Consider the following 140,126-nt stretch of genomic DNA (forward strand, 5'->3'; position numbering starts at 1 on the left):
TCTTATTATTAGTATTACTATTATCATCATCATCATTATAGCAGTGTTTGTACCTGATCTCCAGCCCATTCAGCAGCCATGCTTGGCAGGTGAGGTTTTTAATAGTAGTGGATAGATAACATAGTGTAGCACCCTCTTGTGGTCATTCCTTGTAATATCATTTTTCCACTTGCTAAACTGATACGTGACAGGAATTAAGGATGCGTTTGACTTTAATCACCTGGATATTATTATTATTATTATTATTATTATTATTATTAAGCAGACGACTTTATCCAAGGCGACTTCCAGATACTAGGGTGTGTGTGAACTATGCATCAATTGCACAGTCACTTACAATTACGTCTCACCCGAAAGACGGAGCACAAGGAGGTTAAGTGACTTGCTCAGGGCCACACAATGAGTCAGTGGCTGAGGTGGGACTTGAACCGGGGACCTCCTGGTTACAAGCCCCTTTCTTTAACCACTGGACCACACAGCCTCCTGATATACTTAAAGACTATTAAAGAAGCAACACATAGGCCCTGGTTCCTCGCGGAGTGTTCTATATCCACTTATATGAGGGCTCTCGTTTACTTTGTAGGACCTATTAACATCTATCGGTAAGTAATTAGTCCTATAATATAGATTGCTGATGTTTTTCAAAGACATTTAATACAATTACTTGCATCCATGTAATTACAGGTACTGACTTCAAATGCCCTTATTAGCTATGCCCGTCTTATATAAGCACACCCTGATGCTTACTCATCAATGACCTTCTCAGCATCCCATGTAACACAACTTCAATCAAATGAAAGCCTCGGCTGCTGATTATTCTCTGTAATGGAGGGATCACACGTGCAAAGCCTTCAAAGGTTTCTTGCCCTTGAATACAAACAAAGCTTCGTTCAAAGTAACAAGGGACCCGCATTTCAAGAAGCTATACACAGCGCAGTGCCGTTAACAGGACCTCCTAAATCCAAACACTGTTTTATTAAATAAAACAAGCACGCTGCACTGCTGGACAAATGCGATCTGAACATCGGAGCAAGTTTCCAGGGCAGGTATCGTGTGCATGTCCAAGTTTATTTTTAAGAGGGCTAAGCAACCCCACTTGGCCCATTTGAGCTGGGATGACCCCATGCAAACAACTGTGGGTACCGAGCAGCCGTGCACTGCAAGTCACTTTAATTATTCAAGAGAAGAAAGCGGCTCAGAAACAAGTCTGACAAGAGCACTTACGCTCGCTCTCAGACTGCAAACCCTCTATTGAAGTCTGTGCAAAACCCCCGAGCCGTTTCCATGAAGCCCTCTTCAGAAAACATTACCTTTACATTACATTGTCTTCATCCTCCGCATAGCGCACGAGCACCTGCTCACCACAACACTGCCCTTGCATTTTAAAAAGGGTTTTTTTTTATCCTGGGCACTCGGCTACCAGGTAGGATTAATTTCTCATGAACACATCTGAACGCACAAATTGACATGAGAGTTAAGCTGGTGCTGTTACAATGAGAAGCGTGCAAACGCGAACAGCCGTGACTGCCGTGCCTTGCTGAAATGCGAATTTCACTTTGCGTTCATGGCCTTTAGACTGCATGACTAATTCCCAGTGAAGGCTTTGTAACGATCAGGATCGCGGAAGATAACCCAAGTCCTCAGTCTTGCAAGTGGCTCCAATACCTGTGATACCCGATTTGATAAACGCTCATCAGAAACTTGAAACAAGCTTTTTTGCTTTAAAAAAAAAGACTTTTCAGCACTTCCAATGCTAGCTCCAAATGCAATTCATGTCCACCTGGTGGCAGGATGTTGCAATTGCAGCTAAACACGTAAGAGCAGCTCTCTGTGTATCCCTGGAAACTAGCTCCCGTGTTTTCTTGAGTGTGCGGCAACATCAAACACACTGTAATCTATCTATTAAAAAGCCACGAGAGAACCTGCGAGCAGAGCTGCTGTCACTAATGAGCTTGTCCCATTCCTCTGACTCGTGTGTAAATATTTACCATGCTGTGTTTACCTGCAGTGAGCAAATGGGTCGGAGAGACTTAAACACGGGCCAGCAGTGCTACTTCAAACCACAAGGGGCCGCACTCGAGTCTGCATTCAGCACGGATTGCACTCGAGGGGGTCTTTGTGGCGGACAGGAGATAATTATACAGTTTACAAATGATGCACCGTTGAAATAATTGTTTGGGGCATTATTGTTGCAAAAAAGAACTACAGTGTGTGTACACAACGTGTATAATAACAATAATAATAATAATAATAATAATAATAATAATAATAATAATAATAAGCGGAGGGAGGTATTAACAGTTCTTCACATTTGCATGCGTGGCGACTAGTCTAGTTTATATGGGGTCATACAGAAGACACACATGCACGATATAGGCTCATGGCGATGCCAGTTTCCCCATATAAAGCAATGGGGGGAAAATAAACATTTTCAATGAAATATATTTTTATTATGTGCAAAATTACATTTTTTTTAGATCTTTTCAACATTTAAATCTTGGGGTAAATAGGTTTTTAACTGTATACTACACAATAATACGTGCAGTGTGCGTGCACGTCCACGCCCCCTGCGCGTTCTCGTGACCGTGTATAGAAGTTGTTCTTCCCAGTTTTTTGATAGCTTGAGTCGAGAGCCGTGCAGAGTAATCCGCAGCAAAATGGAGGGCAGAGTCAGCGTTAGAACAATAAGAAGAAGAAGTGCATTATTACCTGGCGTGTTAAGTGTGTTGTTCGTGGTTTGCTTGTTGGACCATTTCGTTGCCAGTGCACAAGACACGAAGAAGGAGCAAGAGTGTTACAATTACGCGGGAGGGCACGTCTACCCCGGGGAGGCGTCTAGGGTGCCCGTGTCCGATCACTCCCTGCACCTCAGCAAAGCAAAGAGTAGGCTTGGTTTGTTTTATATTTCATTGTTTTCTGATTACCGTACCTTACTCAGCAGACTCTAGTTCAGGCATTTTCTTTGGACTACATTAATTACGTGCAAAAGCAACAGCAAACACCAAATCGTTGCAAGGCCATGCCAAGCACTGACGCCTGTGTGTGTTTGTATATTAACATTTACAATGCACGTTATTGCAATGTTTGTAGATGAGGTTTGAATAGCAAATACGCATCTGTACATTAACATATGTTCCACCAGACTATACGATAGTCAAGGACACCTAGGTGCAATTGTAATGCATCCGCTAACGCATTGGTATTGCACGATTTAGCCTTTATGTTTAAACACACACATTTAATTTTACATTGCGAAGTTGAACCCCTTTTTGTCATTTAAATAATTACATGCTGTCCAGTTTGCGCTCTCGGTTAAATTCATGGGCTGGCCTTGGCATGTTTGTTATTTTTTACATTTACTTGCAATTTGAAGATTTCTTCAGTTGTCGAATGAAGTGTTTTGTTTCTGTTGATCTGCGTAAATTAATGGCACAGGTGAAGCTGGCTGTGTCCTGACTCACGTTGAAGATTCTAACATTCCTTGTCATCTATTGGCTACATAAACAAATACACAACAACGCATCAACGTGGTGTTAAATCACTTGCAATGTGCGCACAATGTTATTGCACAATAATGTAAGGTTGTGTTATACTAGCGTATTGAAATGTGTGCGAAGGCATTTTCAAACACAGGTCGTCTCTGGGAACGTTATTAGGACACGTCATGCAAACACACGGCAAGATATGGCCAACACTGGCAGCTGCTTTTATTTAAACACATAGCGACCTAAGTCCATACCAATAGTGCAGATGTGTGTGTGTGTGCACTAAGGCTGCTGCTGCCAGTAGCTGTTCAACCCAAATTCCTACTAAAACTACCCGTTTTACTTTGTCAACTAAAACTATAGGGCCAATAAAATCGAAATATTTCTCTCTCTTCAGCCCTGATGCTGCACTACTGGCAGTAGTCTTTGAGGGGGTTCTTACTGGGGTAGAGTCTGCACTGGTGCTGTAATAAGAAATGCAACACATTGCTGGTTGTTTCCATACTGGCTCTATTCATTCAGTAAAAACGCTCAAGAACATTGACAAGATAATAACAAAGAATTTGAAAAGCATGTTCTGCCTGGCCTGTACTGATAAAGTCTTTATTTTGTTTGTTGAACATTGCCCTCATAAAACCCTGTCTTTTAATGTATTGGGACTACTGGTTTAAAAACCAAGCCTTTGCGAGGCCCTTTTCATTTTGCTGCATGTCCTTGAGGTTTTCAGACTTCATTTCTTTCGTTCTCTATTCTTTCCTTTCAGTTTCCAAGCCTGCCCCCTATTGGGAAGGTACTGCGGTGATAAACGGAGAATTCAAAGAGCTCAAACTAACTGACTACAGAGGGAAATATCTTGTGTTTTTCTTCTATCCCCTGGACTTGTGAGTTTGGACTGTTATTGTAATGCCTCAATGAACTATAGTAATAAAGTGAAATCAGGGAGTCCCAACTACTGCTCCCTGCAATATGCAGAGAATTGTGATGTCATAAAGGTGGGTGTGTTCTTGCAGCGCTCTTGCAGTTGATTGGCTGGTGCTCAGTAATGTGCTCTGCAAGAACGCACCCAATGTTCTGTCCTGGTCTCATGCAGCTGTATGTGCAAGTTGTATGTAGTGGGATATTGTGCTAATTTAGTGACTCCATTCAGATGTCACAATCATCTGCAACCGTTGTCTTATCAGTCAGCAGTTTGTAATGTAGTTGTGGTTGGGGGGTGGGTCATAACCTTCGGTTATTTCCAAGGTACTTGATTTAATTAGTGTGAAAGTATCAAACCCTGAATACTAATTTACAGCACGTGTTAATTTCCCTAAAAAACACAAACGAAAATATATCTCGTAGTGCAAGCATAAAAATACAGGGATGCAAATGAGACCTACTTTGCTGAGCAGTTTAATGTTTTCCAGGTTGTACTGTATAAGACACACCTGATCTTGTTACCTGGACGCAGTGGCTCATAGTCAGGCTCATAGTAAAACCTGGAATGACTCAAAGCGCTATCCAAGAGTCTTGTTTCCATGTTTATCCCTGAATGAACCTCCCCTCATTGCTCCCTGCAGCACGTTTGTCTGCCCCACTGAGATCATCGCGTTCAGCGACCGTGTAGAAGAGTTCCGGGCGATCAGTGCTGAGGTGGTGGCTTGTTCCATTGACTCACAGTTCACACACCTGGCATGGTAAGAGAACCCTCCCTTTCTACGCATAACCTCCCCACCTGAACTCCCTGCTGTCAGCTCGGGAGCTACTCTCCAACTGCAAGCTTCTGAAAAGCAACGTGCTTCCAGGAACACGTGCCGAAGAAGCTCGCCCAAGTGCTCCCTGTCTCTCCAGTCAGCTTTGCAGGAATATATTTTAGGGGGAGGGGAAAAGGACAGACTGCTGCCACAGCACACACAAAGTGTAATTACTGAATACCTTAAGAATTGGATAAAAGTGTGTCTCAGGAGTATTACATTTTGAAATGTTCAGAACTGTGATTGTGTTAGTTGAGATGCTCTTGCTCTCAGGACAGTTCCCACCCACTCATTCTGCAGTGGTAGTAATGTTAGTTTGTTTCTTGTGATTGGTTGGGCTAATGAAGGCTGTCTCCCAGGAACTGATTTACTTGTTTTGCAAGCAGTGTACATTTGTTCCAGTATGTTATTGAACATGTTGTCCCTGTAGATCGCACCACTGGAGATGGGAGAGGGGGTGTTTATGCTACTAGGGGTATATGCATGCTACTTGCAGACATGTTTTCTTTTTCATGAAGGATAAACACACCTAGAAAGCAGGGTGGACTTGGCCCAATGAAGATCCCTCTTCTCTCAGACCTCACACACCAGATTGCAAAGGATTACGGTGTATACCTGGAGGACCAAGGACACGCACTCAGGTATACGGATCAGAGGGATTAGGATTACTGGCAAAAGTAAAGCAAGCTGTGTAATCCATTTTAGAAAAGCATGTTGTCAAATAAAAGATGGAATCTGCCTTGATCTGCCTTTTAATGCTCTGCTGCCCCGTGTACATTATATATGATCCTGAGAAAATAGGCATTAACAGCTATAGGTATTAACATTCCCTGGGCAGTTAAGGGTTAAAATTGTTCCTAATCTTTTCCATCACAGCTAGTCCTCGCACCCCTGTGAGTTACGTGTTTTTTAGAACTGGATCTGCATCTTCCTAGGATAAATGTTTGGTGTCAGATTAAGGTGATCCACGCTGAATGAAGTGCTTTTTCTTTTCCTTTTTTCTAGAGGTCTTTTCATTATTGACGACAAAGGAGTGCTTCGGCAGATCACAATGAACGACCTTCCCGTCGGTCGATCGGTGGACGAGACCCTTCGTTTAGTGCAGGCCTTCCAGTACACTGACAAGCACGGAGAGGGTGAGTGACCACGCACAGAGCTGGAACGGGAGGGGGCCGCAACAGCGCGACGTATACCAGGAGATAAACCTGTCTTGTATTGGAAGGCAGTACGTTGTTGTGTTTTTTTTTTTTTGTTTGTTTTTTTTTTTTAAAAGGTTTTATGAACTGCGCTTGTTTCCACGTTCCCAAAAGTACAACTACAGTAGAATCTATTGTATCCAAACTGCTCTGAAGACGAATACAGTCATTTATAGGAAGGATGCCCATGAAGGCTGGTCATACTTTGTGGGACTCTCTGGCATTCCAAGGGAGACTGGCTTCCAGTTACATTTCATCCATCTCCAGGTGGTGTGAACCAACCTATAGAGTTAACAGTGGTGGAAGATGCTGGGGGGGGGGGACACTTCTCCAGACATAGGCGCAGTTCAAGTTTGTGTGTTCCACTGTACCTAAATGGAAAGCTTACATTTCTTTTAAAGTAAAAAACATACACCTATAACACTTTTCTCTGCAAGTTGTGGGAACATGTCTTATGCCGCAGTATACTGACAACATTGAACCTGTTTTTTTATTGCAGTGTGTCCTGCAGGCTGGAAACCTGGCAGTGAAACAGTAAGTAATCTACACCATTGTTTAGTCACATTTCATACAGTATTTCTAGTATGAGAGTAAAGGTGGTTACACTGTAATCAGGAACACACAAACTGTGCTATGAAATATGTCACTTTAAGCAAGGAGTGACTGAATTCTTCTCAGGTAGGAAACAGGGTTCTGAAGGATGGCGACTGGTTGGTTTCGTAGTGCAGTGTTTTGGCCTTCGTCAGTATGTTGTTGTGAACGTCAGTGTTCGAGTTCCTTCCTACGCAAGCACGTTGGCGTCTGTAATCCTGCTGTTTTGGTCCAATCAGATCAATCCTGAGGATGCTATGAAAGCATGGTGGCCAAGGGAAGACCTGTGAGTATCTGATTTTTGAACAGCTTGATTACAGAAGTTAATTGCTATGCAATTTAATGTACTGTTCTAGAGCTAGTTGGTCTGTCTCCTTCATTTTCAAGCTTTAAGGGGGGTGTTTTTTTGTGTTTTTTTAAATGAAAGATGTTATCCTTGCAGACCTGGCCAAAAACTGTAAGGTAGAAATGATAACACCCTCTATAGTCTGCAATCTGTGCAAATTCATGTGCCCCACTAGACCTGTATTGATTATGTGCAGCTATCACAGGGAACAGTCTGATGTCATTGACTCCACAAGGAGCATGATAGTGCGACCAGCCTGTCCCTCGGTGCAGTGGGTATATTGACACAATGTCCCGTCTCCCAGGTGTTCCTGGAATACCAAAGTTTGCAGGAATCGACCGGAAAGAGCATAACTCTTAGCAGGAGCACCAGGGGCTATGCATTGTGGGTGATTTGAGGTCAGGCAGTGTATTATAAGGAGGTTTGCACAGAGCAATCGCAATAGGGGTTAAATGTATACTTACTCGGATCATCTATGCAAGTTGTCTTACCAATCACCGTTATCTTAATCTAACAGTGTAAAGTGGAAGCTGCTATGCTACTTTTAAAAACGATTGAAAAGCAGTCATCCACGGATCACTGAGTATATTGACTTTGTTTTTGTCCCCCTTTCTTTTTTACAGATAATACCAGACCCCTCTGGAAAACTGAAGTATTTTGACAAACTGAATTAAACTCGACACACAGACATCATTTGTTTTCCCCCTCAAATTACTTTATTTTCAGTGGGTTCTTGCATTTCAGTTACTCAAGTTCTCAATAAAGAATGGTTTTGCTACTACCATCTGAATGTTTGCGTTTGTTGAATGCATTAAAGCGATGCTTGTAGGCTGTAATGGGTCTGTGAAGCGGTAGACAGCATTTACTGGGATTAATAATACAGATTACAGTACTGGAATTGGCAATAAGGATTATAAACCTGTTGAGAGCATTAGATTTAGGGCTGCCGTTTTAAACCAGTAAAATAAATCTCACTGTACTTGAATGACATTTAACCAATGACTGCAGTTATTAAATAGTTTTTTTTATGATCAGCTTTACAACAGAGTCAGTTTCCATACCCCAGAACAGCTTGCCCATGCCCACATGGTTTATTTCTGATAACTGCTGGTCTGCCTTTTACCCACTTTATGTACACACATATCCAGACCACAATTCAAATACTGGTTTTCTGTAAAACCTGCCCTACCCATTATTGTAACCCCTGTCCAGATATTCTTCTCCCTAGAGTACTGTATATACATGTTTGTGTTCCTCGTGTCTTTATAAACAACCAAAGAACCAACCCCTCGAGACAGGAGCTCTCAGTATAGTTTAACACAAAACGGTTTAACTTTTACTTTGCTGCACAAAAAAAAAAAATAAATAAATAAATCCTACACCACCATTCAAGAATGACTCTATAAAGAATGTTTGAACTGAATCCTGTATGTTTCTGTGTGTATATATATATAAATAAAACAAAACAATTATATAATTGATTATATTCCAGCAATATAAAATAGTTTTAAAAGAGGCTGACATTTCTAGCAGCAACTTTTGTAAAGATACAGCAGTGCTGTGCTGGAGCTACCAGGGCACTCAAGAGGCGGTCCCTCGCTGCAGAAATACACTGTTCAAGTGTCATGTACAGCATTCCACTTCCACGTGCTCACTGCATGCAAAGAGGATCATGACGTGGCAGGAGCTCTCACACCAGCTACGCGGTCTAGTCTTTACGTCACTCAGACAGCGGGCATTCCATTGAAGGTGATGTCAAAGTGTCTCTTTCCATCCAGGTACAACATGGACTCTACAGGATAAAGAGACGACACAGTCATGCCTAGTGAAACGTGTGTTGGTGTAACTGAAAGAGAATATGGCTGTCAGGTTCCGCAATGGGCTGTAGTAAAATGTATTACATGGGCAACTTGCCCACAGTGGATCTGGACCTATAGCGCTTTGTAAAAAATATTAAGGGCAGCTGTTTCAGCATCCCAAATCTGTAAGACTGGACATGAAATCAAGCTAATACATGCTGTTATGAGACTACCTGTGTGAAGGACATGAATGTCCCAGTTTGTTTGCTCTTTAACTAGAGTTAGCAAAAAAAAAAAAAAAAAAATTTTCTGATTCTTCCACGAAAGGAGTCTAAATTACCTCCATAACTTTTGGGTACAATCTGTGGAACCTCCTTCTCAGAACAAAATGTAAAGTGGAAGATATTGGTAGTGTTGTGCTTCCCGGACTGGCTGTCAAACACTTCGGTGTGCACTCTGACCTGGATGTGGTTGGTTTTCGTGTAACAGACCTGCCGGACAAGAATAGAGTAAATACAGGAGGAGAACGAGGCTGCAGCTTCCTGCAGAATTACCTGGAAGACCAGCAGAAAAAGACAAGCATGTCTTTCTTTTACAATGACAAACACTGAACATGCTAACGTTTATGTTAGTAATATACTCTGCGTACCCCAACTCGGCTTTAAATCCAAAATTAACACTTTAGCAGCAGAAAAAGCTACTGTGGAACATGATGCAGTACAGGGTGGTATGTTTTTCAATGAGCACTTTACACAAGGCATTAAGTGTTAGTGTTTTTACATGTTAATAGCATGTGCTCGGGCAGGCAGGATGTCAGCGGGCACTCCCTGAGCAGTGAATGCTGTGACTGGGTCTTACCTGCGAGGACAGGAACAGCAAGGAGCCAATCTCAACTGGTTTCTGAAACATGATGTCATCCACAGCCACCAGGTGAGGCCTGGAGCCACTAGAAAGGTGAAAGATATGCACGGTAAGAAGTGGATATTAACTGCGTAGTGGAGCAGTTTCAATGGGCAGGCCGACGCTGGGGTAACACTGAAGCTGGATGTGAAGCAGCTGTGTCTGCTTGTGTGTCTTAAGGATCAACGCCTCAATAAACGATGCAGGCAGTTTAGGAAAATATAAAAGGTCATTTTCCAAATTCCTCGCTGCAACAGCACTTCAAATCAGAGGCGTCAGATGTGTTTCACACAGAGACAGGGTGGTTACATTAGGAGATTGCAGAGCATGCTTTGGAACAAACACTTCTTTCCACTTACCCGTAGGTGCAAGCATTGGCCCAGCCCAGTTCATAGGCTTTCCTCATTAGGAAACCACCAAAGATTCGATTAAAAATGTTGCGTTCCTTTAAAAAGAGAAGAATTTCTAATTGCATTGAGTACACATCACCTCTATGTTTCTGCTTCTTGCCTTTGTTATGTTGGAACTGTTTCTGTAGAGCATTGTACAGCACAGAGGCACCCCCCTGGACTGCAGCAGCCCCTTCACTTCAGAAGCAATCCCAGGATTCCCAAGAAATATTCCTTCTTTACAGAGGATCCAAAACAACTTTTTACTATCACCTTTTGGTGAATTCTTTTGAAACATATTAAAATGCTGCTGGTAACTGTCATGACGAGAGCAGGTTTCATTGACTTGCATACCTGGGGGTGACAGATCTCAAGACCTTTAAGCTTGGCATCTTCCATCCACACCGAGTTTGGAGGCAAAACGCGACTACGGAAGCTCACGGTCCTGTAAAGCAACGGGATTCATTTAATAACCTTAATAAACAAATGTAATAAACTGTATAGATTGTTTTAAAAGGAAACAATAACGCTTTCCACGAGAAAGTATAATTTCAGTCTGACACTAACTTGGTGCCCTGTGTAAACATAGCCTGTGTGTCTTCTACCAGCCCCTGTAATGATTCACTAATGTGACCATACGACACGTATCACGATATGCAGTCCGCGATACGACACGTATCACGATATGCAGTCCGCGATATGACACGTATCACGATATGCAGTCCGCGATACGACACGTATCACGATATGCAGTCCGCGATACGACACGTATCACGATATGCAGTCCGCGATATGACACGTATCACGATATGCAGTCTGTGATACGATATCTGTCACGATACATGAGGTGGTCCTGATTGGCTACTTGTATGATGCATAATAAGATCAAATGATAATTTAATGAGATATGGAGACCAACTATAAAACACACTTATTCTACCTTCAAGAACCGTCTGGTGAACTACAATGAGCTCTAATGCTTTTGATCTTGCATCACGACACAAAGGGTACATACCATTACTGCAATACGATATAGAAAAGAAAGCATCGTGATTCATCGATACACAATGAATCGTTGCACCCCTACTGCCCTTATCACAGTCTGCCGGATATGCTGTTATGGTCACATCTACCGAAACGTACTTGCAACAGAGAGATGCATCTTTTATATATTACAGTGACATGGCTGTAAACCATTTGATAAGGAATCCGTCATGCAGGCGACCGCGTTCCATACTCACGTGGAATCCAGCGTGTTGAGGAACATGCTGTGCACAATCTTTCTTTCTTCCGCAGTCGGGGCCATTTTCAGTAAAGACGCTGTTTTAATCTCTGACCGTCTTGTTTTATTTACTGGGGTAAACACAAGCGAGGAAAAGGACAGGGTTACAGCTGCAGGATCGGGCAGAGTGGGAATAATGAAAGCTGCAGCCCACTGCATTTTGTTTCTCAGCTACAGCGTTAAATCAGTTCAAACAGATATAAAACACTTCTATATTTAAAAGTCAGTTCCGAACGTCTAATCCAGGTGGGTGGGAGGTTGCAAGCAGAGCTACTATATGTAATGGTTACAGTTCACTTCAGCAGCGCCAATTGCTTTATTATCAACATATTACCTGTTTATACAATTATACAAAAAAATCTGGATTTAGATGGATCTATAGTTTATTTTTAAGTAACAAAGTCCCTTTACAATGGAGTAGAACACAGTGCTAGTACAATGGAGTAGAACACAGTGCTAGTACAATGGAGTAGAACACAGTGCTAGTACAATGGAGTAGAACACAGTGCTAGTACAATGGAGTAGAACACAGTGCTAGTACAATGGAGTAGAACACAGTGCTAGTACAATGGAGTAGAACACAGTGCTAGTACAATGGAGTAGAACACAGTGCTAGTACAATGGAGTAGAACACAGTGCTAGTACAATGGAGTAGAACACAGTGCTAGTACAATGGAGTAGAACACAGTGCTAGTACAATGGAGTAGAACACAGTGCTAGTACAATGGAGTAGAACACAGTGCTAGTACAATGGAGTAGAACACAGTGCTAGTACAATGGAGTAGAACACAGTGCTAGTACAATGGAGTAGAACACAGTGCTAGTACAATGGAGTAGAACACAGTGCTAGTACAATGGAGTAGAACACAGTGCTAGTACAATGGAGTAGAACACAGTGCTAGTACAATGGAGTAGAACACAGTGCTAGTACAATGGAGTAGAACACAGTGCTAGTACTGTACGTTCCATCTTTAAACAAACACACAATGCCACGCTCAGCACTCACCTTCTCCCTGCTTAAACAGGGCCTCCTCCTCTGGGCCCTCTGGTATCAGGGGATTAACGAAGGCAGCCCTGCCAATGCAAGCGACAGTGCAACCAGTCAGACAGAACTAGACTGTATCAAAATGCACACATTTATACAACAAAAAAGTTCAAGAAATCTTTTCAAAGTTTACATGTAAAGAACTACTTAAAACAATGTTTTTAAAAAAATAGTCCTTAATACAATTCTAAAAGTTTGGTGAATAGGGCCAATTGTTTCAGCACATAGATTCAGCACAGAAGAGTGTAGACCCTTTAATAAAGCATTACCCAGTGATACAGACAATATACCACAGGAACAAAGCAGCTGCACACTGGACTGCAGGTACAGATATTAGGGAACACTCTGACACAGTAAATGAAAGAGACACTACCTCTTGTTCTCTGGATCCCGGGCAACCATTACGAATGTCGCATCCAATACAGGACTATAGGCGCCGTCATGGTACTACAAAGAGAGAACGATTTATTAAAGAGTGCACAGCTGGAAATGAAGTGGAACCCGTCGAAGGACAGAGGACAGGAGACACGTCTTTACACACAGAGTGGTGAGGGCATGGAGTGCAGTCGAAGCTGAATCAATGGGATCCTTTAAGATCAGACTTCATAAAGTTTTCAATCAGGCACTAGGAACTAGACAAGCACGGACAGAACGAATGGCCTCCTCTCGTTCGTAAGCTTTCTCATGCTCTTCAAGTTTTACAAGCGTTTACTTTTGGAAAAGGTTCTAGCAGCCTAAACACCTTTACTTACCTGAAGCATGTGCATCTTGGCTTCCATAGACGTCTTGCCAACCCAGGAGACGTGTCCAGTAAACTTAATGTCGCAGTCTGGGTAGATAATGTTTTTCCTCATATCTGAAACAAGGCAGCGGCAGTGTTTACATATAACCCTGCAATATGAAGCCACCATGTCAAATACAGAATGTACCAAATTAAAAGGATTATCATCTGTAAACAAAACAAGGTCACAGATTTAAACTGTGCTGGGGTGGTCTCCATAACACTTTAAATATGAAGCCTGCATTTTAATGGTTTGTGAGGTAGGAACAGTGGAAGAAGCGGCACTGAATATCCAGAAAGGCGATGCCTGCCCTCACTGGGAGACTTCTAACATAAGAAAGACCTACCGATTTTATCCACCAGAGCGGTGACAATAGACAGGGGGGATCTCTGAAGAGAGGGATCCTTGGTGTGCGAATAGCAGATAAGAACTGCAAGGGAATAAAAGAAAAAGGGAAAACAAATGTTGGGGCATTGCTTGCACACTGTGTTACCGAGGTGCTAAAACAATTAAACATGAGTTCACATAGCTTCTGTTATCCTTCATTACTGCAGATTGTTCAATTGATGCCGACAACAGACAGTTCTGGCCAGGCGTGTTTAGCAACTGGTCAAAATTAAAATCAGAGCGGTCAGATTTCAGATTCAAGCTGGAACTTGTCAGGACAGTGGAATTTGCTCTTAAACGAATCGATGCTGTAAGCAGGGGGTGGGAAACCTCCACAAATGTTATCAGCAATAATATATCTATAATTTGCATAATTTGTGGAAGAATAAAAATGCAGGAAGGTTGAAATCCTCATCACCCCCACCCCTAAAAGAGACTCCACAATCCCCATCACCACCCCCAAAAGAGACTCCACAGCAGCCCTACAATACAAGATGCAACAAGTGAGGTTTTGCTAAGTATACGTATGGTAATTTCTGGTTTAAACGTTTAATTCCTCACAAACCAGGACTACCCTCTGGATCGGCCTGTTACATATACATATATATTACACACAAGAAAAAGAGAAATACCTCCTAAACTATCAAGGTCCTCAAGGATTCTGCCAAACCTGTTGAAGAACGAAACAAAAACAAAAAAACACTGTATTCAATACTGAGGAGATCCTCTCACACCTCCTCCTCTCAGACCCGCTCCGAGTCCTCACCTCACACTGTATTCAATACTGAGGAGATCCGCCCGCCCGCTCACTCCTCCTCCTCCTCCTCCTCCTCCTCCTCCTCTCCTCTCAGACCCGCTCCGAGTCCTTACCTCACACTGTTGTGAACATTGAGGTACTTCTCGCGCAGCCCGTGCTGGCTCCCCAGCGGCAGGTGGATCTCAATGTAGCTGTCCTTCATTCTCCGCGGCGGGAGGTCCTCTTGACACTTAGCGAGAAGAGAACTCAGAGAAGTTCTGTCCTTCATAGCCTGACGGTGGTCACTGCCGTGGAAAGAGTTTAAAACTGTTCTGTCATCATTTATCATCAGGAAATATTTTCAGGGAAAACTCATGTACTATACTGTACAAACATCCTTAACTCTGTTTAATGTTTCACTATTATTTTATGTGGAAGTTAAGGCTGCTGCACACCAGACGCAATGCGATTTTCCATCAGACGACAAGATACTTTCGCAGCAATATGACCATACACACCTGAAGCAACACAGCCGCGATGCAACAGAGAGGAAACCCGCCCGATATATACAATTATTACAAATTGCTATTGACAAGACTATGATCAGTCAACACAATGTAGAAATTATGAGTGTCTTCGATACGGAATCCCATATATTATCTTTCATCTCTGTAGCTTTATAATTGCGATGATCTTTGTTATAAAGCTCTGGGTATTTTTCCCACGGCAAGTATTATTTTTTCATTTTAGATGCTGCTTCAACCTGGTAGACCAAATGCATTGAAGCTGCTCTCCGATTGCTCAAAGTGCATTGAAGCTGCTCTCCGATTGCTCAAAGTGCATTGAAGCTGCTCTCCGATTGCTCAAAGTGCATTGAAGCTGCTCTCCGATTGCTCAAAGTGCATTGAAGCTGCTCTCCGATTGCTCAAAGTGCATTGAAGCTGCTCTCCGATTGCTCAAAGTGCATTGAAGCTGCTCTCTGATTTGCTCAATTCCCTAGTTGTTGTGCGAAGCAAAAGAAAAGGTTTCAATCCTACTTATTTCTTCGTTCCAGTGTTGCCCTCACATCGCCTGGGGTGTCAAAGATACTTAAAAGGTATGGGTTCTATTAATCGCATCTGGTGTGTATCGGCCTTTACACTGAACTTTCTGTCAGCTTATAACACAATGTATATAGACACTGAACACAAGAGGTCTGTACTGTATGTAACAAAATATTGTTAAAAAAGCTTGAGAATTGATTTGTGTTCCAAGCCAGTTTCTCACTTGAGTGGGTATCCAGTTTTACACCAAGCCATTTACAGCACTTTGCATGCCAGTGTTAATACTGTGCAAAGCTGACAGCATGCCAGGATGTGTTTCAGCACCAGCAGCTGAAAATCTCAAACAGGAGCAGGGAGAGTCATGACTCAGCTCGTATAAAGCTACTGAACTGACACAGAGAGACAGCACCCAGAACTTTGTCAAGAGGAACGCAAGGACAGCAGGCAGGAATGTACAGTGAGTTTAAACCAGGGCAGGCAGATTCAGAGGAACCTCATAATCCCACAGCACCTGAACGTACCATTTTTGTCATTTAAATTTATTCAGATTATTAGTATTGTTCAGTGAGGCAGAGTTTGGGTTTGCAACAGCAGTTGGAACAAACGCAAAGGTACATATGATTTTAACAGATGATTGTCAAATGCAAACCGAAAGACATCTAGGAGGAGGACAGAGGTGTATAATGAAAGGGTGGTTAAGGTGAAACATCAAGGCAGTTGTCATGTTAACTGTGTAGAGCGACAGACAGACTGGTGCATAGATGGAATCACATTTTGTTTGATTGAGGACCCTAAAAGTGGGTTGGGTGTCTACATAGAAAACAGGATTCAAGTCTTGAGTGCATGGTATAGACATATAGTCCTGATTCCTACCCCCCTGAAACCATCAATAAGTCAGACATAGTAGCAGCAGGCAGAGAGATAGGAATGGATAACATAGAAAAAAAAGGATGCTGCTAAATAAATAGCAAATAACAAGATGTAGTAATAAAAACCACACAGAATAAAATACTATACCTCCAGTTTGTAGAAACGCCCACGATTTCTCTTAGTCTGTTCCGCACTGAAAAACAAGAATTGCAATTTTCACAAATTATACAAAAACACAAAACACCACCACACACTCACAATAACAATGATTTTAGCTTGATGCATCTCGTACGACCCCATCAGTGTTCCAGTCATACTGTGACAAGGATTCAAGACTACAGACAGGGTTTGAAACTTGTTCTCCAATGAGGTTCTCTTTCTGTGAATCCCTCCACACAGACACATGGGTGCATGGTGAAAACTGGCAAAATGTTTTACTCCAAAACTGGGTTTCTGCAACGGAGGTACCAGTCCTTGCAGAGGACAGCTTTGAGAAAAACGATCTACTGAGGTATAGCAAGATATTCTACTATGCACTGGACTTGCCTGTTCTACACACCACATTACTGGATCCTTAGCTGATGCACTACTGCACTACTAATATGTCACTGTAGATATAACTTCTTGTAATCCTAACTTGTAGCATCCTATTTCATATTGCATTATTTGCACTTACCCTAAACTATACTGTATTTAAATAGTAATCTTGCATTGTAACCCTGTACTGCCCTGTAAGTCACCTTGGATAAAAGGTGTCTGCCAAATAAATAAATAATACTAATAATATATTCCTTTGAGTCACTTTAAAAATGGGATGAAAGCATATATAAACAGCACAATCATTCATGCACAGCACCACTGAAAGCCATCTGTGTAAAGGACATTTACAAGGAATTTACAAAGCCATGCTTCAACAAGATCACTGGTTTTCACTGCAGGACCATGTTGAGCCTGATTCAGAGCTCTAACTCTAAACACAGTTTGATTGACATGACTGTTCTAGGTTGCTGCTGGCTTTACTTTGCTCATAAATTACTTTGAAAAATAGAAACATTCTTTAAATAACTTCTGAGTGGCAGCTTTATGAATCGGGTCCATTATAGTATTCAGAGCACCAGTAACTGCACTGCAGTTCTTTGCATTTCCTGCAGTGCTGATGCTTCATGAACAGCCCTATCGGCATTGTAACCCTGTATAATAACACACTGCCATGAAAATGCATGAACTTCAAACCTCTGTACCACACCAGCAAGTGCTGGCCACTGGTTATTCTGTACTGGTTTGCATGCTAAAATTAATCACTTGGAATACTAAATAGATTTCCGTCTAATGCAATAGGCTTCCTTGTAAACCTCCTTAAGCTTCTGTGTTAGTCTAATTCAGCTGCCCTTTCCTGTTGTCTCCCATGCACCTCCTTTATACGATTTAGTAATCTGCATGCTTTAATAACTTTAGTTTGTAATGTTTACCAACACACCGTCATTTACAAGCAAGTGAGAATGTCCTGCAAAAAACATTCAAAAAAAGATGTTAACAAAATCTAAACAAAAACACAGCGATGTTATAGGATTTAAAAAATACATACCTCACAAAAATCTAAACAACCAACAAAATAAGAACAACCCATCAAAGGTTTTGTGAACAGGGCCCACAGCATCTCCACACAAAACAAATGTGTAGGAAATCCTCAGGTTTCTATGGGACTGACACAAACTGTATCGCAAAGTGATCACAGGGTTGGAAACCAGACTCCCAATGCAAAGTGATCTGATCCATTCCTGGTTTTGACTGACTTGACTAAGACCCACCTGAGCGCTCCATTCCTACCTCGACCGCGTCATTCCCTTTGCACTCATGCACTTGCACTGATGTTCAGAATATTTATATTGGATCACGCACTTTGTAACTGCTTTGGCAATACTGCTAATGTTGTCATGCCAATAAAGCACCTTTGGAATTGAAAATTGAGACTTTGTAAATATACAGATACCTTCTGCCATGTCAGGAGCCTGACCTCCAGCTGGGGAGCTGCCAGGCCCTGAAGAGATGGATCTGCAGAGCATGGAGGGCAGGCTGCGCAGCACCCGGAACCTGTGAAACAAACCCATCAGTTTACATGCTGGCCTGACTCTACTGCAGGCTGAACACTTTGTATTTAAACAAACCCATCAGTTTACATGCTGGCCTGGCTCTACTGCAGGCTGAACACTTTGTATTTAAACAAACCCATCAGTTTACATGCTGGCCTGACTCTACTGCAGGCTGCACAGTGAACACTTCCTCTCATTTTGAAATGAACAGCTCATGTGTAAACAGCTGTGTAACCCCATACATCTCTTGATGTAAACAAACCCGAATGTATAGTATGTATCTAACTCTAAAGTTATATTTATGTATCTATAAAAAGGGCACCCCACAGCTTGTTGAATTATAGACCTCTTCACACACAGGATTAGCTGTTCAAAACAGACCCAATAGTTTTGAAAGGGTTAAAACCCAGTTATAAGGGTTAATCTGTGGGCTGCACTTGGGCTGAAGTCGCAGTATACTGAAATCCGACTCAAACAGCGAAAACTAATCTCTGCCCCGCCCTGTGAAATATGCGGACACGTGAAAGCAGTGTTCTCCTTTCCTTTTCATGTATAATAACTCAAAACTATACCGAGTACGCAGCTTCACATCAATAAACAAACTGCACGTCTTTACTAGCTCGATTCGCATGGCTACTCCCCGAGTGCCAACCAGTAAATATACTCAAGAAACACAGGCAGCATTGACTCGCATTTCTGTAATTCAAAAGGTAATGTTACCCACCTCAGCCTCAACATCGTACTGTTTTTCGCTAACGTGTTTTAAGGCACAAATAGAAACTGTAGAAAATGCTGAAGTATATTTAGACAAAGCGAAAATCCACTTCCAGGTCGACTGCGTCAGAGTCCTGTGCGTCAGAGTCCTGTGCGTAGCACCAGCTGGTCCAGAGCGTCGCCAGAGTCCTGACGGAATAATAGCGACCTCGTTCTTCGAATCAAGCCCAAAAGAAGCGAACCCCTAGCCACGCCCCATTCATGTCATCTCTGCCAATCTTTCACAACGAGAAAGTGTGTGGGGGCGGTGTTACTGCTTACCGGTCAAACTACTCTTTTCGTTGATGTATGTGTTTGAAATGTGCGCAACATCTCGCCTCAGACGACTCATGTCATTTTTAAATATGTATTTAGAGACTTTAAAGGTAGACGCATTTAAAAACATTTAAGCGTATAACTCCTTCGCCTTTCCCCCCATACTACATGCGTAACAGTAATAGGAGTACAGTATCGTCAGTAAGCCGTAGTCTTCAGCAGTATATTGCACCACAGTAACTGAATTGTGAATAGCAGTATGGTAAGTTTGATGCATAATCCAGATAATGTTAGAATAGTATGAAATTCTGAATGCAAGTTTCAATAAGCCAAAATGTAAGCAAGAATTAAGCAATATAGCGAAGCACGGTTTAGCATAATAAATACAGTAAAGAATAGGGCCCTGCGAAATGCAGGAACGACAGGACCTGCAATTCAGATCTAAGCCTCCAGGTGTCAGTATAGCCGCTCCGGCTAAACTGATCTAAAGAATAATTAAGAATCAACACATTCGATTCTGCATAATTAGAAAACACCCCCTAATCACGAGGGACAATTATGGCCATTCTAGAAACTGATGCATTAAAGAAAAAGCTAACCTCGAGACTTGCTGTTTCAGAAAAAAAAATGGATGGACCAGCAAAACCAAAAAGCATTGCTTTGAGAGATCGCACGCAGCAATATCACCGGGCGTCTCAACTCTCCCTGACTGCATCGCATGGTAAGAGACTAGTGGATCTTACACAGTGGGTTGAAAGCTGTAACTTAGTTGCAGAATTAATAAATACACACCGAGCACTCGCACAATAGTTGCACAGCACAGATACCAGTATAAACAGTGTGACTAAAGAACTAAAGAACCAGTATAAATCGACACCGTGTGGCTAAAGAACTAAATTAGAGGTTAAAAAAAGTGAAATACACAGGGCCCTAACTATAGAAAATAAGGTGTTAGTGTGTGTTTTTACTGCGCTACACCACTAGATGGCAGCAAAGACACTGTAGTGACTCTAGAGAGTGTACGCTAGGAATGCCTTGAGAAAATGCAGAAGTCTAACTGTGTACAAGCATGTGTCGGACATTAAGTTGGCCAGCAGTTTTTTATTTTAGGGAGTGGAAGTGAGGGTGTTTTTAAGGAACTCTAAAGATAAAGATGAAGGAGATTTCTGTACTTGGAATGAGACAGATTCTACAAACCCATCCCACTTTGTGGGATTTGATATTTACTTGATTGAAAGTCTGTTCAAACTATAAACCGTAGTTACATGGGTTGAAAATGAAAGTTTAAACATCACTGGAATTAAACAAATGAGGTATTACTTTAGTACTGTATCATGGAATCAAGCGTGTACAGATAGAAAAGTATACGTCACAAACACGCCCATATACCCCCGGGATCCTAAACTCTCAATATAATAGGCTAAATAATGTTAATACGGTACCAAGTTTCATGACAATTAGTCAGATATTGTTTGATCGCCTAATTACACTTTTCCAAATGTACAGGGGCAATTTGTCATTCTAAGCTTTATCTCCTCGAATGTAAACATACAATATATATCTGAAAGTGTTTGGCATTATAATTGAGTTGTACTGCAACTATGTTATTACATGTGTGAACAACTGCTTGTCTTCCTCCCCCAAGGGCCATTTTAGTTATTTTGTAACCAGTTTCACTTTTTGACGTTCCGGTACAGTGCACAATATGGCCTGCGGCTTCCAGCAGCTAAAGATCTTTCTTGCAGTTTGCATCTTAACCACCAGGGGGGGGGGCACGCTGCGGCCGCTTTCCAGCTATATCATTGGACAGTTACCGAGAGTCACGAGACACAAACAAGGGAAACGGTGACGTAAAGTCCCAATCCCTCGTGTGATTGGTCACCGTGCCAGCGTTGCTAATGACGTCATTGCGAAAGCGGTCGAGAGAGGGTATAAGTAGAGCGACAGAACAAAGCTGCATAGACAGTACGAGACACGGAGTTCTTTAGCAGAAGCTGCATGCAAGCGTTTCACATTGGGTCAGGATCCCAGACTGACTGCGGAGGCTAACCCCCTGGGAAGCGAATGAAGAAACACGTCTTACTACTATTCAACTATAGGGGACTTGTCAGAAAAGGAAAAAAGAGTAAAAGAAGAAAATGGCCAATTTTATATTACGGAAAGCCGAGCCCAAGGACGTGTCAGACATACTGCGACTCATAAAGGCAAGTGTCTACGATGTTCGCTTACTTGTTTATTTCTGAACGCGGTAAGGTAGTTTAAAAACAGTGGACTAAACAAAAAATCACAACACGTTCAGAATTACATAACAATGTCATATCATATGCCACTTTATGTAAGGCACTGTCTAAGTGTTTTTGTTTTGCCGGTACAGCGAGGCATTGCAGGACGTCCGTAGCTTATAATAACCGTGAAACAAACAAAGAGCACCATTTCTTACCGGGATAGTGATTTATAGACTGTTTTATAACTTGGTGAATAATGGCATCACGCAGTGTTAATGATGTTGAGCAGACACACCAATGGATTTCTTCTGTCTGTGGGTGTCGTGGCTCTTTTTTTTTTTTTTTTTTTTTTTTAATTGCGCAGGAAAAAAAAAAAAAAAAAAGTCGGCCATGATGCAATGTTTTTTTGTTGTTGTTTTGGTTTTTTATTTGCCGCAGCCGTACTGAACGTAGACTATGTAGCAAATATTTAAAACGTGAAATATATACCAATACTGCAACTAAAGTGGGTCCCTTTTTTGTTTTTTAAATTTAATTAAAATTAACTTTTTTTTTTCTTTCAGGAACTTGCGAAGTACGAAGAAATGGAGGATCAAGTTATATTGACCGAAAAAGGTAAATATTCATGAAATTCGAGTAAAACTGAAACATTTGGAAGGTGCGCATGTTTTCTTATCACACACAAACCTTTTTTTTTTTTTTTTTTTTTTAAAAGAGCTCCTTGAAGATGGTTTTGGAGAACATCCATTCTACCACTGTGTTGTTGCTGAAGTACCAAAGGAGCACCAGTCTTCAGAGGGTAAACATTAGTGACAATTGACACGTTTTTAAAAATAAATACAAAAACATGGGGTGCTGTACAAGCTGGTACTCACTTTACCAAAAAGAGCTTGCTGGTTCTGTTATTGATTTGGGTGAAAATCAGCTTGTATCTTGCACAGTATACCTCTTCTGGGGGTGATGTAATTTGCAGCTAATGCAAGCTGTCATATAAAATCTGATGGCTGTACATGTATCAGAGTTTGGATGCAGTAGTATAAGCATTTTAGCGCTAGTTCATTTGGCTGTACTAATTGACCAGTACCTGCAAGGTGTAATGCATGAAGACATTGTTCTACAGAGTGTGTGAAACGTGTTGGTTCTAATGCGCTGACCCTGTCTGCTGCACTGTCTAATCCTGTTGAAATGTATTCTCTCCAATTTATCCCAATCTTCAGGTTACAGTCTCTAGCTTCGCCATGTACATGGCCCTTGGCGTGTACATGGGTGGGCGGGGAGGTAACTGAAAGATGCGTTACTCAGTAAGATGCATGATCAGAACTGAGGTAAGGCCACTCCGGGACACAAGCCACTCCCACAGTCCGAACACACTGTAGATCAGAACTTGCATGTGGGCTCTCCTCCACCAAGAGCTCCCCCAGTACCAAACACTGCTTCCAAGGCTTTCTGTGAGCCAGTTTAGAAACTAATGCTCACTTCAAGAAAGATTTATTAAATAGTGAGATTGGTTGTAAATTGGCAGAATCAGCACTGAAAGGTTTATACACCCTGGGTAAATCTTCTGCATCATTTCTTCCTCCTCCCTCTCCCTTTTTGTTTCAGCTGAAGCTAAACAAATTTATTCTTTTATTAACCCAAACATCCTCATGGATGGATTTAACCAGACTCCCAGCAGGTATGTCTGGTTTAGTTGATTTTCTTCAGTATGCAGTTTGATGCAATGGAGTTCTTCAGTAGTGAAGAGTATTCTGAACTGCTGGGTACGCCAGCAGAGTCGGTTTTTCCAGGGCGCTTGGACCCCATGCTGGGCAAGCAGAGTGATCCGCTTGCTGTATTACAGCAGTAATTGAAAGTGTGCTAGAGTGACTGTGGGTGTTGCTCTAATAAACTATTGAACGACCACCACATCGTGAAACTACTTGATTGCTGCTCGCTTTCAGAGTTTTATGTTTTCAAAGTGAGATAATTGCACTTTCTTTTATATAAGCAGTGCAAGTAGGGTGTCTCACCTGGTCGTATGGATACAGAATGGCTAAGTGGGACCAAGTGTATGGGTGATGGATGTACTTTATACTTGTCACTGGCAAAATGATGGATATTTGTGACAAATCTGCTCAGTCCATGACTTGTGAGCTTGCAAGGCTAAGTGCACATCTGCTGCATTCCTGCATCAAAATATTTAATCTGAATCAAACCGGATTTAACCTGAACATTCATTGAGCATTGCCGGTGTGTGGAGTCGTTGATTCTTCTCAAAAACAGAGCCTGTTGTTTAATCCAGCATTTCATATGATCTTCTCCTCTGTTTATGCAGGACACACTGTGGTTGGATTTGCTATGTACTACTTCACATACGACCCTTGGATTGGAAAGCTGCTGTACCTGGAAGATTTCTATGTAATGAAAGAATACAGAGGTATCTACTTTTTGTGTTTTATTGAAGGCATGTGCATCTTGTATAGGTTATGCCACTATGTTCTAGTTCTACCCAGTAGTTTTTACTTTGCCAAAATAATCAAACACTTGCAGGTTTTGTTTGCATGAAGAGGTTTGCAGTAGCCTGCTTCTAGATATGTCTTCCCTATACAGCGGTTCACCGTGTCTGAGCTTGAATGTTTATTGTTTTCACAGGGTACGGAATGGGTTCAGAAATCCTGAAGAAACTAAGCCATGTAAGTCTGTTCTCTTCTGTTTAAAAATGTATGTGGTAATGTCATTACTGAACACGTGTGCACTCCACAAGGCAGAATAGAAAAGTTTGTCTAATTTTTATAAGATACACAATGAATAGACTGGCTACACAAAAGCTGATTCACACTCATTTTGGACTGCCTTCACTAAAATAGCATTAGGTAGTGCAAGGTTAGTGCTAATAAAGGTCGGTGTAAGATTAAGTTTAGACCTGAAAGATTCAAGCGTGTTGAACGAATTCACTTTTTGTTAATTATTTTTATTTACGTTTTGTGCCAATAATGAGATGTTGTGTCTGGCAGACTGCGGTGAAGACTCGCTGCAGCAGCATGCACTTCATAGTGGCGGAGTGGAACAAGCCGTCCATAGAGTTCTACAAGCGACGCGGCGCCTCTGACCTGTCCTCAGAGGAAGGCTGGCGACTCTTCAAGATTGACAAGCAGTACCTGGTGAAGATGTCATCTGAGGAGTGAGGGCTGGCCGTGCGGAGCGCAAAGGCGGCCACCAGTTACCCACTTCAGTATTTCTTGGAATTTTGTTTTTTCCTTTAAAGTGGGGAGTTTTTATTTATTTCTTATTTACGTGATTCATTGGGCATTGATTCCATACAAGCACGATCTGTGGTTTATTTGTTTTAATAATTTGCTTTTTTTTCTATCTGCCAAATAGAGTAAGATCCTCTTGCCACTTTCTTTGCTCTGAATAAACTCTTAATATATTTCATGTTGGAAGAATCAATCCCAAAGTAGTCTGAGTATTGCTGTTTAAATTGATGGAAACCTAGCGCTTAAGAGTGGGGAGGGGGTAATTGACAGTGTGCCTGTTTTATTTTCTAAGCTGTTAAATGTAGCTTTGATTTTTATGTATTTAATGCTAGAACTAGTTTGTAGAAGTTTTTCACTGCATCTTGGCATTATTATAAATAAAGAATTCAGTGATGTTTAGTTTGTGGGGGTTTTTTGGGGGGGGGGGGGGGGTTGTTGTAATGAATCCTGCCAACACCTCTCGCTTTTGGATGTATTTGTTTGAAAGAAGAATACAGAGGAAGAATGGATGCCAGTTATTCAATTCTGTAACTTATTAATCCACTCAAAAGCATAAAATGATGTTGCAGAACCCACTGTTATTATGCTGAGCAGCTGTTTGCCCTGTAATTTCAGTCTTTGGCTGCTACTTTTTTTTTTTTTTCTTCCCCCCCCCCCCCCCCCCAGGCACAATAAAACCTAGATGAGTAATCTGTCAATCATGACTCAGGGACCTTGAACAGAAAGTTCCTTAATTACACAGTAAAGAAACATTACAAAACGCTGACAAGATCCAACACGCTTGCTTATCTTGTTACTAAAACAGTATTTCATTTAAATAGCCATTTTGGCAATCATAGGTATAAACTATAAACCAGATATGCCTGGTTTGTAATACAATTGCATTTCAACTTGATTAGTCAGTTTGCAGTTCCTGTATTTCCTGCTTTTATTTTATTTTAATTGCTGAAATGAACTGATCTGTATAAACAGAGCAGATGAACTAAGCTGCAATTTGCAGTTCCAGGCACAGGCCAGCTCTTTCAAATCCTGCTGTGTAAATACCCAACAGAAACCGCACTGATGGGAAGGTATCTTGAGATGAATACAAATAAAAACAAGTTAAGAGGAAAGGGACATTGCTGCTTCCCCGGGCAGTTTAAACCTCAGCAGCTTGTACTCCTTGACCGCTGTCGTGCTGTATGATGGAGGAGATCGAATAAACAGGAATGGAACTCTCCACCACAGGCAAATTAGCATCCTCCACCAATACAAACCACTCCTGCACAGCACAGCCATGGGAGAAACAAGGGCTGACCTTGACATGGTGGAAAACCATTACAGCATAGGCTTCCAATTTGCAATAGTCAGGAATGTGAAAGCTTCCGCTGGTGTTTTATTTGATCTTGCAACTGCAGATGGACTGCTGATGTCTCACGGGAAGGGAGGAAGGAAGGATGCTTATTTATAAATAAATCAACCTTACACTAAAAAAAAATCCTTTGGAAACGGTCACCTCTCTTCCCCTTCAGGTTACCATTTGCAAGATATTTTCCACAGATCCATTAACAAAGGCAGCGGGCACGAAACCCCATCTGATTGAGACCTGAACCTGCCGTTGCATCAGGGCCCTGGGAAAAATGGGGTGTGTTTTAAAATAACCCAGGAGAAGCAGGGGGATCGATGTCCCAGCTGGAAATTCAAAACCCTGCATGGAAATCACCTTCCTGCATAAGGAAAGGGACATGAATAATACAAATAGTGTGCCACAGCAACACAAAGTGTAAAAACAAACGTATTTATAAGTAATGCGGCCCCATGGTTCTCATTTACCGATCCACACGCTATCGAACATGCTAGGGGCAAATGACGAGTAAAACTGGTAGTCTGTGTGGTCATTAACTGAAGGAGTTCACTCCCCATCTAAAGTGAACAGCCCTACACGTGCAATGCAGTCACCAGAGCACTAACCAATGAGAAGACGGACCAGCAAAGACGCGGCATGCACCCATTTGCACAGCTTCCTGATTAATGGTCATTGTTTAGACTGCTAACACATTCAACTCCAATGTTCTGGGCAAAACAACAAGCACCACTTGTTTCTGAAGGGTTTGTGTAGGATAAGCACTTTTGAAATGTGTGTTGAAGTGTATGCATGCTTTTCTTTGCGTAACTATGCACGATGTAATCTAAATGAATTCACTCTATTTTAAAACATCTAATAGCATCAATAGAACACTAACTGGTGTTGTTTTATAAGTACTACATGATACTGGCACACAGCAAACTTATCCTCAAAGCTATCCTTGTTAATTCAAGAAGCAAGATAACAGCACCATTCTTGATTAGGCAGTAATATAGTAATCGAGTGAATGGATAGTTCTGGTCCAGGATTTCACTAGTGGCCTGAGATGAGGGCCCCATCCTTTACACAGAGATACAGCACCACAGATTGGTTCCGGTTCTCCAACTAATTCAGTAGACCATTAGTGAAAGGATTCTGGGGCTGTCCCCTCACTTCTGTGCTTGGTAGAAGTGAAGCCCCATCAATCAGTGTGTGATGAGCACGTTCTTACTAATCGCTTGTTATGGTTAGCTGGGGAGTGAGTGGCGGGCAGGGGCACTACACATGCACTTAATCCAGGTTATTATTGTTATTATTATTATTTATTTCTTAGCAGATGCCCTTATCCAGGGCGACTTACAATTGTTGCAAGATATCACATTATTTTTACATACAATTACCCATTTATACAGTTGAGTTTTTACTGGAGCAATCTAGGTAAAATACCTTGCTCAAGGGTACAGCAGCAGTGTCCCCTACCAGGGATTGAACCCACGACCCACTAGTCAAGAGTCCAGAGCCCTAACCACTACTCCACACTGCGGTTATATAAGTTCTGGTTTTGAGCCCACGAGGAAGGATGTATGTGTAAGTTAGCATTAACCGTTGGTATGATTAAGTACCTGTGGCAGAGCAGGGCTCTGCCCTTAGAAATACTGGCAGGGAAGGAGTTAAATTCTCCTCCCTGCCCAGATTGATTGAGTCAGGTGGGAGCAATCAACCCATTAATCATTCAATTAAGGACTCAGCCACCTGGCATAAAAGGAGGCCTCAGCCTCCCATTTGGAGGAGAGTTCTGGAAGGAGAAGAAGAGTGTTTTTGTTTGTGCTATTGAAACCAGTGAAGGCAACACCCAGCCTGGAAACTTTATTTTGTAAGTTTTGTTTTGATTGTTTTGTGTTGTTGAAACCTTTTTGTTTGGCCCTTGTGCCTATTTATTTTGAATTTTTGTTTATTAAAAAGCTTTATTTTGAACTTAAACTGTCTCCTGAGTTTCCAGGTGGCGTTATCCCGCTTCTGACACCAACTGTGACAGGATTGACCAAGGTTTGAGACTCAGACAGTTTAAGTTCAAAATAAAGCTTTTTAATAAACAAAAATTCAAAATAAATAGGCACAAGGGCCAAACAAAAAGGTTTCAACAGCACAAAACAATCAACACAAAACAAAACATACAAAATAAAGCTTCCAGGCTGGGTGTTGCCTTCACTGGTTTCATAGCACAAACAAAAACACTCTTCTTCTCCTTCCAGAACTCTCCTCCAAATGGGAGGCTGAGGCCTCCTTTTATGCCAGGTGGCTGAGTCCTTAATTGAATGATTAATGGATTGATTGCTCCCACCTGACGCAATCAATCTGGGCAGGGAGGAGAATTTAACTCCTTCCCTGCCAGTATTTCTAAGGGCAGAGCCCTGCTCTGACACAGTACCATTGCACAGATGACTCAGTGTGTGAGTTTCACTAAGTCCACAACAGGTACGTAAAGTACAGTACAAGCATTGGAGCAACTTGGGAAGACTGCAGCAGTACCCTGCAAATGTACTGTGCCTTTGAAATGTTCTGCTTGATCGCTCTGAATAAACCAGTTCCAGCGACAAGCTACCAGTATGAAGACTGTTGACTGTATCTTGAAGCTAGTGCATTCATTTGTCCTTCATTTTTTTCTTGTAGTAGTACACTTCTAAAATGTGTTGTGGCTTTGTCTTAGTACTTGCTTACAAACATGGCCCTTACAGTGCTGAATGTGTACAACTTCAGTGCAATTTGTACAATGTATTGTGATTACTGTCACTGCATTTCCTGTTGTTTGGACATGTGAAATACCACCACAGCACTGTCTTACGTATCAGTTTCCTGTCTGTCCTTGGGTACAGCGTTTCTAAGTGAGTAACGTTTGCTGAGGTCAAGCATAATGTAGATAGAAAATGTACAAGCATGTGACCGCCATTACACCCGCATTCATAGCAGTCACAATGAAACTGGTCATCTGCCTGTCTAGTCATTTAAGGGTTTAAGTGTTAAAGTGTCCCTCCGATCCTCCCCTGGATGGAGGTTTAACTGGAATTTCAAGCAGGCTTGTAAGTGTAATGTGAAGTGTTGTGTGATACGCTGCTGTTACGGATTCTGTCCTGTTCCCTGTCGGTGAGATGAGATGAGGTTAGGAGCTCTACATCACGAATGCAGACACGCCCGGCTCTTTTGCACAGTGGTTAAGACACTCGCTTGCGCTGTGCGTGGTCGCCGGTTCAAGCCCAGCTTCGGCCCGGTTGCATAAGGACCAGCTTTGGTCACCCCTGCCCAATGCACTCATTGTCCATCATCATCCTGATCTGAAAACAGGCAGACAGTTTTGGAAAGGCTGTCTCTTGGTTCAACAGCAGCCTCCCACAACGCTGTTCGAGATGACCACCCTGTTAAAGGCCGTCTCTCGTTTCAACAGCAGCCTCCCACAATGCTGTTCGAGATGACCACCCTGTTAAAGGCCGTCTCTCGGTTCAACAGCAGCCTCCCACAACGCTGTTCGAGATGACCACCCTGTTGGCCTTCAAGTTTCTCACAGTGTGGGTGAAGTCAAAAAGTAAAAAAATGCACTTAAAAAAAAAATAAAAGAATTGTGTGTGATGGAAATCATTCCAAACCCTAGTAACGTCGGACTGCAGTAAATGAACATGCCGCGCATTACGTAGCTAATATAATACATTTGTACCCAGTTTCTTAAGAGGCAGCACAAGTCACTGTTGTTAACGTTTAACAGAAGCCTGATTATTGTATCCTACACACCCCGGGCCCCCTCATTCTGAGCTGGTTAGATGGTCAAAGGTTACAGCTCATCAGGCCTTCTGAACAAAGATATTGGATATATTTTCTAATAACCGTTTCAGCTCCCCCCCCCCCCCCCCAACACACACACACACACACACATATTGTTGAAGTAATTCAGTAAGATGGCCTGACGTTACTGTAACGCAGGGGATATTTTCTTATGCTCTGCTGCATTTATACAAAGTGTCTGCAGCTGATTTGACGAGGAGGACTTCTCTTAACATGTGCACTTTGTGTTAGCGTAGTCACATGAGCATTGCTGTGGTGAAGAAAAAAAGAAGTATTTATTTTCTACTTATATTACCCAATCCCAGACTGAAACCACAAGTGCATTTACTGTTGTGCTGGAGTTGAATCTCTCCCAGCCCAGTCCGATAGTATTACCTGTGTGCAGTGCACGCATTTCAGAGGATTCTTTATATCATATGAAGGCATTGCAAAGCTTAATAAAGCACAGTGAAAGCATGCTCATTGCTTATTCGCAGCATGGATAAGCATTCGTAAGACAGGAGGTACAGTCAGATTTCTTTTCATGCCGTGCGGGTCAGTTCTCTGGGGAACTACAGAGATATTTAGAAGCTGATCAGTTAAAAAAGGGAAGTACCATTAAGGTATGCATCTCAGACTGCAGACTGATTGTTGCACAACACACACCAGAGAGCAATGTTCTTTTGGGATTTGGTTTTGATATACCGGTTAAATCCAGTCATTGTCAAAATGCAATTACAAGACTCACAAAGCATTACAGAAACAGAAACTAGAGGAGAACCTGCACACGTTCCTGAGTCATTACAAACAGGCTGCCCCCAGAAGAGAAAAGGGATTACTCAAGGAAAGTGTGAATGAGAGAGCTGTTACTCAACCCATACAGTCCTGTTCTTAGGATAATCACAGACTGTGTCAGAGCCTGTGTTGTTTGCATAGAACAGGGGGCATTAATAATGGGTGAACTACTGGAATGTAACGCCCCCCCCCCCCCCCCAGTGATTAGATTGCTGTTTTAGGAACATCACCAATATCACAAATTCACACTTTCGGACCACACTTTCCCCTGTAGATTTTGGCAAAGGAGGTGTGTCTGTTCTAGTACAATCCTGGCTAATCTCTCCTATTGGACTCCAGTCCTACGCATTGAATCCGGCAGTGCCCCTCAATACACTTCAACCTCTGACTGCAGCCCAAACCCACAGGCTGCGGGTGTCTCACTAAGTGCAATCAAGTGTTACAGAACATTGTATCTTTTGTAATAATAGACCGATCCCTTGCTGCCCCATCCTCCTGTGACCTGTGGTATCACTCACTGTACTTTAGTTTTGGTGGATATTTCTGTGTTCTGGTTCTGTAGTGATGACCAGCTGACGAAGCTGATTTTGGTCATGGTTTCCTCAGGCTGGTGTGTAAAAGCCTGGAGCGCAGCTTCACAGCACACGCTTGTTTGGATGAGCCTAAGCGATCCAGTCCAAAATATATATAAAAAAACATTTTAGAAAATAGTGGTGGTTCGTAGGGTGTGGGCACAGGTAGATAAAGGACCTCTAAGGTGCAGTGCCCTCGAGCGTGTTCAAAATAGTTTTTACATATTTGAACAGTGGAGGATCAGTGTAGAGAGGTTAGAATGGGAAGCGGGGTAACCACTGGCAAAACAAAGCAGATCATATTTATTTTGTGAGGTTTTGTTACCTGTAAAGGACAGTAAGTGACTAGCTATGATCTACATTTATGTTTGTAAAAAACCTTACGATAAGAAATTGCTCAGCTGCAATTGTAACCCAAGACATTGAAACAGCCTGCAATACAAATGCAGTGCAGCCACAGTAAGAGCCTGCGGGTCACAGGAACTGCAATTATTTTCCGACTTTGCTTCTGTAATCATGTAATCACTGGATAGCCATGGGCACAAGGTCCACCCGACGATTGGAAGCAATCTGTTCAGTGATAATCAGAGAGAACTACAGGATGATACAATAATCACACACAAGGGGGAATTCACAAAGACAATAAAACCTGAAATCAATGCGTGTACCCCGTGTTCTAGAGGCTGATTGGTGCTAGTCTCTTTCCCCAGACTTGTTTGCTGCAGCAGACCCCCTGAACGTTTGTGTATCTGCAAGCCCCTTTGTTGAAACCCCGCTTTTAATAAGATAAAGACGAAGTTCAGATAAATATGAAAAACATACACAACCTTGAAATAGGTTTTCAGATGGGTTGTCAGAAGTGAGACCTCTGATTCCTCTGATTCTGTGCTCATCAGGCTCTCATCTGTGCTCATTGTACACTTTTTCTCAATATCTATTTACAAATCTGTTTAATATGTCCCTTATGTCTGTATTAAATTGCCCAGGATATAATATCGAACATAATGTAGATCTTTTTTCAAAGCTTTTTAAGCTTCTAGTGCAAGCTTGCAGCCCTTCTAGATGTTCAAACCCTCGAGTTTTACTGGCCAATGCTTTAGTTTTTGTTGAGGAGTTCTTTGAAGAACAGTATGATAAAACAATGTCTGCTGTACAAAAAACAAAGCTGTTGATTTCACCTTGAAACATTACAAGACTGGGTGTTCCCTTGTATCTTGTTAGTTTGTACATGTGTGTACACATACTGACACTACCGTGGGTTAGGGAGGCAAAACCAGCAGGGGCTGTTTCTACAGTGGACCCTGCCGGCCAGGCGCCCAGTGAGCTCACAGCGGACACCGGCATACAAATGATTGGACATTCCAATGCAGAGAAAATCAGGGGTCAAATAATTGGACACACTAAATAAAAAAAATTAAAAAATCTGTGGGTGTTCCCTATAAACCGATAAACTGTTATCAGTATAAGAATACAATGTGCTTTTTTTTTTGTAATATAGCAGAACTTGAATATGACACAGTAGCGCATCTATTCAATCTCGGTGAGTGTCTCTCCACACATATTCACAGGGGGGTGTAGAGACAAGTCTAACAACTGGCAAAAACACATCAGATCCACTGAATCAGTCCTGCCCGCTCTAGGCAGTGCTGTATCCAGTTGCTTTAGAAACACCACCGGCATCGACACAAAGGGGACCAGTGAACCTGTTTGCCGGAGGAAGTCATTAATAAAAGTGAATGGCTGCTGGGTCACGCTTTTCCTTCCCAGTCGAATCATCCAGCACATTTCAGCAAGCATGTCCAGGAGCCTGGTTCCACTGTGACTGATATTGTTAAGATGTGAAACCGCAGAGCAATCGCACAGAATTCACTGAGGTTTACAAGCAAGGCATTGCACTGTCCTGGGGTAAAATAACTACAGGCACTTTCACCTATAGGAACAAAACTGGAACCAAACCCCCCCTACTACTGCAGAGTGATACTGACAGGAGATGCGAGGGAGTTTTACTGACAGGTTTCATGGTGTAAATGGAAACGTGGCATTACTTTTACACTGGAGACAAGGCGTTTCCATATACCATAGTGTGCAAAATCATTCGAACATTTATATCCTGCATGCAATATGAGAATTTCAAGTTTTGCTCAGTAATCAGAAACAATAGAAACAATAGGTACTCATTTGTAAAAAAAAAAAAAAAAAGTTAGGCTGGCACTTTGTGTTTTAATTAGGCAACTCAAACAACTTATAAAAAGTCTCATGCGTTTGTATTGCGTGTGTGGCCTATTAAACCAATTAAATTAGACTGCCTTTTATTCTGACAAGATTTGCAGTTCCAGTGGTTTGATTTCATATGCACAACAAAACAACGGAAGCAATGGGGTGTTGTAATTCATCTGAACACATAGCAGACCAGCAAACCGCACCGGCTAGCCTATACCAGAGACCCCTAGGTGACACAAACAAATGAACCCGCTTCCCAGCAGCCAGCAGTTCTGCCTTGTGTATATAAACAAACCATTGCTGTGTTTACCGAAGGACCAAGGACACTCCATTATCTATGTGTACCATATAAAACGAGCAGGAGAAAGAACGCTTTCCTGAATGACAATTTATATAAACGAGCCACCAGGAGGTACGCTACGGCTACATTACAATCATAATAATAATTGGCCATATCATTGAGACACAATAACATCAGCTGGTCAGCGCGGCGTTATTCTGAACTCCCCTTGTGATTGGTCGACCTGGCTGCGTCACTAGGAAGTAGTTGCTCGAAGCAGAGGATAATAAACAGTAAACAGGTTGAAGTCGGTCCGACGGTCCAGTCAGACAGCGAGCTCGGCGGATCTTGAATGCTATCGTTTTACATTGGGTCAGGATCCCAGACTGACTGCGGAGGCTAACCCCCTGGGAACCGAATGAAGAAACACGTCTTACTACTATTCAACTATAGGGGACTTGTCAGAAAAGGAAAAAAGAGTAAAAGAAGAAAATGGCCAATTTTATATTACGGAAAGCCGAGCCCAAGGACGTGTCAGACATACTGCGACTCATAAAGGCAAGTGTCTACGCTTGCCTTTTCCATAAACGCACTGTATGTAATAGACAAGCAACATGTTGATGAAAATCAACAGAAATGACATTAAAAACAAATACACTTTCTACGTTTCACACGAGTGTAACTTGAACACAACTGTGTTTATTTTTAAAATGTAATAAATGCTACGCTTCCCTTCATTTTTTTATTTAATAGTTTGTGTTTTTATTTTCCCAGGAACTTGCTAAATTTGAAGAAATGGAAGATCAGGTTATATTAACTGAAAAGGGTAAGGTATTTTGTTAAAAAATATGAGTACAGTTAAACAATTTCACGAAGTGTACGTGGTGACCTAGTTATGAGTTCTGGCCGCTGATAGGTCGGGTTAATAAAGGTTACATCCTTATAATCATGTGACAAGATGTAATTTCAACATTCTATGGTGATGTGACTTATAGAGTCGCCTGATTGGTCGAGCTATAATACTGAAGCTAAAATACTTAATTACGAATTTATAATAATAATAATAATAATAATAATAATAATAATAATAATACGCTTGTTTTCTTCAATGTAATTTACTTTAACTTAAACTGTGAGTCAAAATTCTAAGGTACACTAGTACTCTATAAGAAACTTATAGTTTTACCTTACTGTAATTATACTGTCAAAGGCATGTCTTAGGGAAACTCTGTATTAATAGGACTGTGCATGGGCTTTTGTTATGAGATGCAGCAAAAAGGTCCTCTGAACGGAAGAGGGGTTGTTAAAAGTGTAAACTCTCTTTAGAAATCCTCTATTCATCCAATAGGAAACATTGATAATATTGCTACTATAGTATTGACAACCAATTCATAGTGCACGTCTATTGCAGTAATATTGTATCCTGGTTTTTCTAACTTCTGCTCGGTTTATGGTGCTGGCATTTAGTGTCCTGGGAAGGCATATTGAATTCCTGGGACACTGTCCTCAAAACCGGGACGATGCATGGAAAACAGGGACAGGCTGCACCCCTAGTTATATATGTATGTAATATACAACAGCATGCCTTGTTTTATTTTACAGATCTTCTTGATGATGGTTTTGGAGAACACCCATTCTACCACTGTGTTGTTGCAGAAGTACCAAATGAGCAGCAGTCTTCAGAGGGTAAATCAATCTAAAGCAATTTATTAAAATCTTTTCTTTTCTTCCCTGTTTTATATTAAAAAAAAAAAAAGTGAATGTGAAACCAGGAAAACATTGCACTAAAATGTGCTTCATTTAATTTATTCTAGTAAAAAATGACATTCACTTTCTGTCCTTTGCTGCTGTGTGAAACGTGTTGGTTCGAAAGTGCTGACCCTGTCTGCTGCACTGTCTAATCCTGTTGAAATGTATTCTCTCCAATTTATCCCCAATCTTCAGGTTACAGTCTCTAGCTTTGCCATGTACATGGCCCTTGGCGTGTACATGGGTGGGCGGGGAGGTAACTGAAAGATGCGTTACTCAGTAAGATGCATGATCAGAACTAAGGTAAGGCCACTGCGGGACACAAGCCACTCCCACAATCCGAACACACTGTAGAACTTGCATGTGGGCTCTCTTCCACCAAGAGCGCCCCCAGTACCAAACACTGCTTCCAAGGCTTTCTGTGAGCCCAGAATGCCAGCCAGGCCAATGAACACAAGTTTCCATTGATACACAAACACCCCATCATGAGATCTGGATACAACTTTGTAAACTTCCTGGTACAGAGGACACGTGTTTGGGCTTTTGTGTCTTCATCAGTGCTGCTGGATTTGTTTATTTAGGTTTTATTGAGGTAATCCATGCTATCTTTGCCTTTATCACAAGAACCTCTCATTCAATTGTAATTAAACTTGGTAAGGACATTCCTTAGCACAAGTTCTTGAGGGTGTCTAGGTCATGGTGACTGTCCTCTAAGTGGCTGGGTTATTGAAGTTTATAAGCCCAAATGCTATTCTACTTCACATAGACAATACAATACCCATAGACAGCACTCCATCATGGTATATGGTATCCCACATGCCGTGAATACTGGCCTGATAAACTGAGCTACAGGATGTATCATGGGAGGCACTTATCTGCTCAAACCATGCATGGGCGCTTGCTGTGAGATGCTGTTTCACTCGCTGTGGGTGCAGGTCGAAGACAACAGGGGACCTTAGTTTTAATATGATCTTCTCCTCTGTTTATGCAGGACACACTGTGGTTGGATTTGCTATGTACTACTTCACATACGACCCTTGGATTGGAAAGCTGCTGTACTTGGAAGATTTCTATGTAATGAAAGAATACAGAGGTATGTATGATGCGTTGTTTGTAAATGTGTTTCTTACATCAGATTTATATCTGACTCTCTTACAGGATAATCTTCCAGCGGCAACACAATGCCGAGGTTCTGTACTTGGGGACTAATGTTGCAGCATAGGCCACGTTGAATGGTACCACAGTGTTCATATTTCACATACCAGTGGTATGCCCCAGTGCACACCATGGCGTGTGCCAGCTCTGGATCACTGTGCAGTGATACTGATATGTTCCAAATCCATTGGGTTGACATTGCTGGTAATGCTGTGGTCTGCCAGGGAGTCTGCACTGGATTATCTTATAGCCCGTTCATGATTCATTTAGGTGGGGAACATGTATTAATTAGAACTATTTGTTTTGTGACGTATCTCTAATTTAAATGCAGTTGTTTTGTGTTACGGTATTTAATTAACTGTATTGTTTGGGTATAAGAATCTCGCTGGGGAAAACGTTAAAGGCTGAGGACGGCCACTTGAGGTAGAAACTCTTAACCTCCATAATCAACAAATACAAAATAGAGACGGAGAAGTTCTGAGTGCGGACATCCGAAATGCTAACAGCCCTTTCAGTAAGTAAAGGGTGTGTAGTGACGATCCAGCGAAATTCTTAAAGCTTGTATATAGCAGGGCCTGCATCGCTGCCGTTCTCCCTGTACAGGAGAGCGCTATGTGCCTGTGTTTGTAATGCTTGTGTTTATCTTACAGGGTACGGAATGGGCTCCAAGATCCTGAAGCATCTGAGCCACGTAAGTCTGTTCTCTCTGATGTGTGTTTATTATTGTTTGGAACACATGTATATTTCACCATCCACATGCATGTGATATTCTATAGTATTTATGTGTGTGTCTCTGTATGTATGTGAATGTTCAATTTGCTTGTCTGGCAGACTGCGGTGAAGACTCGCTGCAGCAGCATGCACTTCATAGTGGCGGAGTGGAACAAGCCGTCCATAGAGTTCTACAAGCGACGCGGTGCCTCTGACCTGTCCTCGGAGGAAGGCTGGCGGCTCTTCGAGATTGATAAGCAGTACCTGGTGAAGATGTCTTCCAAGGAGTGAGGGCTGGCCGCGCGGAGCAGGGAATTCAGATACCTGCTGTGACTCTGCAGGTTCTGTCTAGTATTTAACCTGAGAGGTTAACACAACAAGTCTTTGTACTTGACATATTTTTTTTAGTTTTTTTGTTAATTGTGATGTATTTGGCAACAGGTCTGATAAAAGCTTTATTAAAAGTAGTTTGTGACGTATTAACGCTGCGTCATTCAGGGGAAGCTTTGCTTTAGTTTCTATCCCCGTACTGTGTAAGCTCCTGCAAATTCAATGCTAAACACCTGAATCCACCTCATCAGCAGGAGCACACGCCCTTGATCAAACTCTGCTGCTCTTGAACTTTAAATGCCCATCAGATCCGAATCAAATTAAATAAGCATCTTCGTTTAGTTGGCAAACTTGGTAACTAAAAGTGATATTTGTTTTATTTTTTTTTGGTGTTTAATTTTTTGATCGACACGTTGTTGTTGAGGGAAGGAAATGTACCACAAGGATGAAGAGATAATCCATATTAGAAGTTCACGTGACATGTTTTCAAAGCTAGTAGCTGTTTTAAAATCTGTTTACATATATTTGAATGATGTCAAGTAATGTGGTGTTTGTTTTTTTTTTTTGATGTGTTTCTGTTTTAATAAAAATGTAAGTGTTGTAGAGTCTTGCTCTGGGAATGTCATTACTACTCTGCCAGCTACAATGGGGTTGGCCAGTTGTAGATCACACAAAAGAGGTTCTTTTCTAAAAGGAAAGCTACTTGCTTCTAAAATGTAAATATTCTTTGCTTTTTATTATTTCAATTTAAAGTTATGTTGTTGCCATGATCAGTTACAACAGACATAACACACTGAAATGAATATACAAAGTTAGCAGATCACTCACAGAGTGCACACCTCATTCAAGGTTCATTAAGCAGAATTTTGGATTCCGCAGTAAAGAAGTGGGGTCAGAGGAGGGACACATCTCGTTCTTAAAATTAAAATATAGAAGGCAACAAGAAACCAATCCCCACATCCCCTCACTGCACTGTGGGGTCATAACACTAGTACCGATTACATAATGTTCTTGATCATGTTGAGGGGGGCCTACCTGTTTATACACTGGATATGACATGTAGCTAAAAACTAACATAGGGTTCAGTTTAGTTTCTTTAGTAGTGTGGAGTAGTGGTTAGGGCTCTGGACTCTTGACCGGAGGGTTGTGGGTTCAATCCCCAGTGGGGGACACTGCTGTTGTACCCTTGAGCAAAGTACTTTACCTAGATTGCTCCAGTAAAAACCCAACTGTATAAATGGGTAATTGTATGTCAAAATAATGTGATATCTTGTAACAATTGTAAGTCGCCCTGGATAAGGGCGTCTGCTAAGAAATAAATAATAATAAGTATAATTGATGCATTATCCTGATACAGGAAACAGGTGTAACCCATTTGGAAGTATTAGCAAAGGCAGTACTGTTTCCCAGCCTGTGAAATGGGAGAGTTCGTCTAACGTGGCTTGTAAACCTCAGGCAATTCTGTGCGATTGCTCTGCGGTTTCACATCTTAACAATATCAGCCACAGTGGAACCAGGCTCCTGGACATGCTTGCTGAAATGTGCTGGATGATTCGACTGGGAAGGAAAAGCGTGACCCAGCAGCCATTCACTTTTATTAATGACTTCCTCCGGCAAACAGGTTCACTGGTCCCCTTTGTGTCGATGCCGGTGGTGTTTCTAAAGCAACTGGATACAGCACTGCCTACAGCGGGCAGGACTGATTCAGTGGGTTTGATGTGAGCTTCCTTTTGCCATATTTCTTCTATTGTTCTGCGTGTCTAAACTGTCTAGATCAAGGCCGTAGCCAGCTATGAGGCACGGACCTCGGTTAAAATCATACTAATAATTATTTATATGTTGCTTTGCCAGAAAATAAAACGCATTTCATCCATTGTGTGCATAGATTAAAACCCGCTGATATCTATAGCCTCTGTGCTCTTCAAAACCTTTTACTGTCATTATAGACTACAGTGACAGCATACCCCGGGTGTGGGGGGGGGTGAATCATGTTTTTTCATGACTGCCTACAGCCCTGATCTAGATGTTATCTATTTAATCTGGAGTCCATGCTGAGTAGATAGCTCTATCTTACTGTGAACCAGAGTGACATCCCAGTCGTTTCTTTAACCAGTTTTGTTTTTCATACTTAAAGGGGTTTTTATGTCATCTACTAGGAAATGTAAAGACATAGTCTTAGCATCACTGAAAAAAGTGAGGCTGAGGCGCATCGTGTGGTTCGTGATGCAGACGAGAACTGTGACGTGTAGTCTACATTTCCTTTTTCGTAATCTAAACCCTTAGGAAATGCGTCGCTTTCTGTTGACAGGAAAGAGCTGTAATCCGGGTTATGCATTCGGGAGCGACTGTTTGTTTACAATAGTGTCTAGTTCCCCTTATAAAAGTTGACCACAGTAAAAGCATAGCACAGCAAAAGCATGATGAAGCATTGGTAAGCATTGTAAAGCTCTGAGATGTTTGGCAAAACATATTTAAAAACACGGAAAACCACATAAATGCACATTATAAGCATGCAGAGAGCATTGTAAAACTGCAAAAATACTGTGCAAAAATACAATGGTGAACTTTAATAAGGGTCAGTAGCCACCCTGCTTCCAAGGAAAGGAGAGGTTTTGTTTCCTTCTTACTACTGTTCTATTATTAGACCCAGGGGGAGCTGCGACTGGTTTGTCCACAGTTCTGTACTCATTCTCTTGTCACCATTTTGGCCAAGGACTTCCAGCTTCCAAAAGTGTCTCTCGATCATATAAAAACATACAAACAGAATAAATTAGAAGAGTTATTAATCCTTGGAATGTCGCAAGGTCAAATAAACAAAGAGATGTATTGCTACTTCCCTTATCTTAACTGGACGAAATCTTCAACACAAACATACCGACAGAGAAAGCATTGCAAAATACAACTCAAGAGTTTTGAACAAGCATGCTTACTGACTGATACAGTCCTAAGTTTGCAACATTTATTGGGGGTAAAACAAAAAGCAACCAAGTAACTTGCATGTTGTGGCTCTTCAGTCAACCTCCTGAGATGTTTTTAAAGCTTTGTAACATCAATGCTTTGTTTTCCTTTAAGAAAATCACTGCTAAACGTCATTGGACATTCCTCTTTAGTTACTGTAGCTTAAGGCTAAAGTCTTGTAAAATGTTTGAGTTGTTTTTCAAGTATCTTCACCACAGCAATGCTCACTTGGCTGCACTGTTACAAAGTTCATGTGTTAAGACAAGCCCTTGTCAAAACAGCTGTAGGCAGTTTGTAGAAGTGCAGCACAGTGGAGGGTGTTAGAAAACAGCATAGTTCTGGTGAGATCCACATACCAGCTCAGAACAAGGGGGCCCGGAGTGTGTGGGACACAATAAATCAGGCTTCTGTTAAACTTTAACAACAGTGACTTGTGCTTCCTCGTATTAGCTATGCGATGCTCACAACACTTGTATATTTGTGTCTAAGAATACTGGGCTTTATAATGTTCCGAATGCATTTTGTATGATGCACGTTTTCTGGCAGCAATTTAAAGTCATTCAGTGCTGGGAAACATACAAAATAAAATACAACCCAGGAAGAAATGTTTTGCATACAAAAAGGGAAAGGAATAACACGAACAAGATAAAAGACAAACAAATCTTCAAAAGCAATTGCAGTGATAAAGTGGCAGACTCTCACTCATGGCAAAATACCAATGCTTCCCTTGCCCGGTCATACAGTTTGTTCTCCTGCTGCATACAATTCTTAAACTGACATTCTGTCTGTAATTATTTCCTAGGAAGAATGAACTAGTGGCACCACAATGCTTTCTGATGAACAGAGGTTTATCTCTTTACATTAATACAGTAGTTACAAGAAAAAAAAAAAAAAAAAAATCACACAGAAACCAGTTTGGAATCTCAACTATATTGATACTGTACATCATAAACAACGCAACCCCAAGACAGACTGTATGATCAAGGCTAGCGCAAGTGTAGTCTTCCTGAGAGTGAGCAGGCTGCAGCCAAACCAATGCTTTAATAAATTGTGCAGACACAGCAGGTGAATCAGGTTAGCTGCTCCGGCCATTCAAACCTACAATGTGTGGAAAGGAAAGTCAAGTTCAAAACACTTTTTAAAAGGTGCCAGGTCAGCATCTGAACAGTCCACGCTTTACACTATCAATGGGAGGGAAGGTGTTTGGTAGAAAGTCTCTTCACTACAACGCTACCTGGTTTCTCCATGGCATTGCTTTCATGTGCGGTTGTGTCTACATGTTTGTCACTATCTCTGTCCTGTTTAACACAATGATCAACTTGTTAGCAGCTAACTCTGTCCGCTTTGATGCTGGAATTCTCTTCCTTATTAATACAATCTAGTGATATACAACAATGAATATGCACATCTCTGATTAGCACTTGATTGGAGCTATGCATATTCAGATATATTATACATATTAGGAGTCTAGAATGGGGTTGGTTATGATATACAGTACTGTGCAAAAGTTTTAGGCAGGTGTGAAAAAATGCTGTAAAGTAAGAATGCTTTCAAAAATAGACATGTTAACAGTTTATATTTATCAATTAACAAAATGCAAAGTACACTTGCACATAGTTTTTGAAGGAACTCGGCAGGTAGGTTGGCCCAAACATCTTGGAGAACTAACCACAGTTCTTCTGTGGATTTAGGCAGCCTCAGTTGCTTCTCTCTCTTCATGTAATCCCAGACAGACTCGATGATGTTGAGATCAGGGCTCTGTGGGGGCCATACCATCACTTCCAGGACTCCTTGTTCTTCTTTACGCAAAAGATAGTTCTTAATGACTTTCACTGTATGTTTGGGGTCGTTGTCATGCTGCAGAATAAATTTGGGGCCAATCAGATGCCTCCCTGATGGTATTGCATGATGGATAAGTATCTGCCTGTACTTCTCAGCATTGAGGAGACCATTAATTCTGACCAAATCCCCAACTCCATTTGCAGAAATGCAGCCCCAAACTTGCAAGGAACCTCCACCATGCTTCACTGTTGCCTGCAGACACTCATTCGTGTACCGCTCTCCAGCCCTTCGGCGAACAAACTGCCTTCTGCTACAGCCAAATATTTCAAATTTTGACTCATCAGTCCAGAGCACCTGCTACCATTTTTCTGCACCCCAGTTCCTGTGTTTTCGTGCATAGTTGAGTCGCTTGGCCTTGTTTCCACGTCGGAGGTATGGCTTTTTGGCCGCAAGTCTTCCATGAAGGCCACTTCTGACCAGACTTCTCCGGACAGTAGATGGGTGTACCAGGGCCCCACTGTTTTCTGCCAATTCTGAGCTGATGGCACTGCTGGACATCTTCCGATTGCGAAGGGAAGTAAGCATGATGTGTCTTTCATCTGCTGCAGTAAGTTTCCTTGGCCGACCACTGCGTCTACGGTCCTCACGTTGCCCGTTTCTTTGTGCTTCTTCAAAAGAGCTTGGACAGCACATCTGGAAACCCCTGTCTGCCTGGGAGAGACCTTGCTGATGCAGTATAAATACCTTGTGTCTTGTTGCTGTGCTCAGTCTTGCCATGGTGTATGACTTTTGACAGCAACCTCACCTTGTTAGCTGAGTTTGGCTTGTCCTCACCCAGTTTTATTCCTCCTACACAGCTGTTTCTGTTTCAGTTAATGATTGTGTTTCAACCTACATATTGAATTGATGATCATTAGCACCTGTTTGGTATAATTGTTTAATCATACACCTGACTATATGCCTACAAAATCCCTGACTTTGTGCAAGTGTACCTAGAAGAACTGATACTGTTTTGAAGGCAAAGGGTGGTCACACCAAATATTGATTTGATGTAGATTTTTCTTCTGTTCACTCACTTTGCATTTTGTTAATTGATAAATATAAACTATTAACATGTCTATTTTTGAAAGCATTCTTACTTTACAGCATTTTTTCACACCTGCCTAAAACTTTTGCACAGTACTGTATGCTGGCTAGAATTAAAATAAATCTATACATTAATAAACAAACAAGAAATATATCAGAATACACTATTACAATACCCTCTTTTTATGTTTACTGTTGTTAGTTTCTGGCACTTGTTAAATCCTGTTAGTTGACGCCTAGTTAATATAAAGCATGACTGAATATGGAAACAGGAAGCGATTTATCTGACACTTGCTCTAAACGGAAGTGCGTCGTACCTGATGTGTTCAGTTCTTGGCAGGGGTGTTGCTACTACTGTCAAGATCTGCAGAGGCGGCTTCAGACTAAATAAAAGTACAAATAAAACAGGAATAAATCAGCATGCAAAAAAACAGTTTTAACTCAATTTAAACCCGCGCAAAGGGAATATATAAAAATGAATTACGCAACCAAAAAATCCTATCGTCACTTTTGTAAAAAAATTAAAAATAAAATATAATATACAATAAAAATACGATACAGTAAAAGTTTTGCGTGTAAAGTATTCAAGCATGTCTTTCTATCAACTTTAAAAATGTAAACTGTCTTGATGACTGATTGATTGACCAGTACGCAGGATAAAACGCAAGAAAAAGGGAAAAAAAAAAAACGGGACATAAAAGTGGATCTTCAAGGATCTTCCACAGCAGAAGTGAAGAGGGGTTGGCTTGCAGGCTCTTATTCTAAACAGTGTGGTTGTGTCTAATCTCTGTAGAGCGGATCCACCCTCCAGGCAGCTGATTCACCTGTATACTGGGTTACTAAAGAGCCTCAGCAAACACAGCAATCCAACATGCCTGTGCCAGACATGCTACTGAACCCGCACCATGACAAGAGAACTGTTTCCAGTGAGGGAGGGGGGCTGTGCACACACCTGCAAGGCATGTCAGCTGAAATTGGGGATTAAGATCCCCCCTCACCCCCTCCACTACTGTATGTTATGAACAATCAATCAATCAATCAAGAGGCTCACACCACCACTGCAAACCACATCAAACACGACAAATAAGGAGTACAAAATCAATTGATCATTAAACATAAAACATAAAACTCAGCAGGACAGTTGTCAGTCAGCAACGACTCGACCTCAGATATGAACCGTTCTAATTTGAACTTGTGTTGAAACTCATTCCAGTCATTGGCTGCTGCTGATTGAAATGAGTGACGACCACACACTGTTGCTACCCTGCATGGGAACAAGCTGTGTAATAAAATGACTGGATCCTAAGCTGCACAAAGAAGAAGAGAGCTCCAGTAAACTATGCAAGCAAGCAGGCGTCTGCCCAATTAAGGTTCGGTAGATTAACACATACCAGTACAGGGATGGAAATAAGACAACTATTGCAGAGCAGTTTCACCCATTCCAGGTTTTACTATAAGCTGGATTATCCAGAGTGTACAGATAACAAGGTCAGGTGTGTCTTATTAAACTCCTAGTAAAACCAGGAATGGATCAAACTGCTATGCAATGGGAGTCTTATTTCCATCCCTGCAGTATATGTTCTGGCATATTGCTTTCATTTTTTAGTGGCGGCAGGGATCAGAGTTAGTGAAGAAAATGCTATGCCTGTTTTGGATCTCAGTGAAGCCTTGCCCATTTAAAATGACTTTTGGAATTTGAGAAAACCTTAAAACTGTCAGCGTCCAGTTGGTTTACCTTTGGGCTTTGTTTCTTAGCACTTTTCTTACTGCTGTTGTCTTTCCACAGTGATTCTACAGCCACATAGCCCTGCAGGCTCCAGTCATACACAGCCTCTCCCGTTACCTGAAACAAAAAACACTCAAAAATAAATGCATCACTACGCTACACACTACAAAACTCCAAACACAGTAAACAGATCAATTCAAGTTTTAAGTACAACAGACACTCAACAATAATGCAAGCAGATGCAAATTACTAATAGTGCCACATGCACAGTATTGCGCTTTGATTTTTCTCCACAAAGCAATTCTAAAGCCAACACTGACTGCTTTTATTATCTAACATTTGACCCCATTTAAAAAGCAGTGTAAGAATGTCTAAAGGCTTGTTATGTTACGCCATCTAAATGCAATACCTGAGGCTGATCAAGCCTGTGTAGAGGGCGCTTGTACTGTGTACGCTGGGAGGATCATTTAAAAAATAAGAAAAATAAACCATTCCAGCGTTAAACAGGCAACAGAACAAAGCTTGCACTTTGCAAACGCCTGCTGTGTCTCCATCCTGCAAACACGTACACAGCCATGGAAATGAGTGTGCTTCAGCAGGAAAAATGCTTGCCTTCGTAAAACAACAAGCATCATTCAAATATATGTCAGTACAGCTGGGATCCAATTTTACTGTAAACTACAATATCTGGGTTCATGAAGGTTGAAGTGATTTTTCTAAATCTTCTCTGAAATAAATGTTGGTGTAGCTACCCCAAGGACAGAAATAAGACCCCTGTTGCGTAGCAGTCTGATCCATTCCTGGTTTTACTAGGAGGTTAATAAAGACTCACCTGAGCTTGTTATTTATACACTGGCTAATCAAGCTCGTAGTAAAACCTGGAATGGGTGAAACGCTGTGTAATAGGAGTCTTATTTCCATGCCTGTACCCTATAATGAATATTAGGAGTCTTTATAAAGTGATCATCGCAAACCTCCTCTGGGTTCAGGGTTTACAGCGTACCTCACGGTGCTCCTGGACAGACTCAATATTGTTAATTTGTTTTCTCATTCTTTTTATCTTTGTCTTTAAATTTTTCTCACGGGAAGGGAGGAAGGAAGGATGCTTATTTTTTAAATAAAATCACTAACAAAATTTCCCTTGGAAACGGCCACCTCCCTTCCCTTTCAGGTTACCATCTGCAAGATATTTTCCACAGGTCCATTAACAAAGACAGCGGGCACGAAACCCCTTCTGATTGAGACCTGCACTGTGCCCGATGGAACAATCAAAAAAGGTTTACAGGACGGGGAATGTCAGAGTCATCGTTTTGTGTTCTGCATAATCTTCTTTGTTAAGAGTGCAAGGAACAGCAGTATTCATTATTACATATTTTCAAATATTCAACATGTTTTCTCCTACCTGTGATTTTCCTGACATTATATATTATTTTCATATATGTCATGCAATTCGTGTAACTGGGATTGAATTGAATGTCTGTGTTTGAGGGCCGAGTAGCAGTGAACTGAGACTGAAAGCCGAGGCTTGTTTGGGTCCGATGAGTCCTGATTTAATAGGTATATGGGCAACTGCTATCCAACGCCAGCCAGCGTCAGAGAACCATTTAGTTTAGAGTTCACTGTGTATTCTAGTAATAGCACAGCAAGCACAATAGAACGGTACCGATGTGGCAAATGAATAGTAACATTTACAAAAAGAAAATTCTACAGGAATTCTACATGTATGTGCTGGGAGTCCAGAGGTCACTACTCGTCTGCATGAAATCATAAAAACATAAAGGCATCATAAAAGCCCTACCTTAGCGATGTTAGCAGCTTGCTGTGGGAAATACAGAGAGGCAGCGACTGTCATTAAAGTCACGGGGTATGCCAGCTTCTTGACTTTGGAACCTGTTTAATACACAAAAGACAATTCAGAGTCAGCAACGTGAGCTTTAGACATGATTATTATGAAATGCCTACATCAGAAGATATAGTTTCCATGTTAAAATCCACAATGAAGGTACATTACTGTAAAGGGGTTATAAAAGATAGGTAACAACACTGGTTGTCTCTGCATTGGGGTTCCTAAGTTAGCAACATGGCTCATCTCAGTCAATCGGTTTCCTATTACAGCGCTCTGAAAAGCATTTTTAGCATGAATGCAGCACTAACCTCGCCGCATGCTTGATAATGCGCTTTACTTTTTTGTTATCTTCTAGCTAAATGTAGGGTTAAGGTTAATGCAGCATTAGTAAATTCAGTTTGCTTTTTTTAATATACATAATTTGGCATAATCACATCAGATGCCACAATATTGATGGTGAAAGGCAGTTTACACACTGACATAACGAAAGAAGGAAGTTACACAACATTTGTGTTCCTGTGAACAAAAACAAAGCATTCCCGCCACCTCCCACCGTACAGATGCACTGATCAGTATGCGCTGAGCTGTACATGTGCACTTTCTATTCACGAGGGCTGTTTCGTCACAAAGCAGATTCTCAGATTTGAATATTGTAGAATACCAGCTTGCAACTCCAGGCAGAGTTCCATCAAATAAGGGGAGCGGATCCTAAGATACAAACATCCGCCAGTTAGGAGTACTAACCTCTAGCGAGGAAGAGTCCGACGATTCCAGCAAAGCCAATGACTCCGACGCGAGGGTAAAACCCGGGGGGTGGAGCCTTCAGGAACTCATAGCTATCTGGAACACAAGGCTCTGATCAGGTTTGCAGAGAACACATTAGTGAGCGCCTCATGCTGTATGTGCGCACAGCTTTGACACTAAACTAGCCTGCCGTTTAGAAGGTCATGTACATTTGGGGTTTGAACTGGGTTATTGTGCACATTGACGGACGCTTTTCTTTTTCGGATGTTTCTGACCATACGCAGAATGACCGGTGGCTGTCTTTGCTGAAATTGACCAGACAGGTGGCATAGCTGCGTCCCATATACAGTTATCACGCTCCTTTAAAACTCTGGCAGAGCTTAGTTTCTGCACATTTTAGGGCGATCCGACAGCGAGCTGTTTCAGACCTTCGTCTGGTGCATTTTTAACCTATATTCTGAATACTCCTGTATCTGGCTTGGTACAGTAGTTGCTACAGGTCAATGTGTTCATTGCTGCAGCTGCTGTATCTCATTTCCTCTCATATCCAGAAATAGCAGCATTGAGTTTCCGTGGGATGGGGCATTGGGGTTTTTGGGATGAGCCGGACCTGAACAGCGTGTGGCCGCATGGACGTCAATCCGTGCTAGTCTGGAAAGGTGCGTCCCCAGAACACAGACAAGGGGTCTAGGTCCTGCACTGGGCTTCATCCAGCTCACAGGCAGGCTGGTGATAAACCACTTGTGGAAACTCACCCTCCCACGGAGATCTGGATCTGATCCACAACTTATCACAGACTTGCTGTCGCGCTCATAATTCATGTCAGACTTCATTGTAAAAACAATCCGGATGCTTGCAAGACTTTTTTTTCGGAAATTTCCAAAACAGAAACATAAAACATGATCTGGTCCCCTTCTGAACACAAACTTGTTTTGGTTTTGTTTGCGCTGCGGTTAGAGAATTTATTCTCAAATACATGGCTTAAAACTCTAAACACTAGCCCTGCACCCAGCCCTGTGTTTCAGATCTACCCTCAATTAGGTATTTAAACCACGAGGACCCAGGAGAATGATGTTAAATAAATCGTTCCTCTCTTATAGATGTATGACCAACTCCTATTAGTAACCCTACAGACTCACAGGTATTAATGCTGTGCTGAGTTAGTTCATTCCTGACATCTGGGCATTACAATAATACAGCTAAAGAATGGCAGTTCTGAAACCCAGGGCTGGGTGCAGGGGTAGTGCGAGTCTCAGGTCCTGCAAACAGTCAACAATATGATGCTCTGCATATAAACACTGCCAATATAGATACGCAAGAACCACACGCACTCAAGCACTCTATACTGCATAGCAAGACTGTTTCATTATTCCAATCAGTACTGTAGACTTCAAAGGTTTTAAAAAGTCTCTTACCTTTTCCAAACTGGAGAGAGCTTTCAACTTTTGGTTTGGTTGTTGTTATGACTCCCTGAATCAAAACAGTACAGTACATGTTAGGAGCTGTGAGAAATGCAGCCCTGGATAAAAGCAGATGAAGACATCAGCACAGTACACATGCATTCTTCATGTTGGAACACCACACTCTCATTGGTCTGTACAATACTCTTAATACACAGTATGCATGGCCTCAGAGAGGGTTAAAGACAGCTACAGTAATTTGCCTCTACATAACTGTGGCATGCAAGCTGAAGGACGAGTACAAAAGTTAATGGTACACAAAATTAGTTTATAGCACCAGCACTTATGCAATGGTCCATACAGTCGTGTACCGTAACACTACAGAGTTACGACCTGTATAAGAAATGTAAATAAATGGGGAAAAAAAAGTACAGAAGAGAGAGTCAGTGATGTTTACTGATTTTTTATGGGGAATAGCAGTCAATGTGTTAGATGCTGTGCTGCAGCAGGCTTTAAAATGAAGACGTCTGAAATGAAGAAGTCTGGCCATGTAGCAGGAGAGCAGGAATATCGTTTGGGTTTGACCATTGGGACTGACAGATTAGCCACTTCATAACTTCTGCTGCAGAAAAGCCTGTATTTCCTTAGAGAACGTGTTTAAACCCATTTCGAAGGCAGTGGTGCCAGACTGACTCAGCTGTGCTACTGAAGGCACTATCTGATTCCCAGTACCATGGCATGGACTCCAGCAACGTGTTACGTATGTTCAGTGCAGTGTTTATCTGTTTAATGAGGACTCACTTATCTTGCTTCTATAATAAATACCTGTACTGTACCTTGTATCCATTGTAATCACCCCACTAAAATACTGGCTGTTTTAAAACACTTAACGCTTTTCTGTCTGGGGTGGTAAGTTGACGGTGCCTTGATGCAACCCACAATATTATTTAACTCTCATCCATACCATTCAACGCACTTGACATAAGCTTACAGATGGATTAAGTATTAGCTGCTATTACTGTTATATCGTACATATATCCGTCTCTTGTTTTAATCAGTATATATACCTGTGCCTGCTCCACTGCAGTATGGCCAGCATGCTGAAACAGAATGAGAACGAAGCATAATCAACATAAACCAAAATAAAAAGGAGAATCACAAAGCAGAGATCAGCGTGAGCGCCAGAGCAAGGACAGAACAATGCACTGCAGGCCAGAGTCCCAGTAGACATGAGGAGCCAAGGACACTTTAATTACAGCGCAGGGGAAGAATTGGACTGTGCAAGGAATGAAATGAACCACTCCCTTACAAGTCTGGATAAACCAGCTTAACACGAGAGCACGGCAATGCCCTTCAGGGAAAACAAACTTCAACTGCAATGTAACCGCATGGCTCTTGAGGAGGACAAAACAGAATGGTCAAACTGCAAGGAGTTTAAAATAAAATGTGACCAACACAACACAAATAACCAATTTGCTTCCACCAATTAGAACTACACAGAACGGCATGGACAAAAGATCAAACGGTCAGAACCATTCTGTCGTAGCTGATCGCTAAAGACGATTACAAGACGATTTCCTAAGCACTGATTGGCTGCGTTGAACACTCCCACCCTTCCAATTGTGTGCAGTTTAATAAAGAGAAGACCTCTGATACAGCGTGTCTGTCTGCACCCTGACTGTATGAACAGAGAGTACCTGACACCAGGTAGAGATGGGCTCCGTCGCCTTCCTCAGCTCAGCAATGCCTTCCTCCAGCTGGGTGGGCTCCGACTCCACAAATTTATAGTGCTGCTCCGGTGTGGTGTAAAGAGACAGCTGGGAATCAAAACAAAACCACAACCTGAGCGCGGCGCATATTCAGATACAGAATGCTGTACGACTCAAGCGGATATACTGTACCCTCGAGTGGGGGACAATCAGCTTGTATCGTATGTACTGTACATTGGTATACTATATTTCTTATTATATATAGTTAATTATGAATAGTTAAACTGTACAGCTAATTTGAATGTGCAGTCACTTCCATCTGATACGATACAAAGAGATTTCAGATGGCTGCATCAGATCAATGTCGGGGTCTACCGCTGCATGTATTATTTATATCTAATATATGAAGACGTACCGCTGCACATAAATACAGATCATTAACTCAGCCTCCTATTTGCATGGCATTCATTTCTGAAACATCTGCTGACTGTGCAACGTATTGTGCAGTTTTACTTTCAGCCCTTCATCACTTAAATGTATTTATGTCAGGGATGGAACTAAGACTCCTACTGCATAACTGTTTCACCCATTCTAGGTTTTAATACAAGCTTGATTAGCCAGTGTAGCAATCTCAGGTGTATCTTATTAAACTCATAGTAAAACCAGTAATGGATCCAACTGTTATGCAATGGGAGTCTTATTTCCATCTCTGAATGGCATCTCGAATTGCTTGATATGAGCCCATATAGACTGTTTTTGCATGAGGTCAGGTAGGCAAAGAACAATTTAAAAAAGCAGTAACATGATCCTTTTCTGTTTGACTGATGGATCTATACTTCTTGAGTGATGTTGGGAGACTGTGGTGAGGGCAGCCCCTGTGTATGTGTGTGTGTGTTTGTGATGCTGGGACACTGGAGAGGTCAGCCCCTCTGTGCGTGTGTATAAGTGTGTGTGTTGCTTTTTGTGAAGAGGGCAATCCCTGTGTGTGTGTGTGTGTGTGTGTGTGTGTGTGTGTGTGTGTGTGTGTGGACAGGGCAGCATACCTCATCGACCTTCAGGGATCTCTTGTCGTGTTTCTCTTCACACGCGGCATGAACCCACACTGAGAACAGACTCACGCCTGCAGGGATAGCTGCCAGCCTCGCCACCTGAGACAGGCAGAAAGAACCACGGGAGACCCATTACAGCACTGTGCGAGTCCCTTCATTCATATTAATACAGTACCTCTGGTATCACCCTTCATGTGAAACATTCAGCGCAGTCTCAACCCTGCACAGGAAAGTGTAATACCAGCGCGCACACACAGCTACATTAATTACATTCCTAACCTGCAGAAGGAGGATCACAGAGATTTTACTACTGTTAAAATTGAGGCATTATTGAATTTAAAACAGTGCTGTTGACAGGAGGGTGAATCCTTTCCAAACAGCCTTTGCTTTCTATTTATTTCTGCCGTATCCTGCACTTGTGTTGTTAAATGGAGAAGAGGTCAGAACGCAGTGAAAGGGATGGATTTTTTAGAAAATCTCTGAGATCAGGTAAACAGTATCCTCCTCCTGCAATGCAGGATCTCCAAGTCAAAGTCAACAGACCCGGCAATAGACAGTGGGACCTCAATGTGAGTGGAGGAAGCAGCCGGTGTGCCTCTTGCACTTCAGTGACTACACTGAGGATGCCTTGTGATGTACTGATATGTATTCCGGTTCTTCAGAATTATGCAAAAGGCTAGCCATGTATTTTTCTGTTCTTGCATTCTACCATTTTGATATATATGTATATGAATTGCCTTTATTCCAGTTTTAATACATCTTTGTGTATACAACCAAGAAAAGCAAAGGATAAGCAAGATGCACATTCATTTTATTTGTTCACAGAGAGATTTCTTAAGCAAACCTTTCCTCCCTGGCTCAGACTTTTCAAGTGAATTCTCACCCTGAGAGGTCGACTGAAGCTTACTGAACCTGGAACTGTTTAAAATCATTAAAATAATCCTAAAAAGACAAAGATACCACACTACCTGGGATTTCTTATATTAATGTTATCTTGAACCAAACAAGGTAGATATTTTCCTTTTTTTTTACTGTACTTCCTTAAAATTGAAACAAAAGTGTCATTGCCGTATGAAACAGTATATTAAGGGGGGGAAGGCGGGAGGTTCTAAATATAGAACCGTGTTGTCATGTCAGCCGTGCATTGTTACAGCAGTGTGCAGTCGAGATTACAAAACCAGGGCTGCCCTGTTTCTGCTTGTAGATAGAAAAGAGAGTGCAAAACAGGAGGAACAGGACACACAATCAGATGATGAAATGTGCTTATATTGTACAAAACTGGTTTGTTCTGGTGCTGATAAAACAATTTTCTCCACCAAGTGACAGACAGCAGAACATGTTTACTGTGTGTCCTCGAGCAGGCTTCGTCTGTGCTTGCAGAGCCTGTGAAAACATGCAACACAGCAAAAATGTAAAACTCAGTCCGATGTGGTGGCATTGCTTCTGAAGTCAAATAAACAAGACGCTACTTCTATTAATGAAGCATGTTTTGCAGACAATGTGTAAAAATACCACACTCGTTCAGAAAGGCTGCAAAAAAATTCACATATTGGGAAAGTCTGTGGAAGACCTGTACAGTGCGAACTCAGCAGACAGCCAGACCCAGGGGCAATCATACATTCTCAGATGTTTTTGGTGAGATCCTGTTGCAAGCACAGAGATGCACTGTAAGCTTCTTGAAACCATGCTCAGTCTGGGACCACATCCCCACACAACAGAGCTAATAAGTGGAGGCAGGAATGCTTTTCAGTGAAAACAGATTTTCATTATCTCATACCTATGCTTGCAGCTGATATATTTTTATAAAGAGGAGATGATTTACTATTCAGAGATACACAGATATTTAGTGAGAAAGTAGTCTGGGTGAAGTTATCTGGCTACAAACTCCCCATCCCCAGCTGTGCTGCTTTCCTAGGAGAACATTCCGGGGACCATTCTACTTGTGAGATGTCTGGCTGATTCAAATATTCAGCACATTTCTAAAGAGGAGACGGTGATCTATTCAGAGATACCAGGGTATTTACTAAGTAAAGGGTATGAATAAGGAAAAATAGCCAATACATTCCCCACCCCTAGTCTTTCTGTAAATCATTTGCTGTTTCCAAACTTTTGAACACTACTGTACAGTCAGTGCATAGATCCAAACACAGCCGAACTCTATTCTGAATATTTAAAAGCACTCTGATTATTTCATGGAAAACACCTAAAACCTGACATCACACTGTGTACAGATTACACGGTTCATCTTTTTCATTCACTGATGTTGTGTTGATTAAGGACTCGACCTGGTGGTAGAAGATGGTAATGTGTAACATAAGATGACACATCATAACCAGGAAACTGCTTTCACAGCACCACTTCTACAGTCTTCCTAATGGAGAACTCAAAGCTGTTTTGGAAACTTGTTTTTTGTAAGTTGACACGCTGCAAAGACTGTGTCAACTAGGGTTTTGCAGAGTTTGGTGCAATTAGAAACGTGAGACAGTGTGTTCATTGGACCACAAGGATTCCTGACAGGTCTGCCAGGGTTGAATAAGTGCTGCTTGCATGTTTTCTCTGCGACGCTGGGCTCAGATCTGGGGAGACTTTAAATGACCGGTGTCTTTACTTAACCACGCGCTATAGTCACTCAGCAAGACGATCCCGATACGCCGAGGTTCAGCTGCAATCACATTGTCATTGCAATGAATTCCAATATCAATCACAGTTGTGACGGATCCCAGGTCTGGCTGGGTCCACACCACACAGCACTGCTCGGCCTTTCAGTGCAATAAGCTGGCATGAACTGCCTCAGAATCAGATGGCAGAATGCAAGCCGAAGGATGTGGCTTTGGATAGAACCAAGCTGTGCATCTTTAGGTGCAAATAACACTGCAACAGCCCTCAGAGCGAGTTTTAACCGCGCTGCTCTTCTTTAGTTTTTGTTCAACTTTCTCAACTGACTCGCTGAACTGTTGAACCCCCTGGAAGGCGCATATTTAACTGTGTGCATCCAGCAAGGGCGGGATGCATGACAATGGAAAGTGACACCGCCGGTCCATGACTAGTCTCTTGTCTTTGTCCTGGTGGAGTCTAACTACCCGTCCCTTTCTTAACTAGTATACACATAACACAAGCACGCAGTATTATTAATATATACACGTGTACAGGCAACAGTGTCTCAATGTGGTGCAATTCCATTTTTTGTTAATTAAAAAACAGACCGCAAACCAACATGTGTATTAAAAAAAAATAATAATAATAACTTTAAAATATAAACCCTATAAAAAAATATGATGTATGTTATGTTTCGAGTCCTTAACCAATTCAATTTGTACCCAGTACAGTATCGAACTTCATTGAATATAATTGCACAATAGAACGTTGTTTCAATGTCACCGAGTTTTTAAATCGTATGCATATAAAATCTAAACTGGAATACAGCTAATATAGCAAAAAATACTGCTTGCCAAATACGCTTAACAATCCCGACAGATATTTAAAACAACAGAATGTCATTAAACTTCATACTCTCACCTTGTACATGATCCTTAATGCCTTGCTGCGTGCGCCATACATGTACGGGATCACAGAGTGGACATAATTTGTCCTGCGGTCAAAGGAACACGGTCACAGTTTGGTATTTAGCGACATCTACTGGACGACTTTATTATTGCACGTCTAATTGTTCGTCTCTAGGCAACAAAACCAAACACGGTGAGCAACAGAGACCGTCGAAATCAAGTACAAGTATCCCTCCAGACCCGCGTGCCCTGAATCTACTATAATTTAAGCTACATTCTTGTAAAGAGGATGTCTAAACAGGTAAGTGCACAGGTCATTACATTTCTCACCAAAACATGGAGCTGAACACCGCTAGAATTTCATTAAATCTCCTGATTTCAGAAACGTTGCATTTCGGATGATATAAAGGATGAAGAGGTCGCCGTCATTTCTGTGGATGTTTTAAGTAAAATAAAGCACTGGTTGGTAGGTTGTTGCATCCTTTTCAGTTTGATCTAACTGGGCTCGTGTCTGTCCTCTCTGCAGGGTTCCCAAGGTTACGACTTTCTGTCCGGGGAGGAGGAGTCAAAAGGGGTTTTGTCGAGGTCCGATGTGCTCAACAGTGTGGACAATGCGGGAGACAGGTATGCTTCTAAAGTGTGCAAATTATATTAACACATTACAGCCGTAACAGAGGTCTGTATCGTCTGTATCGTGACACAACAGCGCAGCTCACTGCAGCTCACCAAGTGCTGCTTGAAGTGTTTTAGATATACATACTCTTCCTAGCTCGTTTTTGTTTTTGTATGCCTTATAAATCAGTGTTTTGTTTGTGCCTTTCTGGCCGTGGGAGTTCTCATTATAAATTTAATCTCGGTGTTGTTTTTTCCTCCCCGTATTAGATGGGATGGCGATGCTGCTGCTAGGATCATTGGAGGATGCTGGAGATCCTATAGGGATAAACGGCTGTTCCGTCTCCTGAAACACACAGTGTGCGCAGCGGTAAGTTCAGTGATGTGCTTCTTACTGCACAGACACCCCGAGACATGGAGAGACTGGACTGATAGCGGGATCCCTCTGACCTGCTGTTAACTGCATTCTAAAGGGTTTGCAGCTGAGCTGTGAAATATCCTTCATCGTTATTAATACAGAGCAGGGAGACAGTGCTGGAGTCCCCTGTGATCCATGCATTCACTGCATTTCAAGGGTTTGTTTAATTCAGGCATGATTATCATTGCAATGAAATGTAGCTGGTTTGTGTTACAGAGGTACATTAGCCAATCTCTTTACTCCAAGTCATCATTAGCACTTTTTAATTTAGAAAGGACAGAGTAAAAGGCTTGCAAAAAGGCAGCAAATCAGACAACCATTGAAATATCGATGCTATATGATTTTTAAGCAAATAATAATACAACAAATAATTGCATCCTTTTAGATACACCTGCCTTGGGTAAATAGTCGTTGTTTCTTTCTCACTCACAGTGTCCCGTAATCATATTCATTTTTATCCTAAAATGTGAGCTCTTTTAACTTGGGGGCGCTCTGCTTCTTCACAAACCACGTGGTCTGTTCACCTCCAAGCTTCTTGCCTCTCTGTCACTCTAAACACAGACTCCTGCTGCGACCAGGAGGTTGTGAATGAAGGGAGTCCTCATGACATGTTACAGGACATCTCCAGCTGTATGAGGCACCTCTCTACAGCACTGCACTCAGATTCAGATTCTGCGCCTGTTTAAACCCAACAGCCTTGATTGTCTTTTCTTAGGAACACTGCCTGACCTACGAAATCATAAGAAAGGTCAGCCCATCAGAAGCAGAGCTTTTAAAGGACCGTAGCATGCAGTGCAAGGTTAGATTCAGGTAAGGGCTGTGTTGTACTTACTGAGCTAGCTATCTGTACTGCAGCTTAGGGGGTTTCATTTCATCGCCTAGCCCCTTCATAGGATGTGGCTGCTATGAATGTGCAACAAAAACTGCACATTTTGGATTACTACCCTCCCCCATTGCAAAGTTGTTTTTACTTTATATGATAAAGTTACTGGAATAAACAATACTTGCTTAGCCTTTATTCTTTATTAAATGCAATCCCTGTTTCGCATTCTTCATAGTGCCACACCTATAGCAAATGATCCTCAGTGGCAGTGAAGACAGACAGTGGCACTACAGTGGCAATGCAATGGTTCTGTACTAAGGAATCAAGTGTAGCTTTCGGGCAGGGACAATTGGAAGGCAGGGTAGAGTGGTACCACAGTGGGATGAACTGCTGCACACTGGTATTTCATTGTGGTAGCCAGGCAGCAGACTAGTACCAGCGTGAGTCAGTGTGCAGGGCTTGTTCCAGATCTATTGTGTTTGTATTGCAGTTCACACTGTGGATGCTGACAGTCCTGCTGTCAGGGGGCTAACAGGGTTACTGTAAGGGAAACATTGACTGAGAAGAGTCTCTAACAGGACAGGATAAATACAATGGAGATGTTGGTGTTGTCTTGCTGCCCTATACAAGTTTTACCACAGTACGTTTGCACTGGAATTCTGCAGTTTTCCCATGCTTTTTCCATGACTGTGCTTTACAATACCGCTTTGGGATTTACAATGCTTAACTATGCTTTGCCTTTTACTGTGGTAAACTTTTCTAATGGTGCAGGGACTTCAGTTGTGTTTGACATTCTCTCCCTGAAACCCAGGTTTGCCGGGAGTGAGTTCCCTCCCATCATTGTGTTCAAAATATTCCACAAAAGCGGAGGCCATGGAAACAAGTACATAACGGGGAAGAGAGCGATCCGCCCCGCGAGCGAGGTAATAACCCTGTGGCATATTCACTGTGTATCAGACAGGACTCTGTACTCATGAGCCCTTCCCAAATGATCTTCATTGTCAATGCAGCCGCGGCACTGCAGCAGCAAGGCAATGGTTCTGTACTGATGGGCGATGGTAGCACAGGGGTAACTGCAGTGGGATGGGGCTGCCATTCACACTGTGGGGCACACTTGAAAATCAGTTTTGTTTGCTATTAAATCAGACCGAGAGAAGGGATTAGTACTGAACTGCTATTAATACAAACGCTGCAGGTAGAAAACCCCAGATCTGACTGCGTATTCATTAGCTAACCCTGCTTAGTTTCAGTAGCTGTGGTTTAGGGTTACTTACAGCCCTCTCGGGTATATTGTTTGTTTGAAAGCTGCACGCAATTCATTCACTGCTTGTTTTATTGCTCGCTATGGGTTTTCTTCTGTGTCATTCAATTACCAGGCAGCAGTCGACGCGTGCAGAATGATGGGACACAGGAGGTTTTTTGATCAAATCATACTCGATGAAATTCAGCGACAAGGAAAGAAAATAGTGGATGAGATCGACGTGACCAGCCTGAAAGAATACATGCAGGTACGAGCATGGATTTGAATCAGTGGACCCCAGCCTGTGGGCCATGAGTGTGCTGTTATTCTGCAGTTTTCACAGGGTTATACAGGGTTATAAGTATTTACCATAGTTTACAATGTATATATCTTTTAATATTCTTTACCAAACCTCTCTGGACCTTACAGTTGGACTTAAGGGCGATACAATTGAAAATATTCTTATGTTCTTATGAATAATGTTGGTGGCGACTCAGAGCTGAGTGAGTGTTAAACAGAGGACTTTGCACACCATTGCCTTCCATCAGCACCCAAATGTATCTCCACTCAGCTGTGTCCTCGGGTCCTGGTTTCAGTGCTCACCTTAAATAATTGGTTAGGGTTAACTTGGACAACTTTAAAGACTTCAATCAAATCCCTCCCCCTCCTCCTCCTGTAATTCTTCTGAACTCCCGGCTGGCTTCCCTGTTTGCAGTATGTCAGCCACCTGGATGAGATGCCAGCGTACTTGGGCGGCAGGGATAACTCGTGGAGGAAGCTGTCCTTGCAAGGGCTGCCCCGGACCACCATCATGTACGACATTGTGGAGTACGCAGAGACAGGCAGCCTGTCAGACAGGCTGAGGGGGGAGCTGCAAGGGCTGCTGGTGAGACCTCTCTCTCAGGACATGTTGCTTCTGCAGCTCACTGCCATCTCTAAGCTCAGGTATGACAAGGGGAGCAGTTCTCTTTGTGTCGTAGACTTTACCTTGAGATTTTGTTTTCCCTTGCTAAGTTTCTTTTTTAAAACGTCCTCTCTTTCCACCCCTCACACCTCTACCCCACTCGTAATCCCTCACCATTAACAGACTGATCCTAGATAAGGGTCAACTCATCACAACGGGTATAAATATGAGCACAATGAAGGATGCACTAGCAGAAACGTGTCTTCTTAACTTAGTTTCTTACAGTTTTAGATGATATTGCCTAAGCAGCATCACACAATGTATTGCAGGGTTCAATCAAAGTTACGGCTCTCTCGTTATTTCCCTGTTCAGTGCTGTTATGTAATCAGATTCCTCAGAGGCATGTTATCTATACATAAGTGTTTCATACCCCACTCCTTTAACAAAAGAAAGCTGGGAAAAGGTCAAATCCTCTCGTTGACTGTCCTGTCTGGTCTGTTTAAATCCAATGGGCTGTTAGATTGTGAAGGAGCGAGGTGGGCAAGCATATTAGCACTAATATGGCTCCCCACCAACAAGGAGTCTTTTCAGAAGCCAATTAGTGCTGCAAATAATTTTGAATTACAGTATCACACCGAACACACATAGCACATGTTAAACAACTAAGAAGTTAAATATTAGGAATCTGTGGATGACTTAAAATATCCCTTTGAGGATCTAAGCCATGACAGGTGTAAGACCGCTAACTGTTGTGATTGAAATAACACCCTCCCTGGCATCTTACAATATATTTACACAATATTTTATACACTGAAGAGCCCATCAGCCCTGTTGAGTTATCCTGCTGTGCTACTTTAATGAAGAGCTGCCTGTGCTCTCTTCTCAGTTCTCCGCTCGTTCCTCAGAGCTCGATGGCCTCTGTCCACAGACCCACCCTGCGCTCCACTACCCCCCAGTGCTCGTCGCGGCGCTCGGACAGGGCCCGCCGGAAAGCAGCCAAGATGAGACGGCTCTACGGGCTGGACAGTGACCCGGCCGAGGTGAGTTACTGCACCTTGTGATTATCTGAAGCTTGTTTGCTTCCAATTCTCTGCATTTCTGCACCTCAGCACTGCCTGCTAGGATTCTCTCACACACAGCCTGGCAGAGCTGGTCCGCTGCTTACTCCAGATCCACCTCCAGTGAGTGAAGGAGGGCTTGTTAAACACCTTCAGCTGCTTTCACAGACCCCGATTAGCACTAATCTTGGACTACCTACAGGTAGAGTTGTCCTAGACTAGTGCTAGCCAGCCACAAGAAGCTGTTTGGAACATTTCAGTAAGGTACAGTTGTCCGTTTCCTAAATACTATGGCTTTCACTGCAGATGCAATTCCCCTTCATGCATGGCAAACTATATAGGCTTAATGTGTTGTTTCGATTACAATTGTACAGAAATTCTTACCTGTGCTGTATTTATACATGTATGATTAAGACAAAGGATCTGTCAAATGTGTTATCTTTTTTTTTCTAAAGTATTTACCACAAATATATTGTTTTAGTTGGTATTGTTTCATTGTGCTTATTAAAGGGTAACTGCATCAAATTCCATTCAATGTGGCCCCAACTACTCTCCCTATATGAAGTGGAAGGGAGAAGTCAGTTCAGTGCCTGGTAGTTTCTCCAGGCAAGCTCAAAGCGTGCTAAAAACAGAGAAAGATAAAACATATATAACAATTCAATACTGAGGCAAGCCAGAATCATATCTTTAACAATTCAATATTGGTGCAAGCCAGAATCATTGCATTAAGTGGCATTTGAAGCCATTTACTCTTTAAATGATGATGACCTTAAACATTCCAGCATGAACAGGGTCAAACAGACATTGACCCCGTGGTTCTGAGCTCCCGGACCCAGGAGGAATCAGAGCAGTGGGAAGAGGAGGCTGACAGACTGTACACCTGGACTCAAGAGCTTTCTTTAGAAGACCTTGGAGTGGCGTCGCCAGCCCACAACCTCCAGACACTGACTTCAGCCGTTATAAACGATAAATAAAAATTATAGGTGGCTATATAAAGTCTTTTACTTTGGAGGTTTTCAACAACATAGAAAAACAAGTTTCTTTGTGCCAGATTAAAAAAAGAAACAAGTACAAATCCTGCTTGTTTTGCGCCTGTTCAGAGCAGGGAATGACTGAACAAATGACTGATTTCAGTGAGGCATTCATCCCGCCCCAACCTGCTTGAAAGGAATAATGGTGGTAATCACAGAGGAACAGCCATGCTGCTAAACACCTTGCAGACTTGTCACATCAATCCAGTACTGTCGTGGCTGGCAGTGAGAGTGTTATGGAGGGTGCTTCTCGTTTTACTGTCTGGTCTCTGCAGCTTGTCCTTAGTGTATTCTTCAATATTAAGTATTACTGACAATATATAAAATGTCACAAGGCTATATTGAACTATATGAACATTTATTTCTGGAAAGAAATGACACACCGTTCAAATGCCAGTGAACAATCAGCATGTAGTAAAGATATATAGATATTTCAGTCAGCTCTTTGTTTATTATTGTTTACCAAATAAACCTCAAGTTGAGATTGTGAACAGTAAGGACGGGATGTTAGTAATTCTAAAACCCTAATTCTAACAGACTGCGCACTAGATACAAAATATATCACTTTGAACAGCAAAGAAGATGGAACTGTACAGAGACTGTTTGGCATTTTATATACATGATATTGACACTGATAAAAAAAACAAAAAACAAATTAACCTGAAAGAAAAGAGTACAGACTGGGATGTGTGAAATAACATTTAACAGTAACTTTTAAATGTGACTTTGCTTTTGATATTGTGTCTCAACTCTTCCAAGTGAAATAATAAAAAAGAATCTAAAGGTTACCAGTAGGTTACCCCCCCCCCCCCCCCCACATTATTTTCTGGCAAAATATGAATAATAGAATTCCATTTTCCAAAGACATTATGGTGACAATTCTTAGTAGGCACCAGCTCATTATTAAAACGTGTTTAAGTGCCCAATGCATTTACAGTCATTGACAGATACTTTATATATCGTCCACATTTTACTGATATTTAAATTTGCTTCTGTTTAATAGCTCATCATATGTGCCCTGTATGATTCAATGTTCTCATTTCTTCTTAGATTGTTATTTGCCAGGCTTACTAACTATTCCAGTAACGACTGCTTCTGAAAAGACTCCTCATGGCTGGCTGATGAGGAAACCAATCAGTGTTGCACAGGCTTTAGTGCCCAACGCCCTCGCTAGCGTGAGGTAGGCCAAGAAAAACATATATACAAACAAAGGAATAGGAGCCCTTTATCAGCCAAGGATGTGCTGACCTCCAGCTGCCAATCACTGGGGCCTTGTCACAACCAACTTAAAAGACGATTGTATCCAACGATCCGAGCAGAAACAGCAAGAGAGACTCATACAGAACACACACTGCAGAACATGAACCAGGCAGGGTATTACACATTAGAGACAAGCAGGATATTAAACATTAGGGAAAAGCTGATGATGTAAAGCATCCCTTTAAGTCTCTGGATTTACTTTTCAATAACACATAATAACCATTCTCAACTCTTGCAACTAGTCAGTAGCATGAAAAGTACAGATATCCCCATACAGTAGTTTAGACAGCCGTAATTCCCCTTCTGAACATGCAATGAACCCAAGGCAATGCTAACATTGTTAAAAACAATAGAATAACAAATGTCATGTACAGTACACTGCAGCACAGCTGTTTTAAAGCTGAAGGTAAATATACCATAGTTGCATTATTTTATTGGCATCACAAGCAGGGCCTGGTACCTGTTTTTCCAACACTTTCCAGGACTGGTCATTCAAGGCTACCTGCACAATTTACCTCATAATATTATGGAAACGCGGTACACACCTTGTTATTTAGGCAGCAGCTGATCAAGGAATCATTTTACAGAAAGACACCAAACAGAAAATGATTATACTGTAAACTCTGCTGAAGTGATTTGGAGCACAAAGACAAAAGAACAGGTATGGCTACAAACAGAATGCAATCACCTGCCTGGGCTGTGAATGATCTTTTTTTGGGGTGGACCGTACAGCACTGGACAGGAATGTTAAATAAAGGATTCAGAGTATTTGTGCAGAAAACGCTGTTTCATGAGAACTTGTGGATAAACACTACAGGCAGAAGCAGAAACCAACCAAGACTTTCCAGGAATGCAAAGCAAAGTTTAGCATTTACTGTTAATAAAGAACCATGTGTTTACAAAGCTTTACATAAGATGAGGCTGCCAATCAAATAATGCATAATAACCTCATAGGCTTGTGTAAAGTTATCCATTGAATAACCAGTTAAAAGGCCTTGTTGCTAACATGTACCTGTATTTATCTAATTACCTTATTGTTGGATTCTGATTCCCCTCAGTTTGTCTCTTTCTGCTTTTAAAGAACTGTACTTATAGCAAAACAAAAAAATGTACAACAATTGGCAACAATATAAATAAACATAAAAAAATAAATTAATACAAAATATATGTAGCTAATACCAGTGGTTAACTACAAAAAATAAAACTGCAATACATAATATTTTTCATACAATTTAAGAGCAAAGGATCACTTTTCCCCCAGCACAGAGCTGATAAAGATACCTGCTTTTCTAACGGTCTACAAGCTGGCAAGTTGTCCTACAAGTGATGGAAATATTGACTATGGAAGCTGTTTCACCATCATTAAACACTATCATGCTTTAACATTGATCACATATCATGATGCTAAACAACATACTGAAGGCTGAAGTTGTAAAAATGTGGTGATGCCAGGGAGGAAAAATCTACTTCAAATGAGCAAAACAAGGGCTACATGTAGGACTCTATACACATGGGGAAAATAGAAGAATGCAGCAATGGACAATAGACATTTCTGCAAATATACCCTATGAATATAGCTGTGGACAATAGACATTTCTGCAAATATACCCTATGAATATAGCAGTGGACAATAGACATTTCTGTAAATTATACCCGATGGTACTGTAGTTCCATTAAAGGTGAAAACAACTTTTATAGTAAATAGTTATTTTGTGGCCGTCACTTGTAGGCAACATTCCCCAGCTCATAGACCCTTGTGCTTTTCTAAATAACATCCCAAAGATAAAGGAGCCATGATAGAAGTATAAGCAGTGGTTCTCAGCTTTATTTTTAATACGGGAACCACTGTAGTGTTTCAGAACTTTTCCAGGGACCAAAGAAAGCAAACCTGCATTGATACAGCAAACGAAAGCAGCCCTGTTATTGTACAGACTGTCGCCGTGATTGCTTCATTCTGCCATGAGAACGACAGACATGTATATTATTCGAAGTAGATGGGCAAAAAGGAAGTAGTGTTAGGAGGCAGAGTCTGTTGAGTGTGTAGCAGAGTAACAGATTGCGTTTCTGGAACATGCAGTGGCCTTATTTAGGGAATTTGTTCATGGATTTGAATTACAAAATAAGTTGTTGCAGCTGAAGTTTTTCAACAAGTGGGCACCCCCCCTATCATAATTACTAAGCTAAATGGCTTCTGTGTATGAACAAATATATACAACTTGCCATGGCATGGTAAAATATATTTGCTCTTGCTAACCTCTGACACTAAAAATGATTATTTTATTTTGCAAAATTTACAGTTCAGCAGCATCCTAACACCACTGATCGGCTGGCATTGCTTTAAACGGTTTAGCCCTTTTAGAAAAATCATGGTATTGACATAGAAGGGTTTTTTTTTTCTTTGGGGGGTTTTGTAAGACGCTGGGTTGGCAGGTAAAGCAGCCATGCTACAAGAAATGCAGAGATTCATCTAACAACGCTTGAATTATCTTTCTACTACATTAAGCTTGGATGAACAAGAGGTGTGTTAAAGAAATGGTAAAGAGCGCTACTGAATTATGAAACGGTTCCGACAACCTGATATTTCACTTTCCCTGCATGTTCACTGTTCTATGTGCTGCACGCATAGGAAACCGCCCGCAGCATACACTTATCATGTCACAAGTCTGCAGGGAAAATGTACTTTTTAAGCAATACTCTCCAAATTACTGAATTACGTCGTTTTATTTTTATTCTGTTGCTTAAACGGTGCTTGAAAATGTGCTGGTTGCGTCAGCAGTTGCCATGAATCAGTCACCTGTGTGTCGCGGACCGAAGATAAACCTCCGCAAGAAAGTAACGATAAGTAATTAGGCCTAATATATTTATTGCATTATAAAAAATGAAATGTCTGGCACAGCTTAATTGACAGATTATTTTTAAACAAGAAACTTTAACATTATTTAACCTGAAGCTGAAATATTAAAAATTACACCGATTGTAGAAAAATAAAATAATAATTTTGGGAGATCTTGAAGCCCATTCTGATCTCTGCAAAGTGACTCAATTTGAAACATTAACAGCCTAGTAGGGTCACAACCTCCTTTTATTTTTTGAAAAAACTAAATGAAAACCACTGTTTCTGCAAATGTTACTGTCAAAGTAAGCCAACAAGGCTCATTTGCATTTCTGTAACTAATTCCAGCCTTTGACATCTTTGTGGGGTACTTGGAGAAGGTGTCTGAAGTCCTAAATTGACTGTGTCTTAATATATACTAAGAATTGTAACCTGGTGCATGAGATCATTTTAATTTTATATGTGTTCAATAATTCATTAAGTGTAGGGGTCAGGCATATTTGTAATTTGCTCCTTTGCCATTAAGTCTTATTTTCAAAGGCAAGTGCGCTGTCAGAATTATTACAGATCTGCTGTAAACATTACTGGCCATTCGTAGAGCCCTGTTTAAATATAATGAAATATTAGATTACAGAAAGTGCTAATGTATGCCCAAGGAAAACACAAATTAATCCCCACTCACTCAGATTTTTTGCTAAAGACTGTGACTATACCAGGCTGTTATTTAGGCTTCATTAAACTGTAACTTTAGATACCTCTGCACCTGAAGAAAGTCGGATGGGTATTTAACTGGATATTCCTGCTTTGTTTGTGAAAATGCATAAGATAAAATGTATGCTTCATCCCCCACAATAATAATGTAACAAACATAACATTTAGAACTCCCTAGCATTTTCATCTACCCAGTAAGCATTTCAGTCTTTGTGAACATAAAACGATTTCACTGTAAACGATATCTTCTCACTGTTTTTTTTTTTTTTTGTTAATGCCTTGAAGCGCTAAAGAGAAAGCGTGGACACTGATTCTCAGCTACAACGCCGCATGTGTTCCAGTACATAATCGGGAAAGTGCAGGCTACACACCTGCAAGCCGTCCAACTTACAAGGCATCCGCGGGTACTCGTCCTCTTTCCACTTGTTGTCCTCGGGGTCAAACGTGAGGATGGAGTCGCTGTAATGGCCGTTGTAACATAGCCCCCCCAGAACCATGATCTGCCTGTCTAGCACCGCCACCCCGTGCCCGCTCCTCCCAATAGGCATGGATGCCAAGATGGTCCACTCATCGGTTTCTGGGTTGTAGACCTCCGTGGAGGGGCAGCCCTGGGACTCAAAGGAGGCACGCAGGATGACGCACACCCCTCCGAAGACGTACAGCTTCCCGTTGTAGGAGATCATTTTGTGGAAGCAGCGCGCGTAGTTCATTTTGGACTTGTTCTCCCAGCAGTTCGTGAGCACCTGCGTCCGCCGGGTGCGGTGCTCCAGGGCTGCCTCCTTGCTGGGGTCGAACACGCACACCTGCTTGGAGGTGGAGGAGGAGGTGATGCCCCCGGTGATGTACAGTTTGCTGTTGAGCACGGTGCCCTCATGGCCATACTTGTTGACAGGGTATGGGTCCACAAACTCCCACTTGTCCTCCGTGATGTCGTAGCGCTCCGTGGAGTAGAAGGTCTCGTCCCGCGTCCGGCCCGCCACCGCGTAGATGAACTTCCCGATCACGCCCACCGCGAACTCCGAGCGTGGCACAGACATGTCTGCCATCCTCAGCCAGGAGTTCTGCCGCGGGTCATAGCGGAACACCTTCGAGGAGGCGTGGAACTCCCCGTCCGGGCCCAGCTCCTCGCCGCCCAGCAGAAACACAAAGTTGTTGACAATGGCCAGGCAGTCGGGCCTCAGGGGCACCTGCGGCCCCTCCAGCTCCCACCACACCTTGGGCTTGTGCAGCAGCAGGATCTTGCTGTTCACCATGCTGTGTCCGATCATACCCCGGAACACGGCCGTCTGGGGCTTCAGGGAGCGGATGCGGTTCGACTTCATCTCCATCAGGGGCTGCTGGTTGATGCTGTGGAAATAGTTCAGGGCCTGGTCCACCTCATGCCGGAGCTGCCGGGAGTAGCGGTAAAACTCAGACGTCTTTACCTGGCAGGAACAAAAAATAAATAAAGCAAAACAAGTTACAATATATATGTGATAAAGAAATAAACACAGAACCTTTCTCAGAGTTGTTTGCCACACAGTAAACTCCGGTTGCCAACTAAAGAAAAACTAAAACTAACTAAAGAAACAAACGTGAACAATGTTTGCAAATGTTTTACATTTGATGCACTCAACACTAGACCTGCTTTTACAGGTTTAAAAAATGCAGATAAACAAGGCATTGTAGAGTTTCAATAAAAACATTTCATGAATGCTCTCATTGAACATCTCAGATATTCTCCAGATACACTGATGTGCCAAGTAGAAATTATATACACACATGTCCACCAAGTTTGGCGATATCTTTTTTGTGAGAGCTCAGGTTATCACTTGCAATTGTATTAACGTGTTGCCAATTCCACTGATTACCACAGTGATGTTGTAATCAACATTCCACCTTCTAAAGATACAGTTCCTTTGCCTTTGACTTTAGTTTTTCTTTTTTTGCACGGTTCAGTATAAAAACCGTTATCACAACTTATATGTAAGAGCATAAGAAATGTTGCGGATGAGACGAGACCTGTGCCGCTTCTTTTTGATATCACATGGTGAAGTAGGAGTGGGACTGGTTTCTCAGATTTGCAAATTCAAATAGAACTATTGCAAGTGCTGATTTCCCAGTCAGGAAAATCCCTGCTAATGAGACCCAGTTTAGCGCTAGTGCTCCTCCACATATTGAAACAGTCTGACTCCCAGTGCTGGCAGCTGCGCTCAGCGCGCGCGCACACACACACACACAGCCCTGCACAAGGGCAGTCAGTGACAAAGTGACGTTAGCTCCTGATGATGGGACTGATTTTATTCCTGGGCACCTGGTCAATTCAATAATATACCTAAACAAAGGGAGCGCTTAAACACTGGACTGGGTGCACAACTAATGCAAGTTTCAAGCCCAGCGATTATTTTGTTACCTGTATGAAAACAATTGGGTAAGGGTGCATGAGTGTATGGGTGAACAACACCTTACCTAGCTTAAAGAGGAAGATCCTTCACTACAGAGAAGTTTCCAGCTCACAATTAAGACTTAAAAGCTTTTGATCTAAAGGCACCGACCTTCTCGAAGACGTTGGACGGCGTCATGAGGCAGAAGCGCACATTCTGGATGATGGAGTCTGTGTGTCTCCAGCGGCGGCGGTCGTGCCTCAGCCAGGCCTGCACGGCCTCGTACAGCTCGATCTCGGGGAAACGGCTCAGCTGGTCGTTGTCCAGGTACGCCATCAGCTTCTCGAAGCTCAGGTAGGACAGGAAGTCCGGCCGGGTCATGAGCGGCGCGAAGTTCTCCAGCAGGAAGGCGTCGAGCTGCTCCCTCACGCCCTCGATGTTCACGCTGAAGTCGTCCAGCAGCCGCATGATCTCGGCGCAGTTGTCCAGGCAGATCTTGGCCAGCAGGAAGGAGCAGCTGAACTCCACCACCTCGGTGAGCTGCACGTACATAGCGGCCTGCAGGATCTCATGGACAGTAGCCATGCCCAGCTCGATGGTGCCGTAGTACATGAACTGCAGCACGCGGCTGAAGCCCGTGGCTGTCAGCCCCTTCAGGTGGATCTTGTCCTGGTCGCGCTCCCGCATGTCGGCCGTGAACATGATGCGGAAGTAGTCGCTCTGCGTGGCCAGCAGAGCTTTGTGAGCCTGGAAGTGGTGGTCCTCAATGACAAGGGTGACGTCGAGAAGCAGCCTCTCCTCGTACAGCGCCCTGAAACCCGACGAGACGCTAGTGTCGTGAACCGAGGAGTTAAACACTTCCACGTCCCCTGCCATTAATGACCTGCGCAAAAATGAGGGAACACATTTCAAACTTTACAGTGATCATTGTAACAGTCAGTCTCAGGGGTGGTTAGCTCTACTGGTTAGAACTGTAAAACTTGTACAATGTTGTTTTCAATGCAATGTGTGTGGCATGTACTGACAAGCAAAAACTAAAAAAAAATATATGTGTGTGTGTGTATATATATACACACACACACACACACACACACACACACACACATACATACATACATACATACATACACACATACATTCCCTTTATCTAACACTTGGTTGATTTTTATTTTGTACTTTTAACAAATACATCCAAAAATCTCCAAAAATATGGTTGAATATTCGACCCATTCAGTAGCAGGTACAGGAAACGATTTTCTAAAAGTAAAATGCATGTCCAAGTCTGAGCTTCATTTCAATCCATTTTTAGATGGGAAATTGTGTTTAGGAAAATGATACAAAATACACAAATGTGGAAGCCTATTTCTTTTAGAATGATTTACACATCAATGAGACTAGACTAGACTAGAGGGTATAGTGAATCCGTGGGTTTACGCACTAGCTTTCTAAAGCTGGATTCAAGTCCAGATTAGGTCACACATGAAGAGTTTCGTAGACAGCAGCCCCAATCACTAAACCAATGCACAAATCAGCAAGTTTGCAGGCTGGCAGTCTCAAACAGTGGGATCAGGGATGGACTGGGCATGGAGACTGAAGAGCTTCTCACCACTATGAGGTAGGTCCTTCCAAGCAAGCCTTGAGGGATGCTAATGGGGCAATGTGAAGAAGCTCACATTTCCACTGCTTGTGCTGATGTGTGGAGAATACAAATATGCCTTTACTCTCCAATGCTGCTAATACAACAACAACACACCGCAGTTATAATCAATCAGCCGCTGTGCTCCAGTGTTACCTTGTGACTGCGCTCCTTGATGTGACACATTGAAAATGAGTGAAATATTGAACAGAGAATTAGTGTAAGGGCCCTTATACAGTAAAGCACATGGCAATGTCAACGTCATATGTGACCATGTCAACGTCGTACAAGTTTGGGAACCCCCTAATCTACAGTACAGAGCAGCATTGTAGGTCTGCACCACAATGTCCCTGCATGTACAGTATATCACAAAATTGTCATCATTACTAAACCATGTGAAAAGCTGCAACCCTAACCTGTCATGTGACAGGTTCTGCAAGGCATTAAAGCCTTTTACATTCTGTTTCAAAATAAGGTTGATGAAAATACTTTAACAAGCACTCTGCCAATGAAATCCTTTGTTATGGTCAAACGTCATAAAGCATATAACCTGTAGAACACATCAGCGCCTACCTGTCAGCGTCTGCAAACAGGCTGGGGACACAAGCACCGACAATGAAATAGAAATACGTGTGACCACTGCTGGCTGACCGACACTGTTGTTAAATCTACTGGATTTACTCGTGTATATTATAAGGAACTACTAATTGTATTATTGGCATGCGCGTAAACACATTCATATTAATCCCCTTGGCCCGATTTAAACAATACTATTAGAATACTGTGGACAGCATGTGTATGAATGGAATACAACACTACTGGATTCAGAGACGCAGTAAAGACTTTACTGCACAGTACCTGTCTTAGCGGCGCCTGCACTAAACTCCTCTTCAGCGAGAGAGCTGGTTCTTCGTTTGTCATGGATTTCAAGGGTGCATTTCCGAAACCAGAGCTCGTTTTTTTTTATTTTTTGTTTTTTTAAAACACACGTCACACGCGTTTCACTCCGTCTGACTTTACAGAAATGTATTAGAATCCCTTTGCAGCCCGGTGGCCCATAATTGTTTCTTTCCTCCCTTCAAAACCATCACAGACGCCATATTCTCGACTGCACTGACGTCACATCCGGTGTTTCAGCTGAACCAGCGCGGGTATCACCTCCACCGCAGCAGCACTGCCCCGCACGCACGCACACTCACGCTTTATTACACGAGGCGTCAGAGGGCAAGGAGAAGGTTTACCGCAGTGTCATTTAGACTCCTTTACATTTCCTTATCCCAGTCATGCTCAGCCTCATGCTATTTGTCTATACACCACCGGCAGTACAGTCAAGGTGGCCTGCAGTCTGTATATCCGCATACAGCCTCACATAAGGACCACAAGGGGCCGCCCAAATTTAATAAGATTTTTGATAAGAAAAAAATAAAATAAAATAAGAATGACATTGTTATGTAGCTTGAAATATTATATCTTGCTCCAAAAGTATAATATAGCCACCAGTGATGTCTAATATGTACAAATAGCAGTGCCACCAACTCAAAAAGTTGATGGAATCTCATGCACTGTCATTATTAAATTGCGTCTGCTGTAAACTAGTACACTACAATAAATACAGCTAGATTGGAAAATTCTGCCTGTCGGGGTTTGTAATAAATAAAAAGGAGGTTATGTTTCTCATTAGTAAAACATTCTTATAAATGTTCCTAATTTTCTTTTTGTTTTTCCTACTTTTTCACTGGGAAGCCATTGTATCAATTTATTCCAACGCTATAAATGCACTTCCTGTGTTACAGTTAAAATGACCCTCCGCCACTCCCTTATGACCCCACAAAGTTTCCTTTCGGTAGCATGTGGGGTCATCTTACTTGTGTGTAGAGTTTGGGCAGGGAAAAAAATATTTCACTTGAGTTAAAGCAACAACCAAAAATGAAAGCGTGGTTGTTCAGATCACCTCGTTAAGGCACTGCTTGTCGGGGTTGTTTGTGATAACGTTTTGCCTGAATACAATTGAATGCACATGAGAAGTAACCAGCTGTTCGTACATTGGACTGCGCAGATCCAGGGCATTTCAGACATATCTGATATTATTGCTTTTGGGTGGCCCTGCATACTGTGTGGGCCGAGGGCTCTCCACACTCACGATAAAGGAATAAAAGGAGAGAAGTGTACTTCACACTTCTGAAGCAATGAATGCTGTTACTTCCACAGTGCAGAAACTGTCATGACTTACAGTAATGCCTATGGTGCGGTGCCAAGAAGCTTATTTCAAACGTTATTTTTAGACCCTGCTTAAATAGTTGATTTTGCTGCATACAATAGATTTTGTCCACACGATACAATATATGTCAGGTCGCTTAACTAATTAATACATTGTGGTTGATTTACTAAGTATCAATCTGTGCGACTTCCGTTTCTTTTAGATGACAGAAATAATACATAGGCATTACAGGATAAATAAGAACATAAGAAAGTTTACAAACGAGAGGAGGCCATTCAGCCCATCTTGCTCGTTTGGTTGTTAGTAGCTTATTGATCCCAGAATCTCATCAAGCAGCTTCTTGAAGGATCCCAGGGTGTCAGCTTCAACAACATTACTGGGGAGTTGGTTCCAGACCCTCACAATTCGCTGTGTAAAAAAGTGCCTCCTACTTTTTGTTCTGAATGCCCCTTTATCTAACCGCCATTTGTGACACCTGGTGCTTGTTTGTTTTTTTCCGGTCGAAAAAGTCCCTTGGGTCGACATTGTCAATACCTAGAATTTGGAGTGCTTGAATCAGATCGCCGCAGTCTTTGTTCAAGACCAGTTCATATATTCAGTTATTTTAGCCTGTCTGCATATGACATGTCTTTTACACCGGGAGTAATTCTGTTCTGGAGTACAGCACTCTGTAGCTGCGTAACTGTTATTAAAAGACTGTCCTGTAGGTAGTGCTCACAGGGCTGGTTCGTCACAGAAAAATGATCGGGGAGGATCTCCATGTGCAAAGAGGGCATTGCATCACCCTGCATCTGAGGACCCTGTCGTTAGACGGTGCGTTTCCAATTAACACGACAGAAAATAAATAAAGCGCTTTACTATTTTATCAGAGCAGTATATAATTCCGTTTTGTATTGTTATTATTTTCTAAGAATAGGTTATTGTAATACTTAATAAAGCTATAATACAGGCGATCGCTTTGGATTACTAAATTTCTTTCTGGTCAAGATGGCGGGTGACGAGACAGGAGTAACGCTGGGGCAGCCCCATCTTTCTAAGCAAGATCTCCGCACTTTGGTGGGTATCAGACTTTTTCACGTTCAATTAAAACAAGGTTAGTGTGTACCGAACGGTATTGGACTGGAGGTTAGCCAGTTGTAGTGGCGGAAAGGGCAGAAGGAGAGTAGGATTTGAATCACGCCGGCGTTGGGGACGCCGGTTTGGGAGTTGCACACATGAGTGAAAAATAGGACCCAGCGCACAGAGACTGCAAACCAGCATGGGGAAGTGTATGTATGCGTGAAAGAATTAAAATGAACGAGACTTGTCTTAATTGTGTGTGTAAAATATAACCTGTTAAACATGGCCAGCTCTATCTTACATCGAGTTAGTGTAGCCAGGCTTAAATTAGGCGCCAGAGATCTTAGTTTGCAATCGTGTCAAGTGTTTTTCAGTGGACCGGGGTCTTTCGGTGTACTGTGAACTGCAAAACACAACAGCCACATATGTACTGATAGAGTACTGCCATTGACTAGTTCAGAGTAAAGTGGTGGTATTGCTAGCAAAATATGTGCCCGCTTTATTCAGCACATTCAGTTCTGCTTCCAGGGTTGTGCATTTCTGAATCGAGTATATGCTGCAATGTAAACTGCAGTGGCATAGTAGGTTATGATGAGAAACAAAAGGACTTGCTGAAGAGTTTATTGGATATTCATGAATTAGAAAACCAGTCTCTGCTTCATGGAGGCAGAGGAGGGAGGCATGTGACCAGCCCTGTCCGGTGAGACAGACAGGATTGTTTTGTTCATTACTGTCACTGCATTGTTACATGTATCCCAAGTCACCTTTAGCCCAGGGATAAGTGTAACCAAATGAACATGCTCTTCTGGCGTGTGACAAGGAAAAAAGAGTAATAGGAACGGATCTGATAGTGCTGGCTTTTGTAATATGTAGTTTAAAGCATATTCCTTTCCGATTTTAAGTTGTTTTTTGTAACAATGTGACTGGGGTTTAGTCTTGGAATGCTTTCAAGCTGCACTCTACAAGAATACAAAGAATTAACACCGACTTGGCTGAGTAGCACACCCATTTTTGTGAAATAAGGTTTGCAATTGCTCTTTATTTTTCTAAAAATGACGGCTGCGTTTATAAGCTTTCTTTGCTCAAGGCCTCCTATGACATCATGTATCTGACCTCCGGACCCCCACCCAATAAGTCAATTGAAATGTGAAATTTCTCCTTACAATCTTCCCCTTCTGTTGTATAATTCTACATACAAGCATGCATTGGAAATGAAGACTAAATGTACAACTGAGCTGAGATCAAGGTAGTTACGTTCGAAAACACCCAAGAAGTATTTCTGCATATGCTGTCACACCATTGTAACTGTACAGCTTGTAATGCATTGTAACTGTGCAGCTTGTAATGCTTTGTAACTGTACAGCTTGTAATGCATTGTAACTGTGCAGCTTGTAATGCCTTGTAACTGTGCAGCTTGTAATGCCTTGTAACTGTGCAGCTTGTAATGCCTTGTAACTGTGCAGCTTGTAATGCCTTGTAACTGTGCAGCTTGTAATGCCTTGTAACTGTGCAGCTTGTAATGCCTTGTAACTGTGCAGCTTGTAATGCCTTGTAACTGTGCAGCTTGTAATGCCTTGTAACTGTGCAGCTTGTAATGCCTTGTAACTGTGCAGCTTGTAATGCCTTGTAACTGTGCAGCTTGTAATGCCTTGTAACTGTGCAGCTTGTAATGCCTTGTAACTGTGCAGCTTGTAATGCCTTGTAACTGTGCAGCTTGTAATGCCTTGTAACTGTGCAGCTTGTAATGCCTTGTAACTGTGCAGCTTGTAATGCATTGTAACTGTGCAGCTTGTAATGCCTTGTAACTGTGCAGCTTGTAATGCATTGTAATTGAAATGCAATTGTAGAGGAACCTTGGCATGCCTGCGTAATTGTAGTTATACCAGTTCAGTTCTGCATTTATTTATCATTCAATCATTATTTCTGTATTTTCAACCCCATTTGTTTGAGAAGAATAAGTTCTCTAGTATGTTTGTGTATTTGTAGCAGTGATTATGGCTCGTTATTTAGAATAGAGTAAACCTGTTCATGTGGGGAGTTGTTTGTCACTTTTTAGTGTCTTTGTAGTTAGAAGTGTAATCACTGCAGCAGAGATGTAACTGCAATTGTAATAGAACAAAATAGCATTGGAATAGAAATTTCAGCAAACAATTGTGCTGTAAATATAACTTCCCCCAGGGCTGCGTGTTGCTGCCCCCTCATACAATCTCATGGCCCTCAGCTGGGGATCCCCTGAACTAAGCAACTAGCTCTGACCAGCAGCGTTTTTAAATGTGGAGGTGGAGTGAGTCCATCACGTTTCAATAAAGCCTTGTGTGTTTGGGGCTGCTCTGATAATGCGTGGGGACGTTCCCCCCCCCTTTTTCAGTTCGTTTTCTCAGCGTTAATAAATTAATGAATAACGTTGTTTCATATACAGGGTGTCGATACTTATGTCTGCAACTGTACATACATGTGTATCTATCTATATATAAAATCTCAAATCTGAAAGGCTGATAAAGGATGGATCATTCTGAGTGTAAAAGACAGGACTGTGTGGTGCAATGCCTAGTTAAGTGTGAAAGGGGGTTTTCATTCTTGTGCATGTTAAAATGTAGTCAACATGACAATGCGTTATGCAATAATGATGTAACAATAATGGACGTGATGAAATGGCCAGAAAGCCTTTTTAAAAGGCTAAACATATTGTAGTTCACATTTAGAGGATGCCACAATGACAGATAATTTGCTTTATTGATGTATTCATTTAAGATTTTATTAGTCGTTGGGTTTGGTATATCACTATTAACAAACCACCATTTGCATCATCCTAAGAGCGTTACATTTACAGTATTTGGAGGTAGAGCTACAGTTACGGTTCTGTACATTTTTCCTAAATTAAAAAAAAAAAATGATTTAAATAGAAAAATTTCGCCAACCCTGATTTTAACAATGTTATGAAAAGTATAAATTATAATGTTGATGAACTATACATCACCCAGATTGAAAACATATTCCATAAAGTTGTTCTGTACCTTGTTTTGTGTGTTAAACACATGATGTGCAACGGGTTGGACCCCAAAGAAGTCTGCCAGCTTGTCAAAGGATGGAAATAAGACTCCCATTGCACAGCACAGTGATCCATTCCTGGTTTTACAATGAGTGTATAACACTGGAGCTAATCAAGCTTGTTAAATCTGGAATCTGAAACTGTTATGCAATAGGAGTCTTTTTTCCATCCCTCTTGTCATACATGTGTTTTCTGTTCTTGTGACCCATATGACAAACTAATCTACTGATCAGTTTTTAAACCAATGTACTCCTCACCTTTGATTGACGTGTCCCTTTTGACTTTGTTTTAATAGGATGTGACCAAATTGACTCCCCTTTCTCCAGAAATCATCAGTAGACAAGCCACAATTAACATTGGTAAGTACAGACCTTGCACACAGTTGTTGAGTTAATACCATTTTAGCATTCAGTGGTATTTTGGAAGCAAGATTTTTCCCACTTGCTTGGCCATATGACCATACAGTGGTAGAAATAAGACTCCTAATGCATAGCAGTTTCACCCATTCCAGGTTTTACTATGAGCTATTAACACAGTGTATTGGTAGCAAGCTCAAATGTGTCTAATTAGTAAAACCAGGAATGGATCAAACTGCTATGCAATGGGAGTCTTATTTCCATCCTTGCCATATTGTGGTTTACAGCTAGCCTGTCCATTGTGTAGAATCAGGATCTTGGGGAGGCAGGGAGGGGGTGTGAATTAGCAGTATACAAACAGACTATGAAATCGGTATGAATCCCTTTTGTATCTTGCTGCTCATCTTCACGTCGCTCTTGTGTGTTTTCTTTCTCCAGGTACAATCGGTCATGTAGCTCATGGAAAGTCTACAGTGGTGAAGGCTATCTCAGGCGTTCATACTGTCCGATTCAAAAATGAGCTGGAGAGGAACATTACTATAAAGCTCGGCTACGCTAATGCAAAGGTAATCAATGCCATGGTCTCGCAGAGAATTCATTGGTACGCTGTTTTGAGTTGTCATTTATCCAGTGTATGATGCATTGAAAATAGGCATGTAGAAATCTGTGATTTATATAGATATATATAAATTTATTTATTAAAACATGTCAAAACAGCAAGTACGTGACATCACAAGCAGTGCGCAAATATTTCTAAGAGTTGTGTGTGGTTAAGCAACGTGAGAGCCAGTTTAGTGTGGCGGGGGAGGGAGTTGGGTGTCTTTGAATGAAGGATGAGCAGATGTTAAATCTGCCGTGTTACATGTGCAAGGTGTCCTCAGAACATTTCCCATGTTCACTTTTTGTTCCCCAGAAGGGTTCAGCTTCAGACGTCCTCCCATCAGGCTTTGTCACAGTTGTAAACGGGTGTATGTTCAATATTCTTTTCTAGGTGTACAAACTACATGATCCCAGTTGCCCTCGGCCTGAATGCTACAGATCCTGTGGCAGCAGTACCCCAGATGAGTTCCCCACAGACCTTCCTGGGACCAAAGGGAATTTTAAACTCGTCAGGTTAGTGACCCAAGCACTTCTGTTTTGCTAGCGACTTGTAACCTCCTTCAGATGCATTCTCACCGTGCTGGGCTGCGTGAGTTACACAACTCTTTTGAATGCACACACCTACCCTGGAACCATTCTCTGCGTCACATGTGGTTTCTGAATCCTCATAAAGTCAAATCTTATAGTCTGAATTGGGACTGAGTGTTTAGAAGTTAGGAATGTGGGTCCTCATCAACCCCAAACACAGGGAACCCCTCCCCCAGAGTCAGGTCCACTCAGGCTGGAATGACCCGAACGTTTTAGTACCTCATCACATCCTGTTCACTTCTGTGGTCTACACTATGAGATCAGTGGCATTGCTCTTAACCAAGAGTGCAAAGTCAGATTTCAGTTTCTCTCCGCAGGCACGTGTCTTTCGTGGACTGTCCCGGTCACGACATTTTGATGGCTACCATGCTGAACGGCGCAGCGGTTATGGACGCAGCTCTCTTGTTGATAGGTAAATCAGAAAACCATGTCCTTTTATTGGCAAACTATGCTGTTTGTTTTAAAGCAGGACTATCAAAGATTTAGATAGTATTTGTTGAACTACTTTTACATCACTTGGATCTTTTTCAAACCAGTTAATGTGGGTAATATCAGAGCCATGTTAATTGAAACAGGTTTTCATTGCTTTAATGTGGAGACCTTTGGAGCTGCGCTAATAGAAATACATTTCTAATGTTTAATTATTTCAATAGTAGTTAATAACTGACTAAGAAATTAATCTGAGACGCGTCAGTCATGAGCACTTATTTTAGTATATGTATTTTTTTTTTTTACATGTTAAATTTGAAGCCAGTTTAATTGACTAACAGTGACTTCAATTGGAGTAATTTGTTGCCACTGCGAGATGCACATTTTAACAGAATACAGCTAATTGCAATTGTGATCAGTGATGTGTTGGAATTGATTAGAAGGGAATTGGAATTGATTTTTAAAGAAATTGGAAATGGAAGTGGAATTGAAAAGCAGGAATGGACCCTGACCCTGGTCATGATTTTATTTACTGTAGAGTCTAGCTTCAGTTTCTCAGTGGTGTAAGTGGAATGCCACAAGTCTGACTGTGCTTAACAATGGTTTATCAAAGGTCCAGCTGTTGTCTGTAACCCTTCAAGGGTGCCCTGAATGATGTCTTTCTGTCTTTCCACACAGCCGGCAATGAGTCCTGCCCTCAGCCTCAGACCTCGGAACACCTTGCAGCCATTGAAATCATGAAACTGAAACACATTCTGATTCTGCAGAACAAAATCGATCTGGTAAAAGAAAGCCAAGCCAAGGAGCAGTATGAACAGATTCTTGCATTCGTGCAGGGTAAGCAGAGCACAGTACGGAGACGAGGATCCTCAAGTCTATTAACCAGACCACCACCCAGTCCCAGTAAAACCTGCATCTCATAACATTTTCATTGGCTTTTGCAGGGTTCACACCTGGCACACTTGTGCTTCTAAAACAGACAAAGCCAGGGGCTGGAAGTAGTTTTCAGTTTAGTGGATATCTTGCTGTGAGACTGGGTGTTGGTCTTTTTTTAGATGTAGAGATATTGTCATTATTGTATTTGCAGTCCAGGCTAATTTTGCACACATCTAAAATGAAGTAGTTATTTATTCTGGAAATAGGCAAGTTATACTTACCCCTCAGCATACAAGCAAGGGCTTGGTTACACTAATTGGTGCACTGCCTCTAAATGAGCATCACAATGCACTAATAAAGGGTTAACAATAGCGTTGAAACCTCCAGCTGTATACAGCACAGCACATGCCCTTAATACTGTGCATTGTCCTATAGTGTACTTCCTATTTAAGCTGTGAAAGGGACCCCTTTAGTCTTGGCCCGGTTTCTCATTTTCTGTGTTGAAGCCCTTCTTCAATGCATTCATTCAAAGGGGTGCTGATCTTTAACCAGCTGGTGGGTCACTGTTGATGATTTTGTTCTCTTGTAAACAGGCACGGTTGCAGAAGGAGCCCCTATAATCCCCATCTCTGCCCAGCTGAAATACAACATAGAGGTCGTGTGCGAGTACATTGTAAAGAAGATCCCAGTCCCTGTGCGAGACTTCACCTCAGAACCAAGGCTTATTGGTAAGGAACAAAGTAAACCGATACTCGCCTTATTGCTGCCAGTGCAAGTGCAGCTGTAATACTGTGATTCTCTCAGCTCTGGCGTTTTCCCCAGTGCGTGATCACCTTGTTGCTACATGAAGGTCCTCTAGCGCAGAATGTGAATGACATGTCGGTCTGCTCAATCGTATAGTGCTCCCCCTGTACAACGCTGAAGTCAGGAGCCACACACATGAGACGGTGCTGTTTGTGTTCTGCCTGATAACATGAATGAATGTTCTCGTGGAATGGCAGTACAGGGCCAATGGGAGCCTCAATCCATGCTGCCTTAAAGATGGTTCCACACGATAAAGGCTCGCTTATAAAGAGGGACCACTCTATTGCTTTCATATCAGCTGCTGAGTTTTTACCAGGGCAGTTCATTCCTGTCCTGGTGTATGTATTCATTCATTCATTCATTCATTCATTTTATTTTGTGTCTCTGCCCGCAGTAATTCGATCGTTTGATGTCAACAAGCCTGGTTGTGAGGTTGATGACCTCAAAGGAGGGGTAGCAGGAGGCAGTATTCTGAAAGGAGTGTTAAAGGTGAGACACTGACAGTCTTTGTTTCTTTATTTATGTATTTACCGTACTAAGCTTGAATTTTTTTGAAAATATATATCTATATGAAGTTTTTTTTTTTTTGGATATACACAAATGGTTTAAAATAATCAATATCTATACAGAGCTCCCTCGTTATAACGCGGGTCTCGGGGGACACACAATATGAGCGTTAGAACCGAAGAGCGTTATAAACGGGGGAGGGGGTGGGGGGTGCCCCGGGACACATCATACATCTGACTAAAATACAAAATAACTCCCTCTCTAATGCACATATAGCATTGTGTGGCCGTGTTGGTGCAGCATTGTGTGGCCGTGTTCATGAAGCATGCTGGTTGCACGACCAGTCATATTCCTTTCCTCCTTTTCAGGTTGGGCAGGAGATTGAAGTCAGGCCTGGCATTGTCTCCAAGGACCACGAAGGCAAACTCATGTGCAAGCCAATCTTCTCCAAGATTGTCTCGCTGTTCGCAGAACACAATGACCTGCTCTACGGTGCACCTGGGGGCCTTATCGGTATGAGGGATGGGCTTTGTGTATATGTGTAAGGAATGAGCTATGAAGACAGGCTGAAAGATCTGGATTATTGGTTTAGCTTAGAACAAAGAAGATTTAGGTGGGTGGGCATCATTGAAGTCTTTAAAATCTTTAAAAGGGAGTTGACCTTCAATACTTTAACTGCAACACAGAAACCAGGACCAGAGGAAGCGGTTCAAAATGAAGTGGCGAGACTAATTCACAGTTTTTATTTATTTTGAATTAAAATGTTTTGATGCACAAGTCAGATAACTAAGAAAGAGGGGGGCGCTGTATACATACCAGATCAATACACCAATCTGGAATTGATCGTGAGCAAGTTGTTGACCTGTATGGTCCTTGATCTCTAGGTGTTGGCACGAAGATCGACCCGACACTGTGCCGTGCGGACCGCATGGTGGGGCAGGTCCTGGGCGCCGTGGGGGCGCTGCCTGAGATCTTCACAGAGCTGGAAATCTCCTACTTCCTGCTCCGACGACTGCTCGGCGTGCGTACAGAGGGGGACAAAAAGGCAGCCAAGGTCAGTGAGGACAGCAGGACTCGAACATCGGTTCTGTATCCGTTTAAATGCAGGGATGGAATGGAAAGCACAAGAATTATTTCCAAGGGGTTTGCAGGCAGTAGGCATGCATCTTGAGCAGGTTTCTGCACGTATCCCCTGCATGGAGCTTGTTTGGATTGCTGTTGTTCATGCGCTCCGTTGCTGCAGGAAGATGATAAATGGTTTGTCTTGGGGACTGGCTGTTGTATTGAAGCCTTATAAAACAGACACACTTTGGGAATTGCTTGGGTGAATTTTGCCTCAAGAAAGCTTGGCTGCAGATCTTTAGATAATCGCATTCTTCACCATTTGGAGTATATGGGTGTGGATATGATTTATGAAACAATTACTAACTTATTCCTTAGTGGCTCTTGGAGCCCCCTCAAAAGCCAGTTCTAGTTACTATAGTTGAAACAAAAAACACACTATGATTTTACGGCTTGAACATGTAGTGAACACGATCATGTGTGGGTGTCTGTCATACTCCATCCCATAAAAATAGGGTACATCCCTGATATATATTTTTTATTTAATCTTTCCAGGTACAAAAGCTGTCAAAGAACGAAGTGTTGATGGTGAACATTGGCTCGTTATCCACTGGTGGCAGAGTTAGTGCGGTCAAGGCCGATCTCGCCAAGATTGTGCTCACAAACCCTGTCTGCACAGAGGTGGGAGAGAAGATCGCCCTCAGCAGAAGAGTAGAAAAGCATTGGCGGTGAGTGCCCTCTTCATGCTGGAATTAAGAGCGGATGGCAGAGTTGCTGGTTTTAGGAAAATACCCACAGAGATAATACCGTATTCCTTCGAATTTAAGACGCAGCCCAAATGTGCCACCCTCAATTTGAGGAAAAATAAAACATAAAATACAAATGCCTTTACAAAGATACAACCTCAATTACGCTGTTGTCGTACAAAACTGACACGAAACAGTGTTGTTGTAGATTAACCACAGAGCTTGTTTATTGTGCTGCGCGCTGTATAATACTTCAGATGAAGTCTCTGTCGTACACACACCACCACTCACTTACAGCATCACACATCCTGGCAACAGCAAGCACGACACAACACTCCACGACATCGGGCAACATGTACCCCAGCAACCACGACAGCACTGATCTTCCATGTGCTTGGCTAGACAGATGCCACGTGGAAGTGTTGAAAAGCCCATGTCTGTTACTAGAGCGAAAAAGCTGAAAGTAATGATGCAAACGATACTCCTAGGGACAAGTATGCTTTGAGAAGTTTTATACATAGCAATCCACGCTCCATTCCACTCTTAAACTTTAGAAACTAGGAGAACCTTAAAGAGTAAGTAGTGGGGTTCTGAAAACTCTAGTGTTACACGTCCCCACGTGTTGCTACAACTGTTTAAATAAGTGGCCGTTTTAAAAATAGCTTTGAAACAGACTTTTTAAGTGAAGTGTAAAAAATTGTCAATGTTATAACAATGAAAAGAAAAATGACAGGTACATTATTTAAACAGTTGTAGCAACACGTGGGGACGTGGAACGCTGTATTTTTTGGAACCCTGCTACTTATTTTAATCTCTGTAGTACAAAGAAAATCTGCTTTGTTAGGGCTGCTATAATATTGTAATAGTACTAGAATGCTTGTGGATTAAGTAGGAAGTGAAAGGTAAAATACCTAATAAACTGAACTGCTCCATATCCAGTTTCCCTTGTGTTAATGTGTACCAAATGTACAACACAGCTATTAGTGCTTTCTAGCATGTTTCGGTTAACCTGTAAATCTAAAATACCAAATGTGCTTCAATTGCTTAATGTCTTGAGTGTCCTCTCTCCCTCTCTCTCTCTCTCTCTCTCTCTCTCTCAGATTGATTGGCTGGGGTCAGATAAGAAGAGGTGTTACTATTAAGCCCACTGTGGATGATGACTAAAGAGTCTGCGAGACCGAGGGATACGCCTTGGATCGTCTTATCTGCATCCACAACCACCACACATACCAATTTCAATACCACCCAAATTTATAGAAACACAAGTCTGGAATCCAGGATTCTGCATTTTAAAAAGGATTGCATATCTTCCATTACAGATGTACCTAATTTATACAAGAAACAGATATTAGTTTTGGGATCACATGGAAGTTTGATAGTATTGTTAACAACCGTCAAAATAATAAAAAGGGTTTTGAAAGTTTTTCTTTTTGCATGGGTGTATTTGTGTTTCTGTGTCTTAGGATGGTTCAGGTCGGCCAGGGTGTCCTCGGCTCACCGTGCACCAGCGACCCCTGTGGTCTGGCCGGGCGCCTGTGGGCTTGCCTGTAAGCTGCGTTGTCCTCCGACGCTGTAGCTCTGAGGCGGCTGCATGGTGGGCCTGCAGTGTGTAAAAGAAGCGGTCGGCTGACGGCACACGCTTCGGAGGACAGCGTGTGTTCGTCTTCGCCCTCCCGAGTCAGCGCAGGGGTGGTAGCGGTGAGCGGAGCCTAAAAATAATTGGCTACTCCAAATTGGGGAGAAAATAATAAACAATTGGCGACTACTATATTTAAAAATAAAAACAGCAGCATTTGTGCCACTGATCTGCTTGTGTTGTGCCTGCAGCTGCACTCTTGTATATCAATGTTGTTTCATGGTGACAAGTGGTCTAAAGTGTGTGTGTGTGTGTGTGTGTGTGTGCGTGCGTGTTTCAGCAAACCTGGTTAAAACTCCCATCCCAGGTAACATCAATCACAATACCAGCTTGTGAATATGTGGGGACAATGCACAGTATATCCTTTGTCTCACACAAAGTTATGTGCAGGGAATGCCAGGGTGCAATTTACATGTGTTTATAATTTACATGTGTTTATATTGTATAAAAGCACAGATCTCTTAATAAATTGAGTAAGCTAGTCTTGTCCTACATTTTATGTATACAAATAAGTCCAAACATAAAAATACCAGCCAAAATCAACAAACCAAACTGTGAGAGCCATCCTGAAGCACAAATCATCACATCTGAGGGAATGTCTCTTATCAGCTCTTAAATGGGGAATTCAGGTTGAAAACAACACAGACAATTGCTCCACATTTGGCATGTGTGCCTAACAAATCAGAAGTAAACAATGGCTGCTTTATAAACCCTGCAAAACATGTGGGTTCATAAAACAATGCCTCAGGGTGAAGATTCTACCAGCGTTTCTCAGAGCACCACCCTGGACTGAACCACTTCTGTGTGTCCAGCTCCTGGATCTCTACACACAGTAAATATCCGCGGGGTTTGTAGTCCTGTTACTGGCTGGTGCTACAATTGGGTTCTGTAGTGCTCATTATACATGGGGCCACAAATGTGCTTGTGTCTGCATATGAAGAAAAAGAAAAAACTCAAGGCTAAAGGAGAAACTTTTTATTTGTATTTATTATTTTTGTAAAGTGGGAAAATGCTGAGGTGCTTATTAAAAACGGGGGCCATCGTATCCATGGACTGACATGTTTAAGTTTTGCCGTCAATTTTTAGTAGTCTCGCTACAAATACAAAGAAGGGAAATGGCAAAACACTGTAATAGCACACTTCTAACGGGTGATCGTGTCCCTCCGTACAGGTGAAACTTTATCTGCTGTAAACCAACTGGACTGTCCTACAAGTATGCTTTCTGTTATTGAGTACAAAAAGCTATAGAATATATTTAAAAAATAAAAACAGCAAATGGGAATACAAATGAAAAAATGCAAATCGCTTATTTTAAAGTTATATGCTTTGCAGTTCGTGTGCCTTTGTTTATACTATTGTAAACGAATTATTTTTTGTATTATAACTTTAAGGAGAAAAAACACTTCCCATTGAATGGGCACAAAACAAGAATTTTTGGATAAGGGCGTCTGCTAAGAAATAAATAATAAATAATTGCAGTGTCTTTCACACAGACCGCTTGATTGAAACTAATTTTGTGCAACGTGGTGATTTGTTAGAATTCAGTAAAAAATATTCTGTTATATTTACCCCACACTTTTTTTTAAAATATGAAATTTAACAAAAAACAAACAAACAAAAAAAAAACAACAAAACACACATTATTATGTACTGGCTGTAAGGAACAATTATATTAAGGGTAAACCGATCAAAGGGTTATTTTAAGAAAGAAATCTGAAGCTGTAACTTTGCGGTACTGTTATCCGCAATCACATTTTGTTAGGCCTTGTTTATATTATTTTGTTTTCTTTAAACATAAACCTTACAAAGTATATAAAATAAAAAATATATATATATACTTCGATTAGTTAATATTTGACACGCAACTCATTATCAGGCGGTATTAATCCGCTAGTTGTATCGGCACAAGTGTATTACACGGTACACTGTATCGCCTCGAATAACTTCTCTATCATTTTCAGAATGTTTTATTTGACCATTTTTGCTAAAAAAAAAAAAAAAAAAATACGGCTTTAAATGTCATGAATCAAAAACATAACCATAATCCAATTTTCGTCAACTACGGTGCGCAAACAAAAAGCGATTTTACTTGCAAATGGTATCATATCTCGGCCTGAGTGGGCTGCCAGCTGCTCGTTCAAACCCCTTCCGCATTTTCCTGCAGCTCTCAGGCTGTGACGTGACGTGCTGACGGCGGACTCGGCGCTGGAGAAGCTGCGGGCTGTTGCCTGTCTCTGTGTGTCAGTACAGCTCGGAGAAGCTCGGCCCCTCCCTCCTTGCCGTCTCAACGACCCGCCCCGCCGAGACAAGCTCCCGATCGAGCCCGACCCGAGACTGGGGGGAACCCGAACGGCCTTGGCAGCGGGGGAAAAAAAGTAGCCACCGACCGACAGCAAATAACAGGACTTCTGGTAAGCGAGACGCGGTGCGGGAAATCAGCGCGTTTAAAACCGCGAGCCTTCCCGGGACTACCATCAAACTCTGGTTCGTTATTATTTTTAAATTTAAAAACGCGATAAAGAATTTTGTCGGTAGGCCAAAGATCGTCGCTAAGATGCAGGCCGCAAGGAGGCCGCAGGTAGGCCTCGGGGAACGAGAAAGGAAGGGAATGGAACCCCAAAATTCATTTCTTAAAAACGACGTCAACATGTCTGCATTTAAATACACGAAATGGTTAATACTTATGAGACGTAATTGTCGGTTATTTAAAATCGTTTTAATGTAGAATATGTTGCAAATATAGTTCTGCTGGAAGAAACAAGATGGCGACTGTGGCTTTTTAGCAGAACTGTGAGGAGGAGGAGGATTAAACGCCATCTTGGCTCTTGTAAAGTATCTTTAGTACGCTTTAAAATATATATACAAAAAGGGAACGAAACTACCGAACTTCATACCGTATAGACTAAAGATATAAAGACAAGGGCTCGATATTATGTTTAAGTACAGAAAGTTATGATAACACAGTTGGTTTGGTGTTTTACCAGTCTGAAAAATTAAACGAATACACATTGAAATTCTCATTTCCTGGTTTGTTGACATTTTTGTCACAACCCACTCCTGTCATTCAGCGCGTTGTGTGCTGAGAAGTGCCCAGCAGGCGCTTGGTGCCTCCCCTTTTCTACCTTGTGAAACTGCTATCGGTACTCAAGCACAAATGGGAATTTCATTATATAATAGCATACACAACCTCATTGTGCGCTATATAGATAGTAATACAGTTGCCACAACCGCGCGGCGTATAAATCCCACCAATGCTAAAACTTAAATGCTCAAATTATATTTTATTTTGTGACGGTCAGATCATTTATTTCTTAAACAACATGCAAACATATACTTTTCAGATTCATAACCTTAAACCGCAAATGCATGGACTAAAATGAACTCAAACTATCCAACAGTTTCTTATATTGTCGGCGACACCCGCCTAAATGCCCTCATCCATCACGTGTGTGCTGTCTGGCTCGCCCGTTTGCCTTTCCTCGAGAAAATGCACCTCTTCTCCCTCACCCTTTATCAGATTGGATCAGTTACGCATTTTGGAGCTGTGAAGAATATGAAGGCAGGTATGGAGCATGCTAAAAAATAGCAGTTCTGTCTATATAGAACCTAATGTCGATTTCCACTAGTTTGTTTAATATGAATGCGGTTCCTATTTACTTGCAGTAACACAGCACTGCCCAGACTGTACTGGCTGTGCCATCATTATCTCTGACTCTTCCTGAATGTGTGTGCCCTCTAATGATTATAATGTCACATTACACTGAAGTGCGGTAACTGCCAGGATCAATTGCGTTCAATTGAATCATACCTTTTATGTCTTTTAGTCAAACTGACAGATGAAGTGTAAAGACCATGGATGGAGATGTAACTGCACTTGAACTGCATCCACAAGAGACCAAGGTGATTTTTGATGCATCAGGTAATGAAACTGCAAAATGGTAATGCATTTTAGCATATAATACATAATCCATTTAGTGAAGTAGGCTAACAGTTGCATTGCTGTCTAGGTTTGTAATTTAAGCACTGAGAAGCTTGTCTAGAATTAACTTGGTATGGGTTGTCACTGTATGTTTAATGCACCTTTTACACATGTTTGATTTAAGTATGTGCACACTGAGCTGTGGAATTAGACATGAATATTCATTTGTTTCTTTTAATATACTTTTAGAAAGCGATGCCAACACCACTACTCTCATCAACGGAGATGATATCTTGGTTGAAGTGCAAGAAACTGTCTATGTTTCGGAGGTGGTGTGCTCTGATGTGACAGTCCACAGCTTAGCCCCTGAAGACCTGGACACAGTGGTGATCCAGGATGCCATCGAGGATGTTGTTGCAGAGTATGTGCATGCCGGCCCGCAGGCAGAGGAGTCTGAAACGGTTCTCGTTCCTGAAGGGGTGTTGGACACAGACGTCACCACGGAGGTCTCTTTGGATCCCTGTTCGGTACCAGAAGATGCTCTGTCTCCCCAGGTCATTGCCTCCGCACAGGAGGATCCTCTGGAGACCCAGTCCATGCACTTGACTGAGGTGGGGTGTGTGGAACGTGTTGCGCACGCCGACGGCTCTCAAGCAGACATCCCTGTGGATGAGCTGCAAGTTGACGTTGTTCCTGAAGAGGTTCTGGTGACAAACTGTTCCTCCGAGGCTGTGATCGACGCCAATGGGATTCCAGTGGAGGACCAGGCTAGCTGCGGGGATTTCCTGATGATTTCTTGTAAGCGTTGAGAGCAACAAAGTTTAATGTAATGTGGGTGTAGCAAGTCCTTCATTGTTTACCTTGTGATTTAAAAAAAAAAAAAAATTTATAAGCGTATAGTGCCACCTGGTGGTGGATTGTAATTACCCAATTAAATATAAATGATGTCCCATTAAGACAAATCAGTAGCAATTGCACTTACAATTGAGTGTAGATCTCACTCAGAATGTCAGTGGCAAAACAAAATGATTGATTATTATTGATTGCTTATTTCTTTTATTTTTTCCAGTGGATGAGACAGGTAAAATTGTACACGATGAAAATGGAGAGATGTCCATGGATCCAGGCATGTCGGAGAACGACGACCCCTCGAAAGAAGACAGCGCTGAAGTCATTAAGGTCTACATCTTTAAAGCTGACTCTGGAGAAGATGACCTTGGTAAGGGATGACCCATTACTAATAACCAGTTAAAACATATTACACTTTGAACACGTCTACAAGTTTAATTGTTTTTCGTCTCTTAAAGGCGGTACAGTTGATATAGAAGAGAGTGAAAATGATAATGGAGTGGTGGAGCTACTGCATCAGGCAGGCATTGGCTGTGCATCCAGAGAGAAGATGGTTTATATGACAGTTAATGACTCCCAGCAAGAAGACCTCAGTGAGTACCTTACCAGCAGCATTGGGAGTTCATGGGCTAGGATGTAGAATCTGACAGATACAGCCAGAATGCCCTCCCTGTGAGCTCCCAGGACTGGGCTCTGTGAAGACCAGTTCAGTCAGTCCCTGGAATAGAGGGATTACACTCCCTGTAGATTTATTTAGCTAGTCTAGCCTCAGTTTGAATACACTGCTATTTGTTATGCTTGTTTCAAATTCTTACTTATAAATTAGCTGCTTTTCCTATGGAATGTGAGTGTAGTGTTTGAAATTGTGTTTGTTGTTTATCTTTTGAAGTGACCTGTTTTTATTTCTTAAAAGAAATGCAAACAATATAAAAGATTCTGATACTGGCAAAAAAAAACCTTATTTAAATATTATATTGATGTTTTTTCCTTTTAAGAATAAAAATGGGGGCTTCCACCAGCAATAGCAAGCAACAAGCATTTGCTGTGTGTCCTAAGAGTCTGGTCATTATGGATAGTTAATAGAACTGCGTTGAGGTGAGATTTACTGCATAAATGTATTGGCTTTCTTTGTACAGTAATGATGACCTCACTGACTAGTGGATGTCCAGGGCCGGGAGGAGTCGTATTGACTTGGGGGACCTTTTCCATAATGTGTGTGTCGTTCCCTAACTCTGCCACCGGGCCTGTGGATGGCCAGTGCTTAAGTGTGTTGTTTCTCTTTTCTTTTGAAGATGTTGCTGACATTGCTGATGAGGTGTACATGGAGGTGGTTGTCGGGGGGGAGGAGGCGGTGACGCATGAACGGGAATATGACAGTTCAGCTCTCAGCAAAGATTACATGCCTGTAGCATGGGCGGCTGCATACGGTTAGTAGTTACGAGCTCCAGGCTGTGCTTCTTCCTTCCTCCAGGGGTGTGTGGTTTGCAAAATCAAACCGCTGACTTGCACAGCTACAACTTGTCTTTTTCTTGTGATCACCTTTCACCTCACAGGCCAGCATGACCTCTGGACACAGCGGATTGTTTTGTGGTCATTAGGGAGAAGTAGAATGTTTTCTGATGGGAAGTCCTTCTAAAATCAGTGGAGTTCCAGTTCCCACCCTAGGGGACGCTACAGTAACACAGCTGAAACTTTACATTGACATGTGTTACATGAGTCCAGGTTTTCAATGCTTTTCCATCGGGGTAACACCTGGTTGGATGAACGATTTAATGCTGTACTGTACCTTGGCCTCTCTCCCACATTTGCTGAAACTTTCTGTTTCAAGAAGATATATGCACAAAGAGAACGCTTAGACAACTAATAAAATAGTTTGTGTCTAAAATTTAAAAAATAAATTGGCTTAACCAAAAATGTACATCAAAACAGATAAGAACTGGCGCTATATCACAAAAGCGCACTGTGGTGCGTAGGTCAAAAACAGTATCAAAATAAAGTAAATGCAACCCTGCAACTTGCATATCTAAAAAAATACTTTATTGGTTAAAAAAAAAAAAAAAAACACAGACGTGTTTCCGCTTAGCATTGATTCATTAGGATACAAAGTAGACAAAGCAGTGGCAAACTTGTATCCATTTCCATAGCAAGCAAGTTAGCAATCAGTTGGTTCAATTACTGGTTCTCTCTTTTTTCTCGACACACATACCTATATGGTAACAATATCCTGGGAGACAGTCAGCATGGTTTTAAGAAAGGGAGATCGCGTCTAACTAACCTGCTTGACTTTTTGAGGATGCAGCATTGACAATGGATAATTGCAAAGCATACGACATGTTTATTTAGATTTCCAGAAAGCTTTTGACAAAGTCCAGCATAAAAGATTAATTCTCAAACTGAACACAGTAGGGATTCAAGGAAATGCATGCACATGGATTAGGGAGTGGTTAACATGTAGAAAACAGAAAGTACTGATTAGAGGAGTACCTCAAAATGGAGCGAGGTAACCAGTGGTGTACCACAGGGATCAGTATTAGGTCCTCTGCTATTCCTAATCTACATTAATGATTTAGATTCTGGTATAGTAAGCAAACTTGTTAAATTTGCAGACGACACAAAAATAGGAGGAGTGGCAAACACTGTTGCAGCAGCAAAGGTCATTCAAAATGATCTAGACAGCATTCAGAACTGGGCAGACACATGGCAAATTACATTTAATAGAAAAAAGTGTAAAGTATTGCATGCAGGCAATAAAAATGTGCATTATAAATATCATATGGGAGATACTGAAATTGAAAAAGGGAACTATGAAAAAGACCTAGGAGTTTATGTTGACTCAGAAATGTCTTCATCTAGACAATGTGGGGAAGCTATAAAAAAGGCCAACAAGATGCTCGGATATATTGTGAGAAGTGTTGAATTTAAATCAAGGGAAGTAATGTTAAAATTTACAATGCATTAGTAAGACCTCACCTAGAATATTGTGTTCAGTTCTGGTCACCTCGATACAAAAAGGATATTGCTGCTCGAGAAAGAGTGCACAGAAGAGCAACCAGAATTATCCCGGGTTTAAAAGGCATGTTGTATGCAGACAGGCTAAAAGAATTGAATCTATTCAGTTTTGAACAAAGAAGACTACGTGGCGATCTGATTCAAACATTCAAAATCCTAAAAGTTATAGACAGTGTCGACCCAGGGGACTTTTTTGACCTGAAAAAAGAAACAAGGACCAGGGGTCACAAATGGAGATTAGATAAAGGGGCATTCAGAACAGAAAATAGGAGGCACTTTTTTACACAGTGAATTGTGAGGGTCTGTAACCAACTCCCCAGTAATGTTGTTGAAGCTGACACCCTGGGATCCTTCAAGAAGCTGCTTGATGAGATTCTGGGATCAATAAGCTACTAATAACCAAACGAGCAAGATGGGCTGAATGGCCTCCTCTCGTATGTAAACTTTCTTATGTTCTTATACAGCTGTGCAGAGTTTAATGGTAATATTTGGCTTGCTTCTCCTTCCTGCCTGTACCAGGTCATGATGAAAGTGAGGCTGTTGAGAACAGGCACGGTGCTGCTAGTGCGCTCCTTCACATCGATGATTCTGTGAACACAGAGAAGCTGGGGAAGCAGAAGAGCAAGAAGAGGAAGAGAGTTGACACCAGGCAGTTCCAGACAGGTGAATAGCGTTTCTGCTGCTCCATACACAGCTGCTGCTGCCCCAAAAATATCGGATTGCATTAAACAGCATAACAGACATGAATGTGTGCGAATTGACGAGGGAAAGCCTGAAATAATCATCTGAATCAGTGCTGGTCAAGTTTTAAGTGGTTTCAGATTTCTGATCTTGTATTTAAAAGAAACTCCACCAGGAAGTCTTTGTCAGTGTGTCAATCCCACTTGATAAAAAAAATTACCCAAATCAATCACCTGACCGCATCCCTAGGTACATGTCAGTACTTGTTGTTTTATTTACTACACTCCGATTTTGAAAGATAATGGTTAAAATTGCAACCAGTTAGATGGTTGTGCAAATTTATTCATCCAAATCATTTCTATAATGTGGTGCAGAGAAAACAATGTTTCTAACTGCACTTTACTTTATTCCTCAAAAGTTATGACGTCAAACCATCAACAAATCTACAATGGCAGAAGTAGAGCAGGTAAGCATGGCTTGAAATTGTACATTGAGATATATAGTGTGCCTTTCTTGAAATTGGATGAAGATATAGGAATTTATCTTTATCCAGAATGAAGCAGGACACTTTGTACCGGAGTTGTAATGAGTCACCAAAATTGGGGCTCGAGTCGAGACATTGGGGAGTAAAGACTCGAGTCGAGGCATTGGGGAGTAAAGACTCGAGTCGAGGCATTGGGGAGTAAAGACTCGAGTCATTAGTCCTGACCAGTGCTTAATTTGTAAAGAAAGAGGTGCCGGGGTGCAAGCAAGGACAATAATACCGTCCTTAAGAACCGTACACTGAAAATTATAACATGTTTATTTGAAAGAGTATTGTATGTACTAGTGTTAGATGTTCTACATCATATACAAAGTAGTAGTGCGTGCAGGAAAATTAATTAAAGGCAACCGCAGGACAAATAATAATAATAATAAAAAAGCCTTTAAACATGTTTTGTTATGGTTTTGAATTTAAAAGGTTTAAAAAACTAACACATTAAAAAGCATTCAGAGGACTTCAGAAGGGCGACAATGATTTAAAAAAATAATAATAATGAAAATAAAAATCTGCACTCCAACACGAACATTGGTTTGACCTACGATCTGCACTATTGTCAGTGATGTGTGTGCAACAGAAACTACTCGTAGATTGCAAAAACGATTAATTAAACTTAGGCTAGGTAGTTGTTATCTTAGTATGTTTTTATTCTCTATTAATTAAATTATATTAATTGAAAAAGACAAGAGAGAACGAGATTATTATTTTTTTTATTGTTTTGGTTTAATATAATATAGCAGGCTAATGTTCCTGTTGAAATAGGCTGTAATATTTTTTTCATTAAAAGTCGTCATTGTTCTTTGTTGAAATGAATGTTCGGCTTTCATATTTTGTTGTGTACTACTCATTTTATCAAACCAAGTAGTGTAAGAAGTTGCTTGTATCGTTCATGACGTTTTTCAAATCAATTAAGCTTATTTGTGTATAAAAAGACAATAGAGTTGCAGTCATTTTGGAGTCCTGATGGCATAACAAAACATAATACTGTACTGAAAAAAGTACAAAAACAAATGAATCTTTTAAACTTTCTCTCCAGCCACATCTTATACTTAATTCACACATACATAAAACTTCAAGTTAAAGTTGTATGTATGTGTGTTAAAGTATAAGACGTGACTGGAAAGAAAGAAAAGAAAAACGTTTCAACCCTTAAAGTCTTTAAGACTTTAAACATAAACCTGTAGTTTCACAGACCCTGATTAGCCTTGGACTACCTAATATTAGTTCAGGTAAACTTCCAAATGTTTGTAATTTTTATTAGTTTGCATTAGCTTAACAAATGTGTAAACAATGTTTTATTCAGAATTGGATTTCAAGAGGAATAGCTACAAAGCACCAACTCCCTGAAGAGAGATGGTTTCCATAAATACATAGATAAAATACATACAACCATACATACATTAAATAAAGAGAATAGTGAGCACCAAATACTTCCCAAAAAGCTTTTCAAGCTTTCACTAGGCAAAATTTTACTTATTAGAAATATTTTAGATGCATTCATTACCTTTATTTGTGTGCTAACAAAACCTGAACAATTAATTAATTCAGATTCTCATTTTAACCGTTGAAAAAAAACTAAAAACCTGCCGGTATAAATTAATGGCAGTTACTGGTGCTATGTTTTGAATGCAGTTTTTTCATATTGTCGCTTTACAGTGCTGGCAGGATGCAGCCTGCTTGTTTCTGTCCCGATGGACTGTATAATTATTAAAAGTGAACTCCACCACCACAGGTACTTATAGTGGACTCTCCATGTTGTTGTTTTGTTTTTTTCGTGTCTGTGACAAAACTTAGAAATCACTATTTTCCTCAGGATGTTCTGTGATCAGTGATCAGAAATCTGTCTTTGCTTCTCGCCTACACATTTTGATTCCGGGGCTCCCTGCTGCTTGTGACGTTACGATCACAGAACGGTGCTATAGGCTAGGAAGGTGTTTTCTATTTCCTTAGCAATATTCTTAACAACCATGGCAGGAACCTGTTTATGTGCAAAATGGCAAGATGACTGCGTGTGTTAGAGAGGGGGCTGCATGTATTGAAAATGAAATAAGTTTGTAATTTTTTATTTATTTATTTTATTTTTTTGGGGGTCTTTTGAGCAGGGAGTCGAGTCACAAAATATTGCAACTTGGTTCCGAGTGGAGTCGAGTCATTGACTCGAGACATTACAACTCTGCTTTGTACATGGATAAGGGCGTCTGCTAAGAAATAAATAATAATACATGCCATACTTCTAATAATTTGTGGAGGAATGCATCTGGATGCTACTTGCTGATCCTTCCAGCTGGAGTAGCTTTATATTTTCACACGTGTAAAGGTTGATAGTCTATATTGAAGACATTTAAAGGGGTAAAAAAAAAAAAAAACTGCTAAAAACAATGTAGCTGTGAGCCCCACAGAGCAGTCACCTACAAATGGTTGCTTGTTTCACATCCCATGCTACAATGTTTAATGGAAAATATGATTCACTTGGAATACATTTTTCCAGCCCAGTACAAACATGGACACCAGAGATTTCTCTGTTCAAAATCTCATAGTTTGATAAGGTGGCTTTCAGTTTCACTTTGATCGAATGTTTCTGGGAAATACTTCATTAATCTGATAGTGCTCAAAATAACAAACAGACCATGGCTGTTTATTGGAAGTGACTATTGTGTGTTTTTTTCTTCTCCTGCAGCTATTATTATTGGCCCTTACGGACAGCCGTTGACAGTCTACCCTTGTGTTATTTGTGGAAAGAAATTTAAATCCAGAGGATTTCTTAAGAGGCACATGAAGAACCATCCTGAAATCCTAAACAAGAAAAGATACCAGTGCACAGACTGTGACTTCACGACCAACAAGAAGGTCAGTCTGCATAATCACATGGAGAGTCACAAGCTCACGAGCAAAGTGGAGAAAGCCGTCGAGTGCGACGAGTGTGAGCAGGAGTTTCCACACGCAGGTGCATTGTACACCCACAAGATGGTCCACAGGGAGAAGGCAACCACTAAGATGCATGCGTGCAAATTCTGCGACTACGAAACAGCAGAGCAGGGCTTGCTGAACCGGCACCTCCTGGCCGTGCACAGCAAGAACTTTCCTCACATCTGTGTGGAGTGCGGAAAGGGTTTCCGCCACCCTTCAGAGCTCAAGAAACACATGAGAACACACACTGGAGAGAAACCATACCAGTGCCTTTACTGCGAATACAAATCTGCTGACTCCTCCAATCTTAAAACACACGTCAAGACTAAGCACAGCAAAGAGATGCCGTACAAATGCGAACGCTGCTTCCAGACCTTCGCGGAGGCAGAGGAACTCCTGCATCACACCCTCACTCACGAAGAAGGCAAAACCCACCAGTGTTCGCACTGTGACCACAAGAGCTCCAACTCCAGCGATTTGAAAAGGCACGTCATCTCGGTTCATACCAAGGACTACCCCCACAAGTGCGACGTGTGCTTCAAAGGGTTTCACCGGCCGTCCGAGCTCAAGAAGCACATGACGTCACACCGGAACAAGAAGGTGCACCAGTGCCGACACTGCGACTTTAAGATCTCCGATCCGTTCATCCTCAGCCGCCACATCCTGTCGGTGCACACCAAAGACCAGCCGTTCGCGTGCAAGCGCTGTAAAAGGAGTTTCGGGCAGCGGAACGACCTGAAGAAGCACGTCAAGGTCCACAGAGGCAGGCGGATGTACCAGTGCCAGTACTGTGATTACAGCACGGCCGACGCTTCGGGATTCAAGAGGCACGTTATTTCCATCCACACGAAAGAATATCCCCACCGCTGCGATTACTGCACTAAAGGCTTCCGGAGACCGTCTGAGAAGAACCAGCACATCATGAGGCATCATAAAGACATGGTGTCGGCAGAGTGATGGGGCAGGACACCAGTGCTGGGAACCTCTGTCTCATTCTGTTAAATCCTAAGGACATTTCATTTTTTGTTAAATGTTAAATCCTTTATTTGTTCTTCGGTTGTCAATTTTAGATTGTTTGTAATGTCTCGTGTGTGTTACCTGCCTTGTGTGTTGAGTGTTTTTTTTTTTTTTTTTTTTGAAAAATACAGATTCAAACAATACTTTGAATCCTATGATTGAAACTGATTTTAATTTTTTTTTGTTTGTTTTAAATATCTTTAGCTGTGTCTTGCATGTCGTACTTCTGTTCTAAGGATTACTTCGTCGGACAGTTGTTTTATCTCTATTAGCTATTAAACTCAACGCAAGCACTTAATTGTCAGCAGGTGAGGCCATTGTATCTCTCAGGGCCCTGCTGTTTCCAGAAGTCTCTGGTTCATACATCATTACCAGAACCCCTTTCCTCTCTACACCACTCTTCGTACTTGGGTGTGATTTAACTCTGATTTCTCTTGGTTTAACACATTCACTGTAAGGGACACTGCATTAAAAACAATCCTGTCCTGGGTGAGCATGTTTTTAAGTAGGAAGTGAATATTTATTGGCTTTGTTAAATAGCAATATCAGGGATTGAGGTTTGAAATCTATTGCTTATAGCATTATTATATATTGCTAATTTCCACCTAATGACAACTTGAACAACCTTATCCAGTTGTTTGGATGGAACACAGAGTTTATTTGAGCTGTTCCCTTAAATAAAAGGTTGTCTGTTGTCCTTAAGAATTAAAAATACTATACAATATATATATATATATAAAATCACAGTTACTGCTTCCCCAGGGGACAAAGAGTGTATTTTTAACCTTTATGTTAAAGTAAGTACTCCATATTGTAGTATGCTTTTTCTTTGGCTGTCGTTCGTCATGTGACCCATTGTCAGACAGCAAGCAGTAGGGTCTAAAAGATCAATTTAAATGTTTAATGCCACTAGTGCTGCGCTACACAACTTTCTGAGCAGGTCCTGGGTGTTGTTGAATTATTTCAAACGTACTGAAATGTTGTTTTATATTGTAAGTTATTTCAATGTAATACAGGCCCCTCTGTTCCCCAGATTAGGGGGTCTAATGTTATAAACACGTTCATTTAACACAGAAATGTTTTCTTGTTAATAGAAATGCAGTTTATATAGATTTTTATGAAATAAATTTGGCATTTTTGTCAACATAATGGTACACACATCTTTCGTACTCCCTGCTGAAACTTTGTGCTGCTGTCTAAACCTGTCCTGTTATCAGTTCCAAAATTCAGCATAATAATAACCAGCAAGAGGCTTCTTAATGCTTACTCAAGATGGTATTAAGTGATGAAAATTGACACAGTGCTGTACCTTCATTAAATTACATTTTTTAACACATTTAGTATGTTGTTTTTCCTGTGGATATGGGGATAGCTTTGTGAAATTGTTAAAACTGTTTAAATTATAATATAATCGAAACTATTGCTTTGTACAAAAAAAAAAAAACCCTTCAAACGTGCCCACTCTAGATGTATACTTTGTAAAAATAAAAACAAAAACCAGGTGAATCCAGGGCTGTGTATTGTAATGTGTGGACGTGATATAACTTGTAAAAAAAAATTAAATTCATTATTTTTTCTTGATGGGTGTTTGTTTCTCTCAAGCATTGAAGTCTCATTGTATACAGACATCCAGAAGGTTTATCATCTTGTACACTGTATTTAAATATAAGTTAGTGTTTAAATTATTATTTAGTCATTTTATCCAAAGCGACTTCCAGAGACTAGGGGGTGAAATATGCATCACAATTGCTGCTACAGAGTCACAATAGGACGGAGCACAAGGGGGTTACGTGACTTGCTCAGGGTCACACACCGTGAGATTGAACTGGGAACCTCCTGGTAACAAGCCCCTTTCTCTAACCACTGGACCATCAGACCTCCCTTAAGTAGGCATTTGAGTTGAATTAGAAAGATGTTATATAGAGTGCAGCCTTTGATCCACAAAAATGTCGATGCAGAGCTGCAGAAGCTGTTTAATTTGGATGGAAGACGGGAGCAAAATCCATCTGTTTTTGACACCCACAGAGCTTCAGCTGAGTGATTTAAAGGTTAGGATTGCACACAGTTTATATTGAAACGTCTGCATTGTAGTTAAACAAGGTAACAATCTTCTCGTGTCCAGTGTGCTGTGTTAGGGTTTAAACTACAGCGCCTCTTTGTTGCAGTGTATAGCAGGAATACAATACAGTACACCACTGTCTTCGCTTGCATTAGTTTTGAATATGAATCTTTTTTAACTCGCAGTTCTAAGATTTAGCCACTAGGCAGCACTAGACTACTCGTATCGTTACACCTAGTAGTAAATGTGTGAGTTTAGATTAAATGGAAGCATTTGCTTGGGTTAAGGAAGTTTAATTTTTATGATATGTGTTAGTAAACGTATATGTAAGGTGTAACCTGATAAATGTTAGTTTCTTTAAGTTGTGCAGAGATTGAGCTGCTGTGCGCTGTTCCTTATCATCTGCTCCTCTGTCTCTGAACTCATTCAAACTACACACTAGATCATGCATTATCAAGACAAGCTGAAAACGTCATCCAGATTCAAGGCAAGGACATTGAATGGTGATCGTTCCCTCCAAGACCCTAGAAATAAATGCACAAGGGTTTGTTAAACCAGTGGATTGTTTCAAAATCAATTACTGATATATTATCTAGAAAACATGAATGTAAGATGTTTTCTTTTTATGTAAAACAAACAAATAGCCATTCAGTTTAAAAATGAATTTCAAATGACACAATCAAAATGTAATGTTAAGGTTTTTAACAGCACAGGAAATCGTTTCTATGCAGTACCATTGTTACCAATACAGTTTTTGTTACTGGTTTAATTGTCTTTCACAAAAATGAATCTGTCTGAATATGCCCACAATGTATTACTAAAGAAAAGCAATAGCCTCCGTTGTATAAATTCAGTGAGGGTGGGAGTAAGAGTCAATTGCTTAAGAAGATTGCAGCAATAAAATACAATGATCCTGAAAGCCAGCCCTGTGACACGTGAAAACGCATGCCTCAAACTCAATCTAATAATGACAACTCAGCCTTGACTTGAAAGAAGGATACTCAGAGAACTATTCAACAAACAGGATAGAATGACACAGAAATAAACTGTGTTTTGACATGTCTTAGCTGTGTTCAGAGTGAGCCAGGATAAGATTTTTCTGAAGTGTTAACCCCAGATGCCCATGCTTGGCCACTTTAATAGGACCTATCTGCCTGATTGGATTTGGACTTGCCTTGGTGTGGGGCATTTTCTGCTGGCATACCCTGGGTACCAGATTATGAACGAATGTTGTAGGTTACTCAAGCATTGGTGCGGATCATGTCCACCTAACAGTGCTGCACTGGTACCCTGATGGCGATGGCTGCTTTCAAGACGATAAAGCACACCCACCATGCCAGAATGAGTTAAGGAGCATGACAGAGGCATAAGGCACAATCCATTACCCACCTAGCCCTTCCAGCACTTTGTGGAGTCTATGCCATGTGGTGTCAACGCTGTGATCAGGACAAACAATGTTAGGTTCAAGTTCTAATGAAGTGGCCAGCCAGTGTGCGTTGTGCAATAGGCTATACAAAGGTCCCACATGGGTGAATGCCCTCGGTGTTGTTGAACTCAGTCGTGGGTGATCCCACTTCCTCATTGCTAACCAGGCTGTGTGTTCACAAAGGCAGGTATGCTTATGTGTTGGGTATGTGTGTAATACATGCACACAAACACTAATGTACAGTGCGTAACGAGACGGTGTAGGAAATGATGCAGACACCTGAGGAACCTGAATCCTATGACATGGAGGATCCAGAGCAGTAAGCTGGTACTAATTAGTTCAATACAGAAACAAAAAAGAATTACGAATGAGAGCTTGAGGCCATTCAGCCGACAACGCTCCTCCAGCTCCTAGAAGCTGATTGAGCACAAAACGTTGTCAAGTCTGGTCCTAAAGCTTCCCAATGGCATGTAAAATATAGCGGACAGTGTGTAAGCACTTATAGCAAAATAAGATGTACTGGAATGTTGTGAAACGTTAATTTTATTAAAAAGAAAAGATTGCTCTGATCAGTCATAGCGGGGGACCAGTGTCCCAGACTGGGAAATCAAGCACTTCTGTGTCACTGGGACTGACTCGGAAGAGCTTTGAAATCCCACTCTTTTCTATCAGCAGCAGCCTCCGATTAGTATTGTGACTACAGAGCCGAAACAAAGTGCAGTGAGCATGCAGTCTTTTGATGACAGTTCTCATTTACAACATGTGAAGAAGGAGAAGAAAGCTCTGACAGGGTCTCAATTCAAACTGGGCAGATCTCAGATTGTTGTCAAAGGAATTTTACTGGACAGCTTTCAAAGCTTTCTTAACTTCTCAGGCAAATCTCTGTCGGTGACTGTAAGCAATTTCCACTGGGTGAACAGTTCAAGCTGCAATGTTTGAACAATCTTGTTCGAGGTTCTTAGTGGAAATGACTCGCAACTACAGTGGTTGCTTGAGAAGTTAGCCAGAAAAAAATTGCTTGAAAGTTGCCTGGTGTTACATGAGCTTGAAGAATCTTCCCATAAAAACTGCCTGCATTAACCACATTATTTTTTAGAGTAAGTTATCATAACAATATAGTTAAAGAGAAAATTAAAATAACAGGTAGAGGCCAGTCAAAAATGCTCCAACAAATTACGAAGTAGCCTGTCCTCAAATGAGGACAATGGCACGTAATGGGGTTTGTGTTCCCATGCTTGCAGAACACCTGGAACACAGCCCTGGACCTGCACATTTATATAGGATAGGAAAGCATGGGAACAATAGGCTGGTTCCGCAAATGGAACACAAAGATGTGAAATTGTTTGCTGGAAGCGATTCACACGAAAGTTCACAAAGCCAGACTCCCTCCCACAGCTCCAAGAGCCAAGACTCAAAGACACAGTAACCATCTGGCAAGAGATAGCTGCTACTTCCACCTTTCATTGTATGTCAGAACCAGACCCTTGTGTGTTGAGGGGTCACCTTTCTCTGTGCCTGGTCAGGGGCTTGATAGGCTAAACGCTAACCAATATATTTAGTAGATTTAGTGAATCCTCATTTTAAAATCAGTTCCTATTCCCTTGTAATCCATTCCAACACATAATTGATCACAATTGCAATACAGCAGTATTCTGTAAAAATGAGTTTCTCACAGTGGCAACAAATGACTTCAATTGAAGTTACTGTTAGACAGTTAAATTGGCTTCAAATGAAAGCATTTTGAACAATCACAACAATTATTAGGTCTCTAAAAGACCATCCAATTCCAATTCCAATTCCTTCAGAGGAATTGATTTTAAAAGAGAATTGAGCCCGGCTCTGAATGCAGAGATAGTCACCATACTTTTCACATTCTCTTGAGTGTTAAGGTGCCACAATGTTTGTTTAATGAATCTCTATCTGATGTTATTGTTCTTGGTATTTGTTATAAACTTAATTTTAGTGCAGCAGCCTTGGGAAATAAATTCTATTGTGCTTTTCCAGAATCTGTCTCACGTTAATGACTACTTTTATAGTCAATGAATTACTCAGCTGGGCTCTATCCCTGCCCTGGCGTTTGAGTTGTATTATCATACATGATTCCAGCATTGCGTTTATCCAGTCTGTATGATCCCATTCATACACACTGATTTGCTGGAGATACTGTGTTACGGGGGCGGTGCTGGTTTATACACAATAACACAAGCTGCAATTCAAGAACTCGGTTATTCGCTCTCACAAACCGTATAATTCTGTACAGAGGACTGCTCGGGAGACCAGCAGCGGAGATAGTGGTCACTTCGTCCGCATGAAATATAAAGATCTCTAATTTACAATTTAATTCGTAAGTAAAAGGATCCATCACCTTTGCAACTTTCCAAGAATGGATGACTTTGGGAATGTTAGTATCGATCCGTATTGCACGGGGAAACCGCCCCTGGCTATCGATATCATACTAAGTAAGTATCCTTTTAATGAAGTTGAATTATTACACAATGGTTAGCACATTACTTCGAACTGCACAATCCACAATCAAGTACATGTTGGTATTCGTTTTTAATACGTAATGTTTAAATTTGCTATTAAGAGTTTGATCCAAGCTATTAACACACATATGCCTACATTTATATAAATAAACAAACCACACATCAAAATGAAACTAAAATAACAATTAAAGTGACATCAACGTACAGTAACAAAACGTTCAAATGAAATAAACAGAAACAAACTAGAAATCAATGTGAAGTGAGACTTTACACATGCTTCTGGTTGTGTCGTAAAGATTTTAATACTCGTTTTAAATCTATTCTAATCAGCTGTTCTGTGGTAAGTTAAAGACGTTTGTTGGACACTCCCAACCCCCTTTCAGCGTTTCCCACAATACAAAAAAGCTTAAAGGCTACCTTTCATAACAAAATGGATATTGAACAGCAGTTCTTTTGTTCAAGAATTTTAAGAAAGAAGCTATGGGCAGATTTTGAAGCCATGGTGGCTGAGGATTGGGGCTCATGGAACGGGACCCCTAATCCCCTGTGCAGGGCTGTGCTCGTTTTCTGTGGGAGGAGGAGAGTCCCGACAGAGTTTCCAGTTAATCACAGATCCGACACGCAGCACAAAGAAAGTGGCCTGGTATATTTTATTGCAGTCAATCAAATACTTTTCTGTGTATTTCCAAGGTGTAAGTTAACATCTCCCAAAATTGATCAGATCACAAAGAGCACAATAGCAGGGCTTCCCTGCATTTCACTGCAGGTTCCTGCACTACAAGGCTGTCTGTGAGGAGCCCCCTCCAGGCTCTTTCAGTGCTGCTGTGCTGGGGCAGTGCATTCCAGAGCTGTGCTGCAGTGCCAAAGAGCCCCAAGGCGACTCAGAGCCCAGCAGAAGGGTGAAGTCCTCTCACCTCTGTGCATTTCCCCTGCTCTATTTGCAGGGCTGTACCACAACCAAGGCTGGGGCAAAGGGGTGTTTGGCAGTGCTTCGTGCTGCAGAGTTTGTTAAAACATTTTAAAGTGGTTTATGAGATCTAAAAAAGAAGAAGCAATGAGCTAGCTGTAGCTTGGAGCTGAAGTAGAAAAAGCTAGGCTCTTATATAAATGATATATTTTTTGTCCTAATCTTTAAACATAACATGGTTCTGAATCAGGGCTGGAAGCCAGGCATGTCAGAATCTCTGTGGGGGTCATTCCAGTTCAAGAGGACCAAGGGAATTGCTCTTTTCATTGGCAACCCTTTGAAACAAGCTTTAAGATAACGCTGGTGTCCAAGTCCTCCCCCACAGAGAGGTTCATTAGAATGAGTGTTTTTTCAAACCTGTCACCCGTCTTCACCATGTTTTCTGCTCGAGCTCATAGCTGTTCTTTTGCAGACACAGATCTGCTGCCCTGGGATGCTAAAGCACATGTAAATGAGGGACACGTCCCCCCTGGATTTGGAATGGCCTGTACAATAAAAAAAAACAAAAAAAACGATTGAAAGCTGAGGGCTTTAATAATTTGCCAAGTATATAATATAGTATCCTACTGTGCACTTCCATTTACAAAAATAATTCTAAAATATTAAGCAAATATAAAGTCGGGACAAAGTGTTATATTTTTCAGTTTCTGGGCTGTGACCTTTTTATAAAAGCAACAACAAATGATTTTTCTCAGTTTTGTACATTACTGTTGAATTTTCATCTATCACAAAATAGGGGTTAATTAAAGACTTGGGGAACACTGTGAAAAAACAGCTCTCAGGTGTCTATTAAAACGTCTGTAACACACACCCTTATTTGCACTGTAGTAAATGCTTAGTGCTCAGTGTCCCTGAGTGACATGTCATATATATTAAACACATAGTGGCATGACAAACCACATTTGTGGACCCATGAACTGTAAGGCCATCGAATGCAGCAACAGTTGGAGGAAATAGCTGCTTTAAAACCATGCCTGCAATTAGCATCAGGACAGGCTCATAAACAGCTGATAACAATAAAAGAAATAACATTTTTATGATTCTGTTTCTTGAAAGTCTCTTCTAATCTTGGATAGAGGAGTTTAATAAAGATCAGGACAGATAAGATACTAACCTTTAATATCTGGTAGAGAAGGAATGGCAGGCACTGGAGTGAAGTTAGGATTTCATTGGCCTTTTATTACGTGAGAAACTCTGGCTGTTACATTTGGAAAATGACTCAATGTGCCCAGTCGCCCTTGAACTGCTCCCTTGCTCTCCCGTCCCAGCTGGATTTGTGAGCATGGATTCTTCCGTCTGCATGCTCTGTGAAGAATGGCTTATCAACTTTAAGATCTCTTGGCTAGGGGTGTTAGACAGGGATGGAAATTCGACTCCTGTTGCATAGCAGTTTCATCCGTTCTGGGTTTTAATATGTGCTTGATTAGCCACAGTGTATAGGTAACAAGCTCAGGTGAGTTTTATTAAACTCCTATTAAAACTGGGAATGGGTCAAACTGCTGTGCAATAGATGCTGTTTGATTAAAAAAAACATAATGAGAAGCCACTAGAATAGCCCTATAGAATGCTTTTGATTAAAAATAATCAAATAAAGCTTTACACAAAACAAGCATTTGTCTTCCACGGAAGATGCATTAGCCTGTTGTAACACTGAGGTGAACAAACTGTTTGACGTAGACTGGTTACGCAGATTTCTCAACTTTTAACACTTGGCCAACTTTTAAACTCTTAACTCTTAACACTCCTGTTCTTGTCTCATTTTTGCTGACATTGCTAAAACACTAAGCCCGAATCTCTTTTGTGTGTTGGTCTAATATGTTTGTCATTGTTTTTAGGAATTCAACATTGTTTGTATTTAGTCATTTATTTTTGCATGCACGGCTGCTTTGGAGTTTCAGTTCGGCATTTCAGTTTACTTTGGCAGGAAAAATAAAAATCTGAAGCAGAGGTGCAATGTGAAGCCAAGGCCGGGCGGTATCAGTCAGTGTCAGGTCATTTCTTACCACACTCGCATCCCTGAAGGATACACAGCTGTCAATGGGCTTCTCTGGAATCCCTGTGTGTTTTCTGGGGCTAATCTTCCTTAACTGCTTATTGGAGCTTACTGTCTTTTACTCGACTTCTGATCATTCTTAATACCATTGTAATGGGTGCCATTGAGAGTCTTCTCAAGCAGTTTCTTCAGTAAATGGTTTGAAGGGCTGATGAACGAGGATTTAAAAGCAATCTTAGCTGCATTAGCATCATCATCACTGGTCCTTTTCTGTCTTGTTTCTTTACATTTTGTTTTCTGCTTGGAGTCATTATGTGCACCTGACCAGTAGGGGTCGCTAGATAACTCATCTGCAGGTTCTACAGAACACAGCTGCTGGTATTATCAACAGAACTAACACAAACCACAGAACACAGCTGCTGAGGTTCTCAGAATACAATTTGATTTGATTTGATCCTTGTGGTCCCCCGGCCGCAAGCATGATACAAACCAAACTCACACGGCTCACCTAGCACTCCAAGCTGCAGTGCTTTTACTAGGTGAGGACCAGAACATGCTAACTCTACCACAGTCACAGCTTGTATGAAACTTCAAACACATTTGCTCAGTTTCAAAAAGTGGGACTTATGAAGTACTTACCTGATGACTTTAGGCGGCAGTCTGTCCGGTTACACTTGCAGGTGTAACAAGGCGGAGGCTGGGCATGAACCGGCAACCCCGGACACCGCAAACGAGCATCTTAACCACAATGCAAACAGAACCGGGCTCGTCTGCCTTCGTGGTGTTAGAGCTTTTAGACATCACACAACCATCACACAACCCTGGCAATGCAGTTACCGTGTGCTTCAGCTTAGGTTTGGACGATAATGACATTTTTGTCTTTCAAATTGTCACAGATCTGGATGCGCTTGGCATTGTCCTGTATGCAGTGCTGACTGTGATGGCATTTATCTCGGTGCTGGTGTACATGGAGGAAGCCGTGTACATCTACAAGAAGATTCCTGGACCAAAGAAAACAGCCATTATGTGGGTGAATGGGGCAGCTCCGGTAAGGGTGTCTTTCAGTGTCATTGCAAGCAAAGCAGCGACAGAAAGAATTACTATAATGGAGAGATTGGGCATCATTATCAGAGAATGATAAGAAATCACATTTTATACTCTGACACCTCAAGCCTTGGTGTATTCTGTTAATAGTGAATGCAAATTGGCCACCTGTTATTAGTTATAATAATTCAAATGAGAATGCAGAAATGGTTATCCCTCCTAGTCCTTGGCTTTTAAACTCCTTTGCCTCTCTTGTTTCAATATAGTGTTGTCCCATTTAATTCACTGGTAAGAGTAACGATCCCCTTCTTCCCGTTAGCTAATAGGTACGACAGCTTGCCTCGGGATGTGGATTCCACGTTCGACCATGTTCACAGACTTCACTGCAGCCACGTGAGTAATGTGTCCCATTCATCTGGTAGGGAGCTGCTTCAAGCATTATAAAAACAGAAAACATTCTCATTTTAAAATAACTCATTGCTGTAAATAATCCTCCTTTATAAAAAGACTTATTAAACCTGAGCAGATAGCCATGCTCAGCCGCTCGGGCGAGCCGTGGAAACACCGCTCTTCTGAATCTGAGCTGGGGTTGACCTCTGAGGTACAAAAAACCAGCACCTCTAAACAGAAGAGGGATTCTTAAAAGTGTAAACTCTCTCTCTAGAAATCATCTATTCATCCAGTAAGAAACATTGCTAATACTACTATAGGATTGACAACCAATTCATGTTGAGCGTCTATTGCAGTAATATTGTATCCTGATTTATCTAACATATTGAATTCCCGGGACACCTTCCTCAAAACCGGGACGATCCAGGGAAAACAGGACCAACCCTAGAGTGACCGCTTGCCTGTGTCTGTGCAGGTACTTTGCCATCGTCATTCACATGTTCCTGGTGATGATGATTGAGGAGTGTGGAGGTGACGAGGGCTTCCTGAAACTATGTGGTAAAAACCGTCTGAAGATCAGTACTGGCCCCTGCTGCTGCTGCTGCCTGTGCCTGCCCTACGTGGGCATCTCAAGGTCAGTCTCTCGTAATGTCCATGTACCTCCTGTTAACAGAAGCAGACACTCTGCATTAAGACTCCCAGCCTCCCCCTTATAAAAGTTTACCATAGTTAAAAGGAGCGTAATAGCATGGTAAAGCCTAGGCGAGCTTAGTAAAGCACAGAGAGGTTTGATAAACCCTTTATAAAAGTTTTCATAGTAAATGCACAGCAAAGTGTAATTAAACATAGGGAAAGCATGGTGAAACACAGGCAAGCATTGTAAAGCCCAATTCACACAATACCTGTCTTCTTTTTCTTCTATAGATAGTACACTATAGGATCAAATAGTCAAGTAGACAAACATTCTGGCCTTAGTTGGTCCAAACATTCTGGCCTTAGTTGGTCTGAACAGTATTGGATCTTAATATATCAAGCAGATTTTTCACTGATCTCAGCAGCTGGACCAACACCTCCTTCTCTGGGACCCTGCCTGTCACACGCTGTGTCATCTTGGCAATGGACTGCATTTTTGTATTTATTTTTCTTCTGATCTGACCAGCAGAGCAGAAACTCTGGGTCGACTGATAAGGAAGGTCAATGTACCAGAGTGCAGAGACACAGGCAGGGCTCTGGCTATTATTTAACAAGGGCTTTGTTTAGAACTCAGTGTAATACATTACAAACGTACAGTACAGTATGGTACAGCAGATCCCAAGAGAGTCTCAGCTTCAGATACAGAGTGTGTATGAGCTGCAGAGCAGTGCCAGAACCCCTGTATTTACATAGCAGTTGTACCAACACATCTGTCTCTGGGTCTCTGTCACACGCTGTGATGTCCTGGCAGTCCCGCTGCATTTCTAATTGTAACTTGTAGTGTGACCAGCAGAGCAGAACTGATAAGGAAGGTGAATGCACTTTGGTACAGAGACACCCTACAATGCTCTGTGTGCATGTATCGCTTGTTTAGGATGGGGTGAGCGAGGGACAGTGGTACAGGCCAGTCAGGCTTGGTGCCCACAGGCCCCGTCACAGCTTCCTTTACTCCTGTTGTCCTGGTTATAATCTTATGCTTTAGACAAACACTGCAATTCTGCATCGCTGATTAGAAATTTGTTTCAGCCCAAAAGGGTCCATTACTATAAACAAACCTCTCGTTTGTCTAATTCTATCATGGAATGGTTCTTTTTAGTACTAGTTTGTGTACTATTAATTATTATGTACAGTCACCCCTGGAGTCTATTTTTAATGATCTGAACAGTATTGGTTCTTGATATACCAAGCAGATTTTTCACTGATCTCATTTCACTTTGTGTTGTGTCTAATGATGTTAGCAAGGTAGTCAAGCAGTGGCATGTATAGATTCCCCAGTGTTTAGATCATTCCAATAGACCCTCCTGTCTGTAGTGGTAGCAGGGAGGACCAGCTGAGTGTTTGTGTCATGCAGAACGGGAGTGAAGAGGCAGGTTTCCTGCTGTATGTGTGGTCTGGTTATAAAAAGCTGCTCCTTTGTCTCCTGGCAGGCGTACCCTGTTTCTACTCAAGGCAGGGACCTTTCAGTTTGCATTCTTCCGGATGGTCTTCACCATCCTGTCCATACTGCTCTGGACCAACGATAACTTTGACACTGCTAATGTAAGTAAAGGGTCTGTTTTCTGTTCTATGAATCATGGTAATAGAAATGCAGTCTGTGTCAGCAGTGAGGGGATGGGTTCTTACCTGGTTTAGGATTACCTGAGATTGTTGTCTTAAGCCCCTTTCACACTGGCATGCTCTACCTGGGTCGGACCCTGCCATGCGGGTTGGCTACGTGATTTCACACTGCTTTGATAAAGCAGGGTGGACCTGGGTGACAGACACAAGTACACAATGTGCATATCAATGACCCGGAAGCAGCTTGTTAAGGACGCTTCCATCCAAGCTTCCCTGGATTGAACCGTTGGCCCAAATGCTGATTAGAGCAAATTATTCTTCAGCCCTGCTGCAATCTGACTCATGCTATGTCTTAATCAACACAAACATGGCTAAACAGAATAAACAGAAACGTTCCTTGCGGAAATAAAACCTTCACGCAGGCGTGGCTGTTTGTTACTTTGTCTGCTTACGAACGCCCGTCATGCATTCTGTCTCGCTCGACCCGGTTTCAAAGCCTGTCGACCCACATCCTGAGGTGGGTCGCTGGGACCGGGGTCGACCTGGGTAAGAGCGCCAGTGTGAAAGGGGCTTTAGTTAGCCCTCAGAAGACAGCAGTCCGCAGTGGGTTTGTATTATGCAGGTACTTTTGATAAGACTCCCAGTCCTGTTCAGAACATACAAAGTGACACCAGCCAGGATGTCGACTGCACTTGTAATCATTACTGTTATTTTGATATCGTCAATAATGTGGTTCTGTGAATAAATCTGTGTTATAATGCAGTGTTCTAATAGTTCAGCTGGTTCAGTGTGTCCTTCACTCTTTCTCTTTTCAGTTGTCTATCACTAGTGCTGCTATATGGATCAATCCTTTCGTTGGTATTCTTACAATCATTTCCCTCTGGCCAGTTGCCATGATGTTTAACCAGACCCGTGGACTACTGAGCAGTAAGAAGATCATCCCCAAGTTTGTTCTGTATCAGGTAAGCAATGTCCTGTCTACTCATCAATGAGTCAAACCTTAACACTCACCTGTGTAACTGCACTGTGTCTGCATCAGAAACCTTAACACTCACCTGTATAACTGCACTGTGTCTGCATCAGAAACCTTAACACTCACCTGTATAACTGCACTGTGTCTGCATCAGAAACCTTAACACTCACCTGTATAACTGCACTGTGTCTGCATCAGAAACCTTAACACTCACCTGTATAACTGCACTGTGTCTGCATCAGAAACCTTAACACTCACCTGTATAACTGCACTGTGTCTGCATCAGAAACCTTAACACTCACCTGTATAACTGCACTGTGTCTGCATCAGAAACCTTAACACTCACCTGTATAACTGCACTGTGTCTGCATCAGAAACCTTAACACTCACCTGTATAACTGCACTGTGTCTGCATCAGAAACCTTAACACTCACCTGTATAACTGCACTGTGTCTGCATCAGAAACCTTAACACTCACCTGTATAACTGCACTGTGTCTGCATCAGAAACCTTAACACTCACCTGTATAACTGCACTGTGTCTGCATCAGAAACCTTAACACTCACCTGTATAACTGCACTGTGTCTACATCAGAAACCTTAACACTCACCTGTATAACTGCACTGTGTCTGCATCAGAAACCTTAACACTCACCTGTATAACTGCACTGTGTCTGCATCAGAAACCTTAACACTCACCTGTATAACTGCACTGTGTCTGCATCAGAAACCTTAACACTCACCTGTATAACTGCACTGTGTCTGCATCAGAAACCTTAACACTCACCTGTATAACTGCACTGTGTCTACATCAGAAACCTTAACACTCACCTGTATAACTGCACTGTGTCTGCATCAGAAACCTTAACACTCACCTGTATAACTGCACTGTGTCTGCATCAGAAACCTTAACACTCACCTGTATAACTGCACTGTGTCTGCATCAGAAACCTTAACACTCACCTGTATAACTACACTGTGTCTGCATCAGAAACCTTAACACTCACATGTATAACTGCACAATGTCCGCATCAGGAATGCACCTAGGGCAGGCTTGAAAAACTTTCTGAAAATATTTATGTGACATGAGAGTTGAAGTCCTTCATAGAATCTAATCATTTGATGCCTGTTTGTCTGTAGCTGTTTTCTGTAGCTTTGTAATCGAAACTTTTGGGCCATAGTGCAACCTGGTTTTGAAGGTACAGTATAGGAAAAATGGCACGAGTTGGAGCTTCATAAATGCTACAGAAGATTTTTTTTTTTTTGTCAGCTGTTTGTAACGCAAATATAAAACCATCTGTGTTATTTATGGAGGGCATGTTCAGATCTCAGCTCAAAGTTAGGCTGTTATTCCCATTGAACCAAGATATTCTAGACAGGTTTCTGCAAATCTACCATCAGTAGATTATTTTTTCTGTTTCCTATTGACAACTATCAATTTCAGTTTACATTTTGTGCTTTAGTCTTTGTAATTCCTAGCGTAATTGTTCTCGTCCTCTCAGATGCATTGCTTTTGCACTAGCTTCGAAATTGAGTTCTGCAAAACAAGCATTATACAGGGTGATTCATAATGAACCCACCATAGGGAAAAAAAACATTCTTTTTTGCACCTTCTAACACAAGTTCCCAGTCTGTTGAAACACGTTCAATTGAAGCATGTTTTTTGTATGGTGCGTTGTTTGAGTCACCCGTAACTGTTAAACAGTCAATGTATCATGAAACATACACAGTGTGCTCATCTAAGCCTGCGGCTATCAGACGGTTCACTGAAGGAAATGAGTGCATGCCTGTAGATTTCACCCCTGCTCAGGCAGGCATGCTGGCTCTTAATCTACCTACCTGCCTGCTCCTCACTGCGCCTACACTAACGTCTCTTCCTTACCACAGCTTGTGCTGATTCTGAGTCAGCTCCAGTCTGCTATCATCAACATCCTGGCTATGGGTGGGAACATAGCCTGCGCCCCTCCCTTCTCATCTCAAGCCAGGGGCTCATGTATGTACTGTCTATGCATCTTCTACAACTAACATGCCGAAGAGCTACATTTAGAAATATTAAAAGAAACGCAATAAATTCTCTTAATGATTTTTTCTCTCCTTGCCTATGTGACCTATTGCAACTAGCGCCATTCACACCACTGCAAAGTCAATGTCTGATATGTGCAAAATTAATGGGACCATGAAGATATCCTTCATGCTTTTCCACTTGGAGGTGGAGTCCACATCAGCCACTATATGAATCAAAACTCACTTCAGCCTTGAAGACATTGAGAAAGACAAATGTAAATGAAAGCATGTAAAAGATGCAGTAATCAATAATGGATTAATCGCTTATCTTCATATCCACAACTTCAAACACTTGGTTTCCTATATCTGCATATCTCCTGAGTCCCATATGAAATGTAACTGTAGTAACAGTCTACCTCCAAACATTCTGCAAATAACTGTTTACATTCCTCCTGAAGTAGCAGGACAAAGACAGCTTAGTAAAATGCCTTTCTCATTTTTAAACTGAACGGAGTTGCCTAATCTCTGGAGAGATCTCGGAGCACAGTATGCACAGGATCAGTGATGTAGTCCTAAATCTGAAGGCATTGGAACGCCACTAACGCTTTACTTACACAAGAATTATGATACGAATTCACATTTCATTTGTATGCTGAACTTCTGCTAACACATATAATACTAGGTAATGCATGTCCCTCATTTCTACACACAGTCATAGTCGATGCACTGTTGCTGTCGGCATTGTAAGCCTTCGTAAAGAATTAGTTTGTAATAGAAGAAGTTCCTAATGCTTTTTTCAGTGCATCTAGAGGACTGCCGACTGAATCAGACACTTGTGTGGGAGATGTGAGTCATGTGACTTGGCTTGCCTATTATGTGAGTTCCGGCTGGATTGCACAGCTGCTGTCTATAGACTATAGTACTGGAACCTGCTTCAAGCAGGATGGTTGATCCATTAATCCATGCTGGAATTTGTTTAATAAAAAAGCACTGGTGCCCACTTCCCCCTGCTTGACTGCGCTGAACTGCCCCCTGTGGTGCTGGCGTGAAATGCGCTCAAGAGTTATCGGCACAATCAATCCTAAATACGATTCCCTCCATTACAGCCGTTATAGCCCCCTTCTCTATAGTACAGCATGTTTCAATCATATCACATCACTCACAGATTTAACAGTATATAGCACAGCTTGAAAGACACTGAAAAAGACCAAACTAGTCCAAACAAATCCTTGATTTTATTCCTTTGGTATGCCTGCCAGTCAAGACACGTCAAGCATGTGATTCCTATTCTGCTTGTGTTTGCAGTCATGAACCAGCAGCTCCTGATCATGGAGATGTTCATCGTGACCCTGGTGTCCAGGATCTTCTACAGGAGGAGGTACGAGGAGCTCGACGCGGTCGATGAGCACGAGGAGGACAATAAGGACAACGCCAAGATCCAGCTGAAGGAGGACGGAGCACAGTGGGCATGAACCTGACCAGCACCTCTGGGGCTCTCAAAGGGAACTGCAGCCTGATGGTCACCATCGGACAGGCTGTGTGCTGCGTTATCAAATCAAATACCTTCCCACGTTTACCCCCTCAACCCACACCTCCCCAGCCTCACTCTTTAGGTGCTATATTGATCTCACGTCAATATTCATCGACACTAAAGCTTGCAATCTTCAAAGCAGGCGACGGTTTGGGGTGTGGGACATGTCTGCATCATGCAGTTTCGTTGTGCTAAACTCAGCCTAAAGAGCCTGGTTCACCGGGACTGGTCTCATGTTTTTATGCCAGCACACAAGCACTACAGTCTGATGCACACTAAATCATTGTTTGCAGGTTGTTGTTTTTTTTTGTATCATATTAGAACGCTGCATTGCTGCTGCTTGTCATTATTATTTAGCTCTGTAAACATGTATAGAGGTGTAACTGATTGTATAGAACAGATGTTACCAGCAGATTTCAAATATCTTGGCTTCCTTTCACTGACTTGTAGAGAAAATCATGAATGACTTTGCAATTCTCTTTCCACTTGGGGTTAAGCCCCTGCTTACATGGAGTGATAGGGCCGACAGTTGCTATAACCCTAGACAGCTAATGTGCCTTTGTTATTGCTGTAATATGATATACTGTACACCTGCACCCCCTGCTGGACTCTTGCGGGAATTACAAGAATCCTTTTAAAGAATCGATTCTTTGTATATTGCCTTAGTGTTATCTGATCTGTTTTTTTTGAAAATTAGACTGCGTGAGTAATATCCTATTTTCTAATATATATATATATATATATATATATATACTGACAAATTGCATTTTTTTGTAAAACACAGAATTAAACTGTTAATGTTACCAAACTGCTAATATTTTTTTGGTATGAAATCTCACATTTTCTTTTTGTGTGTCAGATATATAGATATAGATGTGTGTGTGTGTGTGTGTGTGTGTGTGTGTGTGTGTGTGTGTGTGTGTGTGTGTGTGTGTGTGTGTGTGTGTGTGTGTAATAAGTTTGGAAACAGCAAGACTATGGATAGGGATTGTATTGACCATGTTTCCTCACTCAGACCCCTTACACACTAAATACCCTGGTATCTCTGAATTGATAATCATCTCCTCTTTAAAAATATGCCAAATATTTAAATGAGCCAGACATCTCACAAGTAGAATGGTCCCTGAAATGTTCTCCTTCTAGGAAAGCAGCACAACTGGGGATGGGGAGATGGGGAGTTTGTTGCCAAATAACTTCACTCAGACTACTTGAAGAGAGAGAGAGAGAGAGAGAGAGAGAGAGAGAGAGAGAGAGAGAGAGAGAGAGAGAGAGAGAGAGAGAGAGAGAGAGAGAGAGAGACCCTGTAGATCCTAATTCAGCCTCCTTACTCTCTTATAACACCGTTTCCACTGTATTGTATTGTGTTCAGCGCATGCTGTATTTGTATCTGCTATTAAAATGAACCCAGCCTTCAACACTGAACAAGACACCCCTGTTACACGATGCAGGCACAATGCCCACATGGATCCACTAGATGGCGCCAGATGCCGTACACAACATACAACAGCATCCTTGCTGTTCTTCAGCACCTTCCACGGCAGGGTTATTGCAGAGATAGGAGCATGCCTACTACGTTTTTATCATATATATATTCCATTGTCATTATAAGGTGCTAATAAATGAGGCGCTTTTAAGGGTTATCTGTCTGTGTAACGTTACACGGTGCTGAAAGAGTTTACCCAACCCCATATACTTTACAACATTCCCACAGCCAGTTTAACTGTCTCCTTCCCACACACCACCCTTCTGGTGATCTGATAACGGGCTGTTATCTGCTTCTTTCTCTCAAATGGTTGACTCGCGATTCTTTTTGTACTTTGGGTTTCACGCGGTCGTTAGGGGGGGACTGTGTGAAACTGAGAGTCATTGTCCTTGGACACGGCATGATTGCAGAAGCAACGATGGCATTTCGAAAAGTTTACGCAAACTCCGGCTTGAGACGCTGGATTGACTGCTGTAAAGTTCACTTTCTGTTCTGTTTTTTTTTTTTAAACATAAATCACCATGGATTAAAACCATGGATTAAAACTAAGGCCTATTACTAGTTTTGTAAAAGCTGGTAGGGACCAGGTGAAATTCTGCCGGTACTCTTCGGTACTCTGTACCAGGTCTTGTTTTAATGCCGGATTTATATCTGCTTTTCATCCAACGCGCTTGCATTCCGTTCATTTACACGAGCGCAACGTTTCTCAAATGCGCTTTCATTCAGCACAGATCGCGCTGCTTGCAATCTGTTTCCTCACACTGCCTCTCTGTCTCTCAGTGCTGCTTCAGGTTTGGCAGATTTGGCAAGCGAGTCAGAATCGGAATACAGATGCAGGTGTGCTTTTACGCTTTCCAGTACAGTGATCAGTTTTGTTTTGCTGTGATGCTAGTATCTTCTGATATGAGCACTGTAAATGTACAACGCCCCCCTTTTCTACAGTTTGTTTAAGTTAAATTTGAGTTTGCACTTGCGTGTAAAGGCATACTGTTTCTGCCTGAAATATACTAATCTTTTTTTTCTGGAATAGAACATGGTATAATTCATCTACACAGAAACACAACAGAGAAGCAGAATATATTGTAGGATAAGCAATCTGTAAAAAATAAAATAAAATAAAATAACAGGGCTATATGTTCTAATCCAAGGCTATCACTGTAGCATGGCCAGGTCCTGCTGCATGTGAGCACCCAGGGGCTGGAAAGTACAGGAAGGATTCCAGAGAATACAATGGAGATTGAAATGGCCAAGTCATTTTTCAAGAGCAGTGCCTGGCACATTAAAAAATAGAGGGGCATTGTCTGACTTGGATCTTTTTGTATCATTTGTTCATAGCACAGTTGTTTTCTTTTATACACATTTTGTATAAAATCTCCCCTTTTTTTAGGATATCTTGAAACAAAACTCTCTCTCTACAACAGTCACTGCATAGTGTAATATTTCTTAATGCTTGTCATTTAAGGTTTAACTTAAGTGTTATATTACAGTACGTGACTGAGTGATGCATGCAAGCAGCTAGACTTCAAAAAATGTTTTCTGCAAAACGGGACTGTACGTTCCCTGGCACAGCCGGTGCTTTTGGATAACGTCACTCACAGTTTAACTGTACCGAGTGTCGCGCTGGATAGATTTACTGACTGACAAGCGCGCTGTCCAACACCAAGCACAGAGGTGCTCTTCCTGCTTCGAGTGCAGGAGGCTCAGCTCCAATGAAAAGGAGCCAGAGGCGTGGCCTTGTGTTGTTTTTCAAAGGGACGATTGATTCGGAGCGGTGTGTACGTGCAGGTTGTTGCAACAATGTAATCTGTATTTGAATTTCATTTTGTGCTATTCATGTCGTTAGTTTTTATGTCATTTTAATAGCTTTATTTGAATAAAGCACAAAGTCAGCTATGAGGCTGTTTGGGTTCCTCTTGAAAAACAAGACTCCAAAGCAAATTGAGTATTACTCCAGGTTTTCTCCATCGCCACTGTCTATAAAACAGTTTCTGGATTTCGGTAAGTATTGGCTTTTACTAACAGTTATCTTTATTAAATGCGTGTCGTGGTGGTGTTATTTTAAGGTGGAGTTCATAGCGGTCCCATAATTATATAACATTTCATAGTCCTTTATGTACAGCATTGGTGTCATATCTAGACAGTTCAACTGCAACGTCAGACTCTCGTAAGTGGGTTCAGTTAGTTACTTGTTGCTATACTGAACGAACACCTGTCTGTCTGTCTGTCTATCTATCTATCTATCTATCTATCTATCTATCTATCTATCTATCTATCTGTCTGTCTATATATCTTAGATAGATACACATACACACACACACACGGCTTCCTGTGATGATGCAGGCCATCCGTAAGTGCCACATTTCCAGTTAATGTTTGTTTAAATGTCTGATGAAGCTGTGTGCTGAGACTGTCAATAATCTGGTGTCTGGATTGAGGTTGAAATGGTTCAATTTAAACAATTTAGTTCAGGGTTGGAACTGCACACAGCAAGTCAGTGTCTTAACCGTCATGCGAACGTGCTGGGTGAGACAGAATCTGCCTGACTGGAGTAGGACACAGTTCTATTGATAAGCAAGCACGCTGTAGGCTTCACAGCAGTAGGGACCTCCTTCTGTACCTGCTTATTTTGTGCTAAAATCTCATGGTATTTACAAAAGCAAACAAACTTGGAAACTTGATGGCACTCCTGTTATTACTTTGACGTGCTGTACAGTGCGTGCACATCTGGGTGGGCTCTTCTCAATGTTGCAGGCGGCTCTGATTTTGTCTGTAAGGTATAAATATAGAAGTCAATGATTCCATTCTCCGAACGGAAGCTGTGTCACAGCACCAATCGTAAGGGCAAGTGTAACTGATCGCTCTGAGTGGTAAAGGTCAGCTGTAAACCACAGTCAGGAGGACTAGAGACATGCAGTACTGTGGACAGTGCTTTAGTATTAATTGGGCTAAACGCCTGTTTCCTACATTAACGCAAGACTGTATTTGAATTTTGCCTAGAGGGTATCGGTTACCTGCAGTTAAGGGTGTGGTCTCTTAGATACCCCATTGGTCTGCACAGCACGTTCTTAATGATTGCTAAACGGCTTTGAAAGGGAAGACCTGCATACAGCGCTGGGATCATCCAGGACTATGTAACTTGTTACAAGGATAAGTCACTGATACAGGGAAGCCCAGGACTTTGTGATCAAACTTCTGTGTATTCGGATCGACCCATCAACACAAGTCTCGTGCTTGCCATTAGTCTGATGTAACCAATCGGTATACAGATGTGCTATTTTTTTGTTTTCTTGGAAACCCTTATAAAAGTTTACTACAGTATTTCTGGACTTGGATGCTTATCCCATGGTCCTATGCATTTACCATAGTTTACAATGATTTTCCATGTTTTAAAATATGCTTTCTCATACTAAGCAGGGCTTTGCATGCTTTTAATGTGCTTTATTACACTTTGCTAAGCTTTTGGGAAACTTTTAGTGTTGACTGGAAGATGACGGCTGCAGAGGACTGTGGCATCTGAAAATAGATTGTTCAATGCTCTCAATAATAACCAAAGCGTTCTGTGCGCTCTCACATTTTATTTCTGTGGAGTTGAGTTGTTTTTATGTGAATGAAAGAGATCTGCAGTCACGTGAAATGAATAATCTGCTGCCAGATTATCTGTTTAGAACTCTGTTGATAAACTGCTGCAGATAAACCTAATTACAGTTTGACAAAACCAGCAAGTACTTCTGTAATCCGCTGCAGGGTCACGGAGACACCCTTCCAGATGGGTGTAAAAGAAGTTACAATGTCACACTCCTGTCATGGGAGGGAAGCAAATAGAGTAAAAAGCAATTTAGAAAAAGCATAATGTCAGGCTTCTATTTATTGGCATTATTTTGAGAACCAGTCATCCAATCGGCTTGAAACTTGGTATGGACATTCTTGAAGGCAGGTCTTGCCTCTGATAGGCTGTGCTGATGAACATTATTTCTTCAGCACTTCAAGGTGTCATTGCAGTGACTGTAATTGGATATATGTTGCTTGTACTACTGTGCTGTAATAAACTATATTAAGGTCATTTTAAAATATAAACAATTTGGAATTGCAATATGGTATTCTAGGCGCTGTGTCAACTGAGACTGACAGCATTGCTGACAACAGCGGACAATGTACTTTCTGGAATGTTACTGACAACTGCCTCGGGTGTCAAAAAACAAAACAAAAACAATACATTGACAGCCTGTGATTGTATGATGCATGGTGTTTACAGCTGGCTTGCCGTCTGTGTTTTCAGTTATGAGATTCTCTCTCTTTCAGTGGAAAGCCGTTCATTAAATTCTCTCTGTGACTGACAAAGTTTTAATTGCAGCAGACAAAAAGCTTTTAGTGCTGTGCTGTACCACAACAAGCTATATCAGACCCTTGTGTACACAACAGGACAAGCCTTTGCCTCCTGTGTTTGATTGAATCAAAATGCATTTATTGTGCAGCAGCCAGAGGGTGACTCTTGGTGTCCTGTGGGTGCTTCCGTATGTATGTAAGGGGTGCTGTGTTCTAGCCAGTGGCTTAAACTCGGCTATGCATCATTTAGATTTCTGACTCCCAACTACAGTAGGTACTTCACTCACAGAAATGTTATTCTGGCAGAGCACCCGTAAAAAAAGAATTGGTTTGATGGTGCATTTTGGGTATGCAACTTAAAACTTGCTCAGTTGCTTTGATAGAGTTGTCTCATTATATCCTATTGGAAGGATGACAGGAGTGGAAATGTTTGCTGCCACACAGGCTTGGTATTTTCCGTCTGTCTGCAGAGTCATGGAAATTGCATGTAACTGGGCTGGACTCCCTTGGGATTGAATCACTTGTTTTCTATTGGTTTCTTTCTTATTTCTGGGGCGGTGACTTGTGGATAGTGGGTTTTAAGGAGGAGTGCTGTCTGAGATTGACCCTCATTGCACACCCCAAACATGCTGGAAGCATTGATCCCACCTGCAATGGCTTGTTTTCACACAGGTGCTTCTGTGGTGGTGTACGGAACATTTAGAAACTGTGTGGCTACTTTACATGGAACACCATGCAGCTGCTCTCAAATATAACTGTCTTATTAATGGATTGTGAATTTTAAATCATGACTGAAGACCCAGCACATTTATTTTTAAATATAAATACCTTTCAGTATAAATACCTGTGCACTACGCAACTATGGCCAAAAGTTTTGCATCACCTAGAATTTTAGGCTTGAGATATCCTTTTTTTTTTTTTTTTTTAAACTAGATATTTTATTTAACACCATGTAATCAAACTACAAAATATTGCGAAAGTCCTGATCCCATAATAGTAGTACAGTATTTTGTTAGATTTCAAAATATCACATTTTTCAGTTTTTATAAAAGTATATGGAAAACTACAAAGCGGTATGTAATTCAATATGTTAAGGTAACTTTATTCAGCAGGTTTTGTTTGACTTTATGAAGCTAAATTAGTTATTTCTATAGGGTGGTGCACAATGTTTGGCCAGGGCTGTAGGTAGGGTATACTGAGGCTGGTGGTTTTATTTGCTCATTCTTCTTCTTGCAGGCAGGAACAATGCCTGTGAGAAAACGTCCTACATGTTCTTGCGGAAGGAGCTCCCGGTCCGGCTGGCGAACACCATGAGGGAGGTGAACCTGCTTCCAGACAAGCTACTGAGCAGACCCTCTGTGAGGCTGGTGCAGACCTGGTGAGCTAGTAATGGGGCCTGTTGCACCCTGGCTGGGTAATGCATGCTGAGTGAGCCTGGTCCAGCTCTGTGTTGTGCACTGAGCAGAGCGGACCTGCCCTGGCTGGGTAATGCATGCTGAGTGAGCCTGGTCCAGCTCTGTGTTGTGCACTGAGCAGAGCGGACCTGCCCTGGCTGGATAATGCATGCTGAGTGAGCCTGGTCCAGCTCTGTGTTGTGCACTGAGCAGAGCAGACCTGGGTTTAGCACGTCACAACTCAGTACCTATTACCACTGTGCTGCCTCAGGCTCGTCTCCAGCAAGTTTACATGCACATGAAATTGACACTCTTGTAATTTGATTTGTTTCAATATGTGCAGAGTTTACATGCCAAACTCAGGGTTTGGAGGAATCGATGTTTCTGAACCTGCGCCCACTTGAATCCAGTCAAAACCCACAAACCCAATTGCAACTCCAAATGGTTTCACATGCAAGATGCATTGATGATTCAGAATTGATTCCGCAAATAGGGAGTTTGAATTTCATTCGATTGTGCATGTAAATGGCTAAGGGAAGAGACATCAGAACTTTCATCCACCAATCATGCATCTCCGTTTGCTGGTACTGTTCTGACATTTTTATTAAAATAGAAATGTACTTTGACAGTATTTTTCCTAACTGGCACTGGATTTGCTGCGCTATTGGCGCTTGTATCTTGGGACCTGCTCAGCTGAATTTGATTAAGCTTTGTATGGACACGTGTTGCAAGAAGTTAATTGGAAGGGACAACAACATGGCTTATTACTGCATTTGAAACGATGCCCATGGGAACCGGAGTTTACCTCTCAGTCTCCTTAATCTTACTGCACACGGAAACCTGGCACGTTCGGTGTGTGGTTTTGAATGGGAGGGAAATGACACGTATTTTAAGTCCAGCGAGATGTTTTTGTCTCTCTTGCACGTTTCATTAAACTGCTGTCGAGACAGATGTCTGGCGCAGGCTGAGTGAATTTCATGTGTCTGCTGCATTGCTGGATCATCACCGGTCATAATGCTTACAGAGTCCTGCTGTTTTCCATACAGATGGGAGTAATATGTCCCTGTGTGGTGTGTGTGTGTATATATGGCTTGAAGTATTTAGGTTTTATTTTTGATCACATGGTGTCCCTTTTAAATAGCTTTTGAGCTGATTCTGTTTCCTAATTAAACACAGAAATAGCTGTTAATTACAAAACAATGTTATTTGTTTTTTTTACCTTCATATCTTGACTGAGCCTGATTCTGTTTCTCCTTATTTTTATTTCAAGCTCATCGCTGATCCTAATTGCATTTCATTCATGCAGTCGCCTATTTTATCGTTGTGCTTCTGTTGTTTTCACTCATTTAATAGAGTGTACACTGATAGCAAGTCCATCCTTGATTTTGTAGCAAAGAAAAAATAAATCGAAAACCCCATTTTTAATGAATAGTTAGACAGCTTAACAGCTACTAATTAACATGTAAAGGTAGGTAGAGATTTTGAAAATAAGAAGTGAAAAGCTCAAGCTCTAGGTGTATAATCCCGTGTAAGGAGGGTGAACCCCTAAATAAAATAAGATCCAGTGTGTGCTTTCATTCTTTTCCCCACTTCATTTTGTTTCTAATTTCTTATGTATTCCCCTTAGGTACATGCAGAGCTTTTTAGACATTTTGGAATATGAAACCAGGAGTCCAGAGGATCCTCAAGTATTGGATGAGTAAGTGTCAGATTTGTAAAAAAGATTGGACCAACACATGCTGGAACGCACCATTTCTTACATACACAAGGTTATAAAGAGAATGCAGTAAATGGAGATTTGCAAAAAAACTCACATTTTTAAACTGCATTCTTTAAAAGAGAATCTCGAACACGTTTAGAACAATTTTCTGTGCAGCGAACAGCATTAGCAGCTTCATCGCTGCCCCCCTTTTTTATGTCCAAGATATTTTGATTCTTTTGTTTTTTCATACTTTTGATATCCAGATCTAAATAGTTTTAGAATGAAACAAAGTGATTTTGTACCAGGAAGCAGCAGTAACAATAACTTTGATAGCTACAAATATCTACATATTTCAACCTGAGGAATACAGTACAATACAGTACAATACAAAATATAATATGTTCGAAGTGACCATTGAGAATATTGCCAGTGCTGACAGGATGTAGAAAGACATCTCAGACATTCCTTGGCACTCCTTTAGTGTTCAGGATGTCCAAAGTTCGATTGCTCGTCCTACAATCTAGCTTCCTTTGCAGAAGACTGATAAAGCCAAGGTTAAACAAAAACAAGTCTGTTTGTAGGCTGTTCACAGCGGATACATAGCAAAACGACTGAGCACAACACTGATTATCAGTTTTGTTTTGAACTTTTTTATCGGTTGATTTATTTATTTTTGTCAATGCTAAATTCATGCCAGGTGCCATTATGATAAATCGTTGCAGTAATGATCCGTTACCGGTCTATTGTCATGGATGTTCCAGCGCTTTCCATTTGGACCAAGTCTCTGGTTCCAGTGGATGCGCTCTCTGTGAATTTGGTTCTAGTTCAAAACATATAAATTCACAAACCCCTGCCGAAAGAGAAATCTATTCATGCATTTGAAAGTTACTTGTAGAGTCGTTGGATATGTCTTGTGTTGGTCTTTTCAGCTCTTCTGTTGCTTTAGACGTGTCTCTCTCCAGCTGCCTGCATGAAGATGAAGAGATCACGAGATTTAACTTGCTAGTTATTTAAAATACCACAGAGCATAAACAGTGGCATAGGCGTAGTTCACCAATAACTCAGAAGTGTTGATGCAACAAATGATACTGGTTTGCTATGGAACTTAAATATAGTACTGTACAAAGTGTTCATTAATGACATTTCTTACAAGTTTTTTCTGTCTATTACACATTACACTGCTTTGTTTTACTCAAAAGGAAGCTGTAAACATGCACACTGCAGTCTCCTGTCTCCTATATTGTGCTACCGTGCTTTTATATGTCAGAACATTTCTAAACTGCGCTACAACTTCATGCAAACCTTCTAATCTTGTGCTTTGATTTCCAAATTGGTATCGGAGTGGATGATCGATTGTTTGACTGAGACGATCCGGAGTGTGATGATGAACAGCGTGAAGCAGCTTGTCCCCGTTGACTCCTCATTGTATTGTGGAGTTCGGGACACTTCAGTGCTGTGTTCATAAGAGATGTAAGCAGGAGTGATGTGAAGCGAGTTTGATTGATTGCTTTGTTCTTTCAGTTTCCTAGACATTCTGATTCAGATCCGGAACCGGCACAATGACGTCGTCCCCACCATGGCGCAGGGCGTGATCGAGTACAAGGAGAAGTACGGCTTTGACCCCTTCATCAGCAGCAACATCCAGTACTTCCTGGACCGCTTCTACACCAACCGCATCTCCTTCAGGATGCTGATTAACCAGCACAGTGAGTCCTCTGAGAGTCCGTGTGCGCCTAGGCTTGCATGCACAAGCAAAATGAGCTTGACCCTGAGTGACTAATCAGCACACCACAAAACCACCCGTGAGTTTGAATTTGGCACGCCGTCCTCTCTGCAGGCAGCCCCGGGTTGTCTGTTGGCACTGATGTCTCGTTCCCACTGCTTGGTGCTACAGGCCTTGGTATTGGGTTTTGTTTTGAAGAGCCGGCAGTAACACTGTGTTTAGAACAAAGCAGTCCGAGCAACGGAAGCTGAAATTGAAAGTCCATTCATTGCTGTTTTCATTATGGCACTGCAAACGATTTTAAACACATGTGCTTTGAAAGGCACCCATTAACTGCCTTTATTTCAGCATCGGCCCAAACTGCTAAAAGACATTTAGTTTCTTCTCTTTCCCAAAAGCCTCTGCCATTGTTTTTATATTCAGAAGGCTTCTGTACAGCCATTGTACAAACCACTGTAGAGATCTCCCTGTCGGTTTCTTATTGTACCTGTGAAAAAAACCAATGTAGAGATCTCCCTGTCGGTTTCTTTTCTACACACACCTCCTCGCTACATGATGATGCACTTCCTTTGAAGCCAGTTTGCCTACATAGTATGAGATGCAAAACCTGACCAGATAGCTGTGCTCAGCTGCTTGGGGGAGCAGTGGACACACCTTGTCTTGTTGCCGTGGACACACCCTGTCTTGTTGCCGTGCTCAGCCGTAGCCGGGATCACCAGGCATTGGAAATGGGGCATTACTGACATATCTGCCTTTAGATTTTAAAGGCCGTGGGCTGGATGTGCATGGGTGGATGGTTTCCATGAAGAAAGGGCAAAGCATTGATGTGTATCTCTTTTTTTTTATTTCAGCACTGCTCTTCGGTAATGACACAAATCCAGCACACCCCAAACATATTGGAAGCATCGATCCCACCTGCAATGTAGCCGATGTTGTTAAAGGTAAGCTTTCCTTCTCTTTGCATGCAATTATTAGATTTCTTAGGATTATTCTCATCGACTTTTAATGCCAATTAAAACCTATCCCATAATCGTGTTCAATTTTACACAACAATGTGATTTCTGGGTGAATGGTTTACTACGTTCTTCCATAGTTTAGCTTTCTGTACACCCCCACCTCGCCCAGGTAACTACAGCAGGAGGCAATGTTATTTGAGGTCACAGGAGCATTTCAAAAAAAAAAAAGAGGAAGAAAAAAAGTGTGTGTTTTTTTGTATACTGGGAACATTTCTGTGAAAAGCATTAGAGCAAATGTCTTGACAAATATTCATTCCAGATGCCTATGAGACTGCGAAGATGCTTTGTGAGCAATACTACATGGCAGCACCTGAGCTGGAAATCGAAGAATTCAATGGTAAGTGTTCTGATTCCTTTGTGTTGTGCCCGCTGGAACTCGAAGAATTCAATGAGGTAGTATACCGATTCCTCTGCTCGTAGCGTCTCACACTGGTTAGGATTCTGTGACCCTTTTGGCTAATTAAACATCTCTGTGAGGCTCGAGGCACAGATACTTTGAAAACGGCAGGTGGAATACTGGTGGTGAGGCATGATCTGATGTTATTACCACTGTATTTACTTAAGCAATAATATACATACGGTATTATACCAGATAACATGCACAGTAGGGCTAGACATTAAAGAAACAGTCTTCCATGCACCTGTAAGTAGAAGAGAATCCGCAGGGTTTATTGGGTTATCTATTCAAGTGCATTTTTTTTTTCTTCCAGCTAAGGCACCTAAAAAGAACATCCAAGTGGTGTATGTGCCGTCCCATCTCTTCCACATGCTGTTTGAGTTGTTCAAGGCAAGTGCATTTGAAAACCTTTTAGCTGAAGGCTATATTTGTTAAAAGCTCACATGCACACACACACCTACCTCTTTATTACTCTCAGAATTGACTTGTTGCTTAGCAGTGCCCCCTAGTGGAACAACAGAGGCATGCACGGCACTCTGTCACACTCTTCAGCCATCACCAGACCATCCTGGGTTGTTATACATTCCAGTTTTCCTGCTTATCGCTGCACCGCGATAGCCAGATCCGGATAGTACTACAATATTAAATGCCCACCCTGGATCAGAGAGTCTGAATCTTTTAATTTGGGGTCAGCCCTGTTTTTAAAAAAGAAATTTGAATAGGGAGTCCCAACTGAAAACTCTGGAAAAAGCAAATCGCAAACAAACTGTATTGAAAGTCGATGTTTTCTGTATACAGAAGAATCATTGTTTTTTTTTTGTGCAGATATGGGGTCCAGGGACCCATATTGAAAACCTCTGCTCTAGATTACAGTGATGGCCACTGATCACCATGTATGCAGGGGCTCCTGGGCTGCAACAGTAGTAATTAACGCTGGCTATCAAGCCATTTTAAATGTCACGCTGTGCCTAAGTCTGTTTGTAACTGTACATTCGCTACGAGACATTAGCAGTGTATTGAACCTTTGCCTTGATTTGTTAGATCTTGTGCTCACTAAGCCTAATGCCCTTTGTGTAGAATTCAATGAGAGCCACCGTGGAGCTCCATGAAGGCAGAAGTGAAGGCTTCCCCCCCATTAAAACAATGGTCACCCTGGGAAAGGAGGATCTGTCTATAAAGGTTAGTGGGTGGTTCTGTTTAACACTTTTTTCCATTTGAAATGATCTAATTCTCTTCATATTCCCAGTGATGGGAGGGTTAATATATCACACTTTAGTAGTTTCCATATATCTCGAGAATTGATTATCTCATTACAGGGTTAGAAACTCCTGCACCCAGTCCTGGGGTTCAGAACTCCCCTTGTTTTAGATGCATTATTGAAATCAACAGACGCCAGGAGTTTGAACAATCAGGCCCCTGCTCAACCTGCTCTGAATTTACTGATCACACTTCAATAAGCCTCTCGTGCGTCTGTAGGGTGACTATCAGAAATTGTGCATGCAGCTATAAGGGAAGGAACAATATGCTTTCCTGTTCGTTTTGCAGATATGTGATAAAGGTGGAGGCGTCCCACTGAGAAAGATCGAGCGCCTGTTTAACTACATGTACTCCACAGCCCCCAGACCCAACTTCGAACCATCCAGCACTGCTGCTCCCCTGGTAAGATGAGTCCATGTCAATACTGTGGCTTCAAGCTGACGGTTTCTCTGTTTTTAGGATGTTGCAGTGTTTAACTGTGCCTGCTGCCGGATCCACTGCAAACCGGCTGGAAGCCACTTGGATAGTGGTACAGGTGGTTTGTAATCTCCACCAAGTGGGCACAACTGGGGAAACTGAAATGGGAACAGTTTGCCTGTTTCTGTTTATAAAACCACGTCCTTTCAGATCAGTCCATCACTTGTCTTGCAGGCTGGCTTTGGCTATGGCTTGCCCATCTCTCGGCTCTATGCCAGGTACTTCCAAGGGGACCTCAAGCTGTACTCCATGGAGGGAGTGGGCACCGACGCTGTAATCTATCTGAAGGTAACTTCAGCTGCTCCTTTTTAAATAGTTTTTGTGAATTTGAACACACCTGCATTTATACAGTTTGTAAACGGCGTGTATAATGTAGAATTACCTGAACATGTGATTTATTGGACATCTTCTTCTGAGCATTGCTTCCGATACTTGGTAGAAAAATACAGAGGCCCTCAGCCCAGCACCTACCCTTGACGCCACATTCAAGGACACCTGCATTGTTTAGGTTTGAAGGATAAGCATCCACAAGCACACAGCTGAACACATGGGACTTCCTTCTGTCGAGCACAGTGGCTGCCGTGATGCGTGCTAATGCTAAATTACAGTTTTATACACATTACTATACATGTAGTATTCAGTGTGAAAATAAGAGGGAGGAATGAATAAAGCTTGATTTGCATCTCCTAAATCGGTGTTATGATGGCTTGCTTTGGTTTGTGATAGTGTTTAGTATTGCTGTGATGTTGGATGCATTAAAACATTTCTCTCTGGCATGTTTTTTCAGGCTCTTTCCAGCGAATCGTTCGAGCGACTCCCCGTGTTCAACAAGTCTGCGTGGCGGCACTACCAGACCTCGCCCGAGGCAGACGACTGGAGCAACCCCAGCAGCGAGCCCAGAGATGCTTCCAAGTACAAAGCCAACAGATAACTCCAGAACACCAGGGCGGTTTCTCCCTCCGCGTCATAGAAGCCATCGGCTGAGCTCTGGATCCAAACGGATTTAATAATCTAATATTAATAGCATCCAGTGTGTTTGTAATTGTTGATGTTTCCATATTAAGAACTACTACCTAAGTCACCTCCAGGTCAAACAGGCAGGGAGAGGCACGGAGATGATGTTGTGTAACAAACTTGTTGAGTGTTACCAGTGGGTCCTCTCCTGTTCCTCTCTCTTCCTCCCCTCCCTCTGTCCCATGCAGAAGTGAGGTCATGCTAAGTACATAACTTGTTGGGCAAAGTGTTCTTGTTTTTATTAATCTTTGGAATTTTATATAGAGGGCAGGTAAAGTTCCATATACTGTTTGTTCTGTGGGGGTGGGGTGCACAGTAGCACTGCAAATAATGCCCATGGCTTCAAACTTAAGATATGAAAATTAAATTAAACAACTTAGCTGCCTTTTTTGAAGGACAATTGTCTGAAACCTGTTGCACTTGATGTAGCATGGCAACATCGAATTCTGTAAGGCTCATCGCTGTGGTATACATTTTAATTGTTTTTTTGTGGTAAAATTAATTGGCAGGAAAGCCAAGTGTGACGTGCACGTCTGCCACACAGTTGGCAAAAGCACCTTAAGATTTTAAGAACAAAATATTTATATAAACGTAACAAATATGGGCAAATGCCTAGAAGAGAGGTTGCACTAGTACTGGATTTTGTAATGTTTTTGAGGAAAGTTCTCCCGGTACTGTATATAATCTTGAGTTATCCATGCAGCAGGCAGGTATGATTGTGGTTTTCTTTGTGATTACTGGACGGTGGTTGAAGTCTCTGCAGCCCTTACCTTCAGGACCTGGGTTATAATATACCCCAGATGTAAACCTGAGGGATCTTCGGACTGCAGTGAATTAAGAGGGATCTGTGCCTTGGGCTCCTGAGAATGGGATAGACTAGGAGCAGGAGTGCTGGAATGCAAACCAGGAGCAGCAGAGGGTTCTAAAGAATCCCTCACTGCTGCTGTACAGAGAGGCACCTTGATCCTGGAGTCCCGTACCCTGCACTTTAGCTTCAGGGACTGCAGGAGGCCAGTGGGACCAATAAAGCAGGTCCTTTTGCTTGCTCTCCTGATCCACAGTCCCATCTCTCACTCTGTCCTGGATTGGGGCTGCTGAAAAGGTTCTATATTAGGATAAAAAAGAAAGATTACCAAATTTTTAGTTTGTACCAAAATGATAATTCAAAAAGTTAAAGTGAGCCACATAAATCAAAGCACACAGTGCAGTGTTGCACCATACTGCCTTCTGTGGTCTGGTTTCGTTTCAGCATTTTCATATTGTTCCCCTTTTTTCTATGCTCGGCGACATTTTCTAAAAACCTACATTTGATTTCCCATAACCACTGCACACTGTGCCAGGCTAATGAAATGGAGACTCCAAGTCCCTTTTTTGCTTAATCCTGCAGCACAGGGGCGCACTTCTTTTCCTGTGACAGGCTGCTGGCGTGGGGGTGCTTGCATTCTCTGCTGAGTGACAGGCAGGAGATCGAGACGGAGGTCGAAGTTCATACGCCCCGCAGGCGAACAGGATTTATGTACATAGTGTGAACACAGACAACTGCTCACGTGACACTGCCAACAGTGGTAGTGCATTGAGGACATAAAGGGGAATGTACATAAAGAAAAAGAAAAACACTGTACAAAAGCCTTGAAAACGGACGATCTTCAGCCCCGTTGGCTTTGGCTTTTCAGAAGCCCTGAGGTGAATAAACTGAACCTCTTTATACCTGACGCCGCGCTGGAACACACCTACCTGCTGATTCCACAGCTGGCAATCGCACACAGCAGGCAGGCTCTCCCAGGAGCGCCAGGTACTCACTCACTCACTCCACTCACTCACTCACTCACTCACTCACTCACTCACTCACTTAATTTTCTAATAAACACACACTATTTACAGTAATCATTTACACAAAAAACCCTCCTTGTATGCAGGGCTCCTGCCCTGCCACAGCTTCCCAAATTGTATGTGGGAGTATTCTAGTCCAATCACTTGTACGTCTGTTTAACTAAACTCAAATATTTGGTAAAACTACTAACATGCAGTGGGCTCTATTTATCATGGTGAAATACAAAGAAGGCAAGGGAGAGCAGGCAGCAAACAGAAATGCCCACCCAGGGGAAGCTAGATGAGGTACAGAGACTCATGGTTTGCTTTGAATTGAGCGATGCTTGTATGCAATCATGAACTTCCCCTTTAAACAATACGCCCCGTTCGGTGTGGCAAGAGAACCAAGTTACTCTGACGTTCACAAAGAGCATTGTTGCCGCCTGGTCATCACTGTGTGGTATGGAAGAGTGTTGAAGAAATCTGTGGTGCTGGGTGCTCAGTGCAAAGCTTCAATGCTGGGCTCATGTCTTGGAAGACTGTTGCGCTCTGCAGTACTGTGTGTGAGGAGGCATGTGCTGTCACTGGCTCAATCTTTCACTTCATCCTGAAATGGAGATATATATATATATAGAGAGAGATATTCTCTGCAGATATATAAAGCTCCCATGCCACTTGTTGTCCTCAGGACATGTCCCACTGCAGCAAGATTCTCTACATGAGCAGGCCCACCCTGTATGAATATCCAATGGCAAATAAATAACTTGTGCTCCTGAGTTGTTGCTTGCTTGTTTACCATTGCCATTCAGAATCACTGATTTGTAGTGCAAATAATAGATTGGTGTGTATTTTAGCATTGAAGATTTTACATGCACTCCTGCGCTGGCTGTAAATGTCATTTTCCACATGTAAACCAGGCGTTAATAAAAAAGACTTTAGAAAAATAAGAACAGGGCAGATGATTCTAGCAAGGCATGCTTCTAGAATTTGTAAGCTCAGGAAGGTTTCCTGCTGTAATCGTTCATAAGGGATTTGTTTCAATAACAGTGTCATTTCAGACGTGTTTATTTCTTTTGCCTTTTTGGAATTTTTTTGGACTAGATTGTATTATTCATTTTATAAAGACATTTCCTTGTAATAAACTAAAGGTAGGTTTAGCCTACTGTTGTACAACCAACCGATTTGATTTTGTACATTCTTTTGTTCCACTGATGGTGTTTTTTCAGCTTGTTTAATTAATGCAAAGGAATGGGTGAGTCACACTGCGCAGGTTCATGTCCTGTCTGTGCCCGAGTGGCTGACCTGGGAAAAGCTCATGTGAGTCATACTGCGCAGGTTCGAGTTCTGTCTGTGCCCGAGCGGCTTACCTGGTAGAAGCTCAGGTGAGTCATACTGCGCAGGTTCATGTCCTGTCTGTGATCGAGTGGCTGACCTGGTAGAAGCTCAGGTGAGTCATACTGCGCAGGTTCATGTCCTGTCTGTGCCTGAGTGGCTGACCTGGTAGAAGCTCAGGTGAGTCACACTGCGCAGGTTCATGTCCTGTCTGTGCCCGAGTGGCTGACCTGGTAGAAGCTCAGGTGAGTCATACTGCGCAGGTTCACGTCCTGTCTGTGCCCGAGTGGCTGACCTGGTAGAAGCTCAGGTGAGTCATACTGCGCAGGTTCATGTCCTGTCTGTGCCCAAGTGGCTGACCTGGTAGAAGCTCAGGTGAGTCATACTGCACAGGTTCACATCCTGTCTGTGTGAAGTAGGCTGGTTTTCATTGCGGATTCTGAAGGGAGCGTCCCATTGGCTGTGGAGCTCCCGTGGGTTAGGGAGGCAAAACCGTCAGGGACTGTTTCTCCTCATCGTGCTACAGTGAACCCTGCTGGCCCAGTGAGGCCAAAGGCGAACACCTGCAGGGCTGGCCTTTGTCCACCAGAGGTCAGTAGCTCGCTGACATCCACTCTCAGGTTCCTGGGTGAAAAAGGAAGCTGGTGGGATCGGAGGACGCCTACTGAACCTTTGGGTCTCCTAAGCTGTGAGGAATTGCTGCAGCGAGTGGAAGTGTGTTTGGGAATTCCTAATTGGGAGGTATATCAGTTTGGGGTGGTGTATTTTAAAGCACATTGCTTGGTATTTGTAAGATAATTGTGGTATACAGTATTCAGTATTTACAACGCACACCTATAAAGAAGGTATGGACTATTGCAAATGGACTTGTCATAGCCACTATATAAAAAATGTTTTGAATTGCCTACTTTCCTCTAGTACCCATTTATAGCCTAAGCTTTTATTGCATTCAGTTTGAATGTATGTATGTAATTTAATTTGTATTGTCTGGTGAAGAGCGTCTCCTCAAGTCTCAAAGGATGTGTAAGTGCTGCACTGGAAAACTATTCCAGGTTTAAAGCAAATATTTAGTCCCTGGTTGAAACAAAAACCTGGCCTGTTGGAGGTACTTGAGGACCTGGATTGAATAACTGCATGTTCATGATGCTGAGCGCAGCAGACTGTTCTGTGTAGAGTACTGGTCCTGTGAGTATCAACAAGCATGTTTTTATAAACACCATCACTATTTTACTGGATCGTAAACATTGAACACACACACACACCTCAACTACGGTAAGCATACAAAAAACAAGACCCGGTCTTTGTTGATCTTTCCAGTTTTATTTTCGCTTCAGTAAAGGGATTCTTTTTTTGTTGCCTCTTCTGAGGCTACCAATAAGAAGTTGAATAATCATCCTGGTTTAAATTTAATACATCCAGGATGCTGTTCACAGTTGAAAAAATCACAACCAAAAAAAAACCAAAAACTAAAAAAACTAAACCACCCCCACCCGATGCCATCTAAGCAGGAGTGTTGGATGAACGAGGGCTGCTATCAAAATACATTTCAGAAGTGTCATGTTTGTACATTTTTATTTTTGCTTGCATAAAAAGCTGTTTCATTTGTAAAAAATAAAATAAAAAACAAAATAATAATTAATCAAAACACACCCGTACTTCACCGAACACTCGTGACACGAGCAGAGTGTGCTGAAACATATCACGTGTTCTACTCTCCTAGGAGAACACTCTACGACACATGAGAAGCTTGGGACTGACTAATTATTTGAATTCATATTTTATTTTGCTTTGGCATGACTTCGGTCCTAACTCGTAAATGCAGCTATTGCACTTGATCTGAATATTGTCCCTTGCATGTTTGATTGAAGGTTGCACTGGAGAACACAAACGTCATAATCCGGTCTAAAATAAAGTTTAGAAACAAATGGGGATTTGAGCAGTACACGGGAAGCTTGATGCATAAAGGCAGCGGTTGTAGTTACCACAGAGTACAGCAGGTGCAACCAGGGATGGCAATACGACTCCTATTGCATAGCAGTTTCACCCATTCCAGGTTTTAATACAATCTCGATTAGCCCCAGTGTATAGGTAACGATTCCAGGTGTGTCGTCTTAAACTCGTAGCAAAACCAGGATTGGATCAAATTGCTATGCAACAGGAGCCTTCTTTCCATCCCTGGGTGTGATGTTAAGAACAGCTGACACCAGCAGTTTTTTTTATAGGTACTGTCCGTTACAGTCTTTACATCTTTACATCATGATGATATAACGTTAGACTTGGTCTTAGTTCCCAGCAGTGATTTCGCAGGGGCTTAAAAAAATCTTATCCTGTTACCATGCCTAAAGATGTGTGGCTAGTAACACAGCACATTAAATGAGACACAGATAAGAAAATAATTTGATCAAGTTGCTGGAGTATATTGACATTAATAAGTATATACACTAATGCCCCCTTCTGGACATGTAGTGCATTACCGCTCTGTGTATTTGATGACAATTACATCTCCTTTTTATCTTGCATTTAAAATAACAGTTAGATTGAGGGGGTGTCCTAAAGGTTTACAGAAGAATAAGAACATTAATGAAACTGCATCTTTGTGAGCCAATAATGGGCAAACAGAGCAGGATTAGATATTTCTACAAACACTCTTCTCTTTAATGATTTTAAAATATGCTTTTCAATCTTTCCCAGGTTCATAATTGATGATGATAATAACATTAATAATAATAACAGTAATTATCACAAAGTGCTTTAAGTAGGAAGTGGTGAGGGTTGGGTACGATACAGTATATCTAGTTCCTGAATATAATCAAGATTGGTAATATTTGCGCACCTAAACGCTCCGTTGAAAGTGCCACGCCCACGTTTCTTTAAAGCACACTTAAGAGACTTGCATCCGAAGGCTGCTGGTTTGAGATGGAGCTCTGATGAGGGATGCTGTCGGTCGTGAGGTTCTCTCCAGCGCTGGCGGCCCCTCTTCCCCCTTCTCGTCCTCGTCCCCCTCGCTCATGCTGCTGACGGAGGCCGAGGCTGCCTTGGGGGAGGAGGGCGGGGAGGTCTTGTTGAAGGGCCAGCGGGAGGTGGGGGAGGGGGAGCGCTCTCGCGTGGGGCTTCGCGTGGGGCTGCCTGTGGGGCTCTGCCTCGGGGAGAGGGCTTGCAGCATCCGACCGCTTCTTTCTTGAAACACCTGCTTCTGTAATTAAAAATGAGTAAATGAAATACAGTGAAGTAACAAGGCAGGGGGCGGGGCGCGAAACCGCCAACCCCGCGCAACGCAAGCGAGTGTCTTAACATAATGCAAAAGAGCCGGGCTCGTCTGCATTCGTGGTGTTAGAGCTTTTAACCTCCTCTCATCTCACCAACAGGAGAGAGAATCTGCAACGGCAGTGCATCACTGCCCATGACATAGGTGAAGGGAAAAGTGTGCCAATACAAAGTCTTTCAGCAAGTGGGCTGTGTCTACCCCAGTGCTTCACAACCTTTCTCATGGTGTTCACTAGGGATTTTAAGTTCCGTTTAATTTCCATTTAACTTATTTTTTATTTGTACCCAATCAAATAAAAGCCCCCTTCATTTTTATGATGCACCAAAACATTAATGTGTATGAGACTGCATGTGTTCATAATAAATATTGAATAAATAAATGCAATTTTAAACGTTTAAACTCTAATATATTAACATCCCTATTGTTTAGGGATTGCCCCATAGACTTCAACCAGCATGGGGCCAAAACATCTGGATTAATACAACAGACATGGACTGTAGTGCAGAAATGTGTGAAGGCAGTGCATAGAAGTGGATGCAGTGGGATTTGTCCACACACCACAGGTTGGGAAACTCTGCTCTTACTAGTTCATTTACTGTCTAAATTAATTGGATCCTTCTGGGAAGACTTCTAATTTGTATCAGTTCAATTCTACTGTGAGTGGCTATACAGACATGCAAAATGAATCTCCTTGCCACAGTTAATACTATGCATCCCAACGGACAAAGAAAATGAACAGGATTGCGGAATGCAAGCAAAGTCTCTGCCTTTTTGCCCTTATCAGCTGCTATTTAACAGACGCTGCTGCGCTGGTCCTGGAAGGAAAGCCATACAATCTGATTAAATGACCTGCAGAGATTTGTACACATTAGCAGCTGGAAAGAGAATTTCCAAGAGAGTAAGTAATTATTTTCAGAATCTCACCACAAGAATATATGAGAGCATTAGCAGTATTAAGGCCAGATCAGTGATTCAATACTTGAGGCTGGAAGAAGTGCAATATTTATTACTTCTTCACAAAAGCATATTGTTTCCTTTCAGTTTGGCCCTAGTCCGAGCCCTGGAAAGAGCCAGTTTGCTCAGTGGTGCGCTCCTGTCTGTATTATGACACAGAATCTGAAGACCCAGCCTCCAGTCCACAAGCCAGGCTCCTGCTCATACTGACCCAAGTCCCGTCAGGACCAAACAGCTCCAGAAAGTTGCCGATGAACTCCCTGGACTTCTCCTCCCACTTCTGAATCAGGTCATGGCTTTTCTCCTCTACCTTATAAACAAAGTGTTTGGATTTCTCCTCCACGGTCTTCACTTTTTCCTTCATTTTGTCCACCTGGTTCTGTAAACGGTACTTCTTTTCCTAAGGGAAGATGAAGGAAGATGCTTTGTGTCAGAGAGTCATGGTGCTACTTCCTGTTACAATTCAGTCCTACTTACATGTGTGGCTCTGAAATGATCAAAGCTGAAATCTACAAAAGTTCTAAAATCAGGTTTTTTTTCTTTAAAAATTAATTTTGAATACAGATCCTAGCTGAAAACTGAGGTAATGAAAAAATGCACTGCAGTGAAAGTGAATATTTAATATACCTCAAGGCCAGTCTGTCTCGCAGCACATCAGGGAAATACCGCTTTCCCTACATTAAATGTGTTGTTCTACAAAAGAGAAGCTCTCCCCAGAAAAGGCAAACTCAGAATCTGAATTAAGCCAGTACACTGCTGTAACATTTAAAAAATGTGATCTCATATAATTGCTCCTTGTTTTGCATTATAAAGGGTAATATGTGAATAATACATTCACATATTAATGAGTCATCCGATTTCTACTATGCACTTGGATTACACACTTTGTGTTTTTACCTTTTGTAAATTACACGTACTTGTTATAAGAGGCTGTGTGGTCCAGTGGTTAAAGTAAAGGGCTTGTAATCAGGAGGTCCCCGGTTCAAATCCCACCTCAGCCACTGACTCATTGTGTGACCTTGAGCAAATTACTTAACCTCCTTGTGCTCCGTCTTTCAGGTGAGACGTAGTTGTAAGTGACTCTGCAGCTGATGCATAGTTCACACACCCTAGTCTCTGTAAGTCGCCTTGGATAAAGGTGTCTGCTAAATAAACAAATAATAATAATAAAACTCAATAATAAAAATTAGGTTTAAGAAAAAAAAAAGTTTCCATCATTTTGTGTGGACCCCAGTTTCAGAAGCACTTTCCTAAAGCATCTAGCATGACATGACTATCTCTGTTTGGCCTCAGTTCTCACAGGAAGAGATATTTAATGAATGGATGAGATGCTGAGCTGTAGCAGGTGTTTGCGCTCATGAAGCCAGGCTCCAGGTCTACTCACATTGATGAAGCTCACGTTGAGCTCCTTGGCGGTGTAGCCCCTCTGCAGGTTGCGACGGGCGTACACATCGTAATCGCGCACAATCCTCGTGATGATGTCAGAGGTGGAGATGCCTTCCGTTCGCTGTGTCGGTGCAAACATGCCTGATTGAGAGAAATCAAGCAATTAAGCTACGTACGGTATGTGAGTGCTCCTCTTCACTTTATACATTCTTGTCAAATGTCCAGTAAGCCTAAGAGGCTTGCGCTCAACTAATCACAAATATGACAGAAGAACCACTTGCCCATTACTGTATATCCCAGAATAAAATGGGGGCTTCCGAGTGGCGCATCCGTTAAAGGCACTCCGCGTGCGCCCTATAACCTGGATCGCTTGGTCTGCTTGAAATGTAACATTTAATTCAAATTTCAAGATAATGTCCTGCTAGCTTTCAGAGGGCATCTACCTGTGGATCCACTGAGGTGATCCAAAAGGGTTCTCATTTTTTGTTTCCCATTAGTGGTTCAAAGGTATTTAGTATATCCCATAATATTTGTAGCACATGACAGATTAAAGGTTCATTTGGACTAACAGCTGCTTTAAGGAAAGACCCCTGCGCTTCCTCTACTGATTTGCATTGCAGTAACCAGCCCTTGATGAAAAGACACAAAACCCTGCTTTCACCTGCTTCCTTGATGTGCCTGTAGACATCTTCCGAGCCGGCAGAAGAGTACGGAATGTCATCGTGAGCAACAAAATCAATCTGCAAACAGACAGACATCAATCAGAGCCACACCCGCCCTCGTCCTGTGACCAAGGGAATGTGTGGAGCTCATTCTTACATCATGCGAGTAGTTACATCATTGTTATCTCTAACAAAACTTGACAAAAGAAATCTCTTGGTGCTGGGGCAAAATGTGAATATTCCAACAAACACTGCTTGAAATGTATTCGGTGGCAAAAATGACCAACCATGTCAGCCTTCGTTCATGCCGCTCAGGGGTGGTCAACCCTGGTCCTGGAGAGCCATGGGGTCTTCTGGTTTTCCTTCCACCTTTCTCAATGACTTCATTAAAAAATGTCCAGGTCTTTAGCCATTGATGACTTAAAGATACCCAGAAAACCTGCAGGACTGTGGCTCTCCAGGACCAGGGCTGGCCACCCCTCATTATAGCTGCATTAATAAATGACTCTATCAAGCAAAGGAAACAATGCATCAATGAGGTCTGAAATAAATAACACCCATTCTATTGGCTCGTAAGATGTGTTTGTTCTCTTAAGCTTCTGGAGTGTAATCAATGGAATGTAAATGCATGGGTGTATTTCACTGGGACTTTACTTTTAAGTGTTGTACAGTTAAGCTGAGTTCAATCCCCTGATTTAAAGAATGATGAATTGGACCAAGAGCTAATGGATGTGACTGACAATACAGTTCATGATGCTGCTGCAGCTGCCAGTGAGCTTTTAAATGGTAAATGGCGTTTGATCTGAGAATTAAACTATCAGACACTCACTGCCTGTGGATGAGACACCACAGAAATGCCTCTATATTCATTCTGAGGATTGTGTTGAATTAATATACCAACATTCTCACTGTTGGTTTGCATACAAGGGAAGGCAGCTGGTAGACCCAAGAATAAAACTGGTATTTCAAGCATGTGTAACAGCACACCGCAAGCGAACATCCTAACCACAATGCAAAAGAGCTGGGATCGTCTGCATTAACACCCTAACCACAATGCAAAAGAACCAGGCTCGTCTGCATTAACACCCTAACCACAATGCAAAAGAACCAGGCTCATCTGTATTCATGGTGTCAGAGCTTTTAATCTCCTCTCAT

At 41.8% G+C, this 140,126-nt stretch overlaps 12 protein-coding genes across 25 annotated transcripts in view; 8 read left to right on the forward strand and 4 right to left on the reverse strand.

The window, feature by feature from the left end:
* Positions 1-2,563: 2,563 nt before the first annotated feature.
* Positions 2,564-8,132, forward strand: LOC117407075 (peroxiredoxin-4-like). 2 transcript variants are annotated; one of them, XM_034011664.3, is made up of 8 exons: positions 2,564-2,883; positions 4,249-4,366; positions 5,045-5,161; positions 5,737-5,859; positions 6,224-6,354; positions 6,914-6,948; positions 7,245-7,291; positions 7,975-8,132. In XM_034011664.3, exons 1-8 carry the CDS (start codon positions 2,658-2,660, stop codon positions 7,976-7,978), a joined length of 801 nt encoding a protein of 266 aa, XP_033867555.3. In that variant the 5' UTR covers positions 2,564-2,657; the 3' UTR covers positions 7,979-8,132. The 2 variants fall into 2 exon arrangements, with proteins under 2 accessions (XP_033867555.3, XP_033867554.3); XM_034011663.3 differs by lacking the exon at positions 7,245-7,291 and having other exon boundaries at positions 2,567-2,883.
* LOC117407074 (acyl-coenzyme A thioesterase 9, mitochondrial-like) lies at positions 8,045-19,624 on the reverse strand. Of its 3 annotated transcripts, XM_059030777.1 has the most exons (17): positions 19,597-19,624; positions 19,399-19,522; positions 18,575-18,675; positions 18,062-18,088; positions 16,732-16,777; positions 14,806-14,976; positions 14,568-14,605; positions 13,895-13,978; positions 13,519-13,622; positions 13,140-13,213; positions 12,728-12,795; positions 11,681-11,792; positions 10,794-10,884; positions 10,410-10,495; positions 10,009-10,096; positions 9,491-9,641; positions 8,045-9,143 (listed from the first exon to the last, which is right to left on the reverse strand). In XM_059030777.1, the coding sequence occupies exons 2-17, from the start codon at positions 19,410-19,412 to the stop codon at positions 9,076-9,078; spliced, it is 1,323 nt and encodes a 440-aa protein (XP_058886760.1). In that variant the 5' UTR covers positions 19,413-19,522; positions 19,597-19,624; the 3' UTR covers positions 8,045-9,075. The 3 variants fall into 3 exon arrangements, with proteins under 3 accessions (XP_058886760.1, XP_033867552.3, XP_033867553.3); XM_034011661.3 differs by lacking the exon at positions 19,597-19,624 and having other exon boundaries at positions 19,399-19,563; XM_034011662.3 differs by lacking the exons at positions 18,062-18,088; positions 19,597-19,624 and having other exon boundaries at positions 19,399-19,563.
* Positions 19,625-21,666: 2,042 nt separating this feature from the next.
* Positions 21,667-25,563, forward strand: LOC131738028 (diamine acetyltransferase 1-like). The gene is made up of 6 exons (XM_059030778.1): positions 21,667-21,907; positions 22,492-22,543; positions 22,644-22,727; positions 24,243-24,344; positions 24,560-24,600; positions 24,922-25,563. The coding sequence occupies exons 1-6, from the start codon at positions 21,842-21,844 to the stop codon at positions 25,090-25,092; spliced, it is 516 nt and encodes a 171-aa protein (XP_058886761.1). The 5' UTR covers positions 21,667-21,841; the 3' UTR covers positions 25,093-25,563.
* Positions 25,564-34,410: 8,847 nt separating this feature from the next.
* Positions 34,411-38,713, forward strand: LOC117405591 (diamine acetyltransferase 1-like). The gene is made up of 6 exons (XM_034923515.2): positions 34,411-34,723; positions 34,940-34,991; positions 35,768-35,851; positions 36,906-37,007; positions 37,720-37,760; positions 37,901-38,713. The coding sequence occupies exons 1-6, from the start codon at positions 34,658-34,660 to the stop codon at positions 38,069-38,071; spliced, it is 516 nt and encodes a 171-aa protein (XP_034779406.2). The 5' UTR covers positions 34,411-34,657; the 3' UTR covers positions 38,072-38,713.
* A 3,269-nt stretch (positions 38,714-41,982) lies between these two features.
* On the reverse strand, positions 41,983-56,266 carry LOC117405588 (MICOS complex subunit MIC26-like). 4 transcript variants are annotated; one of them, XM_034924061.2, is made up of 12 exons: positions 56,244-56,266; positions 55,927-55,999; positions 53,755-53,793; positions 52,405-52,509; positions 51,350-51,469; positions 50,720-50,752; positions 49,668-49,722; positions 48,253-48,348; positions 47,461-47,552; positions 45,672-45,779; positions 44,254-44,319; positions 41,983-42,166 (listed from the first exon to the last, which is right to left on the reverse strand). In XM_034924061.2, the coding sequence occupies exons 1-11, from the start codon at positions 56,249-56,251 to the stop codon at positions 44,263-44,265; spliced, it is 786 nt and encodes a 261-aa protein (XP_034779952.2). In that variant the 5' UTR covers positions 56,252-56,266; the 3' UTR covers positions 41,983-42,166; positions 44,254-44,262. The 4 variants fall into 4 exon arrangements, with proteins under 4 accessions (XP_034779952.2, XP_058886765.1, XP_058886764.1 ...); XM_059030782.1 differs by lacking the exon at positions 53,755-53,793; XM_059030781.1 differs by lacking the exon at positions 50,720-50,752.
* On the forward strand, positions 56,087-62,654 carry LOC131738029 (uncharacterized protein CXorf58-like). 3 transcript variants are annotated; one of them, XR_009329583.1, is made up of 9 exons: positions 56,087-56,214; positions 56,440-56,537; positions 56,796-56,895; positions 57,659-57,753; positions 58,578-58,689; positions 59,143-59,274; positions 59,722-59,951; positions 60,797-61,232; positions 61,751-61,831. XR_009329583.1 is itself a non-coding variant. In XM_059030779.1 (9 exons), exons 1-9 carry the CDS (start codon positions 56,203-56,205, stop codon positions 61,940-61,942), a joined length of 1,125 nt encoding a protein of 374 aa, XP_058886762.1. In that variant the 5' UTR covers positions 56,087-56,202; the 3' UTR covers positions 61,943-62,654. The 3 variants fall into 3 exon arrangements, 2 of the variants coding, with proteins under 2 accessions (XP_058886762.1, XP_058886763.1); XM_059030779.1 differs by having other exon boundaries at positions 60,797-60,950; positions 61,751-62,654; XM_059030780.1 differs by having other exon boundaries at positions 60,839-60,950; positions 61,751-62,654.
* A 997-nt stretch (positions 62,655-63,651) lies between these two features.
* Positions 63,652-72,095, reverse strand: LOC117405586 (kelch-like protein 15). Its single transcript, XM_034008757.3, has 3 exons — positions 71,661-72,095; positions 69,338-70,049; positions 63,652-68,227 (listed from the first exon to the last, which is right to left on the reverse strand). Exons 2-3 carry the CDS (start codon positions 70,040-70,042, stop codon positions 67,118-67,120), a joined length of 1,815 nt encoding a protein of 604 aa, XP_033864648.1. The 5' UTR covers positions 70,043-70,049; positions 71,661-72,095; the 3' UTR covers positions 63,652-67,117.
* A 1,758-nt stretch (positions 72,096-73,853) lies between these two features.
* LOC117406780 (eukaryotic translation initiation factor 2 subunit 3) lies at positions 73,854-84,519 on the forward strand. Its single transcript, XM_034923426.2, has 12 exons — positions 73,854-74,076; positions 77,424-77,487; positions 77,923-78,050; positions 78,476-78,597; positions 78,990-79,084; positions 79,780-79,938; positions 80,571-80,705; positions 81,176-81,270; positions 81,657-81,801; positions 82,173-82,342; positions 82,906-83,078; positions 84,197-84,519. Exons 1-12 carry the CDS (start codon positions 74,008-74,010, stop codon positions 84,258-84,260), a joined length of 1,419 nt encoding a protein of 472 aa, XP_034779317.1. The 5' UTR covers positions 73,854-74,007; the 3' UTR covers positions 84,261-84,519.
* Positions 84,520-86,400: 1,881 nt separating this feature from the next.
* Positions 86,401-99,236, forward strand: LOC117407238 (zinc finger X-chromosomal protein-like). Of its 4 annotated transcripts, none has more exons than XM_034011979.3 (9): positions 86,412-87,216; positions 88,557-88,651; positions 88,901-89,449; positions 89,721-89,870; positions 89,959-90,093; positions 90,793-90,927; positions 93,029-93,172; positions 93,609-93,656; positions 96,409-99,236. In XM_034011979.3, exons 2-9 carry the CDS (start codon positions 88,585-88,587, stop codon positions 97,593-97,595), a joined length of 2,415 nt encoding a protein of 804 aa, XP_033867870.2. In that variant the 5' UTR covers positions 86,412-87,216; positions 88,557-88,584; the 3' UTR covers positions 97,596-99,236. The 4 variants fall into 4 exon arrangements, with proteins under 4 accessions (XP_033867873.2, XP_033867872.2, XP_033867870.2 ...); XM_034011978.3 differs by having other exon boundaries at positions 86,413-87,143; XM_034011982.3 differs by lacking the exon at positions 89,959-90,093 and having other exon boundaries at positions 86,401-87,143.
* Positions 99,237-103,190: 3,954 nt separating this feature from the next.
* LOC117406804 (organic solute transporter subunit alpha-like) lies at positions 103,191-115,508 on the forward strand. The gene is made up of 8 exons (XM_034923418.2): positions 103,191-103,599; positions 107,483-107,634; positions 107,950-108,023; positions 108,496-108,654; positions 110,141-110,252; positions 111,086-111,232; positions 113,130-113,235; positions 114,552-115,508. Exons 1-8 carry the CDS (start codon positions 103,524-103,526, stop codon positions 114,716-114,718), a joined length of 993 nt encoding a protein of 330 aa, XP_034779309.2. The 5' UTR covers positions 103,191-103,523; the 3' UTR covers positions 114,719-115,508.
* A 2,437-nt stretch (positions 115,509-117,945) lies between these two features.
* Positions 117,946-132,549, forward strand: LOC117405913 (pyruvate dehydrogenase (acetyl-transferring) kinase isozyme 3, mitochondrial). The gene is made up of 11 exons (XM_034009425.3): positions 117,946-118,258; positions 121,820-121,961; positions 123,605-123,676; positions 125,201-125,385; positions 126,254-126,343; positions 126,678-126,755; positions 127,129-127,205; positions 127,893-127,994; positions 128,361-128,474; positions 128,724-128,837; positions 129,337-132,549. Exons 1-11 carry the CDS (start codon positions 118,153-118,155, stop codon positions 129,478-129,480), a joined length of 1,224 nt encoding a protein of 407 aa, XP_033865316.1. The 5' UTR covers positions 117,946-118,152; the 3' UTR covers positions 129,481-132,549.
* Positions 132,550-134,004: 1,455 nt separating this feature from the next.
* LOC117407490 (choline-phosphate cytidylyltransferase B-like) overlaps positions 134,005-140,126 on the reverse strand; it is an 18,004-nt gene continuing 11,882 nt past the window's right edge. For 2 of the 3 annotated variants that reach the window (XM_059030783.1, XM_059030784.1), the window contains exons 5-8: positions 138,971-139,049; positions 138,308-138,450; positions 137,135-137,323; positions 134,005-135,897 (exon numbers count right to left, since the gene is read on the reverse strand). In XM_059030783.1, the coding sequence (XP_058886766.1) occupies positions 135,586-135,897; positions 137,135-137,323; positions 138,308-138,450; positions 138,971-139,049 (723 nt within the window). In that variant the 3' untranslated portion in view covers positions 134,005-135,585. The remainder of the gene's footprint in view (positions 135,898-137,134; positions 137,324-138,307; positions 138,451-138,970; positions 139,050-140,126) is intronic. The other variant, XM_059030785.1, reaches the window with a different exon arrangement.

The sequence above is a fragment of the Acipenser ruthenus genome, chromosome 9 (assembly GCF_902713425.1).
Source record: "Acipenser ruthenus chromosome 9, fAciRut3.2 maternal haplotype, whole genome shotgun sequence".
In the NCBI taxonomy this organism is placed as follows: Eukaryota; Metazoa; Chordata; class Actinopteri; order Acipenseriformes; family Acipenseridae; genus Acipenser; species Acipenser ruthenus.

Bases quoted from the DNA above. Each gene is read 5' to 3' on its own strand.
- LOC117406804 (XM_034923418.2), top strand. From the start codon at position 103,524: ATGGATGACTTTGGGAATGTTAGTATCGATCCGTATTGCACGGGGAAA. The intron at 103,600-107,482 runs GTAAGTATCCTT...AAATTGTCACAG, and splicing joins GGCTATCGATATCATACTAA to ATCTGGATGCGCTTGGCATT. The intron at 108,655-110,140 runs GTCAGTCTCTCG...GTCTCCTGGCAG, and splicing joins CCCTACGTGGGCATCTCAAG to GCGTACCCTGTTTCTACTCA.
- LOC117407075 (XM_034011664.3), top strand. From the start codon at position 2,658: ATGGAGGGCAGAGTCAGCGTTAGAACAATAAGAAGAAGAAGTGCATTA. The intron at 2,884-4,248 runs GTAGGCTTGGTT...CTTTCCTTTCAG, and splicing joins GCACCTCAGCAAAGCAAAGA to TTTCCAAGCCTGCCCCCTAT. The intron at 5,860-6,223 runs GTATACGGATCA...CCTTTTTTCTAG, and splicing joins GACCAAGGACACGCACTCAG to AGGTCTTTTCATTATTGACG.
- LOC117407074 (XM_059030777.1), bottom strand. The intron at 16,778-18,061 runs GTGTGTTGGTAA...CTTGTTTTTCAG, and splicing joins TCACTTGCTTGTAAATGACG to TGCGGAACAGACTAAGAGAA. The intron at 10,885-11,680 runs GTGAGTATGGAA...GTTGCTTTACAG, and splicing joins CTCAACACGCTGGATTCCAC to GACCGTGAGCTTCCGTAGTC.
- LOC117407238 (XM_034011979.3), top strand. From the start codon at position 88,585: ATGGATGGAGATGTAACTGCACTTGAACTGCATCCACAAGAGACCAAG. The intron at 89,871-89,958 runs GTAAGGGATGAC...CGTCTCTTAAAG, and splicing joins CTCTGGAGAAGATGACCTTG to GCGGTACAGTTGATATAGAA. The intron at 93,657-96,408 runs GTAAGCATGGCT...CTTCTCCTGCAG, and splicing joins CAATGGCAGAAGTAGAGCAG to CTATTATTATTGGCCCTTAC.
- LOC117405913 (XM_034009425.3), top strand. From the start codon at position 118,153: ATGAGGCTGTTTGGGTTCCTCTTGAAAAACAAGACTCCAAAGCAAATT. The intron at 118,259-121,819 runs GTAAGTATTGGC...TTCTTCTTGCAG, and splicing joins AAAACAGTTTCTGGATTTCG to GCAGGAACAATGCCTGTGAG. The intron at 121,962-123,604 runs GTGAGCTAGTAA...TATTCCCCTTAG, and splicing joins GTGAGGCTGGTGCAGACCTG to GTACATGCAGAGCTTTTTAG.
- LOC117406780 (XM_034923426.2), top strand. From the start codon at position 74,008: ATGGCGGGTGACGAGACAGGAGTAACGCTGGGGCAGCCCCATCTTTCT. The intron at 78,598-78,989 runs GTTAGTGACCCA...TTCTCTCCGCAG, and splicing joins GGGAATTTTAAACTCGTCAG to GCACGTGTCTTTCGTGGACT. The intron at 81,802-82,172 runs GTATGAGGGATG...CTTGATCTCTAG, and splicing joins TGCACCTGGGGGCCTTATCG to GTGTTGGCACGAAGATCGAC.
- LOC117405591 (XM_034923515.2), top strand. From the start codon at position 34,658: ATGGCCAATTTTATATTACGGAAAGCCGAGCCCAAGGACGTGTCAGAC. The intron at 34,724-34,939 runs GCAAGTGTCTAC...TTATTTTCCCAG, and splicing joins ACATACTGCGACTCATAAAG to GAACTTGCTAAATTTGAAGA. The intron at 34,992-35,767 runs GTAAGGTATTTT...TTTATTTTACAG, and splicing joins GGTTATATTAACTGAAAAGG to ATCTTCTTGATGATGGTTTT.
- LOC117405588 (XM_034924061.2), bottom strand. The intron at 53,794-55,926 runs GTGAGAGTATGA...ATGTTTTCACAG, and splicing joins CATTAAGGATCATGTACAAG to GCTCTGCAAGCACAGACGAA. The intron at 47,553-48,252 runs GTTAGTACTCCT...TGTATTAAACAG, and splicing joins CGGACTCTTCCTCGCTAGAG to GTTCCAAAGTCAAGAAGCTG.
- LOC131738028 (XM_059030778.1), top strand. From the start codon at position 21,842: ATGGCCAATTTTATATTACGGAAAGCCGAGCCCAAGGACGTGTCAGAC. The intron at 21,908-22,491 runs GCAAGTGTCTAC...TTTTTCTTTCAG, and splicing joins ACATACTGCGACTCATAAAG to GAACTTGCGAAGTACGAAGA. The intron at 24,601-24,921 runs GTAAGTCTGTTC...TGTGTCTGGCAG, and splicing joins TCCTGAAGAAACTAAGCCAT to ACTGCGGTGAAGACTCGCTG.
- LOC131738029 (XM_059030779.1), top strand. The intron at 56,538-56,795 runs GTATGCTTCTAA...TCCCCGTATTAG, and splicing joins GTGGACAATGCGGGAGACAG to ATGGGATGGCGATGCTGCTG. The intron at 60,951-61,750 runs GTGAGTTACTGC...TAAACATTCCAG, and splicing joins TGGACAGTGACCCGGCCGAG to CATGAACAGGGTCAAACAGA.
- LOC117405586 (XM_034008757.3), bottom strand. From the start codon at position 70,042: ATGGCAGGGGACGTGGAAGTGTTTAACTCCTCGGTTCACGACACTAGC. The intron at 68,228-69,337 runs GTCGGTGCCTTT...TGTTCCTGCCAG, and splicing joins CGTCCAACGTCTTCGAGAAG to GTAAAGACGTCTGAGTTTTA.